Here is a 144,179-nt window from a genome sequence, read left to right on the forward strand (position 1 = left end):
TCCGGACACCACCTTCCTGAGAGCAACATAGCCAGCTTCACCAGCCCGGACATCCGGCCTCCACAGCTCGGACATCCGGCCCTCCGCGAACACCCGGACATCTGGCCCCGCGTGAAAGCCCGGACATCCGGCCTGACGCCCGGACGTCCGGCCTCCCTGTTTGCGCAAAGTGAAGGGCCGAGGCCCGTGTACCCCTTCTACCCCCTACACTATATATACTCCACCTCGTCCAACTTTCTAGGGTTAGCATTGGTTTAGCTCATGTTTAGAGATAGAGCCTTGCTCATCCACATTGGATCTACTCCACGAGAGAGACCACAGCCCCTCTTTGGAGAAGATCCCTTTGGATTCAAGACCTCCTTGCGGAGAAGATCCCCTCGTGGATTCAAGTCCTCCTCACGGAGAAGACCGATTACCTCGTCTATCGTCCATTGTTGACTTTAGATCTTGTGTCTCCCTTTGTGTTCATGGGTCTAGCACATGTGTGATCATACTTTTTGGTTTGAGTGTTCTCTTGTGTTCCCCTTGTTTGTTTCCCCTCGTTTCCCTCCTCGTGTTCTTCGTGTTCATCCCGGGATCCGCTCCTTTTATGAAAGATCGACCGATCAGGGTTCCTACCCTACATCATCTTGGTATCAAGAGCCACATTGATCATGATTTCGGAGCCTCCCATTGTGTTGCTAGCCTAGTTTTGTTGATTTTGTCCGTAACTCGAAAATTCCCCACAAAAATAGCCACAATTTTTTTTGTGATTTGTTCGTGTGAAGAAGTTTTGCTGGATTTGATCCGCGGATTTCGTGTGTTGCAGGTAGATCTAGCTTTCCATCCATTTCCCCCAATTTCCATACACAAATTCCCCCGAATTTTGCCCGGATTTGACCTCTCCTCGCGAATATCTTCACGTTCATCCTCGGATCCAGAGCTCGGACATCCAGCCCGACAAGCCCGGACATCCGGCCGTCAGACCCGGACATCCGGCCCCTAGCAGCGCCAGTTCCTCTCCACCGCCCGTTTTCCCTCCATATTTCGCCAAATTTTATTCCGGTGCCCACATATACTTCCGCATACCTCCACCACTTCCTTATACCACATACACAACCATCCCTTACCAATACCAACTCCGTCATTTTTGGTCCAATTTTTCTTTGAGAATTTGAGTTGCGGTACCGTGTCCTACTTGTGTTTCGGATTTTTAGGTACTGTTCGACATCAACATCACCTCTGCTCACCTTCGCCACAGACGCATCATCATTAACGAACACATTGACTACATCTTGGTTTTCGTGATTGGATCACCGTCATCCGTTCTTGCTTATAGACGAGGAACCGAAGAAACGCTAATCTCACCTTGGTATTGGACATATCACTCTTGCCATTACATTGATAGCCATCATAGCCTTACTCTTTTGCATTGCTTACCCATCGAGACTATCCTTTGAGTATTGCCGGCAACGAGACATGTGCACATTAGTGATCATACTTCCCATAGCATACATACATCATTGTTGCATATCTTGGTATCATCTCTTGTGTCACAAGGTTGTCATCGCATACACAATTCCTATCTTGGTTCGTCAAGCATTGCATAAGAAAAGAGCTCAAACATCAAAGAGCCAAACAAGCTTTTAAGCAAATGGAAAATATAAGCAAAGTTCTTTTAAGCAAAAACTATAGCATCAAACAACATTAAGATTGTCATATTAGATCATCTTGGATCATATCATCGAAACACCTTGCATATAACATACTTGGGATAGAAGTAGTTGCATTTTTGCTAAGTAGGTTGTGCACAAGTCTTGTATCCGCCTATTGTGCAATCGTGCTAGCGTCTCTCTAGTGTTGTGAAACAAGAACATTTCTGTGGATTCCCCATTTTGGCTCATCCTTGGTTGCCCAACCCCACTTATCTCTTTGCGTGTGTGTTTCCGTGTACATTACATTGCTTGGTCTACTTGTTGCATTGCAATCTTGCGAATCTTTTCCAACATTATTGAAGCTCACCTAGCATTAAATTTTGTGCCACCATCCTAACCAAGCTCCACCATAAGCTTTTACTTGTGTAGGTGTGAGAAACCGACAAGAATTGGTACCAATTGTGCTATTTCCTTGTCCACATTGGAGTGATCATTGATCCACTTTCAACATTGGTCAAGGTACATTTGGTATTCGTTCTTCTCTTTCTACCACTCACATTTGTTATCTTGCAATGATGGATAGGCCAAGTACTTCTACCAACCCACTCTTCATTGAGCACGACGACGACACGAACTCCTACGTCACCAAGAGCCACCTATTTGGTGCACAACGTGCTTTGCATCAAGAGCAACAAGCAATGAGTGAATGCATCGACAACCTCGCCGCCGACTTGTGACTCTCCGAGCAACGTACAAGGGACTACGTCGACCACAAGCTCAACGATCACAAGCAAGAGAACGACGCAAGAATGGACGACATTCGCGCTTTGTTGCTCAACTGCTCTTCTTCCACTTCATCTTCATCAAGAAGGACTCGCTCAAGTCGACATCCTGACTTCACCCTCTCCATCTCAAGTACACCGTCATCGAACACACTTCGATGTGCCGCGCGCAACGATCATCAAGCAAGCCTCAATCCTCTACGCGACACCAACTCTCAAGAGCAACGATAACGTCAAACCCAAGAGGCTTTTGCGCTAGCACGAGAATGGCAATGACAACACCAACATGAGGCGGAAGAGCGAGCGCGTCTACACCAAGAAGCACAAGATTCCAAGGCACAACGTCAAGAGAAACAATTGCGAGATGCTCAATCACTTGAGGCGCAACAACCCTCCAAGATGCAGGTCGCGCCACAGCCTACCGAGGCCGACAAGCTCATGAACATGAAGAAGCACTTCGTGAAGAAGCTCAAGAACGAAGATTTCAAGCTCGCGTGCATCGTCAAGTTTTTCAAGTTCCTCCTCGAGCTCGACAAGTTCTGCCACAAGCTTGCCAAGAACATCAAGTTCATCATGAGCATGAAGACAATGGGAATCCTCCACGACAAGCGCAAGATGAGGTCGACAACCCTTTTCTCAAAGAGCAACACGAGCTTGACAATCATCAACAACATGGACGTCACCATCCCCGACCCCAACAAAATGAAGAGCAACTCTATGGCAAGCTCAATTTCACCATGCCCAAGTTGACTGTAAGCAACAATCCCGAAGAGTACCTTTCATGGGCATTGAAGGTCGACAAAATCTTCCATTTGCACCACAATGAAGAAGAGAAAAAGATCGCGATGGCATCCCTTGAGTTCCAAGACTATGTCCTCATTTGGTGGGAACAATTTATCGAGCGCCGTGAGGCAAGAGGTGAACCACCCATCACTACTTGGGCGCAAATGAAGGATGTCATGAGAGCATTCTTCGTTCCTACCTACTACAACCGCGACCTCCTCAAGAAACTCCAACTACTCAAGCAAGGAACCAAGAGCATTGAAGAGTACGACAAGGAGATGGAGATTACCATGATAAGAGCCAACGTCATGGAAGATGATGAGGAAACAATTGCACGTTTCTTGAATGGACTCAACCATCCTATCAAGAAGATCGCCAACTTCCAACCATACACGAACCTCATCGAGCTAGTGCATCAAGATACAAAAGCAGAACGTCAAGTGCAAGAGGATTACAAGTATGCCAAGTTCTCATCCAAGTCATACGGCTTCTCCAACACCCAAGCTTCAACGACTCCAACACCTTCTACCAAGCCTTCTACAAGCAACGTCGACAAGTCGAGTCCCAAGAAAGCTTCGTCAATTCCAAGTCATCCTCCTACTACAAGCAACGTCAAGCCGAGAGCTTCATCATCGTCCACTCCAATCGATGAGACCGTCAAGACGAGTTCCTTCAAATGCTTCACATGCGGAGGCCGAGACCATAAGTCCTACGAGTGCACCAACAAGCAAACCATGATCCTCAATGACGACGGCACTTAGGACTCCATGAGTGAAGGAGAAATGGACGCCCTTGAGCAACTCGCCATGCACCGGCAAATGAACGATGAAGAGGAACAAGTCTTTTGTGATGAAGATTCAAGTCCTCCTCTTGTTGTCTCCAAGGTCTTGACTCTACAACATCACCAAGAAGAAGACGAAAGATGCCATATCTTTCATACAAAGGCCGACATCAATGGAAGAACCATCAAGGTCATCATCGATCAAAGGAGTTGTCATAACCTCGCAAGTGAAGAACTTTGCTCCAAGCTCCAATTGCCCAAGACGAAGCACCCACATCCATACAAAGTTCAATGTCTTAGCGACTCTGGCACTCTCCAAGTCAAGCATAGAGTACAAGTCTCCTTCAAAATTGGTGCCTATGAAGACACTTTGGAGTGTGACGTCGTTCCAATGACCATTTGCCACCTTCTTCTTGGACGCCCATGGCTATTTGATAGAGGTGTCATTCACAACGGCCGAACGAACCACTACATCTTCAAGATGAAAGGAAAGGAGTACATAATTTGTCCCATGTCTCCAAGCCAAGTGATCGCCGACAAGCAAGCCACCCATCATGGAGAGAATAGTGAGAGAGCGAGCCACCCAAAAGAGAGTGAGTGCCACAAGCCCAAATCGAGCGCCTCCACGATGAGCGACAAGAAGAACTTAGTTCTCTTTGCCACCAAAGGTGAGATAAGAGGAGTGTGTGAGAACCCATCTAGTGTCCTACACTACGTCCTTTTGTGCAAGGACAATGCAACACAAGCTAACATCTCTCACGCTCTACCTCTAGTTTTGTCTTCTCTTTTATAGGAATTTCAAGATGTTTTCCCCGACGAGCTACCTCCGGGACTACCTCCACTATGAGGCATCGAGCACCGCATCGACCTCATCCTCGAAGCACCTCTATCGAACAAAGCTCCCTACCGTGTCAACCTTGAAGAAACCAAAGAAATACAAAGGCAAGTAAAGCATCTCATAGACCATGGACATGTTCGTGAAAGTTTGAGCCCTTGTGTCGTCCCGCTCATTCTTCTGCCAAAACAAGATGGTAGCTTTCGCATGTGCTACGATTGTAGACCTATCAACGCTATCACCGTTCGCTATAGGTATCCCATTCCACGCCTTGATGATATGCTTGATGAACTTAATGGTGCCACTATCTTTTCAAAAATTGATCTTAAGAGTGGTTACTATCAACTCCGCATACAAGAGGGTGATGAATGGAAAACCGCTTTCAAAACTAAGTTTGGGTTGTATGAGTGGTTAGTCATGCCTATGGGTCTATCGGAAGCACCGGGTACTTTTATGCGTCTTATGAATCATGTCTTTCGCCCTTACATTGGTCTGTCTTTTGTGGTCTACTTCGAAGATATCCTTGTTTTTAGCAAATCTCTCGAAGAGCATGTCACCCATGTCTGAACCATTTACAAACTCTTCGAAAAGAGCATCTCTATGCTAATATGGACAAATGCCTTTTTGGCGTTGATAAGCTTGTTTTCTTGGGTTTTGTTGTATCTTCTAAGGGTGTTCACGTAGATGAGTCCAAGATCAATGCTATTAAGACTTGGCCACAACCAACGAACTTGCAACAAGTCCGTAGCTTTCTTGGCCTTGCGGGTTTCTATCGTCGCTTTGTGAAATATTTTAGCACCATTGCTTTGCCTTTGCTTGCTTTGAGCAAGAAGAATGGGCCTTTTGTTTGGGGATCATCCCAAGATACCGCTTTCAATGGGCTTAAGAATTTGCTTACTCATGCTCCCATGCTTGCCTTACCCAACTTTGACAAACCTTTTGAGATTCATTGCGATGCTAGTGGTAATGGCATAGGAGGTGTGTTAACGCAAGAGAAGCGCCCCATAGTTTACTTTAGTGACAAACTTTCTGGAGCGCAACTCAATTACCCCATCTATGACAAAGAGCTACATGCTTTAGTCCGCGTTTTCCATGAATAGGAACACTATCTTCGCCCTCATGAATTCATCATTCATACCGATCATGAAACTCTCAAGTACTTTAAGGGCCAAACCAAGTTGAACAACCGTCATGCTAAATGGAGTGAATTTATTGAGTCTTTTCCTTATGTCATCAAGTATATTAAAGGTAAGGAAAACATTGTGGCGGATGCCCTTTCCCGCATATGCATGCTTGTTACTCAACTTGAGTTGAATGTCATTGGCTTTGAGCACATAAAAGACTTGTATCAGCATGATCCTACTTTTGCTACTCCTTATGCCAAATGTTCGACGCATACATCTTGGGAACGCTATTACATCAAAGGTGGATATCTTATGAGAGCTAACAAGCTTTGCATCCCCAAGTCTTCTCTTTGTTTGTTGCTTTTGCAGGAATCACATGGAGGAGGCTTAATGGGACATTTTGGACGCGATAAGACTCCCGCCCCGCTCTCCAAGAACTACTATTGGCCCAAGATGTTTCGTGATGTCAACCGCTTCATCAACCGATGCTCGACATGTCGCAAAGCTAAGCATAAAGCTCAATCCCATGGCCTTTAGATGCCTCTCCCAATTCCATATCAACCATGGGAAGACATTAGCATGGATTTCATACTTGGATTGCCTAGGACTAGAAATGGAAAGGATTTAGTATTTGTCGTTGTGGACCGTTTCTCTAAAATGGCACATTTTATTCCTTGCAACAAGATAGACGATGCTTCACATGTTGCTAATCTCTCTTGTAGGGAATTATTGTGTCTACATGGAGTACCAAAGACGATCATCTCGGCCCATGACGTCAAGCTCCATAGCTACTTTTGGAAGACCCTATGCGCCAAGCTCAGAATCAAGCTACTCTTCTCCACTGTGTATCATCCACAAACCGACGGCCAAACGGAGGTGACCAAACATACACTCTCCGCTGTACTTCGAGTACTCATCAAGAAGAACATCAAGGAGTGGGAGGAGTGCCTACCTATCGCCAAGTTCGCCTACAACCAAGCAAGACACTCAACAACCGGCAAGTCCCCCTTCGAGGTTGTCTATGGATTCAACCCATTGTCACCATTGGGCATTATTCCCCTTCCACTCCAAGAGCGCATCAATTTGGACGCAAGTGCACGTGTGACTAATCTCAAGAAGGTGCATGAAGATACAAGACATACTATCGAGCGCCAAGAACAACGACTTGCGACCAAGCTCAACATCAACAAGCACCCCATGGTCTTCAACATTGGTGATCTCGTGTGGCTACACCCTCGCAAGGACCGCTTTCCACAAGAACGCAAGTCCAAACTTCGAACACGAGCGGACGGACCCTTCAAGGTGCATGCACGCTACAACGACAACGCTTACAAGATCGACCTCCCCCGCGACAAGTACAACGTGAGCGATTTCTTCAATGTCAAGGAACTCTCGCCCTTCCATGGTGATGAAGAATTTGATCCAAGGACGGATCTTCCCCAAGGGAGGGGAGATGATGCGGAGCATCCCAAGGTCATTCCCATGGACCTACCTACGTCCCCTACGACACCACTTGGACCAATGACAAGAGCCCAAGCGAAGGCTATCGAAGATAAGGTGAACTCTCTCCTCTCCGAACTTCCACTTTCTATGCATGAGACATGGCTACTACCTAGGTCTGACTTGTTGTGCATGATTAGGTACCAAGAGGACCCTCCCGAAGATGCACATGAAGATGTACAAGTCCCCAAGTTCATGGATGAAGAGGAACACCGAGAGAAGAAGAAGGCGGCTCCAGGACCCGGACATCCGGCCGCTGGAGACTTCGACCACAACAGCCTACCAGCCACCGCGCATCTACAGGCCCCGGACATCCGGCCCCAGCCCGGACATCCGGCTCGGCCCGGAAATCTGGCCTCCAGCCCGGATATCCGGACACCACCTTCCCGAGAGCAACATAGCCAGTTTCACCAGCCCGGACATCCGGCCTCCACAGCCCGGTCATCCGGCCTCGCCAGCCCGGACATTCGGCCTCGCCAGCCCGGACATTCGGCCCTGTGTGAAAGCCCAGACATCCGGCCCGATGCCCGGACGTCCGGCCTCCCTGTCTGCGCACAGTGAAGGGCCGAGGCCCGTGTACCCCTTCTACCCCCTAGACTATATATACTCCACCTTGTCCAACTTTCTAGGGTTAGCATTGGTTTAGCTCATATTTAGAGGTAGAGCATTGCTCATGCACATAGGATCTACTCCACGAGACAGACCATGGTTCCTCTTCGGAGAAGATCCCTTTGGATTCAAGACCTCCTTGCGGAGAAGATCCCCTCGTGGATTCAAGACCTCCTCATGGAGAAGACCATTTACCTCTTGTATCTCCCTTTTTGTTCATGGATCTAGCTCATGTGTGATCATACTTGTTGGTTTGAGTGTTCTCTTGTGTTCCCCTTGTCTATTTCCCCTCGTTTCCCTCCTCGTGTTCGTCGTGTTCACCCCGGGATCAGCTCCTTTTGTGAAAGATCGGCCGATCAAGGTTCCTACCCTACATCACTACATCACCTCCTATTCCTCCTAGCTAGAGTTAGCATTGGTTTAGCTCATTTTGGAGATGAGGATTGCTCATCCACATCGGATCTACTCCACGAGAGAGACCGCGGCCCCTCTTCGGAGAAGATCCCCTTGGATTCAAGACCTCTCTAAGGGAAGATCACCTCATGGATTCAAGACCTCCTCACTAAGAAGACCGGCTACCATTTGTATCGTCCCTAGTTGACCGTGTATCGTGTGATCTCATATGTACTCGAGGATCTAGCACATGTGTGACTATTTCTTGTTGGTTTAGTGTTTCTCTTGTGTTTCCCCCCGTGTTTTCCCTCGTTTCCCTCCCTGTATTCTCCGTGTTCTTCGCGGGATCCGCTCCTTTCATGAAAGGTCGCCCGATTAGGGTTCTACCCTACATCATGATGCGTGCCTTGCTATAAGTTTAGCAGGGACGTACCAAAGTAATCCATGAGTGGATCACTGGACAGCGGTCAAGAACATCCTGAAATACCTGAAAAGAACTTAGGATATGTTTCTCGTTTATGGATGTGACAAAGAGCTTGTCGTAAATGGTTACATCGATGCAAGCTTTGAAACTAATATGGATGACTCTAAGTTGGTCCAGTTCCAAGCAGAGCGGCATGGCGGGATCTACGTGTGAAGCAGAGTACATAGCTGCTTCGGAAGCAGCAAATGAAGGAGTCTAGATGAAGGAGTTCATATCCAATCTAGGTGTAGTACCTAGTGCATCGGGTCCAATGAAAATCTTTTGTGACAATACTGGAGCAATTGCCTTGGCGAAGGAATCCAGATTTCACCAGAGAACCAAACACATCAAGAGACGTTTCAATTCCATCTGCGATAAGTCAAAGAGCGTGACATAGAGATTTGAAACATACATATGGATCTGAATGTTGCGGACCCGTTGATTAAGCCTCTTTCGGGAGCAAAACATGATCAACACCAAGACTCCATGGGTGTTAGAATCATTACTATGTAATCTAGATTATTGACTCTAGTGCAAGTGGGAGACTGAAGGAAATATGCCCTGGAGGCAATAATAAAGTTGTTATTTATATTTCATTATATCATGATAAATGTTTAGAATTCATGTTAGAATTGTATTAACCCGAAACTTAGTACATGTGTGAATACATAGACAAACAGAGTGTCCCTAGTATGCCTCTACTTGACTAGCTCATTAATCGAAGATGGTTGAGTTTCCTGACCATAGACATGTGTTGTCATTTGATGAACAGGATCACATCATTAGAGAATGATGTGATGGACAAGACCCATCCGTCAGCTTAGCATAGTGATTGTTTAGTTTTATTGCTATTGCTTTATTCATGACATATACATATTCCTCTGACCATGAGATTATGCAATTCCCGAATACCAGAGGAACACCTTGTGTGCTATCAAATGTCACAACGTCACTACGTGATTATAAAGATGCTCTACAGGTGTCTCCCAAGGTATTTGTTGAGTTAGCATAGATCGAGATTAGGATTTGTCACTCCATGTATCGAAGAGGTATCTCTGGGCCCTCTCGGTAATGCACATCACTATAGCCTTGCAAGCAATGTGACTAATGAGTTAGTTGCGGGATGATGCATTACGGAACGAGTAAAGAGACTTGCCGGTAATGAGATTGAACTAGGTATGATGATACCAACGATCGAATCTTGGGCAAGTAACATACCGATGACAAAGGGAATGCCGTATGTTGTTATGCGGTTTGACTGGTAAAGATCTTCATAGAATATGTAGGAACCAATATGAGCATCTAGGTTCCACTATTGGTTATTGAATGGAGATGTGTCTCGGTCATGTCTACATAGTTCTTGAACCCGTACGGTCCGCATGCTTAACGTTCAATGACGATTTGTATTATGAGTTGTGTGTTTTGGTGACCGAAGTTTGTTTGGATTCCCGGATGAGGTCGTGGGCATGACGGGAGTCTCGAAATGGTTGAGAGGTAAAGATTTATATATTGGAAGGAAGTATTCAGTCATCGGAATGGTTCCGAGTGATTCGGGTTTTTTTTTGGAGTACCGAGGGGTTACCGGAACCCCAGAGGAAGTGTTGGGCCTACATGGGCCTAAAGGGAGAGAGAGGGAAGCCCGTGGGGGGTGGCACGCGCCGCCCTCCTAGGGAGTCTGAATAGGACAATGAGGAGGGGCCGCGGACCCCCCTTTCACTCTCCCTCTCCTTCCCATTCCGTCCGGTGAAAGAAAGAAAAAGGGGGGCTGAATCCTACTCCTTGTAGGACTGCCCCCCCCAAGGTGTGCGCCCCTTGGCCGGCCTCCTCCTCCTCCCCTCCTTTATATACGGGGCAGGGGGCACCCCAAAGACACACCAATAGTTCTCTTAGCCGTGTGCAGTGCCCCCATCCACAGTTTACTCCTCCGGTCATAGTGTCGTAGTGCTTAGGGAAGCCCTGCGCGGATCACATCACCATCACCATCACCATGCCGTCGTGCTAACAGAACTCTCCCTCAACCCTCTACCGGATCAAGAGTTCGAGGGACGTCATCGAGCTGAATGTGTGCTGAACACGGAGCTGCCGTATGTTCGATACTTGGATCGGTTGGATCATGAACACGTTCGACTACATCAACCGCGTTAACCTAACGCTTCCGCTTTCGGCCTACATGGGTACGTGGACGCACTCTCTCCCTCTCGTTGCTATGCATCTTCAAGATAGATCTTGCATGATCGTAGAATTTTTTTGAAATTCCATGCTATGTTCCCCAACACTTTACCTTGTATCTTTCCCTTTGTTGTTCATGTACATTGTGGATCTTGTGTGTCTGATTCTCTAGTGGATGTGTGATTGGACATGTTCTTGAGTGTTTCCCCATGTGATTTCCCGCCGTTCTTCCCCGTGTTCTTCATGTTCTTTGAGGGAATCCACTCCAATCATGAAAGATCGGCCTACACCGGGTTAGCCCCATATCAAAAATACTTTCGGCTTGCGCAGGAGGCCCGCAGGACCGTCAAATTGGGCTCCTATGCAAGACTTTTTTCCCCTAAAAGTCAAAGAACATCATTTGCTGCAGCTTTTTCAAACAAGTTTCTGAACCCATTGGTACTGCTTTGGAAGGAAATCTGAGAGGTTATGCTGAGTATAAACATTAGTCCGCCTGGTAAGGACAAACGTTGCATTCTCCACATGCTCTATGATCCAGTGAATCCCATTTGGTTGTAAATTCAAGAAAATAAGGCGACTATAAGCCTTATATTCCTTGTTTTTGCCCTGTGGCATGCCGTAACGTACGTGTGTGATAGCAAATAATAGGAGAGCATTCGTGGCATCTGTCAATATATATGTGGAAACAATATCTCCACTATGGAGGACACACAATTTTGGGGTGGCGCACCAGAACGCGTCACGAGAAAATGAAATTCTTTCGAGCACTGCTATATGAAGGACCAGTGTTCACTAAAACGGTCATAACTTTGTCATTCGGAGTCTGTTTCAGACCCACAATTACTCATAATCCTCGGGACGAGCGTGGGAATCTTCAAAATACTTCTGGCTTGCACAGGAGGCCCGTAGTACCCTCAAATTCGGCGCCTAAGCAGGACTTTTTGCCCCTGAAAGTTAAAGAACATCATTTGCCGATGCTTTTTCAAACAACTTTCTGAACCCATTGCCACTCCTTTTGAAGGAAATCCAAGAGATTATGGTGAGTATAAACATTAGTTCGCCTAGTAAGGACAAATGTCGCATTCTTCACATGCTCTATGATCCGGGGAATCCAATTTGGTTGTAAATTCAAGAAAATAAGGCGACTATATGCCTTATTCTCCTTGTTTTTGCCGTGTGCCATGCTGTAACGTACGTGTGTGACAGCCAATTATAGGAGGGCATTCCTAGCATCGGTCAATATATATGTGGAAACAATATCTCCACTATGGAGGACACACAATTTTGGGGTGGCCCGCTAGAACACGTCACGAGCAAATGAAGTTCTTTCAAGGAGTGCCATATGAAGGACCGATGCTCACTAAAACGGTCATAGCTTTGTCATTCAGAGTCTGTTTCAGACCCACAAGTACTCAAAATGCTCGCGATGAGTTTGGGAATCTAGAAAATACTTGTCTTGTGTAGGAGGCCCAGAGGCCCCACAAATTCGGCCCCTAAGCAGGAATTTTTGCCCGTGAATGTCAAAGAACATCATTTTCCACTTCTTTTCAGACAACTTTCTGAACCCATTGGCACTTCTTTGGAAGGAAATCCGAGAGATTAAGGTGAGTATAAACATTAGTCCGCCTGGTAAGGACAAACTTTGCATTCTGCACATGCTCTATGATCCGGGGAATCCATTTGGTGGAAAATTCAAGAAAATAAGGCGACTATATGCCTTATTGATGTAGGGTAGAACCCTAATCGCCCGATCTTTCACGAAAGGGGCGGATCCCACGATGAACATGAAGAACACGAGGGGAAACACGAGAGAAACACTAAACCAACAAGATTTTAGTCACACATATGCTAGATCCTCGAGTACATAAGAGGTCACACGATCCACGGTTAACGAGGGACGATACAAAGGTAGCCGGTCTTCTCCATGAGGAGGTCTTGAGGTTCTTCCCGTAAAGGGGTCTTGAATCCAAAGGGATCTTCTCCGAAGAGGCGCCGTGGTCTCTCTCGTGGAGTAGATCCGATGTGGATGAGCAATGCTCTATCTCTAATATGAGCTAAACCAATGCTAACCCTAGCTAGAAGGAATAGGAGGTCTATTTATACTCTTGGTGCAAAAGGGGACGAAGTGGGGGTACATGGGTTGCGGCCCACCACATAACAGCACACATGCGTCGGACGTCCGAGAGTCACTGGTCGTCCGGAGGTTCATGAGGGTCCGGACATCCGGTGCCTGTTGGACATCCGTAGATTCGGTTCGGGTGGTCTTCGGTTGGACGTCCGGTCGGGGTCGGACGTCTGGGGCATCGGTCGTCCGTAGAGCTTCGGAAGTCCGTAGTTTTGGCTCGGGTGTGGAAGTGTCGGTCATCCAGAGAGGGCCGGACATCTGGAGCCTGGAGGTCGTTGGACGTTCGGGGTTCGTCGGTCGTCCGGAGCCTGGGAACTTCCAGCTATTCTTCTTCTTGTCCAATGGACTTGGCGTCCTCACTGTCTTGTCCGTTGAGTGTAGTTGGTCTATGGCTTTCCTTCAAGCACCTGATCACACATAGGGTTTGCACTTGAGGTAGTAGCTAATTCTCATTCATGGAAGGTGGTAGTTCGGAGAGGAGTGAGTTCACCTTATCTTTGATAGCCTTCGCTCGGGCTCTTGCCATTGGTCCAAGTGGTGTCGTAGGAGACGTAGGTAGGTCCATGGGGATGACCTCTCCCTTGGGGAAGATCCGACCTTAGATCAAAATTTTCATCATCATGGTAGGGCGAGAGGTCCTTGACATTGAAGATGTCGCTCACGTTGTACTTCTCGTGCGGGAGGTCGATCTTGTAAGCGTTGTTGTGCCAAGTAGTGTTTGTGCCAAGTAGAACCGTTGGGAAGACTTGGGGAAAGTCTTGTTGAACTTGCTATAAAAAACAGAAACTTTAGCGCTCACGAGAACTGCTGCCATTTTTATTTGAAGAGTGCTATTTAGTTAATTCCTGTTGCAGATGATTAATAGATAAATTCCTCACTTCCATCAATTTATTTTAGAATTTTTGGGGTTCCATATCTTGCGCTAGAAGATCGACCTCCCGCCTCAAGTTCTAACACCCAAAGCCTAGGTCAGGTGCTTCGGATCTTCAATCATGTCCGGATCCAGCCTCCAGGGCCAGTGGATGCCCTCCTCCGTCACGGAAGAGGATATCACGAAGTTGAGGGAGGCAAGATACCTGACCGCCGAAGTCTCACATCGGCTGCCCGCCCGAGGGCAGGTCATCCCTACTCCTGAACCCAATGAAAACGTCGTGTTTATCTCCCACTTCCTCCGAGGACTAGGCCTCACTCTGGATCCCTTCGTAAGGGGTTTGATGTTCTATTATGGGCTTGATTTCCACGATCTAGCCCCGGATTCCTTTCTCTACATCCCGGCATTTATTGTCGTATGTGAGGTCTTCCTCCGCATTACCCCTCACTTTGGCCTGTGGCTCAAGACCTTCGACGTGAAGCCGAAGACGGTCGAGGGGCAGTATGCAGCGTGCGGAGGTGCATTAATAAGCAAGATTGCAGGAGCTTCGTGGCCAAAAGGGTCCTTTCCAAAGGTGTCTGGATTATGGCAACGGGAGTGGTTCTACATCACCGCTCCCAGAAGTGCCAAGTGGGTGGCTTCCCCCGCCTTTTGCTCGGGCCCTCCACCACAACTGATGCCATAGATCAGCAGGGGGCTGAGCTGGGGTCCAGCCAACGATGTGCCCATATTGCAGAGCCGCATCCAAGATCTCTTCGAGGGAGATTTTAATTTGGTTATGGTAGTGCAAGTCATGCTGGTTCGTTGAGTCCACCCATGCAAACACCGGCCCCTCCGCTTGTGGGAATTCAACCCAGAAGGACCGCGCGCTATTCAGAATTTCCTTGGCCTGACGCACGAGGAGATGTATAAATCATTCTTCGGACCTCAAATAGAGTGTTCGGATACTACCGAGGACATGGGCCTGAGCAGCAACTGCACCATCGACCAAGTAAGTAATCCTCTAGCCGAACACACCATCTTTCATTTATCATGACGTCATTCTGAGAAATCGCCCTTTGACCAGGATTGTCTAACAAAGGCGAAGATGATTCGGTGTTCAGCCCACCTTCCTGAGGGTTTGGACAATCCGGTACTGGAAAAGATGCTCGAGCTAGCACCTTGCCCGGAGCCCTCAAAGGAAGATAAAGGGGGGAAAATGAGGGAGAAAGCGGGCCCCCATCGCTACCACTTCCAACCGAGGGAATGAGCGCCTCCGTGAAGGAGGATAACCAAGGGGAAGATTCTGACCTTCTCTCGCTCCGGGGAAGGAAGAGGACTACCTCTGAGGATCCGAAAACCGAGTCTTCCAAACGGGAGAAGAAGTCTCCAACTGAGGGTCCTGCCTTGGGGGGTGCTCTTGCCGCACAATGTCCGGGCATGGATTGATACGTCTCCAACGTATCTATAATTTTTGATTGCTCCATGCTATATTACCTACTGTTTTGGACTATATTGGTCTTTATTTTCCGCTTTTATATTATTTTTGGGACTAACCTATTAACCGGAGGCCCATCCTAGAATTGTTGTTTTTTGCCTATTTCAGTGTTTCGAATAAATGGAATATCAAACGGAGTCCAAACGCAATAAAATCTTCGGGAACGTGATTTTCTCACTGAACGTGATCCAGGAGACTTGGACCTTGCTCCAAGGAACAAAAGAGGCGGTCACGAGGGTGGGGGGCGCCCCCCCTAGGGCGCGGCCCCTGCCTCGTGGGCCCCTCGTTGGTCCTTCGGCATACTTCTTCCTCCTATATATACATACGTACCCCCAAATGATCAGAAAGGGAGCCAAAAACCTAATTCCACCGCCGCAACTTTCTGTATCCACGAGATCCCATCTTGGGGCCTGTTCCGGAGCTCCGCCGGAAGAGGGCCGTCATCACGGAGGGCTTCTACATCATCCTAGCCCCTCCGATGAAGTGTGAGTAGTTTACCTCAGACCTTCGGGTCCATAGTTAGTAGCCAGATGGCTTCTTCTCTCTCTTTGAATCTCAATACAAAGTTCTCCCCCTCTCTCGTGGAGATCTATTCGATGTAATCTTCCTTTTGCGGTGTGTTTGTTGAGACCGATGAATTGTGGGTTTATGATCAAGTCTATCTATGAATAATATTTGAATCTTCTCTGAATTCTTTTATGTATGATTGGTTTATCTTTGCAAGTCTCTTCGAATTATCCGTTTGGTTTGGCCACCTAGATTGGTAGTTCTTGCCATGGGAGAAGTGCTTAGCTTTGGGTTCGATCTTGCGGTGTCCTTTCCCAGTGACAGAAGGGCAGCAAGGCATGTATTGCATCATTGCCATCGAGGATAACAAGATGGGGTTTATTTCATATTGCATGAATTTATCTCTCTACATCATGTCATCTTGCTTAAGGCGTTACTCTGTTTTTAACTTAATACTCTAGATGCATGCTGGATAGCGGTCGATGAGTGGAGTAATAGTAGTAGATGCAGAATCGTTTCGGTCTACTTGTCACGGACGTGATGCCTATATACATGATCATGCCTAGATATGCTCATAATTATGATCAATTCTATCAATTGCTCAACAGTAATTTGTTCACCCACCGTAGAATACTTATGCTCTTGAGAGAAGCCACTAGTGAAACCTATGGCCCCCGGGTCTATTCTCATCATATCAATCTCCATCACTTTTAATATTGTTTTGCTATTTACTTTGCCTTTACTTTTTACTTTGCATCTTTATATCAAAACTATAAAAAATATTCTATCTATCAGATCTCACTCTCGTAAGTGACCGTGAAGGGCTTGACAACCCCTAATCGCGTTGGTTGTGAGTAGCTATCGTTTTGTGCAGGTACGAGGGACTTGAGCGTGGCCTCCTACTGGATTGATACCTTGGTTCTCAAAAACTGAGGGAACTACTTACGCTACTCTGCTGCATCATCCCTTCCTCTTCGGGGAAAACCAACGCAAGCTCAAGACGTAGCAAGAAGGATTTCTGGCGCCGTTGCCGGGGAGTCTGCGCAAAAGTCAATATAGCAAGTACCCATCACAATCTCTATCTCTCGCATTACATTATTTGCCATTTGCCTCTCGTTTTCCTCTCCCCCCAATTCACCCTTGCCGTTTTATTCGCCCTCTCTCTCTCTATCCTCCCTCTCTGTTTGCCTCTTGTTTGCTCGAGTGCTAGTTCGTTTTGCCTGTCGTCATGACTAGTCTCATATCTTCTCCTATGTCCCCCGAGTTTGAAGTCCTTCACTTCAAACAAAGAGAAGGAGAAAACTTAAAGGATGCTTGGTTTAGAATGATGGAATCTTATCGTAAATGCACCCTAGAAGTAAATTTCAGAATTTTGCTTCGCAACTTTTATGTTGGGCTTAATATGTCTCATAAACAACTTTTGGATTGTGTTGCCAAAGGCAATTTTATTGAAATTAATCCCAGTATCGCACATGAAATTATAGAAGGTATAGTAGGAACTTTACCTCAACAAAAGGGGCCCCATCATACCCAAGAGAAAACGGAAGTTTTTGAGAAAATTTGTGAAGTAACTAAGATTTTACAGAAATCTCTTGAACCACTTAAGAGCGTTAGCGTAAATCTTCACCGCATGAATATGTTGATTACTCTTTGCAATAAGCGGTTGGATTCCTTAGATCTCAAGATCTCTGAATATGAAGGGAAACGTAAAGAACCTCCCGGATTCGAGCATAACATCGCTAAAAGAATTAAAAATCAAGATGGCAATACCTAGATCTATCTTTGCTTGTTATGCCTAGCTAGGGGCGTTAAACAATAGCACTTGTTGGGAGGCAACCCAATTTTATTTTTATTCCTTGCTTTTTGCTCCTGTTTAGTAATAAATAAATTATCTAGCCTCTGTTTTGGTTGTGTTTTTTGTGTTTAATTAGTGTTTGTGCCAAGTAGAACCGTTGGGAAGACTTGGGGAAAGTCTTGTTGAACTTGCTATAAAAAACAGAAACTTTAGCGCTCACGAGAACTGCTGCCATTTTTATTTGAAGAGTGATATTTAGTTAATTCCTGTTGCAGATGATTAATAGATAAATTCCTCACTTCCATCAATTTATTTTAGAATTTTTGGGGTTCCATATCTTGCGCTAGATACAGATTACTACCGACTGTTCTGTTTTTGACAGATTCTGTTTTTCGTGTGTTCTTTGCTTATTTTGATGAATCTAAATATAATCCATAGAGAAGTTGGAATACAGTAGGTCTAACACCAATATAAATAAAGAATGAGTTCATTACAGTAACTTGGAGTGGTCTTTTGTTTTCTTTCGCTAACGGAGCTCACGAGTTTTCTATTTTGAGTTTTGTGTTGTGAAGTTTTCAAGTTTTGTGTAAGAATTTGATGGATCATGGAACAAGGAGTGGCAAGAGCCTAAGCTTGTGGATTCCCATGGCACCCCCAAGATAATCCAAGGAAACCAAAAAGTAAAAGCTTGGGGATGCCCCGGAAGGCATCCCCTTGTCGGTGCGGAATGACACCTATGGGATCACGAGGATCCCTACTACGGTTGGCGGGGCGCGGGGTCGTGAGAAGAGCGGATCAAGCAGGTAGCACACGGTTCTTTTATCCAGGTTTGGGTCGCGAGGATGCGTAAAACCCTACTCCTGCTTTGGTGGATTGTATATCTGTGTTCTTGAGCTAGCTATGGGGCGTGAGGAGCTCCAAAAAGCCGAATCCTTCTCCTGGTCGCCTCGGGCTTCCTTTTATAGGAAAAGGGGTTGCCACAGTGGCACACAGGAGGTGGAAAGGGAACAGTGATGCAAGGTTATCCCTCGCATTACATGACAAGGCGCATTTAATGCGTCTTGCTTAGGTGTCCTTGCTTTATCGGGGACGGGGGAGAGATCTGCCTCGTCCGTCGTCACCGCTCCTTCTTGTGTCGACACGCGCCCTGGCTAGCGACGCCTGCGATGCCACGTAGGTAGGCAGGCAGCTGAGGTGGCGTAGTGGTGGGTCTTCATGAAGATTTGCATGCCGCCACGCAGGTGCCTGCCCAGCTGGTTGGATCGACAGCTACATGCATGCGGTGGTGGAGGTTTAGTCGGCGTGGGCCTAATGGTGGCCCTGCAGGTGTCCTCGGTAAGGGCCTTGCCGGGGCCCCGGGAAGGGTCTTGCCGAAGCGCCTGCTATCATCCCCGGCAAGGCGCTTGGCGGGGGCCTTGTGGTCTTCCTCGGTTGGGATCCCGCCAAGGGTTGTCGTCTCCTTAGTGCGTATCTGATCTTGAATGTCTTCACGAAGATCTGCATGCCGCCACGGGGGTGTCTCCCGAATCCTTGCCACTTGGGGGCAGTGGACTCAAGGGTGACTCTCTCCGTAGGCGTGGGACGAGTCGCCGCGGCAAGGGTCTTGCTGGGGCTGCTAGAACTGTCTCCCAGCAAGAATCTTGCCGGGGGAGTCTGCTTCATCCCCTTTGCTCTTCGTGGTCTTGGCCTTGGCGTCGTAGTTCTCTCGAGCTTTGGTCTTACCCTGGCTCACCTCCCTTGCCTTGCTTGGTGTGGTGGTGCCCGCGGCTCGGACTGCCCGTGCACAGTTATAGGGGTACAAAAAAGTGTACCCCTCTTTTTGTACACCGACAGGAGCCCCCGGGCCTGGGCCACACATAAGCGCAACACGTTGTTGGGCTAGGCCCAAAAACGATGCGCGGGCAGGCGGGGCGGTTTTTACTGTGGTAAGATTCTTCGCGCGCTGCGCTTCCCATGATTCCCGTGTGTGGCGTGGCATGGGGAGGCGCGCGTGACGTGGGCGGCATGCATGGGGTTGGTTCCCGCAGGCATGCGCCACGTCGTAGTAAAAGGGGGCGGTTCGCGCCTTCCCCATAAACGGAGGGAGGCGTGGAGGCGCGGCCCATTTACTGAATGGGGCCGAGGCGCGGTCCTCGAGGCGCCCACTCCTCACGATCACAGGGTGGGGAGAGGTATCCTCACCCGTCCCCTCGGTTCTGCACGTTCGCCACGTGTCTCCCATGCGCTTGGGGTGGCAAATGGTGGAGGCGGGAAGCCGGGCCGTCGCTGGTTGGGGCAGCGGGTCGGCCCTGGCTCCCTGCGCCTCCCGTGTCTTGATTGGCCGAGCGGGGCGGCCAAGCCCCAAACCCGATCCTTTATAAAGAGCGGGAGGGGGGGATGGAGTCCCACATTCTTTCATCTCCTTCTTGCTTCAGCTTCTGCTCCTCCCTTCCATCCGTCATGGAGAGAGGGAATCCCGATCCTTCGACAGTGGCGGCGAGGGTCGCCGCTCGACAACGCGTCCCTCCTTCTCCTACGCCTGTGGTGGCAGAGCCAGCCGCGAGGGGAAGGGGTAGGGGGCGAGGCCGTGGGCGAGGCCGGGGCACTCGAGGAAGAGGAGGAAAGGGTGGCGCGCCGGCCTCGCCCCCGTTAGCAGCTCCTCCTCCAATGGAGGGCCACGTTGGGGATGAACCTTGTGAGTTCTTCGTCAGGCTGCGCCGGCCGCCACGCCGTCGCCTTCGTCTCCGGACTCCATTCGCGCGGGAGATGGAGCTGGATCCGCCGGAATTGTTGTGGCTGCACATGAGGGGCTGGGGGATCTGTGGCACGCTGGCCCGCGTCGACTTCCCCGCCCCTCACGTGATGTATCTCTGTCGGGGATGGAAGACGTTTGCCCATATCCACCGCTTGACGGAGGGGCTCACTCTCCATTTTAAGCTAATGGAGGGTGGCCTTCTCTCCGTCAGGGTCTTCGGGTGCTTTAGGACCCGTGCAAGGTGCTGCATGGAGAGCTCTTCCAATAGTGAAGACTCCTCCTCGGGCGGGAGTGACGAGGAGGACAGCGGTAGCGACGATGAGGGTAGTAGGCGGCAGGATGACGGGTCCGATTAGGTGTCGGGCGCCGCTCCATGCGGCGCCGGCGACCCCATCATCCGCGTCGCCGGCTCCCTGAACTTCTCGGGGTCGTCTCCTTGGGCGGCTGGCGTTGGGAGGCTGCGGAAGAGGAAGAGGGCGGGCGGCAAGGCCGTCAAGTCGGAGTATGCAGGCACCGACGCCTTCGACTCATGTTGACGTCCTGCCGCCTCGTCTTCGTGCTCTGCTTCCGGCGCCGCCATCACCATCCAGCCTTTGGACGGCCACCGAGATGTTCTCTTGGTGTCTTCTGCCACCCGTAGCTCACCTAGGCGCTCCATTTGTCTCTTTTGCCTCCTTGACCTGCCTCCTGAGGAGAGGGACAAGAAAGGGATTACAGGCACCTTATCTCTTTTTAGTTTGTAAGCCTTCGGGCCTTTGTGGAATTTAAAACTTGTAATCCCATCATTCATGTTTTTCATTCCCTATGTACTGTACCTGAGTGGAATGTTTTTAATGAAAAAGGTATGCTTGCGGGGTCATTTGTTTGCGGGTGGAACCCACGACAAGGAGTAAATCCTTGATATCTTCAAGATAAACATTTCCTTGCCCGGCAACAGGCCTTGCCGTCTCCCCACTTCGCTCGACCTTCCTCACGCCTTTGGCGGAGGCAGGGATGAGGCGGGTTCAGGCTCCTTGTTTCATCCTTTCGCTGCCACGACTACGACCAAACTTGGCCCCAGGAACGAGCCCTAGGGCCTAGAGTTATGGGAGCACACTAGCTTAGGGGAAAATGAGGTTTCACATACCTCAGTCCATAATGGAATGCATGATAAGGGATGAAGGACTTATCTGAAGCTGTAGCCCCCGGCAACCCTGGTTCACCGTGGGTGAATCTTTACTCTTGCAGCCCCCGGCAATACTGGCTTGCCGGGGGCTAGATGCTGGTATGTTCATCTTCTATTCCTCCCCATGTGGTTCGGCACGAATATCCGTGTGTCCTGTGAATCAAAGAAGACGAAAGAAAGACAAGGAGGCGCACACTCGACCTCTAAGCTAGGGGTTAGTTGCCGCTAAGCACTATCAACCCTAACCAAGGACGAGACTCGACCTAGCATGCATGCTATAACTCAGGGCGCCAGCACTTCATTTACTTATGCTCAGGGTCTGCGCCTGGCTTTGTACAAAGGGTTACATGCGTCATCATCAATGCTCGTACAAAAGGTGGCTTGCCGGGGGGCCCGTCAAGCCGCGCCTTACGGGTAAAACTTGCGAAGATGCTCAATGTTCCAGGAGTTACCCACCGGAACGGCATGTTCGGTCTCCAGGCGGACTGCGCCGGGCCTGGTGACTCGTATTACCCGATAAGGGCCTTCCCACTTTGGCGTCAACTTGTTGGAATTTTCAGCCGATTGAATGTGTCGAAGAACAAGGTCGCCTTCCTCAAAGCTTCGGGCATGAACCTTGCGGCTATGGTAGCGGCACAAGGCTTGCTGGTAGCGCGCTACTCTCACAGCCGCCCGAAGACGATCTTCCTCAAGGAGCGTTGCGTCATCTTGGCGCAGTTGCTCTTGCTCAAGCTCATCATAAGCGAGTACTCGAGGTGACCCGTATATGAGTTCAGTGGGGAGAACTGCTTCTGCCCCGTATACCAGGGCAAAGGGTGTCTGGTCGGTGGATCGATTTGGTGTCGTTCTGATTGACCAAAGAACCATCGGCAATTCATCAATCCAGTGCCTTCCACTCTTGTGCATCCTGTCAAAGGTCTTTGTCCTTAAGCCTTGCAGCACATCAGCGTTTGCCCTCTCAGCTTGACCATTGCTTCATGGGTGAGCAACGGAAGTGAAACAGACTTTGCTGCCGAGGTCTTGGGTATATTGCATGAAGGTGCGGCCTGTGAACTGTGTACCATTGTCGGTGATGACCTTGTTGGGTACACCAAAATGGCACACTAGTTCCTTGAAGAATTTGACGGTTGACTGAGCTGTGACCTTCCTCACTGCTTCCACTTCTGGCCACTTTGTGAACTTGTCGATTGCGACGTACAAGTACTCAAAGCCCCCGACAGCGCGGGGGAAAGGGCCCAGTATGTCGAGCCCCCAGACCGAGAAGGACCAGGAGAGAGGAGTAGTTTGAAGGGCTTTGAGCTGGCTGATGAAGCTTCTTTGAATGGAACTGACACGCTTCACACCTGGTGACTAGTGTCATCGCATCCTGGAGGGCAGTGGGCCAGAAGAAGCCTTGCCGAAACACTTTGCCGGCAAGGGCCCTTGACCCTATGTGGGATCCACATATGCCTCCATGTATCTCCGCCAACAGCCCCAGTCCTTCCTCTCAAGGGATACACTTCAATTTCACGCCGTTCGGCCTCTTTCTGTACAGGACGTCATCGATGAACTGGTACACAGTATAGTGATGGGCTATTTTTTCCGCTTCTTCCTGCTCCTCAGGAAGTTCCCCTATTTGGAGGAACTGGACGGTATGTTGTGCCTACGCTGGAGCCTGGGGCTCGACGGCGAGGACTAAAGGCATTTCCTCCGCTACAGGAGCGGCTGTCTTGACGTCAAGAGCTTGATGCTCCGCCGGAGCTAGCCGTCCCATGGCGGGCTCAGTATCTCCGGCAACATCCTTGCCGGTGGCTCTGGGGAGCTCGGCAGGAAATTACTTTCTGGGCCCTGATTTCCTTCTCTTGTTTTGCTCTATTGATGGATCAACGGATGGTTGAGTTAGCTGAAGCATAAAGGTACCTAGTTCCACAGGTAGCTTGAGGGCAGCGTGCTTTGACAGGTAATCGGTGATGTCGTTCTCCGCTCGGGGAACGTGCTCCGCCTGTATACCATCAAAACGTTCTTCCAGCTTTCTCACTTCATCGATGTAGGCCTTCATCAACTGGCTCTGGTAATCTTTGTTGACTTCTTTGACGACAAGTTGCGAGTCGCCCCTGACGATGAGTTTCTTGATTCCGAGGTCTGCCGTGATCCTAAGACCAGCAAGCAGCCCCTCGTATTCAGAAGTATTGTTTGTTGACACCTCCCTGGGGAAGTGCATCTAGATCACGTACTTGAGGTGCTCTCCGGTGGGCGCGACAAGCAGTATGCCAGCCCCGGCGCCCTATAAGGAGAAAGCTCCATCAAAGTACATGATCCAGTCGCAACTTGCCTCCTTGCCGGGGAGAGTAGTCTCTTGAGTTTCTTCGTCAGGCGTCGCGGGTAGGGGTACCTGAACTATGCGTCTAATGCGGATGGTAACAGGTGGCAGGGGACACAATGTTTTACCCAGGTTCGGGCCCTCTTGATGGAGGTAAAACCCTACGTCCTGCTTGATTTATTCTTGATGATATGGGAGAGGCTAAACCTAAAAGCTAGCCTATGTTATAATTGTATGTTGTCCTACGGACTAAAACCCTCCGGTTTATATAGATATCGGAGGGGGCTAGGGTTACACAAGGTCGGTTACAAAGGAGGAGATATCCATATCCGTACTGCCTAGCTTGCCTTCCACGCCAAGTAGAGTCCCATCCGGACACGAGACGAAGTCTTCAATCTTGTATCTTCCTAGTCCAACAGTTCGGCCAAAGGATAGAGTCCGGCTGTCCGAAGACCACCTAATCCTGGACTCCCTCACTCCCCATCACTTATTCTCCTTCTTTTTGTCGTGTGGCATGCCGTAACATACGTGTGTGACAGCCAACAATAGGACGACATTCCTGGCATCAATCAATATATATGTGTAAACAATATCTCTACTATGGAGGACACACAATATTGGGGTGGCGCGCCAGAACGCATCACAAGAAAATGAAGTTCTTTCAAGCACTGCCGTATATATGAAGGTCTGTTGTTCACTAAAACGGTCATAACTTTGTCATTCGGAGTCCGTTTTGGACCCACAAGTACTCCAAATGCTCACGACGAGTGTGGGAATCTAGAAAATACTTCTGGCTTGCGCAGGAGGCCCGGAGGACCATTAAATTGGACCCTAAGTAGGACTTTTTACCCCTGAAAGCCAAACAACATCATTTGCCGCTGCTTTTTCAAACAAGTTTCTGAACCCATTGGCACTTCTTTGGAAGGAAATCCGAGAGATTATGGTGAGTATAAACATTAGTCTGCCTGGTTTGGATAAACGTTGCATTCTGCACATGCTCTATGATCCGAGGAATCCCATTTGGTTCTAAATTCAGGAAAATAAGGCAACTATAAACCTTATTCTCCTTGTTTTCGTCATGTGGCATGTCGTAAGGTACATGCATGACAGCCAAAAACAGGAAGGCATTCCTGGCATCGGTGAATATATTGTGGAAACAATATCTCCACTATGGAGGACACAAAATTTTGGGGCGGCGCACCAGAATGTGTCACGAGAAAATGAAATTCTTTCAAGGACTGTCATATAAAGGACCGGTGTTCACTAAAATGGACATAACTTTGTCATTTCGAGTCTGTTTTGGACGCACAAGTACTCAAAATGCTCGCGACGAGTTTCAGAATCTAGAAAATACTCCCGGCTTGCATAGGAGGCCCGGAGGACCCTCAAATTCGGCCCCTAAGGAGGACTTTTTGCCCCTGAAAGACAAAGATCATCATTTTCCGCTGCTTTTCAGACAAGTTTCTGAACCCATTGGTGCTCCTTTGGAAGGAAATCCAAGAGACTATGGTGAGTATAAACATTAGTCCGTCTGGTAAGGACAAACGTTGCATTCTAGACATGTTCTATGATCCGGGGAATCCCATTTGGTTGTAAATTCTATAAAATAAGGAGACTATAAGCCTTATTCTCCTTGTTTTTGCCTTGTGGCATGTCATAATGTACGTGTGTGACAACTAATTATAGGAGGGCATTCGTGGCATCGGTCAATAAGTATGTGGAAACAATATTTCCACTATGGACGACACACAATTTTGGGGCGGCGCGCCTGAACACATCATGAGAAAATGATGTTCTTTCAAGGACTGCCATATGAAGGACCTGTGTTCACTAAAACGGCCATAACTTTGTCATTCATAGTCTGTTTCGGACCCACAATTACTCATAATCCTCGTGACGAGCATGGAATCTAGAAAATACTTCTGGCTTGCGCGGGGGGCCTGAAGGACCATTAAATTCGGCCCCTAATCAGGACTTTTTGCCCATGAAAGTCAAAGAACATCATTTTTCACTTCTTTTCAGACAAGTTTCTGAGTCCATTGGCACACCTTTGGAAGGAAATCCGAGAGATTATGGTGAGTATAAAAATTAGCCCGCCTGGTAAGGACAAACGTTACATTTTGCACATGCTCTACGATCCGGGGAATCACATTTGGTTGTAAATTCAAGAAAATAAGTCGACTATAAGCCTTATTCTCCTTGTTTTCACCATGTGACATGTTGTAACGTACGTGTGTGATAGCCAATAATAGGAGGGCATTCCTAGCATCAGTCAACATATATGTGGAAATAATATCTCCACTATGGAGGACTCAAAATTTTGGGGCGGCGCCCAAGAACGCGTCACGAGAAAATGAAGTTCTTTCAAGGACTGCCATTTAAAGGACTGGAGTTCACTAAAACGGTCAAAACTTTGTCATTCGGAGTCCGTTTCGGACCCACAAGTACCCAAAATGCTCTAGAAAATATTTCCGGCTTGCATAGGAGGCCCGGAGAACCCTGAAATTTGGCCCCTAACACTACAGGAATCCAGTACTTTGCCGTCTGCCATGGCGGACGGCAAAGGCAGGGACGGCTGACGACAAAGCACTTTGCCGTCCGCGGTGGATGGCAAACAGTGACGGCAAAGATAGGGTCGGCAAACAGGTCCTTTGCCATCGGCTTTTTATGGCGGACGGCAAAGAGCCCTTTGCCTACAGCGGCTGACGGCAAAGAGGGGGGACGGCAAAATGTTGCACGTCCGCCAGCGTCACTCCGTTAGGCGGCTAACGGCGGCCTTTGCCGTCCGCCAGCGGACGGCAAATTTGAGCGCCTCTTTGCCGTCCGCCAGACGACGTCAGCTATACGTCAGTGCCCGCTCTTTTTTGCCGTCCGCCCGGCGGACGGCAAAGGCAAAGTCTTTGCCATCAGCTTGGCTTTGCCGTCCGCCACGGTAGGCAAATTGGCCAAATGGTCCATCCCCAGGAAGCACAGGTGGGCGCCACATGCCCCCTTTGCCGTCTGCCATCGACGACAAAGGGGTCTTTGCCATCTGCCGTGGATGGCAAAGAGCCTGCACTGCCTCTTTTTTGTTCTGTTTTTCTTATATCCAACAATTATCACAACAAATATTTCACAGCACATATATATCCATCACATAAATATCCAGCACATATATATCCAACATAATAAATATCCAACACATATATATATCCATCCATACATACCTAGTAGGTTGCACATAGTTCCATCGATCCATACATATTACAATATGCAAAGTTTCATCATAGCAAGCGAGCAGAATACAAGAAGTGCATCAAAGAAAAACACAGGAAAAAGCAAGCAATCCATCATAGGAAGCTGGCTTCTGTGAAGTGAATGAAACCTGCAAAATGACAAATAAGAAAGTTAGAAAAAGAAGACTAGAAGAAGAATTAGACTAGAAGAAAAAGAATAGAAGAAGAAGACTAGAAGAACAAGTATATGCCATATATTAGCTAACTTAGCTGAAATGTATCGTTTATGAGCTAACCTAGGTGAAATGGGTGGTTTATGAGCTATCCTAGGTGAAATGGATCATTTTGGAGCTAAGTTAGGTGAAATGGGTCGTTTATGAGCAAACCTAGGTGAAATGGGTCGTTTATGAGCAAACCTAGGTGAAATGAATCGTTTATGAGCAAACCTAGGTGAAATGGGTCGTTTATGAGCTAAGTTAGGTGAAATGAGTCATTTATGAGCAAACCTAGGTGAAATGGGTCGTTTATGAGCTAACCTAGGTGAAATAGGTTGTTTATGAGCTAACCTAGGTGAAATGGGTCATTTATGAGCTAACCTAGGTCAAATGGGTCGTTTATGAGGTAACCTAGGTGAAATGGTTCGTTTATGAGCTAACCTAGGTGAAATTGATCATTTTGGAGCTAACTTAGTTGAAATGGGTCTTTTATGAGCTAACTAAGGTGAAGTGCCACGTTTTTGAGCTAACTAAGGTAAAATGGATCGTTTTTGAGCTAACTTAGGTGAAATGGGTTATTTTGGAGCTAACCTAGGTGAAATGGGTCATTTTGGAGCTAACCTAGGTGAAATGGGTCATTTTAAAGCTAACGTAGGTAAAATGGATCATTTAGGAGCTAATCTACGTAAAATGGGTCATTTTAGAGCTAACTTGGATAAATTGGATCACTTGTAAGCTAACTAAGGTAAAATGAGTCATTTTAGAGCTAACTTAGGTAGAATGGATGGTTTATGAGGTCAGTAAGCTTATTAAGTCATTTTGGAGGAAAAGAAGCTAACTCTAGGTCATTATGGTAAGCATATTGGAGGAAATAAAGCTAAGTCTAGGTCTTTATGCATTTGTTAAGCAAAACACTAGAGAAACTTACCGTGATCATGGAGGTGTAGGAGCGGGCTGGCTCGCGCCGGTAGCTGGAGAAGGAGCGGGCTGGCTCGCGCCGGTAGCTGGAGAAGGATCGTGTGATGCATTTCTGGAGTTAAGCTGCACCAAAGATCTTCCAATGTCTCGTTAGCATTATGACACTCAAATGTTAAGACTAGCAAGTAATGTCCATTCAAATTAAACTCACCGTGCTCCCACGAGCAATCACTGGCATCGGCGGAGCGGTCTGACCGGACTTCTCGCACACAGACTGCACATTTGGTTTTCACAACAGAGTCATACTAGTTAGTAATGAGACTCAAATGTTAAGACTAGCAAGTAATCTGTAGAAGAAACTTACCACAAGGAGCTCATACATGGCCCTTGCCTACATGTCATTCCGTGCCCTCTCCTCCTCCAACATCTTTGTCGTCCTCTCCTCCAACTCCCGCTGCCTCTCCGCCGCCTCCGCCAGAAGTTTCTCCGTTCTATCTCTCTCACTCTGTATAGCAGCCTGCAACACCACTCACATGACCATTTGTAATCATTGATGGAAGCGCACACAATGTAATGGAGAAAGATAGCTGAGTACGTATAACTAACCTTGAAGGCGAGTTGGACTGGCCGTTCACAAGGCCTTATCTCAGGAGCGGAGCTCGACTGGCATGCCTTGATCTGCGGGAGAGTGCTAGGACAACGGATAAGTCCATCTCCCATGGCTATGGAGCCATGGGACCTCCCGCCACCAGATATCATCAGCAGCTCTGTATCAATGGGACCCTGGCTCGGGTTAAAGTCCTCCCCTTTCCTCGCCTTCCCCTGATCTCTATATTGCACGAGCTTGTCATGGGCGGAGATGTTGGTGAAGTTCTTTGGATCATTGAGGTCAGACGCAGAGAATGCCTTGACTTTCTTGTAAGGGCCAGTGTGGGCCATGGCATACAGGTCGTACACCTCTGGCACCTTATCCGCCTTATTGTAGCGTGCCTGAAAGAGAGAAACAAAGTAAATTAGTAATTAAAGGGCTAAAGCTAGCATGATGAATGAATTGCATGAATCATGAAGCAAACCACATACCCAGTTCCGCCCGTACTGAAATAAGTTGGAGTTGCCTTGGTGGTGTGGCACACCTTCCATTTGGCCACGTTTGTCCTTGGCCTCTTTGTGGGTGGCCAGCCATTCTTTTGAGCACCACGCATTGACCAACACCTCCCAACAATCCATCCGATCCGCACACCATCTCGGAGGGGCCTAAGTTAGCAAATAGAAACTTGAGCGCTACGGCTATGAATTACTAAATGAAGGAAGTAAGTACAAGGCCTTAAGAATTACCTTCATGTACTTCTCCTTACTCAAGAACTTATCGCGACACTCCTGCTTGGGCTTCTTGATACCACACCCAGCATAGTAGTCTCGAACAGCCTGCACCCGAACCTCATGCTGTAAGTTCTGAAGTAGGCGCTTGCACTCCTTGTGGATAACATGATCCGCCTCCTCCTCATATCCCTCCTCACACCTGTAGAATGTCTGCAATCAAATGAGACAATATTGATTAGTACAATTAATAACTAGCTAGTTGAAGATTTTTAATTGTGTAAAGGAGCAATTACCCACAACTTTCTGATCACGACGCCTGCCCTCGTCTTGCACAAGACACCGTCGATAATCTCACCCGGCGGGGGCCGGGGCAGCCAAGTAGTGCTCCCAAGTCAATCCAACCTCTGGAAGCCGACCCTCACCAGGCAACGTGACAAACCCCGGGAAGTTTTGCCGAATCAGAACTCCAAGGACGGAGTTGGGCCGGCGGACACTTTCATGGTGGTCCCAACCCCTGCAGCATGACAAGGCCAACACATCAGTTATTTGAAGAAACGTGAATGCAGAAGGTACAAAAAGATTAAATGCACTTACCTCTCCCCATCAGGGAAAATCAACCACCTCTGCTCGTGGGTCGCCGGCACGGACGGGAGCCGTGTAGAACCATGCTGGTAGACGTTGCCCCCCTCCTCCCCCTCCTCATCAGTCGGCTCCCCGCCATCATCAGCATGGCCACTCGGCTCCCCGCCATCATCAGCGTGGCCACTCGGCTCCTCAGGCTGACCCGACCAGGTACCCCATCCAGACGTCTGCTCCTCCGGGGTCTTGTGGGCCCAAGTCTCGTGGGTCGAAGGCCCGTTGACCCGAGGCTCGTGGGTCGAAGACCCGTGGACCGGAGGCTCGTGGACCGGAGTCCGTGCAGCCTCCTCCTCAGACGAGTCCACCCTAGCAGTCACGTGCTCGGGTGAAACAGCTGGGGGCGGCGGCGAGGAAGGCGCCGTAAGAGTCACCCTACCTCCTCTCCCGCGACCACGTGCTCCACCTCCTCTCTTCTTCTTACCTTGTCCCCTACTGGGCACCGCGGTCGACGAAGAAGGGCCCGGCGGTGTCGCCATACTGTCCAGCAATGCTCGGCGGAGAGGTGCGTGTGGAATGGAAGACCTCGCACCACGCGCCGACGAAGAAGGGGCCTCAGCGCGCTCCCGACCAGCGCCCACCATCTTTCAACACCTGCCATGACAAAGAATAAATGAAATTAGTACAACATAAAAAAAAGTACCGACATGAATAATAATATGTATATCACTTAAGTGTATCATCATCAAGTACAACATAAAAAAATTGAATACCTGACACTACTAATAATCTTGATCAGTATCATCAATAAATGCATAATCATCATCATCACTATAATCAATGATGGGCTCATAGGGTTCATTAGCATCAACATGTGCAAGGCCACCTTGACGTAATCGGTCAAGCATTGACAGGTCATCCGCAGCAGTAACCTCTTCTTGTTCCGGCTCTTCTTGTTCCTCCTCTGGGGTGATGTCAGATTCATTGTCGCTGTCTACTTCAATGTTTTGGGGTGGAGTATAGCGGTTGTTGAAACGCTTTTTGGAAAGACGTGTCTCTTGGAAGAATTCTCCTTCATATGTGTCTGGGTTAATGTGAGGTTCATAATCCTCTTCCTTTGGGGGAGAAAGTCTAGCACGTGGCGGCACTTCATAAATGACATCCCAACCTTTCAGATTTGGATTAGTTTGGAAGGCCCATGGTAGATAGAATACTTGGGTCGCCTGTTGAGCCGTAATATAGACATCAGGAACCCGTGTATGTGTAGATTGGGTTCATTTTCCCATGCTATGCTCCGGATCCAACGCAAAATTTCGGCAGCACCTCCCCGCTGTTCTCCTGATACACGTCTCTGCAATAAACAAAGAGGATGTGTACCCGGAGAACAACAGGGGAGGCACTGACGAAATTTATGCGTCAGATCCGGAGCAAAGCATATGGGAAAACAAACCCAATCTACACATATTCGGGATGTCCATGGATAGCGTTGGACAATTTGAAAGAATCAAGGTTATAAATATGCAAATGCATGCATATTTATAACTATGACGCTTTCGAATGGGAGACACATATTGGTTACGCATACTGATGATTCAAGACACATATATAGCTAGCTATCAAGTTTCATCGGAATAGATCAAATAATTAATGGGGGAGGAGGACTTGTCATTTGTGCTCACCCGCGAACGAAGGGGCAGAGCTCGTCAAACGCACAGCGAGGTCGTCGAAGACCAAACCTCGCAGCGATGAAACAACTGGACATTTAAAACTACACGATCAACACAATTATATATGATGTTTTTCAGAACAAAATCGAAAAATATATGACCTAACTAATAATTCACAAATATATGACCCCGTCGGCCTCTGGAAGGCCAAAGAACACCTTTTCGGGAGGTGTCGGGGGTCGGGGTGTCCTGTCAGTGTCGGGGTGCCGTGTCGGGGTCGGGGTGCTGTTTCAGGGTTGGGGGGTCGGGGTGTCCTGTCGATGTCGGGGTAGTGCCGTGTCGGTGTTGGGGTGTTGTTTCGGGGTCGGGGTGTGGTGTCGGGGTCAGGGTGTCGGGTCCGGCTCGGGGTCGGGGTGTCGGGTCAGGCTCGGGGTGTCGGGGTGTCGGGGTCGGGTCGCGGGGTCTCGGGGTCGGGGTGTCGGGGTGTAGGGGTCGGGGTCTTGGGGTCGGGGTGTCGTGTCAGGGTGCCGGGTCAGGGTCTGGGTACCGTGTCGGGTCGGGTTTTTTTTCCTTTTTTTCCTTTTCTTCTTCTTCCTCTTCTTCCTTTTCTTCCTTTTTTTCCTTCTTCTTCTTCTTCTTCTTCCTCCTTTCCTTTTTCCTCTTCTTCTTCTCCTCCTTTGCTCTTTTTTCTTCTTCTTCTTCCTCTTCTTCTTTTTTCTTCTCCTCCTCCTTTTCTTCTTCCTCTCCTCTCCTCTTTTTCTCTTCTTCTTCTTTCCTAAAACTAAACTAAACCTAAACCTAAAACTAAAAAAATAGAAAAAGGAAAAAACTAAATCTAAACCTAAAACTAAATTAAAACTAAACCTATAAACCTAAAACTAATCCTAAAACTAAAACTAAAACTAAATCTAAACTAAACATAAACCTAAAACTAAAAAAACAGAAAAAAGGAAAAAAGGAGGCAGAGAGCTCACCTGGGTGGAGGAGGGGGGCGGGGCGGCCTGGGGGCGGGGGGGGCGCCGGGGCGGCGGCGGGGTGGTGGGGCGACGGGGCGGGGGGGCGCTGGGGCGGCGGCGGGGTGGTGGGGCGACGGGGCGGCGGCGAGTACTGGGGAGAGAAAGAGGAGAGAGGGGCGGGGTGGGCGCGGCCGTTAACGTTAGTGGGGCCCTCCCTCTTTGCCGTCCGCCCCCCTTTGCCGTCCGCCTTTTTGCTCTTTGCCTTCCGCTAGCGGACGGCAAAGAGGGAGGGCCGTTAGGTTTTTTTAGGAGCTCGTCAGTGGGGCCCCTCCCTCTTTGCCGTCCGCTAGCCGACGGCAAAGAATCTTTGCCGTCTACTGGCCGACGGCAAAGAAATGGCTGATGGCAAATTAGGTCTTTGCCATCAGCCAGTTCTTTGCCATCTGCTTTTTGGAAGCTGATGGCAAAGAGCTTCTTTGTCGTCTGCTAGCTGACGGCAAAGAGCTGGCAGATGGCAAAGTAGCTGATTCCAGTAGTGTAAGCAGGACTATTTGCCCCTGAAAGTCAAAGAACATAATTTGCCGCTGCTTTTTAGACAAGTTTCTGAACCCATTGGCACTCCAAGGAGACAAGCTTATCAACGCCAAAAAGGCATTTGTCCATATTAGCATAGAGAGGCTCTTTTCGAAGAGTTTGTAAAACGGTGCGGACATGGGTGACATGCTCTTTGATAAACTTGCTAAAAACAAGGATATCATCGAAGTAGACCACAACAAACACACCAATGTAAGTGCGAAAGACATGATTCATAAGACGCATAAAAGTATCCAGTGCTTCCGATAGACCCATAGGCATGACTAACTACTCATACAACCCAAACTTGGTTTTGAAAGCGGTTTTCCATTCATCACCCTCTTGTATGCGGATTAAGTTCATCAAGCATATCGTCAAGGCATGGAATGTGATACCTATAACGAATAGTGATAGCATTGATAGGTCTACAATCGGAGCACATGCGAAAGCTACCGTCTCGTTTTGGCACAAGAATGACTGTGACGGCACAAGGGCTCAAACTTTCACGCACATGTCCATGGTCTATGAGATCCTTTACTTGCCTTTGTATTTCTTTGGTTTCTTCAGGGTTGACGCGGCAGGGAGCTTTGTTCGGAAGTGGTGCTCCGGGGATGAGGTCAATGCGGTGCTCAATGCCTCTTAGTGGAGGTAGTCCCGGAGGTAGCTCGTCGGGGAAAACATCTTGAAATTCCTGCAAAAGAGAAGACAACACTACAGGAAGAGCGTGAGAGTTGTTAGCTTGTGTTGCGTTGTCCTTGCATAAAAGGACATAGTATAGGACACTAGATGGGTTCTCACACACTCCTCTTATCTCACTTTAGGTGGGAAATAGAACTAAGTTCTTGTTGTCGCTCATCGTGGAGGCGCTCGATTTGGGCTTGTGGCGCTCACTCTCTTTTTGGTGGCTTGCTCTCTCACTATTCTCTCCATGATGGGTGGCTTGCTTGGCGATGATCACTTCGCTTGGAGACATGGGGCGAAGTACGTACTCCTTGCCCTTCATCTTGAAGATGTATTGCTTCGTTCGGCCGTTGTGGATGACTCCTCTATCAAATTGCCATGGGCATCCAAGGAGGAGGTGGCAAACGGTCATTGGAACGACGTTGCACTCCAAAGTGTCTTTGTAGGCACCAATTTTGAAGGAGACTTGTACTCGATGCTCGACTTGGAGAGTGCCGGAGTCGCTAAGCCATTGAACTTTGTATGGATGTGGGTGCTTCGTCCTGGGCAATTGGAGCTTGTAGCAAAGTTCTTCACTTGCGAGATTATGACAACTCCCTCCATCGGTGATGACCTTGACGGAGCATCTGTTGATGCCGGGCTTGGTATGAAAGATGTGGCATCATTGGTCTTCTACTTGTTGATGTTGGAGAGTCAAGACCTTGGAGACAACAAGAGTGGGCCTTGAATCTTCATCGCAAAAGACTTGTTCTTCTTCATTGTTCACTTGCCGGTGCATGGCGACTTGCTCAAGGGCGTCCATTTCTCCGTCACTCTTTGAGTCGTAAGTGCCGTCATCGTTGAGGATCATTGTCCTCTTGTTGGTGTACTCATTGGACTTGTGGCCTCGGCCTCCGCATGTGAAGCATTTGAAGGAACTTGTCTTGACGGTCTCATCAGTGGGGGTTGATGACGATGAAGCTCTCGGGTTGAAGTTGCTTGTTGCAGGAGGATGACTTGGAGTTGACGAAGCTTTCTTGGGACTCGACTTGTCGACGTTGCTTGTAGAAGGCTTGGTAGACAGTGTTGGAGTCGTTGAAGCTTGGGTGTCGAAGAAGCCGTAGGACTTGGATAAGAACTTGGCATAATTGAGATCGTCTTGCACTTGACGTTCCGCTTTTGTAGCTTGATGCACGAGCTCGATGAGGTTCGAGTATGGTTGGAAGTCGGCGATCTTCTTGATAGGACGGTTGAGTCCATTCAAGAAACGTGCCATAGTTTGCTCATCATCTTCCGTGACATTGGCTCTTATCATGGCAATCTCCATCTCCTTGTAGTATTCTTCAACGCTCTTGGTTCCTTGCTTTAGTAATGGGAGTTTCTTGAAGAGGTGGCGGTTGTAGTAGGTAGGCACAAAGAGTGCTCTCGTGACATCCTTCATTTCCGACCAAGTAGTGATGGGTGGTTTACCTCTTGCCTCTCGGCGCTCGATAACTTGTTCCCACCAAATGAGGACATAGTCTTGGAAATCAAGGGATGCCACGATCTTTTTCTCTTCGTCATAGTTGTGCAAACGGAAGATTTTGTCGACCTTCAATGCCCATGAAAGGTACTCTTCGAGATCGTTGCTTTCATTGAAGTTGGGCGTGGTGAACTCGAGCTTTCCGTAGCGTTGCTCTTCATTGCGTGGGGTCGGGGATGATGACGTCCATGTTGTTGAAGATTTTCAAGCTCGTGTTATTCTTGGAGAAAAGGGTTGTCGACCTCATGTTGCTCTTGTCGTGGAGGATTCCCATTGTCTTCATGCTCTTGATGAACTTGATGTTCTTGGCGAGCTTGTGCGGGAGCTTATCAAGCTCGAGGAGGAACTTGACGATGCACGCGAGCTTGAAATCTTCGTTCTGGATCTTCTTCACGAAGTGCTTCTTCATGTTCACGTGCTTGTCGGCCTCGGTTGTCTATGGCGCGACTTGCATCTTAGAGGGCTTGTTGCACGTAAAGTGTTCGAGCATCTCGCAATTTTTTCTCTTGATGTTGTGCCTCGGCATCTTGTGCTTCTTAATGTAGACGCGCTCGCTCTTCTGCTTCATGTTGGCATTGTCGTTGCCGTTCTTGTGCTAGCGCAAAAGCCTCTTGGGTTTGACTTTGTCGGTGCTCTTGAGAGTTGGTTTCACGTAGAGTACTGAGGCTTGCTTGACGATCGTTGCGCGCGGCACGTTGAAGTGTATTCAATGTTGGTGTACTTGAGCCCGAGAGGGTGAAGTCAGAGTGTCGACTTGAGCGAGTCCTTCTTGATGAAGACGAAGTGGAAGAAGAGCGGTTGAGCAACAAAGCACGAATATCATCCATTCTTCCGTCACTCTCTTGCTTGTGATCGTCAATCTTGTGGTGGAAGTAGTCCCTTGTACGTTGCTCGGAGAGTCGCAAGTCGGCGGCGAGGTTGTCGATGCGTTCACTCATTGCTTGTTGCTCTTGATGCAAAACACGTTGTGCACCAAAGAGGCGGCTCTTGGTGATGTAGGAGTTCATGTCGTCGTCATGCTCAATGAAGAGTGGGTTGGTAGAAGTACTTGGCCTATCCATCATTCCAAGATAAAAATGTGAGTGGTAGAAAGAGAAGAACGAATACCAAATGTACCTTGACCGAAGTTGAAAGTGGATCAATGATCACTACAATGTGGACAAGGAAATAACACAATTGGTACCAATTCTTGTCGGTTTCTCACACCTACACAAGTAAAAGCTTACGGTGGAGCTTGGTTAGGATGGTGGCACATAATTTAATGTGATTGTATGTGAGCTTCAATAATGTTGGAAAAGATTCACAAGATTGCAATGCAACAAGTAGACCAAGCAATGTAATGTACATGGAAACACACACGCAAAGAGATAAGTGGGTTTGGGCAACCAAGGATGAGCCAAAATGTGGAATCCACAAAAATTCTCTTGTTGCACAACACTAGAGAGACGCTAGCACAATTGCATAATAGGTGGATAGAAGACTTGTGCACAACCTACTATGCAAAAATGCAACGACTTCTATCCCAAGTATGTTCTATGCAAGGTGTTTCGATGATATGATCCAATATGATCTAATATGACAATATTAATGTCGTATGATGATGTGGTGCTTGCTTAAAAGCTCTTTGCTTATATTTTCCTTTTGCTTAAAAGCTTGTTTGGCTCTTTGTTGTTTGAGCTCTTTTCTCATGCAATGCTTGACGAACCAAGATAGCAATTGTGTATGCGATGACAACCTTGTGACACAAGAGATGATACAAAGATATGCAACAATGATGTATGTATGCTATGGGAAGTATGATCACTAATGTGCACAAGTGTTGTTGCCAGCAATACTCAAAGGCTAGTCTCGATGGGAAAGCGACGCAAAGGAGTAAGGCTATGATGACTATAAATGTAGTGGAGATAGTGATATGTCCAATACCAAGATGAGGTTATCGTTTCTTTGGTTCCTCGTCCGTAAGCAAGAACAGATGACGATGATCCAATCACGAATACCAAGATGTAGTCGAGGTGGTTGTTGTTGATGACGCGTCCGTGGCGAAGATGAGCGGTGGTGATGTTGACGTCGAACCATACCTAAATAGCCGAAACACAAGTAGGACACGGTACCGCAACTCAAATTCTCAAAGCAAAATAGGACCAAAATTATTAAAGTTGGTGTTGGTAAGCGATGGTGGTGGTATGCGGAAGTATATGTGGGCACCAGAACAAAATTTGGCGAAATATGGACGGAAAACGGGTGGTGGAGAGGAAGTGGTGCTGCCAGGGGTCGGATGTCCCGTCCTGATGGCCGGATGTCTGGGGTGCCGGTTATCCGGGCTTGTCGGCCTGGATGTCCGGGATCTGGATCCAATGATGAACGTGAAGATCTTCGGGAGGAGAGGTCAAATCCAGGAAAAATTCGGGGGAATTTGTGGATGGAAATTGGGAAAAATGGATGGAAAGCTAGATCTACTTGCAACAGACGAAATTCGCAGATCAAATCCAACAAAACTTCATCACACCAACAAATCACAAAAAAAAAATTGGCGCTATTTTTGTGGGGAATTTTTGAATTAGGGACAAAATCAACAAAACTAGGCTAGCAACACAACAGGGAGGCTCCGAAATCGTGATCAACGTGGCTCTGATGATGTAGGGTAGGAACCCTAACCGGCCGATCTTTGACGAAAGGAGCGGATCCCGCGATAAACACGAAGAACACGAGGAGGGAAACGAGGGGAAAATCACAAGGGGAACACAAGAGAACACTCAAACCAACAATTATGATCACACATGCGCTAGATTCATGAACACAAAGGGAGATACAAGATCCAAAGTCAACAACGGATGATACAAGAGGTAACTGGTCTTCTCTGTGAGGAGGTCTTGAATCCACGAGGGGATCTTCTCGCAAGGAGGTCTTGAATCCAAAGGGATCTTCTCCGAAGAGGGGCCGCGGTCTCTCTCGTGGAGTAGGTCCGATGTGGATGAGCAATGCTCTATCTCTAAATATGAGCTAAACCAATGCTAACCCCAGAAAGTTGGACGAGGTGGAGTATATATATTCTAGGGGGTAGAAGGGGTACACGGGCCTCGTCCCTTTACTGTGCGCAGACAGGAAGGTCGGACGTCCGGGTGTCGGGCCAGATGTCCAGGCTTTCATGTGGGGCTGGATGTCCGGGCTGGCGAGGCCGGATGTCTGGGCATTCGTGGAGGGTCGGATGTCCGGGCTGTGGAGGCCGGATGTCCGAGCTGGTGAAGCTGGCCATGTTACTCTCGGGAAGGTGGTGTCCGGATATCTGGGCTCGAGGCCGGATTTCCGGGCCGGGTCGGATGTCCGGACTGGGGCAGGATGTCTGGGGCCTGTAGATGCGCAGCGGCTGGTAGGCTGTTGTGGTCGAAGTCTCCGGAGGCTGGATATCCGGGCGTAGGGCCGGATGTCCGGGTCCTGGAGCTGCCTTCTTCTTCTCTCGGTGTTCCTCTTCATCCGTGAACTTGGGGACTTGTACATCTTCATGTGCATCTTCGGGAGGGTCCTCTTGGTACATAATCATGCACAACAACTCGGACTTAGGTAGTAGCCATGTCTCATGCATAGAAAGTGGAAGTTTGGAGAGGAGATAGTTCACCTTATCTTTGATAGCCTTCGCTCAGGCTCTTATCATTGGTCCAAGTGGTGTCGTAGGGGACGTAGGTAGGTCCATGGGGATGACCTTGGTTTGCTCCGCATCAAACGTTGCATTCTGCACATGCTCTATGATCCGGGGAATCCCGTTTTGATGCGGAGCATCCCAAGGTCATCCCCATGGACCTACCTACGTCCCGTACAACACCACTTGGACCAATGACAAGGGCCCGAGAAAAGACTATCTAAGATAAGGTGAACTCGCTCCTCTCTGAACTACCATTTTCTATACATGAGACATGGCTACTACCTCAAGTCGAAACACTATGTGTGATCAGGTACTTGGAGGAAGGCCACGGGGCACCTACATCCAACGGACAAGACGGCTAGGACACCAAGTGCGAAGGACAAGAAGAAGAGCTTCCACATTAGCTACAGCCACCGGACGACCGATCGGGACCGGATGTCCGACACCTGAAGCCCCAGCTTACGCAGGTCCCAGCTAACGCAAGCTACTGCGAGTGGACATCCGGCCAGGACCGGACGACTGGAAACACCTCCCAGCGAGCGAATGACCGGTGCCACCACACCCGAGCCAAAACAACACATGTCCGAAGCGACCAGACGATCGGCCATGTCCGAAAATCCGGTGCCACCTCAACCGAGCCAAAGTAAGCGGAAGTCTGGCGACTCCTGGACGTTCAGACGCCCATGAGCCACCGGACGTCCGGTACCTGTCTGTGCATAGTTTTGGGCCCGAGGCCCATGTACCCCTTCACTTCGCCCCCATTTGCACTAAGACTATAAATAGACCTCCACCTCCTCCTAGTTAGGGTAAGGAATGTGATAGCTCATATTAGAGATAGAGCTTTGCTCATCCACTTGGTTACTTCTCCTTTGGAGTCCACGACCTCTTCGAAGAAGATCCCCCAAGCAAATTCAAGACCCCTCACGGGAAGACCCCCCCTCAAGACCTCCTCACGGAGAGGAACTCATTAGCTATGTATCATCCTTTGTTGGATTTGTGATGTAGTGTGGAACCCTAGATGGCTGATATTTCACGAAAGGAGCGGATCCCAATGAATAACACGAAGAACACAAGGGGGGAACACGAGAGAATCACTCAAACCAACGAGATTAGGTCACACATATGCTAGATCCTCGAAACAAAAAGAGATACATGATCCAAATCCAACAAAGGACGATACAAATGGTAATCGGTCTTCTCCGTGAGGAGGTCTTGATGGGGCCACCCAAGAGGGGGTCTTGAATCCAAGGGGATCTTCTTTGTAGAGGGGCCACGGTCTCTCTCGTGGAGTAGATCTGAAATGCATGAGCAAAGCTCTATCTCACAATATGAGCTAAACCAATGCTAAACCTAACTAGGAGGAGGGGGTCTATATATAGTGTTAGCCCACGAAGGGGTAAGTGAGAGGGGGGATACATTGGACCTTGGCCCATTCACTATGCGGAGACAGGCGCCGGATGTCTGGGCTAGGGGCCGGATGACCAGGGCTTCGCAACGGGCCCGATGTCCGGGCTGGCCTGGGTCTTCCAGTTGCATTCGGTGATGGAGGGGACGGATTTCCGGGGCAGGGGCCATATGTCCGGGACTTCGGGAGGAGCCGGATGTCCGGGGTGGTGTCCGGATGTCCGGGCTGCGCTGGTTCTTTCAGGTGTTCTATGGATAGCCGATGCCGGATTTCCGGGCCAAGGGCCGGAAGTCCGGCCGCTGTAGCAGCTAGCTCTTCTTCCTTCTCCTTCCTTCGCTTCTGCACACGCTTGGCCTTGGTCCTTGGGCTCTCCATGGTCTCCTCGGGTGTACCTGAGTATTCCCAAGGTGCGCACTTGAAGTAGAATCCATGTCTTACATGCGGAAAGGGAAGATTCATAAAGGAGCGTGTTCACCTTAGGTCCAATGGCGTATGCTCGAGTGTACATGGGGATGATCGTAGGATGCTCCGCATCATCTCCCCTCCCTTGGGGAAGATCCAACCTCGGATCGTGATCCTCATCACCATGGAAACGGTTGTTGTGGACGGACTTGTAGTTGGACGGAGTTGAATACATTGCACAATCCAAGTACTCCAAGGTGTCGCCTGAGTGGTATACATGCAAGAAAAGAAAACACAAACGACACTCAAAAATACAATGGTTAGCGCACGAAAAGTGTCCATCAAGGAAGTATGAGTCCGTGCGGCAAGAATGTTCGTGACAAAACACATGAAGCTTAGCAAGATGATATGGAATGAGATGTAAAGCACTCATGGGAGCAAAAGCATTCATTGAGCACACAAAATGTATTGTGAATGTGATCAATGCAACCACGGTGCAAAAATGATGTCATGGAGAGACGATTTATCAATAGCATGAATATGGCAATGGATGCTCAATATGAGTATGTGATCATGCTATTGATGATGGGCAATATGATCATGATGTATAAATACGCCGTCAAGAAAGATCACAACAAATTTGCTAAGAAAGTGCACAAGCTCATATATCATGGATGACATGGGAATACAAGATGCAACAAGGCAATCATGATGTGAGTCAATCCATGCATAAGATGCAAATTTGTCATGTGGATGATATTTCCATCGAGCATGACATGTGTGAACATAATCAACAAATATGGAGGTGTTGGTGTACCAATGCTCGATGCCGTGGCATCAGTGGAGGTTCGAAGGTGCATCCAATAAGTCTGAGCGCTCCTCAATGTGAAGGTCCATAGAGCCAATCTTGAATGTCGTTCCTCCATCCGATATATGTATCATGTAGAAAAGAAGAAGGAAACAACAATGAAAGTATGGCCCATCCAATATGCATATGTGAAGATGGCTCAAAGGGAAGGAGTTCACCTTTATGAGGATGTCGAGAATGTTGGTGTTGCACTTCATATATGCCTTCACATAACCAATATGTCTCGTGATGGAAATGCCTTGAGAATCCTTCAAAATGAAAGAACATGACAAACACTCGGAAAAACTAATGAGGTTAGCGGAAATGCAAAAACTATCATTCATGTGGTAAGATATCGAACAAGTGTATGCATCATGCTCATCATAAGAAAGGACAAAGGAGCATTTCATAGTATGGAGGCATATGATGTGAGAACAACCAAATACAATAGGCTCAGTCAAACAAGTATGCATGACATGGAATATGTCCAAGTCTCCATGATCAATAAGCATAGCAAGTTGGCACTCAATACAAGGTGATATGAGGGATGCAAATAATGGAGACAAGAGACAATGATGAAGACAAATCATGTGAGAGGCAAGAGCTTATATGTCATCAACTCAAGAAAGCGAGTAATAGTGGAACATGGATGATACGACAAAGCAAGAAATCATAGTGATTAAGTCAAGCAAGCTAGTAGTGTGAAGATGCAACGTACTAGAAGGGATCATGGCAAGCATGATATGGGTGCAAATGGTGCTCATGAATAATGCACAAGACATATCACACGCATGAAGGCAAGATATGAGCAAAATATCATCAATGTATTGGCGAGAGGCCATACGTAAATAGCAATGGGACTTCATGACTCTCCCAACACAACAAGCATCAATAGCATGAGAGACATGATAAACATGGCAATAGCAACAAGGATCTCCGCCAAGCATGCAAATACACATAGAAGTAGTATAATGGTTAATCATGGGTGAATGCACGCAAGGGTCACAATTGCATGGAAAAATCATAGAAAGAGGCATAGCATGCAAAGTGAACGCGAGAAAATTGGCATAACGTGACAAATGGTAAATAGCCCATAGCCATGTGAGAGCCAAGTAAAAGGAATGCGCGAAGTCATTGCGTGAAGAGGACGGTGGTAAGAATAGTCCACGGGATCACAAAGCATCGTTGCTCTCAAGAGCTCGTTTCGTCAACTCTTGGGATTGAGAGGTTGAGCATATACATGAGTACCTACACAAGACAAAGACAAAGGGAAAATTGTGTCTGCATGGTATATGTACACATCATCCATCATTATGCGCACGTGTGTGTGTTCGTTAGCACAAAATATCCAATGCTCAAATAGATGAGATGCGTGATATAGAAACATGTCGTCCATCATGATAGGTTTGTTGTTATGTATAGCATAATGGAGACTCAAATTTTGTAATGCATCATGAGAAATATGTAGAGCATTGTTATTCATGGAATGCATATGGTGCAAGCAATTATGGGAGTCATGCAATGTACGGAATGCATCAAAATCTCCTAATATGTATGAGGAAACTACGGGGTCTCCTCATGAGCATTAGTGGAAACATCACATGGAGAATATTGACAACATTCAAAATAATGCATATTTGGAACAATGTGATCATGGCATGGCATAGTAGATGAATTGCGAAAATCATGTAAAGGAAGCATATCAATATCATCGCATGAAAAAACAAAAGCCAATGACCACCATCTCTTCATCTATGCCACAAGTGCAAATGGGATTTATTTTAATGGGGCATGCATAGTTACTACGTTGAGATTGAAATGATGCAATATGGGAGATCTCACTCATAGCATATGGTACGTTCAAAGGACTGTCGAACATGATGTGACCAATAGAATTTTCACATGATATCATATGGAGCATAGTATCACAACTAGGCAAATCAGCATGCTCTTCATCATATTCATCATAAATGGGTAAGTCATGACATGAGTAATTCGCACTAGCATGAAGCATGGGAATACCTGGATCAACATCACGCAAGCAAGCATTGGTGAGATAGTCCACTAGTGGGACAAGATAAACACCATCACCTATGTTACCTTTGGAGAATCGCTCATGTGGTGAAGGTGAGGTGTCGAAGACCAAGTCATTGTCATCTTCATCTTGATGGAACCATGTGGGGGTGCATCTTCTTCCACCATGGCCATCGTCATCTCCATTGGAGGTGTGGACTCGTCGAGGGTAAGCATGTCATCATGTAGGAGACCTAACACCAAAAGGGAGAACACACTCAGAGTAGGGGGTAAGTCATTAGAAATCATAGTGGCCTCACATGCCATGTCAACTACCTCACTCACTAAGAGTTGTGGCTCGCTCACTCCCTCTCGTATGCTCTCACTCATATGGTTGGTGGAGTCACTCAGATGGCTTTCAACCTCACATAGGATGTGTGGCATGCTCTCAAGTGTGGGGCTAGTGGTGGTCACACTCATCCTCTCATAGGAAATGCACTCAATGTCATATATGGTGGAGTCACTCATCTCACTCATGGGGTGGTGGCTCTCCTCACATGGAAATTGGGGCAACTCATGATATATGGGTGTCGGAGAGATGTAGGTGCAAATGTCTCCATGCTCAATCATGTCGTAGTCATAGCTGTGGATGAAGGCCAAAGATGGCACATCATCACTCTCCTCTAGGACCAAAGATAAGGTCTCATGTGCGGTCTCATAGCTTGACTCAGAGTATGAGTCCAATATGGGCACCGTCTTCATGTTGTTGAAGAGGTTCGCGCTCGTCGCCGTGGTCGAAGGGGATGGCCCGTGCTCGACCTTCTTGTCATCGTCTTATTGTTGGAGGCCCATATGATGTGGCACCTCATAGCTCGTCTCCATGACCAATGGGAATTTCCCATGCTCGGCCATCTTCCTTGAGGGGCTTCTGAAGATGGAAGTATCTCCCTCGCTTGTAGGTGGTCGCCTCGTTTGTGAAGATGTTGATGTAGGCGAACTCATGGGAAGTAGGCAAAGATGTCGTACGTCCGAAGGCGAAGATGCCTTGAGAACACTTGGCGAAGATGCCGAAGTGGTTGGTGCAGCCGTAGCTCCGTCTTGGTGGTGCTCGTCTCGCAGTCTTCTCTTATGCTCTTGAAGGTTGACCTTGCGTGAAGTAGGGCTTGTTGGGACTTGTGCATTTGTGCTTGGTGAGCATCTTCATGATGATGGTGTCGTTGTCGTGCTTCAAAGCTTGTTGTCGATGTAGTCCCTTTTCCTTGCTTCAGAGTGACGAATGTCGATGGAGAGGTTCTCAATGTGCTCTCGCAATCTTGATTGTGTGCCTTGCATTTTTCATTGTAGATCGAAGATTGACGCTTTGGTGATTTAGTTGTTCACGCTGTCGTTGTTGCGGAAGAAAGGAGATGAAATTCCTTGCCTATATCACAATACTCGGGCAAATATGAGTGGGAGAAAGAGAAGAACTATACTAATTGTACCTCGACCGATGTTGAAGATGGATCAATGATCACGCAATGATGTAACAAGGAAAAAGCACAATTGGTACCGATCTCGTCAATTTCTCACACCTACACAAATAAGGCTTATGGTGGAGCTCGGTGAGGATAGTGGCATAAAAATTTGATGCAAAATGTTAGCAAGAGTCAATAATGTTGAAAGAGATTCACAAATTCACAAGTGAAACAAGTAGACAAATAGCAATGAATGGCACACGGAAATGCACACATGGATAGATAAATGGGGTCGTGCAACCAAGCATGAGCACAAAATGTGGAATCCACAGAAATACCTCGTGTTGCACAACTCAACAGAGATGCTATCACGATTGCTCAATAGGCAGATACGACACTTGTGCTAGACCTATAAGATGCAAAATGTATCAACTTTCTATCCCAAGTATGCTATATATGTATGATGTTATGATGCTATGATCCAAGATGATCAGATATGGCAATGTGGTATGATGCTATGGCTATTGCTTACAAGCTCTTTGCTCTCCTTTTCTTTTTCTTAAAAGCTTTTTTTCTTTTCTTTTTTTGCATATGGCCACAATGTGAAATGCACAAACCAAAATAGCAATTGGGTATATACGGGAACAATCTTGTGACACAAGGGATGATATGATACCAATATGATATGGTGTGCATGCAATGGAAGGTGTAGATCGATGATCACTAATGTGCACAAGTAACGTTGCCAGCAATACTCAAATGGCTAGTCTCGATAGGCAAGTAACGCAAAATGGGCTAGGGGTTATCAATGTGATGCGGAGCATCCCACGTTCATTCCCATGTACACTCCGACTACTCTCCAAGCCCCAAGAGGACATACGATGAGACCTCAACCATACGCAATTGGACACAAGGTGAACTCACTCCTATTCAAACCATCACTTTCCACATATGAGACATGGCTACTACCTCATGCATGGACCTTGCTTATACCCAGGTACATCCGAGATGACCATGGAGAACCAAAGGACCAAGGCCAAGAATGGAAGAGGGGAAGGAAGAAGAAGAACGAACATGACAGAGCTTGCTCGGATGATTCGGACCCCCAGCCGGACAATCCGGAGCCCCATCCGGACGATCCGGGTAATCCCACAGCGACGGCACCCGAAACGTGCAAAAGCCCCTCGACGGAGCCGGATCATCCAGATGAGGACCCGGATAATCCGGACGACGCCCGGATCATCCGGACCATGCATGTGCGCGTGACTTGGGCTGAGGCCCGTGTACCCCTTTGCCCCTCACTTACCCCTTCGTGGCTTAGACTATATATACTCCTCTCCCTCCCCCATTTGAGGGTTAGTGTTGTGATAGCTCATTTGTGAGATAGAGCCTCGCTCATCCATACGGATCTACTGCATGAGAGAGACCGCGACCTCTATGGAGAAGATCCACCTTGGATTCAAGACCCCTCACAGGAAGATCCCCTCGTGGATTCACGACCCCCTCATAGAGAAGAACCGGTTACCTCTTGTATCATCCTTTGTTGACTTTGGATCGTGTATCTCTCTTTGTGTTTCGAGTTTCTAGCACATGTGTGATCGTTCTGGTTGATTTGAGTGATTCTCTCATGTTTCCCCCCGTGTTCTTCATTTTCTTAGCGGGATCCACTCCTTTCGTGAAAGATCGGCCACATAGGGTTCCACCCTACATCATCTTGGTAGGGTAGAACCCAAGTGGCCGATCTTTCACGAAAGGAGCCGATCCCATGAAGAACACGAAGAACATGAGGGGAAACACGAGGGGAAACACAAGAGAATCACTCATACCAACAAGAATGATCACACATATGCTAGATCCATGAACACAAAGAGAGATACATGATCCACGATCAACAAAGGACGATACAAAAGGTAACCGGTTCTTCTCCGTGAGGAGGTCTTGATGTCTTCTCCATGAGGAGGTCTTGAATCCAACGTGGATCTTCTCCGAAGAGGGGCTTCGGTCTCTCTCAAGGAGTAGATCTGTATGCATGAGCGAAGCTCTATCTCACATATGAGCTAACACAACGCTAACCCTCAAATGGATGAGGGGGAGGAGGATATATAGTTCTAAGCCACGAAGGGGTAAGTGAGGGGCGAAGGGGTACACGGGCCTTGGCCCAAGTCATGCGCGTAGGCAAAGGTGGGATGATCCAGATAGGGGTCCGGATGATCCGGGCATTGTCCAGATGATCCGGGCCCTCGTCCGGATGATTCGGCTCTGCTGGGTGGATTCTGCAAGCTTCAAGTGTATTGGGGCACATTACTCGGATCGTCCGGCTGGGGGTCCGGATCATCCGAGCAAGCTCTGTCTTGTCCGTTCTTCTTCTTCTTCCTTCTCCTCTTCCATGTTGTTGGCCTTGGTCCTTTTGATTCTCCATGGTTATCTCGTATGTGCCTGAGTATACACAAGGTCCATGCATGAGGTAGTAGCCATGTCTCGTATGTGGAAAATGACAGTTCAAAGATGAGTGAGTTCACCTCGTGTCCAATGGCGTATGGTCGAGGTCTCATCGTATGTCCTCTTGGGGCTTGGGGAGTAGTCGAAGTGTACATGGGGATGATCGTAGGATGCTCCGCATCATCTCCCCCCCCGGGAAAGATCCGACCTCGGATCATGATCCTCATCACCATGGGAATAGTTGTTGTGGACAGACATGTAGTTGGACAGAGTTGAAGGGATGGCACAATCCAAGTACTTCAAGGTTTCTCCGGTATGTGGTACATGCAAAATGAGAAAACAAAAAGTACACTTGGAAATACAATGGTTAGCGCACACAAAGTGTCCATCATAGAAAAATGAGTCCGTTCGGCAAGATTGTTCGTGACAAAGCACATGAAGCTTATTAATATGATATAGAATGATATGCAAAGCACTCATGGGAGAAAAAGAATTCATTGTGGACACAAATGTGTTGTGAATATGATCAATGCAACCACGCTGCAAAATGATGTCATAGTGAGACGGTTTATCAATAGCATGAATATGGCAATGGATGCTCAATATGAATAAGTTATCATGCAATTGATGGTAGGCAATATGATCATGATGTATGAATATGTCATCAAGAAAGATCACAACAAATTTGCTAAGAAAGTGCACAAGCTCATATATCATGGATGACATGGGAATACAAGATGCAACAAGGCAATCATAATGTGAGTAAATCCATGCATAAGATGCAAATTTGTCATGTGTATGATATGTCCATCGAGCATGACATGTGTGAGCACAATCATCAAATTTGGAGGTGTTGGTGTACCAATGCTCGATGTGGTGGCACGAGTGGAGGTTCGAGAGTGCATCCAATAAGTCCGTGATGCGGAGCATCCCATGATCATCCCCATGGACGCACCGACACCTCCAACGACACTACTTGGACCAATGACACAAGCCTGAGCCAAAGCAATCGAAGATAAGGTGAACTCACTCCTATCCGAACTTCCACTTTCTATGCATGAGACATGGCTACTACCTAAGTCCGAGCTGTTGTGCATGATTAGGCACCAAGAGGGCCCTCCCGAAGATGCGCATGAAGATGTACAAGTCCCCAAGTCCACGGATGAGGAGAACCAACGGAAGGAGCCAAGAGCATCTCCCAGGCCCCGGACATCCGGCCAAGGCCCCGGACATCCGGCCCCTGGAGCGTCTTCCTCTACAGCAGCCCAGCAGATGGCTACAGGCCTCGGACATCCGGCCCCGGCAGCCCGCACATCCGGTCCCTTCCAAGCCCTCGGACATCCGGCCACCGGCCCAGAAATTCGGCCCCTCCGAACCCGAGAGCAACAAATGCCACTGCTCCAGCCCAGACATCAGGCCCCCCAGCCCGGACATCCGGCGTCGCCTGAAAGCCCGGACATCCGGCCTCCCCTGTCTGCGCACAGTGAAGGGCCGAGGCCCGTGTATCCCTTCTCCCCCCTAGACTATATATACTCCATCCCGTACAACTTTCTAGGGATAGCAAAGGATTAGCTCATATTTTGTGTGAGAGCTTTGCTCATCCACTTGGTTACCTTCTCCTCGGAGAAGATCCCCCAAGCGGATTCAAGACCCCTCTTTAGGGAAGAACATCAAGACCTCCTCACGGAGAAGAACCGGTTACCCTTTTGTATCGTCCCTAGTTGATTGTGGATCGTATATCTTACTTTATGTACTTGAGGATCTAGCCCATGTGTGACTTGTTCTTGTTAGTTTGAGTGTTCCTCTCGTGTTTCCCCTTGTGATTTCCCTCGTTCCCCTCTTTGTGTTCCTCGTGTTCTTCGAGGGATCCGCTCCTTTCGTGAAATATCGGGCGATTAGGGTTCCACCCCACATCATCTTGGTATCAAGAGCCACGTTGATCACGATTTCGGAGCCTCCCCGTTGTGTTTCTAGACTTGTTTTGTTGTTTTTCGTCCTAATTAGAAAATTCCCCACCAAAAATAGCCCCTCGAATTAATTTTTTTTGTGATTTGTTGGTGTGTTGAGATTTTGTTGGTTTGGATCCATGGATTTGCTTTGTTTTGAGTGGATCTAGCTTCCCTTCCTTTTTCCCCAATTTTCATCCACAAATTCCTCCGAATTTCGCCCGGATTTAACCTCTCCACGCGGTGTTTATCTCGTTCGTCCCCGGATCCAGAGCTCGGAAATCCGGCCCGTCAAGCCCGAACATCCAGCCTTCCACCCGGACATCCGACCCCTGGCAGCAACATCTCCATCCACCGCCTCGTTTTCTGGCCAATTTCCATCAAATTTTGTTCCGGTGCCCACCATATACCATATACCATATACTCCCGCATACCTCCACCACTTCCGCATATCCCAACCATTTTTGGACCGTTTCGCTCCCCGACACATTTGCTACTTCGAGGTTTGAGAATTTGAGTTGCGGTACCGCATCTAGTTGTGTTTCGGCTATCTAGGTACGGTTCGACATTGACATCACCGCCGCTCATCTTCACCACAGACGTGTCCTTCATCGTCATCAACAACGACCATCTCGACTACACCTTGCTATTCGTGCCATCATTTTGACACCATAACAGAAGCAAGACCGGTAACCTCATCTTGGTATTGGACATATCACTCTTGCCATTACATTGGTAGCCATCATAGCCTTACTCCTTTGCGCTGCTTACCCATCGAGACTAGCCATTGAGTATTGCCGGCAACGAGACTTGTGCACATTAGTGATCATACTTCCCATAGTATACATACATCATTGTTGCATATATTGGTATCATCTCTTGTGTCACAAAGTTGTCATCGCACACTCATTTTCTATCTTGGTTCATCAAGCATTGCATGAGAAAAGAGCTCAAACATCAAAGAGCCAAACAAGCTTTTGAGCAAAGAGAAGAGATAAGCAAAGAGCTTTTATGCAAGAACCATAGCATCTTACAACATTAAGATTGTCATACTCGATCATCTTGGATCATATCATAGCAACACCTTGCATAAAGAAATATTTGGGATAGAAGTCGTTGCATTTTTGCTAAGTAGGTTGTGCACAAGTTCTTGTATCCGCCTATTGTGCAATCGTGCTAGCGTCTCTCTAGTGTTGTGCAACAAGAGCATTTTTGTGGATTCCAAATTTTGGCTCACCCTTGGTTGCACAACCCCACTTATCTTTTTGCGTGTGTGTTTCCGTGTACCTTATATGCTTGGTCTACTTGTTACATTGCATCTTCCGAATCTTTTCGAACATTATTGAAGCTCACTTACAATTGCATCAAATTTTTCGCCACCATCCTAACCAAGCTCCACCAAAAGCTTTTACTTGTGTAGGTGTGATAAACCGACAAGAACTAGTACCAATTGTGCTATTTCCTTGTCCTACATTGGAGTGATCCTCGATCCACTTTCAACTTCGGTCAAGGTACATTTGGTACTCGTTCTTCTCTTTCTACCACTCACATTTGTCTTGGAATGATGGATAGGCCAAGTACTTCTACCAACCCACTCTTCATGGAGCAAGACGACGACATGAACTCCTTCGTCACCAAGAGTCACCTCTTTGGTGCACAACGTGCTTTGCATCAAGAGCAACAAGCTATGAGTGAATGCATCGACAACCTTGCCGCCGACTTGCGACTTTACGAGCAACGTACAAGGGACTACTTCGACCACAAGCTCGACGATCACAAGCAAGATAATGACGCAAGGATGGACGAAATTCGTGCTTTGTTGCTCAACTGCTCGTCTTCCACTTCGAGAAGGATCCGTTCAAGCCGCCACTCCGACTTCACCCTCTCCCGCTCAAGTACACCGACATCGAAGACTCTTTGCCGAGCCGCGCGCACCGACCATCAAGGAAGCCTCAATCCCCTACGAGACACCGACTCTCAAGAGCACCGACAACGTCAAACTCAAGAGGCCTTTGCGCTAGCACGAGAACGGCAACGACAACGCCAACATGAAGAGGAAGAGCGAGCGCGTCTACACCAAAATGCTCAAGATGCCGAGGCACAACGTCAAGAACAACAACTCCGTGACGCTCAAGCACTTGCGGCGCAACAAGCTCTACGCGATTCGAGTCGGGCCGTAGCCGACTGAAGCTGACAAGCCCGTGAACAAGAGGAAGCATTTCACGAAGAAATTCAAGAACGAAGATTTCAAGCTCGCGTGCATCGTCAAGTTCCTCCGCGAGCTCGACGAGCTCCTCCACAAGCTCGCCAAGAACAACAAGTCAATCCAGAGCATGAAGACAATGGAGATCCTCCATGGCAAGAACAACACGACGATAACAACCTTCCGCGCCAAGAGCACCACGAGTTGATCAATCATCAACAACATGGGCGTCATCACCCCAACCCAACACAATGAAGAGAAACGTTATGGCAAACTCAAGTTCATCATGGCCAAGTTCAACGGAAGCAACGATCCCGAAGAGTACCTTTCATGGGCATTGAATGTTGACAAGATCTTCCGTTTGCACAATTATGAAGAAGAGAAGAAGATCGCGATGGCATCCCTTGAGTTCCAAGACTATGTCCTCATTTGGTGGGAAAAAATCAAAGAGCACCGAGAGGCAAGAGATGAACCACCCATCACTACTTGGGCGCAAATGAAGGATGTCATGAGAGCACGCTTCGTACCTACCTACTACAACCGCGACCTCTTCAAGAAACTCCAACAACTCAAGAAAGGAACAAAGAGCGTTGAAGAATATTACAAGGAGATGGAGATTGCAATGATAAGAGCCAATGTCATGGAAGATGATGAGCAAACAATGGAACATTTCTTGAATGGACTCAATCATCCCATCAAGAAGATTGCCGACTTCCAACCATACTCCAATCTCATCGAGCTAGTGCACCAAGCTACCAAAGCGGAACGCCAAGTGCAAGATGATTTCAAGTATGCCAAGTTCTCATCCAAGTCCTACGGCTTCTCCAACAACCAAGCTTCAACGACTCCAACACCGACTACAAGACCTTCTACTTCCAACATCGACAAGTCGACTTCCAAGAAAACTCCGTCAACTACAAGCCATCCTCCTACGAGCAACTTCAAGCCGAGAGCTTCATCATCATCAACCCCAACCGATGATACTGTCAAGACGAGTTCCTTCAAGTGTTTCACTTGCAGAGGCCGAGGCCACAAGTCCTACGAGTGCACCAACAAGCGAACCATGGTCTTCAACGATGATGGCACTTATGTCTCCATGAGTGAAGGCGAAATGGAAGCCCTTGAGCAAGTCGCCATGCACCGCCAAGTGAACAATGAAGAAGAACAAGTATTTTGCGATGAAGACTGAAGCCCCGCACTTGTTGTCGCCAAAGTCTTGACTCTCCGACATCACCAAGAAGAAGACCAACGATGCCACATATTCCACACCAAGGCCGGCATCAATGGACGATCCGTCAAGGTCATCATCGATGGAGGAAGTTGTCATAATCTCACAAGCGAATAGCTTTGCTCCATGCTCCAATTGCCCAAGATGAAGCATCCACATCCATACAAAGTGCAATGGTTTAGTGACTCTGGCACCATCCAAGTCGAGCACCGAGTACAAGTCTCTTTCAAAATCGGCGCCTACGAAGACAACTTGGAGTGCGACGTCGTTCCAATGACCGTTTGCATCTTCTCCTTGGACGGCCATGGCAATTCGATAGAGGAGTCGTCCACAACGGCCGAAAGAACCACTACATCTTCAAGATGAAGGGCAAGGAGTACGTCCTTTGTCCAATGTCGCCAAGTCAAGTGATCGCTGACAAGCAAGCCACCCATCGTGGAGATCATAGTGAGAGAGCGAGCCACCAAAAAGAGAGTGAGCACCACAAGCCAAAATTGAGTGCCTTCACAATGAGCGAAAACAATAACCTAGTTCTATTTGCCACCAAACATGAGATGACAGAAGTGTGTGAGAACCCATCTAGTGTCCTACACTACGTCCTCGTGTGCAAGGACAATGCACCACAAACTAACACTTCTCACACTCTTCCTCTAGTGTTTTCTTCTCTTTTGCAGGAATTTCAAGATGTTTTCCCCGATGAGCTACCTCCGGGTCTACCTCCTCTACGAGGCATTGAGCACCGAATCGACCTCATCCCCGGAGCACCTCTTTCGAACAAAGCTCCATACCGTGTCAACCCCGACGAAACAAAAGAAATACAAAGGCAAGTAAAGCATCTCATAGACCATGGACATGTGCGTGAAAGTTTGAGCCCTTGTGCCGTTCCGGTCATTCTTGTGCCAAAACGTGACGGTAGTTTCCACATGTGCTCCGATTGTAGACCTATCAATGCTATCACCGTTCGCTATAGGTATCCCATTCCACTCCTAGATGATATGCTTGATGAGCTTAGTGGTGCCACTATATTTTCCAAAATTGATCTTAAGAGTGGTTACTATGAAATCCGCATACAAGAGGGTGATGAATGGAAAACCGCCTTCAAAACCAAGTTTGGTTTGTATGAGTGGTTAGTCATACCTATGGGTCTTTCGGAAGCACTGGACACTTTTATGCGCCTCATGAATCATGTCTTTCGCCCTTACATTGGTATATTTGTTGCTGTCTACTTTGATGACATTCTTGTGTTTTGCAAATCTATCAAAGAGCATGTCACCCATGTCCGCACAGTTTTGCAAACTCTTAGAAAAGAGCGCCTCTATGCTAATATGGAGAAATGCCTTTTTGATGTTGATAAGATCATTTTCCTTGGTTTTGTTCTTTCTTCTAAGGGTGTTCATGTTGATGAGTCCAAGATCAATGCTATTAAGACTTGGCCGCAACCAACCAACTTGCATCAAGTGCATAGTTTTCTTGGCCTTGCGGGTTTCTATCGTCACTTTGTGAAGGATTTTAGCACCATTGCTTCGCCTTTGCATGCTTTGAGCAACAAGAATGCGCCTTTCGTTTGGGGACCATCCCAAGATATCACATTGAATGAGCTTAAGAATTTTCTTACTCATGCTCCCGTGCTTGCTTTACCCAACTTCGATAAACCTTTTGAAATTCATTGAGATGCTAGTGGTAATGGCATAGGAGGTGTGTTAACGCAAGAGAAGCGCCCCATAGCTTACTTTAGTGAGAAACTTTCCGGAGCGCAACTCAATTACCCCATCTATGACAAAGAGCTATATGCTTTAGTCCGCGATTTGCATGAATGGGAACATTACCTTCGTCCCCATGAGTTTATCATTCATACCGATCATGATACTCTCAAGTATCTTAAGGGACAAACAAAGTTGAACAGGCGTCATGCTAAATGGAGTGTTGAGTCTTTTCCCTATGTAATCAAGTACATCAAGGGTAAAGAAAACATCGTAGCGGATGCTCTTTCCTGCATATGCATGCTTGTCATGCAAATTGAGTTAGATGTCATTGGCTTCGAGCATATCAAAGACTTGTATGAGCATGATGCAACTTTTGCTACTCCTTATGCCAAGTGTTTGTCGAATACATCTTGGGAACGCTATTACATCAAAGACGGCTATCTTATGAGAGCTAACAAACTTTGCATCCCCAAGTCCTCTCTTTGTTTGTTGCTTTTGCAGGAGTCTCATCGAGGAGGCTTAATGGGACACTTCCGACGTGACAAGACATTCGCCACGCTCTCCAAGAGCTACTTTCGGCCAAAGATGTTTCGGTACGTCAATCGTTTCACCAACCGATGTTCTACATGTCGCAAAGCTAAGTGCAAAGCTCAACCTCATGGCCTCTATATGCCTTTACCAATTCCATACCAACCATGGGAAGACATTAGCATGGACTTTGTACTTGGTTTACCTAGGACTCGAAATGGGAAAGATTCCATATTTTTATTTGTGGACCGTTTCTCAAAAATGGCACATTTTATTCCTTGCAACAAGATAGATGATGCTTCACATGTTGCTAATCTCTTTTGTAGGGAAATATTGCGTCTCCATGGTGTGCCAAAGACTATCGTCTCGGACCGCGACGTCAAGTTCCTTAGATACTTTTGGAACACCCTATGCGCCAAGCTCGGAATCAAGCTACTCTTCTCCACGGCATACCATCCTCAAACCGACGGCCAAACGGAGGTGACAAACCGCACACTCTCCGCTCTCCTCCGAGTACTCATCAAGAAAAACATCAAGGAGTGGGAGGAGTGTCTACCCATCGCCGAGTTCGCCTACAACTGAGCTAGACACTCAACAACCGGCAAGTGCCCTTTCGAGGTCGTCTATGGATTCAACCCTTTGTCACCATTGGATATTCTCCCTCTACCACTCCAAGAGCGCATCAATTTGGATGCAAGTGCACGAGCGACCCATCTAAAGAAGGTGCATGAAGATACAAGAAACACCATCGAGCGCCAAGTACAACGCCTTGCGACCAAGCTCAACGCCAACAAGCACCCTATGATATTCAACATTGGAGACCTCGTCTGGCTACACCTTCACAAGGACCGATTTCCCCAAGAACGCAAGTCCAAACTTTGACCACACGCGGATGGACCATTCCAGGTGCTTGCACACTACAACAACAACGCATACAAGATCGACATCCCTCGTGACAAGTACACCGTGAGCGACATCTTCAACATCAAAGATCTCTCGCCCTACCATGGTGACGAGGATTTCGATCCAAGGACGGATCTTCCCCAAGGGAGGGGAGATGATGCAGAGCATCCCATGATCATCCCCATGGACGCACCGACACCTCCGACGACACCACTTGGACCAATGACACGAGCCCGAGCCAAAGCTATCGAAGATAAGGTGAACTCACTCCTCTCCGAGCTTCCACTTTCTATGCATGAGACATGGCTACTACCTAAGTCTGAGGTGTTGTGCATGATTAGGCACCAAGAGGGCCCTCCCGAAGATGCGCATGAAGATGTACAAGTCCCCAAGTCCACGGATGAGGAGAACCAATGGAAGGAGACAAGAGCATCTCCCAGGCCCCGGACATTCGGCCAAGGCCCCGGACATCCGGCCCCTGGAGCGTCTTCCTCTACATCAGCCCAGCCGCAGAAGGCTACAGGCCCCGGACATCCGGCCTCGGCAGCCCGGACAGCCGGCCCCTTCCGATTCCCCGGACGTCCGGCCACCGGCCCGGAACTCCGGCCCCTCCGAACCCGAGAGTAACAAATGCCACCTCTCTAGCCAGACATCCGCCCCCCGAGCCTGAACATCCGGCATCGCCTGAAAGCCCGGACATCTGGCCCGAGCAGCCCGGATATCCAGCCTCCCCTGTCTACGCACAGTGAAGGGCCGAGGCCCGTGTATCCCTTCTCCCCCCTAGACTATATATACTCCATCCGTACAACTTTTTATGGTTAGCAAAGGATTAGCTCATATTTTGTGTGAGAGCTTTGCTCATCCACTTGGTTACCTTCTCCTCGGAGATTCGAGCCTCCACCGGAGAAGATCCCCCAAGCGGATTCAAGACCCCTCTTTAGGGAAGAACATCAAGACCTCCTCACGGAGAAGAACCAGTTACCCTTTTGTATCATCCCTAGTTGATCATGGATCGTGTATGTTAGTATATGTACTCGAGGATCTAGTCCATGTGTGACTTGTTCTTGTTAGTTTGAGTTTTCCTCTCGTGTTTCCCCTTGTGATTTCCCTCGTTCCCCTCTTTGTGTTCCTCGTGTTCTTCGTGGGATCCGCTCCTTTCGTGAAAGATCGGGCGATTAGGGTTCCACCCTACATCAATCCGAGCGCTCCTTAATGCGAAGGTCCATAGAGCCAATCTTCAATGTCGCTCCTCCGTTCGCGAGATGTATCATGTAGACAACAAGAAGGAAACAACAATGAAAGAGTGACCCATCCAATAAGCATATTTGAGGATGGTTCAAAGGGAAGGAGTTCTCCTTTATGAGAATGTCGAAAATGTTGGTGTCGTGCATTGTTTACGCCTTCACATGACCAAGTTGTCTCGTGATGGTACCACCTTGTGGATCTTTCAAAACGAAAGAACTTGACAAACACTCGGAAAAACAAATGAGGTTAGCGGAAGTGCAAAACCAATCATTTGTGTGGTAAGATACCCAACAAGGTATGCATCATGCTCATCATAAGAAAGATCAAGGGAGCATTTCATAGTATGGAGGCATATGATGCGAGAACAGCCAAATAGAATAGGCTCAATCAAACAAGCATGCATCACAAGTAATATGTCCAAGTCTCCACGATCAATAAGCATAGCGAGTTGGCACTCAATACAAATGGATATGAGGGATGCCACTAATGGAGACAAGAGACAATGATCAAGATAAATCATCTGAGAGGCAAGAGAATATATGTCATCAACCCAAGAAAGCGAGTAATAGTGGAACATGGGTGACGCGACAAAGCAAGAAATCATAGTGATCAAGTCAAGCAAGCTAGTAGTGCGAAGATGCAACTTACTAGAAGGAATCATGTCAAGCATGTCATATGTGCAAATGGTGGTCATGAATAATGCACAAGACATATCACAAGCATGACGGCAAGTTATGAGCAAAATAGGTTCATGGTACACATGGCAATAGCAACAAGGATCTCCACCAAGCATGCAAATACACATAGGAGTAGCATAATGGTGAATCATGGGTAGATGCAAGCAAGGGTTTGACTTGCATGGAAAAATCATGTAAAGACGCATAACATGCAAAGTGAACAGGATACAATGGGCATAAGGTGCAAATGGTAAATAGCCCAAAGCCGTGTGAGAGCCAAGTAAAAGAGATGCGTGTAGTTCTTGCGCGAATGGAACGTTGGTAATGGTAGTCTACGGGATCCCAAATCGTCGTTGCTCTCAAACACTCGTTTCATCAACTCTTGGTATCTAGAGCCAAGTTGATCATGCTTTCGGAGCCTCCCCTCTTTGTTTTCTAGCTTGATTTTGTTGATTTGGTCCTAAATCTGAAAATACCCACAAAAATAGCCCCCAATTTTTTTGTGATTTGTGAGTTTTGATGATGTTTTGTTAATTTTGATCCATTGGTTTGCTTGGTTTCAAGTGGATCTAGCATCTCCCCAAGTTTCCCCAACTTCCATCCACGAAATCTCCTCTATTTTGCCCCAAAAATTCGTCCTCGAGAGGAAATCCCCAGCAGTTTGACCTGCCCGGATCATCCGGACCTTCTCCCGGATCATCCGGACACCTCACGGATCAGCTGGACCCTCTCCCGGACGTGCGTATAACCCACGCACACGAAAAACAGGACCGGAGCTGACCAACCTGGATCATCCGGATGTACACCCGGATCATCCGTACCTCATCCCGGATGTCCGGCTAACCCTGACACTGACTCGGCCGAATTCTTGTTTCGGCCATAACTAATTCATCCGAACTCCGTTCTTGATGTTCTTTAGCTCGTTTTGAAGCTCTTGACATTCCCCTTCCCACAAAAATACTACCACCAATATTTCACTCCATCAAAGTTTTGGAACTTTGACATCTTTGCCTAGGGCTTCCACCACAACCTCTGCATAACCACCACCGACTTCCGCAACCTAACCAATTGTGATCCATATAGCATTAGCGGTTGTTTGAGTTGTGACTTAAGTGTCCTAAGGTGTTTCGGCTACTTAGGAACGGTTGCTTCTTCATCAACCACCACCACCACTTCCTCATAGGCTTGACCACCATACACTTCCGCCACCCCAACCTAACCAAATTTTGTTTGTGTTGTGAGTTGTGTCTCCTAAGGTGTTTCGGCTACTTAGGGACCGTGCTTCCAACTCCGACACCGTGTATAGTCCACCACCTTATCCTCCATTTCCGCATTGCCTACTCGTAAAACCCATCATTGCATTTCCGCAATTCCATTGAGCTTCCGCAACAGCACCACCACATCACACTACCACCATTTGACATTTGAGATTTTGAGTTCACGGTTTTTCCGTTTCCTAAGGTGTTTCAGTTACTTAGGGACGAGTCTCCATCATCTTGGTATCTCCATCAAGATCACCGCCACTCATCATCGCCAAGGACGGTAACCTCCATATCATCTTGGTATCGTGGTATCCCTCCATTGTATATTCCCTTGCCATTGCATTGATAACCCCTAGCCCATTTTGCGTCACGTGCCTATTGAGACTAGCCATTTGAGTATTGCCGACAACGTTACTTGTGCACATTAGTGATGTACACCATCCATTGCATACATACCATATCTTATTGGTATCATCATATCATCTTGTTTGCCACGAGTTTGTTCCAGCATATATACAATTGCTATCTTGGTTTGTGCATTTCGCATTGTGGCCATAAAAAAAGAATAAGCTTTTAAGAAAAAGAGAGAAAAACAAAAGAGCTTGTAAGAAAGTGCCATAGCATCATACCACATTGCATATAAGATTGTAATATCTGATCATCTTGGATCATACCACTGGACCATACATACATAGCATACTTGGGATAGAAGTTTATCCATTTTGCATCTTATAGGTTATGCACAAGTATCGTATCCGCCTATTGAGAAATCGTGCTAGTGTCTCTCTTAAGTTGTGCAACACGAGCATTTTCCATGGATTCCACATTTTGTGCTCATCCTTGGTTGCACGACCCCATTTATCTATCCGTGTGTGCGTTTCTGTGTGCCATTCATTGCTATTGGTCTACTTGTTTCACATGCGAATTTGTGAATCTCTTTCAACATTATTGAATCTTGCTAAAATTTTACATCAAATGTTTTGTGTCACTATCCTCACCGAGCTCCATAAGCCTTATTTGTGTAGGTGTGAGAAATTGACAAGAATGGTACCAATTGTGCTATTTCCTTGTTACATCATTGAGTGATCATTGATCCATCTTCAACTTCGGTCAAGGTACATTTGGTATAAGTTCTTCTCTTTCTCCCACTCATATTTGCTTGAGTCTTGTGATGGATAGGCAAGGAATTTCATCTTCGGTCTTCGACAACAACGACGGCGTGAAAAACTACATCACCAAAGCGTCCATCTTTGATCTACAACGACAAATGCAGGGCGCACAATCAAGATTGCGAGAGCGCATCGAGAACCTCTGCATCGACATTAGTCACTCCAAAGCAAGGAAAAGGGACTACATCGATAACAAGCTTTACGCACAAGAGGAGGAGCAAGATGCAAGGATGGAGGAGATTCGGACCTTGTTGACCAACCGTTCATCCCCTTCATCATCCTCAAGGCGGCGACGTTCAAGTCACAAGTCTTTGGAGCGCAAAAATGATGCAAGCGCAAGTCGTCCACGTCCACATCTCCATGACGACCACCATCATGTTCGTGATCAACCTCGTCATGACGGGCAAGTCACCTCCAAGCAACATGTGCACGACAACGACGAACAACATCTACTATGAGCTCAAGTATGAAAACACCGACATCATCATGACGATGCTCACCAAGCACAAATGCACAAGTCCCATCAAGCCCTACACACGCCAAGGAAAACATTCATGAGCATAAGAGAATACCGCGAGACGAGCACCACCAAGACAGAGCTACGGCTACAACAACCACTTCGGCATCTTCGCCAAGTGCTATCAAGGCATCTTCGTCTTTGGACGTACGACATCTTCGCCTACTTCTCGTGAGTTCGCCTACATCGACATCTTCAACAATGTGGCGACCACCTAAGAGCGAGGGCGACACTTCCATCTTCGGAAGCCCCTCAAAGAAGATAGCCGAGCATGGGAATTTCCCTTCGGTCATGGAGACGAGCTACGAGGTGCCACATCATATGGGCCTCCTACAACAAGACGACGACAAGAAGGTCGACCAAGGGCCATCCCCTTCGACAACGGCGACGAGCACGAACCTCTTCAACAACATGAAGACAGCGCCCATATTGTACTCATTCTTCGAGTCAAGCTCACCAAGTACTTGTCATCTTGAAGCTCGAAATGGGCACTCTCCAATGTCGCACCGTCTAGTGATTCCTTCAAAAGGAGCAAGAACAACAAACACTTGTAAAAACAAATGTGTAGCGTTAGTGCAAAACCAGGCATTCAAGAGGTGAGTCACCCAATAAGTGTCGTCATCAAGCATAGCATATGGTGTGACAAAGGATTGTGACATGGCATGTAAGTACATAAATTGAGCATAATGAAGGTCATCATGGAAACAAGCATGTAAATGTGAGGTAGTGATGCAAATGTGTGTGTGAAGAGAATAAGCATGTACCTCATGGTCATAGCAATCATGCATAAAGCACTCGACAAATGGTCTGTGGTAGGCATAGGAAACATTCACAACACCAAATAAAATGAAGTGTCTAAACACATGGGACAAGTGCAAGACAATCCAAGCATAATGTGCATAGGGTGTAGTGAAGATAGTATGGCACTCAACACAATAGGCAGATCAATTGTTCATCATGTGTGAGGCAATCAAGTCAATCATGTGACAAGCAATGGGACATGGCATATGTGAAGAAGTGACATTGTTGCAACCAAACATATGATAGGAGCAAGTAATCCAAGAATTGGATGCAACACACAAGGCATATATATCATGATGCATGGAACGGTGAAAATGACAAGTTGAAGCAAGATATCTAACATGTGTGCAATCAAGTGGTCCAAAATGAACAATAAGTCTCATGGTGCAAGAAACACAAATAGTATGATCCATAATATCCATGGTCATGAAAGATGTCACCTTGAAGGCATGTCCTTGTGCGTCCTTCACAATGCCGAAGTACAAGCAAGTGCGATGTAGAATCGTCGTGGTAGAAGGTGGTTCGCTCTCAAGAGCTCGGATTGTCAACTCACATGACGTGGAAGTTGACTCGAAGTCCAAGTTTCCTACACATGCACAAAACAAAGTAAAGAACGTATGCGCATGGTAGATAAACACATCATCCATCATGATGGTTCTCTTCTTTTGCACACAAACATTAGTAGCCCAAGTGCATGAATAATATGATGCAATAATGGCTATATTCATGGCACTAGGTATATGGTGCAAAGATGTAAGACAAGCATGCTTCACAAGAATTATGTCAAAATCTCCAAATATATGTGAGAATGCTATGGGGGCAAACTCATTGTCAAGACTAAAGGCATAATTGTACTCAATACATGGCAAATCATCTAGCACGAGAGAGGCAACATATGGAGATATATGACAAGCAGCAATATTAATCATGTGCAAAGCATGTAGATGGTTGTCATCAACCGCATAAAATGAGAAAGCATGAATCATTGATGATGCAACATAAGCAAGAAGAGTAATCATGGCGTGTAAACTAGTGTAGCGAAGATACAACACAGAAGAGGAAATCATGGCAATCATGTCATGTGAGGAAATAATAGGCAAAGGCAATGCACATGACATATCGCAACCACGAGGACAAAGCAAGATCATAATATCATCATAGGCATGGGACACAAAGCAAACATGGCAATAACAATCAATATCTCCACCAAGCTTGCAAATACACATACAAGTATGAGAATCAATCATCATGTGTAATGCAAAGCATGGGTCACAAATGCATGTCAAAGGCATAGGAATGAGCATATCATGCAAAGTGAACATGGCAAGATGGGCATATAATATGTAATGGACAATAACCCATAGCCAAGTGAGGGCCATGTAGAAGAAATGCGCGAAGTCTTTGCGCGAAGAGAGCGGTGGGAAAGACAATCCATGGGATCCCAATTCATCATTGCTCTCTAGAGCTCGTTTTGTCAACTCGTGGGATTGCGAGGTTGACAAGAATTCAAGGGTACCTACACAAAGAGACACAAATGAAAGAGATTGTGTGTGTGGTAAATGTACACATCATCCATCATGATGTGTATGCGCACGTGAGAGTTAGTACAAAATAAGCATTGCTCAAAGAAATTTGATGGGAAGCATATTGTGCACATACAAGTATATGGCTCAAAGAAAATTGAGCATACAAGTATATGGCACATTAATAGCATGTTTATTCATGGGAAGCATATTGTGCACATAAGTGGATGGGAGTGATCAAAATCTCCAAACATGTATGGAAACATCATATGGATAAAATGGACAACATCCAAAACAATGGATATCTGAAGCTAGCTGGTCATGGCATGGCATATAAGATAAATGATGCAAAGGGAGCATATCAATGTCATCACAAGAAAAACAAATGTCAATAACCATGCACTTGTCATCTATGCCATATGTGCAAATTGGGTTTATTTTAATGGCATATGCATAGTCACTACGAAGAGATTGCAAATATGACATATGATTGATCTCATGCATAGCATATAACAAGTCAAGCAGATTTTCAAACATGATGTGACCGAGAGAATTATCACAAGAAATCCTATGTAACATGGCATCACAACTAATAGACTCCACATGGCAATCATCATACTCATCATAAATGGGTAAATCATCGCATGGTAAAATCGCACTAGCATGAAGCATGGTAATAGGTTGATCAACATCATGCAAGCAATCAATGTCCAGAACGTTCACTAGTGGGACTAGAGAATCACCTTCACCTATGTTACCGCTGTCATCACTCAAGTGGTGTAGGTGAGGTGGCCAAGACCAAATGGTGGTAATTTTCCTCTTAATGGAACCATGTGGGGGTGCATCATATTCCACCATGGCCATTGTCTTGTCCAAATGGAGGACGAAGTCGTCGCGAATCGGCATGTCATCATACATGGGACCTAGCACCAAATGAGAAGACACAATAGAAGTAGAGATTAAGTCGTTAGAAATCATAGTGGCCTCACATGCCCTATCAGCTACCTCACTCTCTCTATGTGGTGGTTCACTCACTCCCTCAAGGTAGGTGCACTCAATGTCACATATGGTGGAGTCACTCATCTCACTCAAGTGGTGGGGGTTGTGGCTCTCCTTACATGGGAATTGTGGCAACACATCAAATATGGGGCTAGTGGTGAAGTCACTCTCACTCTCAATATGGTGGCACAAGTCACTCAAGTCATCATACGTCGCCGTGGTCGAAGGGAAAATCCCATGCTCAACCATCTCGTCATCATCGCCGTGGATGAAGGCCGAAGATGGCACATCATCACTCTCATCTCCTAAGATGGAAACATCATCCTTGCTCATCACCATGTCGCTCACCTCCAAAGCATGTTCCTTGATTGGCTTCGTAGTCGTAGTCGTTGCCACACCGTCTTCAAAAAGAGTCGAAGTAGACTTGGCACCATCAATGCCACAAAGAGGGATGGCGGTGAAGTCAAACTTGGGAGCATCGTCTTGGAGCTCGCCGGGCTTGGACATCATGGTGGTAATAGCCTCATGCTTGTTCTCATGGAGCTTGGTCGTCACGAAGTGAAGCTTGGGGTGGAGAAGCTTTGGCCTTCATGAGTCTTGTTCCACCTTGAGAGCACCAATGTAGTTGTCGTCGAGGGACTTGTAGTTCTCGAGGAAGATCATCTTGGAGATGTCGTTGTGCAATCCCATCATGAAGTGGAACTTCATCGAAATGGGGTCGTCCACGCCAGCTCATCGCAAGGCTTTCTTCATCTCCTTGAAGTACTCATCGATGGACTTGGATCCTTGGATGGTGTTCTCCAATTGGCGTTGATGTTGTTCCGTGTAGGTTGGAGGCACGAACTCTCACCGCAAAGCTCTCTTCGTCTTGGGCCAACTCATGTTGTAGCTTTTCGAAGGTGTGTGAAAGCCACCATGTGTACGTGTAGCCGTGGAAGTTTCTTGTGGTGCACTTCACTTGATCTTCGAGAGGAACTTGATGTAGCTTGAGGTAGTCATCCATCAAATGTTCCCACTCGAGATACTCCTCTGGTTCTAGAGTTCCATAGAAAGGAATCTCATGGTCGATGTCGAGGTCGTAGTAGCTCGTGGAAGTCGTGGACTTGAGCTTGGGGAGCTTGTCTTGAGCATAGTATTGAGGTGCTTGTTGGCGAAGATGTCGTATATCCAAAGGCGAAGATGCCTTGAAGTCGCTTGGCGAAGATGCCAATTGAGATGGTGAAGTCGTTGAGCGGTTTGTTGGTGTTGAGCTCTTGACCTTCACGTTCGTGGTGGTGATGGTGTCGATGCCGATGTGACTTTGGCAGAGATGGTAGCTTGGAAGCATGTGTACTTGAGCGTCTTCTTGAAGATGAGGAAGGTCGCTTGTAGGACTTGATGAGGGCTTTGATCTCCTCCATTTGAGCTTGCATCTTGGCGTCGGTAGAGTTATTCGTGGCATCGAACTCGTCGTTGTTGTTGTAGACCGAAGGTGAAATACCTTGCCTATCCATCACAAGATTCTACTAGAGGTGAGTAGGAAATGAGATAAACTATACCAATTTACCTTTTCCCAAAGTTGAGTATGTATCCCCTTTCACTCAATTTGAGATGAAAGAATAGTGGAATTGGTACCGGACTTGTTCACTCACACCTACAAACTAAAGCTCATGGAGTAGCTCGGTGAGGATAGTGGAACAAAAATTTAATGCAAAATGTTAGCAAGAGTCAATAATGTTGAAAGAGATTCACAAATTCGCAAGTGAAACAAGTAGACCAATAGCAATATGTGGCACACGGAAATGCACACATGAATCGATAAAATGGGGTCGTGCAACCAAGGAATGAGCACAAAATGTGGAATCCACGGAAAACGCTCGTGTTGCACAACTCAAAAGAGACGCTAGCACGATTGCTCAATAGGCGGATATGACACTTGTGCACAACCTATAAGATGCAAAATATATAAACTTTCTATCCCAAGTATGCTATGTATATGATGTTCTGGTGTTATGATCCAAGATGATCGGATATGACAATCTTATGCAATGTGGTATGATGCTATGGCACTTGCTTACAATCTCTTCGTTCACTCTTTATCTTTGCTTAAAAGCTTATTCTTTTTTTGTATGTGTATGGCCACTATTGCACAATGCACGAACCAAGATAGCAATTGTGTATATGCGAGAAAAAACTTGTGAAACAAGGGATGATATAATACCAATATGATATGGTATGTATGCAATGGATGGTGTAGATCACTAATGTGCACAAGTAACGTTGCCGACAATACTCAAATGGCTAGTCTCGATAGGCAAGTGACGCAAAATGGCTAGGGGTTATCAATGCAATGGCAAGGGAATATACAATGGAGGGATACCACGATACCAAGATGACATGGAGGTTACTGTCCTTGGCGATGATGAGTGGCGGTGATCTTGATAGAGATACCAAGATGATGGAGACTCATCCCTAAGTAGCCGAGACACCTTAGGAAACAAAAAAACCGCGAACTCAAAATCTCAAATGTCAAATGTCAAATGGTGGTAGAGGGATGTGGTGGTGGTGTTGCGGAAGCTCAATGGAATTGCGGAATGGCAATGATGGGTTGTGGAGTACGCAATGCATAAATGGAGGGCAAGGTGGTGTACTATACATGGTGTCGGAGTTGGAAGCACGGTCCCTAAGTAGCTGAATCACCTTAGGAGACACAACTCACAACACAAACAAAATTGGGTTAAATTGGTGTGGCGGAAGTGCATGGTGGGCAAGCCTATGCGGAAGTTATGGTGGTGGTGGTGGTTGACGAAGAAGCAACCATCCCTATGTAGCCTAAACACCTTAGGAGACTCAAATCACAACTCAAACAACCACTAATGCTATATGGATCACAATTGGTTAGGTTGTGGAAGTCGGTGGTGGTTATGTGGAGGTTGTGGTGGAAGCCCTAGGAAAACATGCCAAAGTTCCAAAAATTTGATGGATTCAAATGGTGATGGTAGTATTTCTGTGGGAAGGGGATGTCAAGAGCTTCAAAACGAGCTAAAGAACGTCAGAAACGGAGTTCGGATGAATTAGTTTTGGCCGAAACAAGAATTCAGCCCTGTCAGTTTTAGGGTTACCCGGACATCCGGGAGGAGGACCGGATGATCCAGGTGTACTTCCGGATGATCCGGGTTCGTCAGCTCCGGTTCTGTTTTTCGGGTGCGTGGTTTATCCGGACGTCCGGGAGAGGGTACAGCTGATCCGGGAGGTGTCCGGATGATCCGGGAGAAGGTCCAGATGATCCGGCCAGGTCAAACGGCTTGGAATTTCCTCTTGGGGACGAATTTTTCATCGGAAATGGATGATTTTCAGGGAAAAATTGAGGAGATTTCGTGGATGGAAGTTGGGGAAACTTGGGGAGATGCTAGATCCACTTGAAACCAAGCAAATCCATGGAGCAAAATTTTGGAACTTTGGCATCTTTGCCTAGGGCCTCCACCATATCATTCGCATAACCACCACCGACTTCCGCAACCTAACCCTTTTTGTTCCTTATAGCATTTGAGGTTGTTTGAGTTGTGATTTGAGTCTCCTCAGGTGTTTAGGCTACTTAGGGACGATTGCTTCTTCATAAACCACCACCATAACTTCCGCATAGGCTTGCCCACCATACACTTCCACCACCCCGACTTAACCCAATTTTGTTTATGTTGAGAGTTGTGTCTCCTAAGGTGTTTAGGCTGCTTAGGGACCGTGCTTCCAACTCCGACACCGTGTATAGTCCACCACCTTACCCTCCACTTCCGCATTGTGTCTCAAAACCCATCATTGCATTTCCGCAATCCCATTGAGCTTCCGCAACCACCACCGCATCCTGTTACCACCATTTGACATTTGAGATTTTGAGTTCGCGGTTTTTCTGTTTCCTAAGGTGTTTCGGTTACTTAGGGACAAGTCTACATCATCTTGGTATCTAGAGCCACGTTGATCACAATTTCGGAGCCTCCCCGTCGTGTTTCTAGCTTGATTTTGTTGTTTTTCGTCCTAATTCAAAAATCCCCACAAAAATAGCCCCAATAATTTTTCTTGCGATTTGTGAGTTTTGATGATGTTTTGTTGGTTTTGATCCATGAATTTGTTGTGTTTTAAGTGGTTATTATCTTCCCCCACCATCTCCACCTCGCAATCCATCCAAAAATCCACGAAATCATCGAATTTGACCCCATTTTGAAGTTCATCCCGAGCCATTCCCGAGCGCAGTTGACCTACCCGGATAATCCGGACCCTGACCCGGCTCATTCGGATCCGCCCGGATCATCCGACTCCTAGCCCGGATCATCCGGCTACACCTGACGGAATTGCATTTGCTGTAGTTTGATTACACCGTCACCTATGCCTCTGCATACCCCCTTCGACCACCACCACCTAACTTCCGCCAACACTTTCGTTTCATCCATCACTTGACCGCTACCAACTCCGACACATTTTGCCGCTTTTGGTTTTGAGAATTTGAGTTGTGTTTGATCATTTCCTAGGGTGTTTCGGCTAACTCGGAACGGTTCGACATCAACATCACCGCCGCTCATCTTCGCCACAGACGCATCATCTACAACGACCTTCCCGGTAACGTCATCTTGGGTTCACGGCACCCTCAACCATAAGCAATGATGGTAACTTCGACGATATCTTTGTCCACCCCTTGCCTTTACATTGATAACCACCATAGCCTTATCTTTTTGCATATCTTACCCATCGAGACTAGCCATTGAGTATTCCTGGCAACGTAACTTGTGCACATTAGCGATCATACTTCCCATAGAATACATACATCATTGGTGCATATCTTGGTATCATCTCTTGTGTCACAAAATTGTCATCACATACACAATTGCTATCTTGGTTCGTGAAGCATTGCATGAGAAAAGAGCTCAACACACAAAGAGCCAAGCGAGATTTTAAGCAAAAGGGAAAGATAAACAAAGAGTTATAAGCAAGAACCATAGCATCATACAACATTAAGATTGTCATACTAGATCATCTTGTATCATTTCATCGAAACACCACACATAGAGCATACTTGGGATAGAAGTCATTGCATTTTTTCTTAGTAGATTGTGCACAAGTTCGTATCCGCCTATTATGCAATCGTGCTAGCGTCTCTCTAGTGTTGTGAAACACGAGCATTTTCGTGGATTCCACATTTTGGCTCATCCTTCGTTGCACAACCCCACTTATCTTTTTGCGTGTGTGTTTTCGTGTACCTTACATTGCTTGGTCTACTTGTTGCAGTTGAAAATTTGCGAATCTTTTCCAACATTATTGAATCTTGCTTAATTTCACATCAAATTTTGTGCCACCATCCTAACCAAGCTTCACCATAAGCTTTTACGTGTGTAGGTGTGAGAAACCGACAAGAATTGGTACAAATTGTGCTATTTCTTTGTCCACAATGGAGTGATCATTGATCCACCTTCAACTTTGGTCAAGGTACATTTGGTATACATTCTTGTTTTTCTACCACTCACATTTTTCTCTTAGATTGATGGATAGGCCAAGTACTTCTACCAACCCACTCTTCATTGAGCACGACGACGACATGAACTCCTACGTCACCAAGAGACACCTCTTTGGTGCACAACGTGCTTTGCATCAAGAGCAACAACCAATGAGTGAAAGCATCGACAACCTCGCCACCGACTTGCGACTCTCCGAGAAACGTACAAGGGACTACTTCGACCACAAGCTCGACGATGACAAGCAAGAGAACGACGCAAGAATGGACGAGATTCACGCTTTGTTGCTCAACCGCTCTTCTTCCACTTCGTACTCATCAAGAAGGAGCCACTCAAGTCGTCACTCTGACATCACCCTCTCCGGCTCAAGTACACCGACATCAAACAATCATCTACGCGACACCAACTCTCAAGAGCACCGACAATGCCAAACCCAAGAGGCTTTTGCGCTAGCACGAGAACGGTAATGCCAACATGAAGAGGAAGAGCAAGCGCGTCTACACCAAGAAGCACAAGATGCCGAGGCACAACGTCAAGCGCAACAATTGCAAGATGCTCAAGCACTTGAGGCACAACAAGCCCTCCAAGATTCAAGTCAATCCTTAGCCAACCGAGGCCGACAAGCTCATGAACATGAAGAAGCACTTCACGAAGAAGCTCATGAACGAAGATATCAAGCTCGTGTGCATCGTCAAGCTCCTCCTCGAGCTCGACAAGCCCCTCCACAAGCTCCTCAAGGACATCAAGCTCACCAAGAGCATGAAGACAATGGAAATACTCCACGACAAGAGCAACATGAGGTTGACAACCCTCCTCACCAAGAGCAACACGAGCTTGACAATCATCCACAACATGGGTGTCATCATCCCCGGCCCCAACACAATGAAGAGAAACGCTACGGCAAGCTAAAGTTCACCATGCCCAAGTTCAATTGAAGCAACGATCCCGAAGAGTACCTTTCATGGGCATTGAAGGTCGACAAAATTTTCCACTTGCACAAATACGAAGAAGAGAAGAAGATCGTGATGGCATCCCTTGAGTTCCAAGACTATGTCCTCATTTCGTGGGAACAAGTCATCGAGCGTCGAGACGCAAGAGGTGAACCACCCATCACTACGTGGGCACAAATGAAGGATGTCATGAGAGCATGCTTTGTGCCTACCTACTACAACCACGACCTCTTCAAGAAACTCCAACTACTAAAGCAAGGAACCAAGAGCGTTGAAGAGTACTACAAGGGGATGGAGATTGCCATGATACGAGCCAATGTCACGGAAGACGGTGAGAAAACTATGGCGCGTTTCTTGAATGGACTCAATCACCCTATCAAGAGGATCGCCGACTTCCAACCATACTCGAACCTCATCGAGCTAGTGCATCAAGCTACCAAAACGGAACGCCAAGTGCAAGATGATTTCAAGTATGCCAAGTTCTCATCCAAGTCATATGGTTTCTCCAACACCCAAGCTTCAACGACTCCAACACCTTCTACATCAACAAAGCCTTCTGTAAGCAACGTCGACAAGTAGAGTTACAAGAAAGCTTCGTCAACCCCAAGTCAACCTACAACAACGAGCAACTTCAAGCCGAGAGCTTCATCATCATCAACCCCAACCGATGAGACCGTCAAGACAAGTTCTTTCAAATGCTTCACATGTGGAGGCCGAGGCCACAAGTCCTACGAGTGCACCAACAAGTGGACCATGATCCTCAACGACGACAACACTTATGACTCAATGAGTGAAGGAGAAATGGAAGCCCTTGAGCAAGTGTCCATACACTCGCAAGTGAACGATGAAGAGGAACAAGTCTTTTGCGATGAAGATTCAAGTCCCGCTCTTGTTGTCTCCAAGGTCTTGACTCTCCAACATCACCAAGAAGAAGACCAACGATGCCACATCTTTCATACCAAGGCCGGCATCAACGGACGATCCGTCAAGGTCATCATCGATGGAGGGAGTTGTCATAACCTCGCAAGTGAATAACTTTGCTCCAAGCTCCAATTGCCGAAGACAAAGCACCCACATCCCTACAAAGTTCAATGGCTTAGCGACTCCGGCACTATCCAAGTCGAGCATCGAGTACAAGTCTCCTTTAAAATTGGTGCCTACAAAGACACTTTGGAGTGTGACTTCGTTCCACTGACCGTTTGCCACCTTTTTCTTGGACGCCCATGGCAATTTGATAGAGGTGTCATCCACAACGGCCAAATGAACCACTAAATCTTCAAGATGAAAGGAAAGGAGTACGTACTTCGCGCCATGTCTCCAAGCCAAGTAATGGCCGACAAGCAAGCCACCCATCATGGAGATAATAGTGAGAGAGTGAACCAGCAAAAAGAGAGTGAGCGCCACAAGCCCAAATCAAGTATCTCCATGATGAGCGTCAAGAAGAACTTAGTCCTATTTGCTACCAAAAGTGAGATAAGAGGTGTGTGAGAGAACCCATCTAGTGTCCTACACTATGTCCTTTTGTGCAAGGACAATGCAACACAAGCTAACACCTCTCACGCTCTACCTTTATTGTTGTCTTCTCTTTTGCGGGAATTTCAAGATGTTTTCCCCGACGAGCTACCTCCGGGATTACCTCCTCTACGTGGCATCGAGCACCGCATCGACCTCATCCCCGGAGCACCTCTCCCGAACAAAGCTCCCTACCGCATCAACCCCGAAGAAACCAAAGAAATACAAAGGCAAGTAAAGCATCTCATAGACCATGGACATGTGTGTGAAAGTTTGAGCCCTTTTGCTGTCCTGGTCATTCTTGTGCCAAAAAGATACGGTAGTTTTTGCATGTGCTCCGATTGTAGACCTATCAATGCTATCACCATTCGCTATAGGTATCCCATTCCACGCCTTGACGATATGCTTGATGAACATAGTGGTGCCACTATATTTTCAAAAATTGATCTTAAAAGTGGTTACTATCAAATCCGCATACAAGATGGTGATGAATGGAAAACCGCATTCAAAACCAAGTTTGGGTTGTATGAGTGGTTAGTCATGCCTGTGGGTCTATCGGAAGCAACTGGTACTTTTATGCACGTTATGAAGCATGTATTTTGCCCTTACATTGGTGTGTTTGTTGTGGTCTACTTCGATGATATCCTTGTTTATAGAAAATCTCTTCAAGATCATGTCACCCATGTTCGAACCATTTTGCAAACTCTTCGAAACGAGCATCTCTTTGCTAACACGGAAAAGTGCTTTTTTGGCATTGATAATCTCGTTTTCTTGGGTTTTGTTGTATTTTCTAAGGGTGTTCATGTAGATGAGTTCAAGATCAATGCTATTAAGACTTGGCCCCAACCAACCAACTTGCACCAATTGTGAAGTTTTATTGGCCTTGCGGGTTTCTATCGTTGCTTTGTGAATGATTTTAGCACCATTGCTTCGCCCTTGCATGCTTTGAGCAAGAAGAATGCGCCTTTTGTTTGGGGACCATCCCAAGATACCGCTTTCAATGAGCTTAAGAATTTGCTTGCTCATGCTCCCGTGTTTGCATTACCCAACTTTGAAAAACCCTTTGAGATTCATTGCGATTCTAGTGGTAATGGCATAGGAGGTGTGTTAACGCAAGAGAAGCGCCCCATAGCTTACTTTAGTGAGAAACTTTCCGGAGCGCAACTCAATTACCCCATCTATGACAAGGAGCTATATGCTTTAGTGCGAGTTTTGCACGAATGGGAACACTATCTCCGCCCTCATGAATTCATCATTCATACCGATCATGAAACGCTCAAGTACCTTAAGGGCCAAACAAAGTTGAACAAGCATCATGCTAAATGGAGTGAATTTATTGAGTCTTTTCCTTATGTCATCAAGTACATTAAAGGTAAGGAAAATATTGTGGCGGATGACCTTTCTCGCATATGCATGCTTGTTACGCAAATTGAATTGGATGTCATTGGCTTTGAGCACATAAAAGACTTGTATGGGCATGATCCTACTTTAGCTATCCCTTATGCCATGTGTTTGACGCATACCTCTTGGGAACGCTATTAGATCAAAGATAAATATCTTGTGAGAGCTAACAAACTTTGTATCCCTGAGTCTTCTCTTCGTTTGTTGCTTTTGCAGGAATCTCATGGAGGTGGACTAATGGGACATTTTGGACGCAACAAGACTTTTGCTATGCTCTCCAAGAACTATTATTGGTCCAAGATGTTTCAGGACGTCAACCGGTTCACCAACCGATGCTCTACATGTCACAAAGCTATGTCCAAAGCTCAATCCCATGGCCTTTACATGCATCTCCCAATTCCATATCAACCATGGGAAGATATTAGCATGGATTTTGTACTTGGATTGCCTAGGACTTGAAATGGAAAGGATTCGGTATTTGTCGTTGTGGACCGATTATCTAAGATGGCACAGTTCATACCATGCAACCAGATGGACGACGCTTCACATGTTGCCAATCTCTTTTGTAGGGAAATATTGCATCTACATGGAGTGCCAAAGACGCTCGTCTCGGACCACGACGTCAAGTTCCTAAGCTACTTGTGGAAGACCCTATGTGCCAAGCTTGGAATTAAGCTACTCTTCTCCATGGCGTATCATCCGCAAACCGATGGCCAAACGGAGGTGACCAACAGCACACAGTGTCTACCTATCGCCGAGTTTGCCTACAGCCGAGCAAAACACTCAACAACCGTCTAGTCCCCTTTCGAGGCCGTCTACGGATTCAAGGCATTGTCACCATTGGATATTCTTCCTCTATGATGCGGAGCATCCTACGATCATCCCCATGTACACTCGAGATTACGCCATTGGACCTAAGGTGAACTCGCTCCTTTCTGAATCTCCCCTTTCCGCATATACGACATGGATGCTACTTCAAGCGCGAACCTTGTGCATACTCAGGTACACCCGAGGAGACCATGAAGACCCCAAGGACCAAGGCCAAGCGTGCGTAGAAGCAAAGGGAGGAGAAGGAAGAAGAGCCAGCAGCTACAGGCCCCGGACATCCGGACCAGCCCAGACCTCCGGACCAGCCCAGACCTCCGGACCATCCCAAACATCTGGCCCTTGCCCCGGCAATCCGGCATCGGCTATCCAGAGAACACCGAAAAGGACCAGCGCAGCCCGAACATCCGGCTCATCCCGAAGCCCCGGACATCTGGCCCCTTCGCCCGGAAATCCGACCCCTCCATCACCGAATGCATCTAGAAGATCCAAGCCAGCCCAGACTTCCGGCCCCTTGCCCCGGACATCCGTCCCGTCCCGAAGCATCGTACATCTGGCCCCCAGCCCGGGCATCTAGCCCCTGCTTGTGCACAGAGAACGGACCAAGGGCCCATGTATCCTGCTGAGGACATCAATACCATTGTTACACCCACAGCCCCTGCTGCTATACATACTGGACCAATTACTAGAGCTCGCACACGCCAATTGAATTATCGGGTACTTTCGTTTCTTGGTAACGATTCTAATGTTCATGAGAATATGATGCTGCCTAAATTGGATACATTTGTTTTGCTTACAAATGAAGGGCCTAGCTTGGACAAGAAAGATGAACCTTGGAGCAAGTTCAAGCATGGAGATGATGGCATGCGCAAGGGGATCAAGAACAGAGTTACAAGTGATGATTTCAGGACTTTGAAGCCACCATAAGGAGTGCATGAAGCCTTGGACGAAATATACAAGATGCCACTTCATAAATTTCGTCCAGAGGCTATTCTAGGTGCTGCGTCACCTTATTACTGGGTCAGACCCATGTATTTTCGAAATACTTAAGTATAGGCTGTTTTTAGAGCCTGTATGTGTGGGGAAACAAGAGTTAGGGTTGGTTTTGGACCCCTCCTCCAAGGGCCACGAAATTCCCCCCCTCTTCCTCCACGTATACAACCCTTAGAGCGTCGTTTAGACTTTGAGTTTTCTTTAGATTAAAATTTTCCATAGCTGCAACTTCGTGTACTTCGTTTGTGTTCAACAACCAGACAAAGGCGTCACAGAATCCCACCTTCATTAATAAAGCTTTCCTCTTTTATTCGCAATATCCAGATTGCAATCTCAGTTTCTTGCTTGTTCGTCGTTTGCTCGCAGGAAATAGACTCTCGTGGTCAGGTTGATCGTGCTCGGGCATGGTCAATAACCCTTGGAAGTTGGTTTAGCGATTGCTAAAGCGCGACGTCTTCACACGTTCGTAGTCGGATAATCAAAGCCGACTACCACAGAAAACGATATCTATCTCATTGAAACATCGGGAGACCTTCGTCTCTATCAAGTGGTATCAGATTTCCAGGTTGCTCGGTGAGATTTTACAGTTTTTCGTAGTTTAGATCGAGTCTATTCTTCATACCTATAGTCCACGAAAAAGCAAAAAAAATTGTGGTTAGTTCATCCTATCCGAACCAATCTAAGCCTTTGCATAATCTTTTCTGTATTTGCTTTTTTGAATTTGCGGTTGCATCGTCGTGTCAAGTTGTAATACCCCGGATGTAACTTTCCCTATTTGTACTCCAACTTTTGCTGTTTCCGGCGTTAAGTTATATTTATTTCCTCGGGTTCGGGTTTTGTCTCCGTGTGTTGTTGTCGTTGTCATGCATCTCATATCATGTCATCATGTGCATTGCATTTTGCATACGTGTTCATCTCATGCATTCGAGCATTTTCCCCGTTGTCCGTTTTGCATTCCGGCACTTCGTTCTCCTCCGGTGGTCATTTCTAGCTTTCTTTCGTGTGTGGGGATTAAACATTTCCAGATTGGACCGAGACTTGCCAAGCGGCCTTGGTTTACTACCGGTAGACCGCCTGTCAAGTTTCGTATCATTTGGACCGAGGGACCGAAAAGGCCTCGTGTGTGTTGCAGCCCAATACCCCTCCAATTTGGCCCAAAACCCACCAAACTCTGCTCCATCTCCTAGAGCGTTCGATCACGATCGCGTGGCCGAAAACCGCACCTCATTTGGACTCTCCTAGCTCCCTCTATGCCTATAAATAGACCCCCCCCCATTCCAAATCACGGGTCTCCTCCCCCGAAACCCGAAAATCTTAGATCCGCCGCCGCCGGACACGTCCGGCCAGCCCCGCCGCAGCCATGTGGCGCCGCGCCACTCGCCGCCCCAGCCGGCCCGTAGAGGCCCGAGGCCGGCCCTCCCGCGCCGCCTCCCGGGCCGCGCCCCGAGCCGCCGCCCTCCCCCACGCGCCGCCGCCGCCCGGCTGCCGCCGCCGCCCGCCGCCGCCTCCGCCCGCAGCTGCCGGCCGCCGCCGCCCGCTCCGCCGCGGCCGGGACACCGCGCCGCGCCGCCCCCTCGCCCCGGCCGGCCCCAGCTCCGGCCCGGCCACCGGCGACCTCGCCGGACACGTCCCCAACCCCGGCCGCCGCCGCCCTCGACATTCCGGCGGTGAACAGTAACTCTGGCGGCCTCGTAATCCGCGCAGATCTCAGATCTGAAATCCTAACCCTAGGTCATTTTTCGTCTAAGTCCTCAGGATTTTAGCTCATATGCACATGTTCGCGGCTCCGTAACTTTGCATCCGTAGCTCCGATTTGGGCATATAGCATATCAAAATGTTCGCCCCGATGAGTAAATCATTTCATTCCGTTGCATCATTTTCATTTGAGTTCATCTTGATGCCCGAAACGCTGTTAGAAGAGGCCTTCGTGAGTTAATTGTCAGATCTGCTAGTTCATCTTAGACTTTTGTCATTTTTGCCATGATTATTGTGTGCATGATATGCCTATGAGTCCTTCATATATTTTGTTAAGGATTTTGTCTTCTTTCCAGAGGTGCAACCCATGCATTTCTGTGATGTGTGTGGTGACTTCTGCAAACTTGCAAAGTGAGGCACCCGGTAAATCTGTTTTCAGGGACTTAGTAGTTTTCACTAAGTCTGGGATTATTTAGTTCATGATGCCATATGTTCATGCTGTTTCCTAGTGATCCGTGCTTCTTTTGAGGATCATCAGTAAAGGAGTTTTGTTAATCTTGTAGTGCTCTATCAATCCGTGTCGTTGTTTGCAATTATGGAGCACGCTAGCTTGAGTCAATCGAGCTCTACGTTTGCTTCGTTGTGAATCTGGGCAGATCGTCAACTTGTTTGCGATTTTGCCGATGTTATTGTAGTTGGCCCGTGCATTCTATGCCATTGTTCTTGCCATGTCTAGCTTGTATTTTGTGCCTACTTTATGGGTGTATGCTTGTCCTGCCATGACTTGCTCTGTAGTGAGTGCATCGAGCTCGTAAACATGCCTTCGTGAGTTATATTTCAGCATGTCCCAGTTTTCACTGTCTGAAAACTGATTATGTTTTTGCTATGTTCGTGTGCTTGTTAGTATATTTTGTAATCCCTTTTGGCTCAAGGTCACTAAGGGACTTTTATTAAGCTTGTTGAGTAGCTCCATGCCATGTCTTTCTTTGTCATGTTCAGGTCCTGTAGCATGTTGTTTTGCTGCTCCGAAGAGGGCTTCATGATCTGAAATTTCAGACAAGTGTTAATTTCACAAAGTCTGAAATCTGTTTTGCATTTGCGTTTTTGCCATGCTTGTTTGAACCTCATAATGGATGAATTGGCCGTGGCTCAGTGCTAGTCTTTTGTTAAGAATCTTGTGTGCAACCCTGCCATGTATTTTGGTGTCATGTTTGGGTGCTGTAGCATGTTCATCTCGTTGCATTTAGATGCCTACTTGCTGTAAATCGCAGACCGGTGTCATTGTTAAATCGCTTGCCATTTCCAAACCGTAACTCCGATTCCGATGATCTTTATATCGTTTTCAAGCGATTTCATCCCATCTTTCCAGTGGCACACTTGGTTTTCCAAGTTGAGTCCAGGTTCATACATTTCCTGTCATATCTTGCATTTTGCATCCCGCATCGCATCCCGCATAGCATGTCATCATTGCATCTTTTTGTTTGAGTTTGCACGTGGTTGATTGTATCCTTGTTGCTTGTTTGTCTTGTTTGGGTAGAGCCGGGAGACGAGTTCGCTAATGAGGAGCCCGTTGAGTTTGCTTGTGAGGATCCAGTCAACTCTGACAACTATGCAGGCAAGATGATCATACCCTCGAAATCACTACTATCTTTGCTATGCTAGTTTGCTCGCTCTTTGCTATGCCATTGCTACGATGCCTACCACTTGCTTGCAAGCCTCCCAAATTGCCATGTCAAACCTCTAACCCACCATTGTCCTAGCAAACCGTTGATTGGCTATGTTACCGCTTTGCTTAGCCCCTCTTATAGCGTTGCTAGTTGCAGGTGAAGTTTGGAGGCCGTTCCTTGTTGGAACATTTATTTACTTGTTGGGATATCATTATTTTGCTATGTTATCTTAATGCATCTATATACATGGTAAAGGGTGGAAGGCTCGGCCTCTCGCCTAGTGATTTGTTCCACTCTTGAAGCCCTAGTTTCCGTCATATCGGTGTTATGTTCCCGGATTGTTGCGTTCCTTACGCGGTTGGGTTATAATGGGAACCCATTGATATTTCGCCTTGATTAAAGCTTTTCCAGCAATGCCCAACATTGGTCTTACCATTCGCCACCTAGCCTTTTCTTTCCCTTGGGTTCTGCAGACTCAAGGGTCATCTTATTTTAACCCCCCCCCCCCCCCCCCCGGGCCAGTGCTCCTCTGAGTGTTGGTCCAACCGAGCGATGTCCGGGGCTACCAGGGGCAACTCTGGGCTGGCCTACCCGACGTCTTGCTCATCTGAGTGTGCCCTGAGAAAGAGATATGTGCAGCTCCTACCGGGATTTGTCGGCGCATTCGGGCGGTGTTGCTGGTCTTGTTTTAACCTGTTGAAGTGTCTTGAGTTACCGAGATACCGAGTCTGATCGGAACATCTTGGGAGGAGGTCTATTCCTTCGTTGACCGTGAGAGCTTGTCATGGGCTAAGTTGGGACTCCCCTGCAGGGATTGAACTTTCGAAAGCCGTGCCCGCGGTTATGGGCAGATGGGAATTTGTTAATGTCCGGTTGTAGATAACTTGAACCTTAACTCAATTAAAATGAATCAACCGAGTGTGTTACCGTGATGGCCTCTTCTCGGCGGAGTCCGGGAAGTGGACACGGTGTTGGAGTAATGTTTGCGCAGGTTGTTCTCTAGTTTCTCTCTCGTGCTTTGCCTCCTCTTCTCGCTCTCTTTTGCGAATAAGTTAGCCACCATACTTGCTAGTCGCTTGCTGCAGCTCCACTCATATTTTACCTTGCCTTACCTATAAGCTCAAATAGTCTTGATCGCGAGGGTGCGAGATTGCTGAGTCCCTGTGGCTCACAGATTACTATTACACCAGATGCAGGGCCTAATGATTCCGCCCCAGGTGACGTGTACGAGCTCAAGTGGGAGTTCAACGAAGACTCTCAACGATACTACGTTTCCTTTCCCGATGATCAGTAGTGGTGCCCAGTTGGGGGTGATTGGGACCGTGTCGCATGTTGGGTTCTCTTTTATTTTGGCGCCGTAGTCGGGCCATGAGTGTTTGGATGATGTAATGTTATTTATGTACTTGATTGACGTGGCGAGTGTAAGCCAACTATGTTATCTCCCCTTTTATTATTATTACATGGGATGTTGTGAAGATTGCCTAACTTGCAACATATGCCTTCAATGCGATTATGTCTCTAAGTCGTGCCTCGACACGTGGGAGCTATAGTCACATCGAGGGTGTTACAAGTTGGTATCAGAGCCTTCCCCGACCTTAGGAGCCCCATTGCTTGATCGTTTTTAGCGGCCGAGTTGTGTCTAGAAAAAATGTTTTGAGTCTTTAGGAATTATATATCGGAGAGATTAGGAATTCTTTTTACTCCCCAGTCTCCTCATCACTCTGGTAAGGCTTCCTGACGTAGAGTTTTGACTCTTCTCTTCTCAAATTTCACTAAAAAAAATTTTAGGATCACGCGAGTATCTTGGAATCGTTCCGATGGCTTATGATGAGAACATTGTCTTGGTGCCTCCTGTCAGGGGTTTAGTGGAAGTGTCCCGGGGAGTTGAGCTCTGAGGTGTTGTCATCATAATTTTATCGTTGCAATTCTGGAATACTTGAGATATTTTCGTCGACATCGAAAATCTCTTTTATGCAGTTCGTTGGTGAGATAACCTCGACGCCACCCAGTACTGGGGCGGGAGTTCGGGGGTATCGCCATAACTTGTATAACGGATACTTTTCGAAGGTTGAGGTAGATGGTTTCCGAAGGTTTCTTGGTTATGTATTGAAGGATGGATACAGCTGGATGTAAGATTTGCTAGTTTGGGTGAGAAATTATGCTTCCCCTGTATCCCCAACACCTGATTTCATAACCAGAAAGGTTCGGGAGTTTCATAGGTGGGAATTCTAGTAGCTCTAGTTCTTCTTCCACGAATATTGGTTTGAGATTGGGATTTCTTACCGATTATTCGTTCTTGATCCGTACCTTGTTGATTTATTTCTCTACCTTAATTCTACGTGGCTTCTCAATTTATGGATATCTGACCATTTCAAGAGGAATGCATTCGTGCATTTTGTTCGGATGTGAAGACTATATGTTGCAATTTTCATTCCGTTGGATTCAGCTTCAATATTTATCTGTCAATGTGCTAATGGTGGTCAACCTCTTCAGGATGGCTCCTCCAACGCGCACGACTCCGAATCCTGATCCGCCACCACCTCCACCTCCTCCAGAGGCATGGAAAGCTGTGATGGCCGCAACCAATGCAAACACTCAGCTGATCATGCAAATTCTTCAAGAGCGCAATCAAGGCAGCAATCAGAGTCACTTTGCTACACTCAACCAGTTCCTTGCTAACGGGCCAAAGACTTTCAGCAATTGTGTTGAGGCAACCGATGCTGACGATTGGCTTGTGGATCTGTGTAAGCATTTCGAGTGCAGTAACGTCAGGCCTGAGGACTTTGTCAAGTTCGCTTCCTTCCAACTCAAAGATCAAGCTGCAGAATGGTTCCAGCAGTACATGGACTCCAGAGGTGGACGTGTTATCACTTGGGATGATTTCCGTCGAGATTTCCGAGCTCATCATATTCCCCAGAGCGTGGTTGAAAGCAAGTGTGAGGAATTCTGCAATCTGAAGCAAGGCTCTTTGTCTGTCTATGACTACAACAAGTTGTTCCAGAAGCTCGCCCGCTTTGCCAAGCAGGACGCCCCTGATGAGAAGAGCATGATATATCAGTTCAGGGGTGGTCTCAGAGAAGATATTCTGCTCGCTCTTGTTCTCTTTGAGCCCTTGAGGTACGATGAGTTCTACAACATGGCACTGAAGCAAGAGGCTGCTCAGTTGAGGTGTGATGCTTCCAAGAAGCGAGTCAGAGATGTTACTCCTTCTTCCTCTACTCAAGTGGCCAAGCAGCAGAAGTTTTGGCTTCCTCCTCCTCCGTTCCGTCAGCCGTATCAACAGAAGAGTAAAGGTGGCAGTGGTTCTTCCCACCCACCCAACCCTGGCTTTCAGTACAAGACTTCGTCTCAAGCTCCAAGATCGAGTGCTCCGTATCACCGTCCGCTTTCAGAGGTCACGTGCAACAAGTGCCAACAGAAGGGTCACTATGCCAACAAGTGTTTCAACCAGAGGCGTCTTCCTCCTCCTCCTCCTGTCAGATCAGCAAGTACAGCTGTCGTCAAGCATAACCCCAAGTCCGCCAAGGTCAACTTGCTGAATGCAGCTCAGGCAGAAGAATCACCAGATGTGATCATGGGTAACCTTCCTGTTAATGACATTCCCGCAAGAGTTCTTTTTGACACTGGTGCATCTTTATCATTTTTGTCGAAGCCTTTTGCATCCATGCATGATGTGCATACTATTGATTTGCCTAAGCCGATAGCGGTTTGTTCTCCGGGTTTGTTCATGAACACCAAAAGATGGCTCCGGATGTTACTATCACATTGGGCGACTACAAGTTCCATTCTTCTCCTATGGTGCTTGGTAACTCAGATATTGATCTTATTCTCGGAATGGATTGGCTTTCTAAGCACAAGGCTCAGCTTGATTGTGCAGCCAGGCAGATTCAATTGACTCATTCGTCTGAGGATGTAATTGTCTTTGCCGCTCATGGGGATACCATCCGTCTGTTTTCTCTCAATGAGAAGGGTGAATTGGATGCAATCTCTCAAATTCCAGTAGTTTGCGAATATCAAGACGTCTTTCCAGAAGAGCTCCCAGGAATGCCTCCGCACCGGCCAGTTGAATTCGTTATTGATATTGAGCCTGGTACGGAACCTGTGTGCAAACGTCCTTACAAGCTCGGACCTGAAGAGTTGAAGGAGCTGAAGAAGCAACTCGATGAGCAAGAGATAATGGGTCTCATCCGGCCTAGTTCTTCTCCGTGGGGTTGTGGTGTTCTTTTTGTGAAGAAGAAGGATGGAACGGACCGACTTTGTGTTGATTACCATCCAGTGAACAAGAAGACCATCAAGAACAAATACCCACTTCCCAACATCAATGAGCTGTTCGAACAACTCAAAGGTGCTCAAGTATTCTCCAAGCTTGATCTCCGTATGGGTTATCACCAGATTCACATTCGTGAAGAAGATATTCCCAAGACAGCATTCAGAACAAGCTTTGGTTCATATGAATACACCGTCATGTCTTTTGGCCTTGCCAACGCTCCTCCGACGTTCTCTTGCATGATGAACTTCATCTTCAACGCCTACACCAATGACTTCGTTTTGGTCTATCTCGACGACATTCTGGTTTTCTCCAAGAACAAGGAAGATCATGCCAAGCACTTGCGTTTGGTTCTTGATAAGCTCAGAGAACATCAGTTCTACGCCAAGTTCTCCAAGTGTGAATTTTGGCTCGATGAGGTTCTTTATCTTGGTCATATCATCTCTGCTAAGGGCATTGCCGTGAATCCTGAGAAGGTGTCTGCAATTGTGAATTGGGAACCTCCTCAGAACGTGAAGCAACTCCGCAGTTTTCTCGGTCTCGCAAGCTATTGCCGAAGATTCGTTGAAAACTTTTCTAAGATCACGAAGCCTCTCCCAAATCTTCTTCAGAAGCACGTCAAGTACGTTTGGTCTCGGGAGTGTGATATTGCTTTCAACACTTTGAAAGAGAAGTTGATCACTGCTCCAGTTCTGACTCCGCCTGATGAATCCAAGCCGTACGAGGTCTTTTGTGATGCCTCTCTCCAAGGTCTTGGCGCAGTATTGATGCAAGAGAAGAAAGTTGTTGCTTATAAATCTCGCCAGTTGAAGCCTAATGAGAAGAACTACCCCACTCATGATCTCGAGTTGGCGGCAGTTGTGCATGCTCTTTTGACTTGGAGACATCTTCTATTGGGAAGAAAAGTGGACATTTTCACTGATCACAAGAGTCTCAAGTACATCTTCACTCAGCCTAATCTCAACCTCAGGCAAACTCGATGGGTCGAAATGATTCAAGAGTATAATCTGAGTATTGAGTATACTCCAGGAAAGGCCAATGTGATTGCTGACGCTTTGAGCAGAAAGGCTTACTGCAACAGTCTGATTCTTAAGCCTTATCAACCCGAGCTTTGTGATGCTTTCCGCAAACTTAATCTGCAAGTTGTTCCTCAAGGATTCCTCGCCAACCTTCAAGTCTCTCCTACCTTGGAAGACCAGATTCGCCAAGCCCAGCTCCTTGATGCTATGGTGAAAAAGGTGAAGATTGGGATTGCCAAGACTCAATCCAAGTACAAGTGTTACCGCCTTGATGACAAGGACACTCTCTTCTTCGAGGATCGTACTGTTGTGCCCAAAGGTGAACTTCGTAAAGTGATCATGAACGAGGCTCACAATTCTCTCCTCTCCATCCACCCTGGGAGCACGAAGATGTATCAGGACCTTAAGCAAGCTTATTGGTGGACTCGAATGAAGCGCGAGATCGCTCAATTCGTGAATGAATGTGATGTCTGCAGAAGAGTGAAGGCAGAACACCAAAGGCCAACAAGTCTCCTCCAACCTCTTGCCATTCCAGAATGGAAGTTTGACCACATTGAGATTGACTTCGTGACTGGGTTTCCAAAGTCCAAGCGTGGCAATGATGCTATATTTGTTGTCATCGACAAACTCACCAAGGTGGCTCACTTTCTGCCTATCAAAGAGTCGATCAATGCAGCCCAATTGGCGGAACTCTATACCTCTCGTATTGTCTCTCTGCACGGTATTCCTCAAGTGATCTCTTCAGACCGTGGCAGCATCTTTACCTTAAAGTTTTGGGATTCTTTCCAGAAGGCCATGGGCACGAACATCCACTTCAGCACAGCTTTCCATCCTCAAACAAGCGGTCAAGTCGAGCGTGTCAACCAGATTCCAGATTCTTGAAGATATGCTCAGGGCTTGTGTGATCTCCTTCAGCATGAAGTGGGAGGATTGTCTTCCTTATGCTGAATTCTCCTACAACAACAGTTTTCAAGCAAGTTCGGGCAAGGCCCCATTTGAAATTCTGTATGGCAGGAAGTGCCGTACCCCTCTCAACTGGTCTGAAACCGGTGAACGTCAGCTTTTGGGTAATGACTTAATCATAGAAGCAGAGGAAATGTGCAAAGTCATTCGAGATAACCTCAAAGCAGCCCAATCCCGCCAGAAGAGCTACTATGATAGTAAGCACCGTGATTTGGCTTTCGAGATCAGAGATCATGTTTACCTCCGTGTCTCTCCTATGAAAGGTACTCGTCGCTTCGGTATCAAAGGGAAGCTTGCCCCTAGATACGTGGGACCTTTCAAGATTGTGAGCAAGAGAGGCGACCTCGCCTATGAACTCGAGCTTCCTTCAAACTTTGCAAATGTTCATGATGTGTTCCATGTCTCTCAGCTTCGAAAGTGCTTCAAGACTCCTGACCGCACCGTCAACTTCGAGGACATTGAGCTCCAAGAAGATCTCTCTTATCGTGAGCACCCAGTTGCTATTCTTGAAGAGACTGAACGCAAGACTCGCAACAAGTCAATCAAATTTCTCAAAGTCAAGTGGTCACACCATTCCGACCGTGAAGCTACCTGGGAACGCGAGGATCACCTCCGTTCTGAGTACCCGGCGTTCTTTCAGTCCTAGATCTCGGGACGAGATCTTTTCATAGTGGTGGAGTGTTGTAACACCCCAGATGTAACTTTCCCTATTTGTACTCCAACTCTTGCCGTTTCTGGCGTTAAGTTATATTTATTTCCTCGGGTTCGGGTTTTGTCTCTGTGTGTTGTTGTCGTTGTCATGCATCTCATATCATGTCATCATGTGCATTGCATTTTGCATACGTGTTCATCTCATGCATTCGAGCATTTTCCCCGTTGTCCGTTTTGCATTCCGGCGCTTCGTTCTCCTCCGGTGGTCATTTCTAGCCTCCTTTCGTGTGTGGGGATTAAACATTTCCAGATTGGACCGAGACTTGCCAAGCGGCCTTGGTTTACTACCGGTAGACCGCCTGTCAAGTTTCGTATCATTTGGACTTCGTTTGATTCTCCAACGGATAACCGAGGGACCGAAAAGGCCTCGTGTGTGTTGCAGCCCAACACCCCTCCAATTTGGCCCAAAACCCACCAAACTCTGCTCCATCTCCTAGAGCGTTCGATCACGATCGCGTGGCCGAAAACCGCACCTCATTTGGACTCACCTAGCTCCCTCTATGCCTATAAATAGACACCCCCATTCCAAATCCCGGGTCTCCTCCCCCGAAACCCTAAAATCTCAGATCCGCCACCGCCGGACACGTCCGGACGGCCTCGCCGCTGCCACGTGGCGCCGCGCCACTCGCTGCCCCAGCCGGCCCACAGAGGCCCGAGGCCGGCCCTCCCGCGCCGCCTCCCGGGCCGCTCCCCGAGCCACCGCCCTCCTCCACGCGCCGCCGCCGCCCGCAGCCGCCGCCGCCTCCGCCCGCAGCTGCCGGCCGCCGCCGCCCGCTCCGCCGCGGCCGGGACACCGCGCCGCGCCGCCCCCTCGCCCCGGCCGGCCCCAGCTCCGGCCCGGCCACCGGCGACCTCGCCGGACACGTCCCCAACCCCGGCCGCCGCCGCCCTCGACATTCCGGCGGTGAAAAGTAACTCCGGCGGCCTCCTAATCCGCGCAGATCTCAGATCTGAAATCCTAACCCTAGGTCATTTTTCGTCTAAGTCCTCAGGATTTTAGCTCATATGCACATGTTTGCGGCTCCGTAACTTTGCATCCGTAGCTCCGATTTGGGCATATAGCATATCAAAATGTTCGCCTCGATGAGTAGATCATTACATTACATTGCATCATTTTCATTTGAGTTCATCTTGATTCCGAAACGCTGTTGGAAGAGGCCTTCGTGAGTTAATTGTCAGATCTGCTAGTTCATCTTAGACTTTTGTCATTTTTTCCATGATTATTGTGTGCATGATATGCCTATGAGTCCTTCATATGTTTTGTTAAGGATTTCGTCTTCTTTCCAGAGGTGCAAACCATGCATTTCTGTGATGTGTGTGGTGACTTCTGCAAACTTGCAAAGTGAGGCACCCGGTAAATCTGTTTTCAGGGACTTGGTAGTTTTCACTAAGTCTGGGATTATTTAGTTCATGATGCCATATGTTCATGCTGTTTCCTAGTGATCCGTGCCTCTTTTGAGGATGATCAGTAAAGGAGTTTTGTTAATCTTGTAGTGCTCTATCCATCCGTGTCGTTGTTTGCAATTATGGAGCAAGCTAGCTTGAGTCAATCGAGCTCTACGTTTGCTTCGTTGTGAATCTGGGGAGATCGTCAACTTGTTTGCGATTTTGCCGATGTTATTGTAGTTGGCCCGTGCATGCTATGCCATCATTCTTGCCATGTCTATCTTGTATTTTGTGCCTACTTTATGGGTGTATGCTTGTCCTACCATGACTTGCTCTGTAGTGAGTGCATCGAGCTCGTAAACATGCCTTTGTGAGTTATATTTCAGCATGTCCCAGTTTTCACTGTCTGAAAACTGATTATGTTTTTGCTATGTTCGTGTGCTTGTTAGTATATTTTGTGATCCCTTTTGGCTCAAGGTCACTAAGGGACTTTTATTAAGCTTGTTGAGTAGCTCCATGCCATGTCTTTCTTTGTCATGTTCAGGTCCTGTAGCATGTTGTTTTGCTGCTCCGAAGAGGGCTTCATGATCTGAAATTTCAGACAAGTGTTAATTTCACAAAGTCTGACATCTGTTTTGCATTTGCGTTTTTGCCATGCTTGTTTGAACCTCATAATTGATGAATTGGCCGTGGCTCAGTGCTAGTCTTTTGTTAAGCATCTTGTGTGCATCCCTGTCATGTATTTTGATGTCATGTTTGGGTGATGTAGCATGTTCATCTCGTTGCATTTAGATGCCTACTTGCTGTAAATCGCAGACCGGTGTCATTGTTAAATCGCTTGCCATTTCCAAACCGTAACTCCGATTCCGATGATCTTTATATCGTTTTCAAGCGATTTCATCCCATCTTTCCAGTGGAATACTTGGTTTTCCAAGTTGAGGCCAGGTTCATACATTTCCTGTCATATCTTGCATTTTGCATCCCGCATCGCATCCCGCATAGCATGTCATCATTGCATCTTTTTGTTTGAGTTTGCACGTGGTTGATTGTATCCTTGTTGCTTGTTTGTCTTGTTTGGGTAGAGCCGGGAGACGAGTTCGCTGACGAGGAGCCCGTTGAGTTTGCTTGTGAGGATCCAGTCAACTCTGACAACTGTGCAGGCAAGATGATCATACCCTCGAAATCACTACTATCTTTGCTATGCTAGTTTGCTCGCTCTTTGCTATGCCATTGCTACGATGCCTACCACTTGCTTGCAAGCCTCCCAAATTGCCATGTCAAACCTCTAACCCACCATTGTCCTAGCAAACCGTTGATCGGCTATGTTACCGCTTTGCTCAGCCCCTCTTATAGTGTTGCTAGTTGCAGGTGAAGTTTGGAGGCCGTTCCTTGTTGCAACATTTATTTACTTGTTGGGATATCATTATTTTGCTATGTTATCTTAATGCATCTATATACTTGGTAAAGGGTGGAAGGCTCGGCCTCTCGCCTAGTGTTTTGTTCCACTCTTGCCGCCCTAGTTTCCGTCATATCGGTGTTATGTTCCCCAATTGTTGCGTTCCTTACGCGGTTGGGTTATAATGGGAACCCCTTGATATTTCGCCTTGATTAAAGCTTTTTCAGCAATGCCCAACATTGGTCTTACCATTCGCCACCTAGCCTTTTCTTTCCCTTGGGTTCTGCAGACTCAAGGGTCATCTTATTTTAACCCCCCCCCCACCCCCCCCGGGCCAGTGCTCCTCTGAGTGTTGGTCCAACCGAGCGATGTCCGGGGCTACCAGGGGCAACTCTGGGCTGGCCTACCCGACGTCTTGCTCATCTGAGTGTGCCCTGAGAAATATGTGCAGCTCCTATCGGGATTTGTCGGCGCATCCGGGCGGTGTTGCTGGTCTTGTTTTAACCTGTTGAAGTGTCTTGAGTTACCGAGATACCGAGTCTGATCGGAACGTCTCGGGAGGAGGTCTTTTCCTTCATTGACTGTGAGAGCTTGTCATGGGCTAAGTTGGGACTCCCCTGCAGGGATTGAACTTTCGAAAGCCGTGCCCGCGGTTATGGGCAGATGGGAATTTGTTAATGTCCGGTTGTAGATAACTTGAACCTTAACTTAATTAAAATGAATCAACCGAGTGTGTTACCGTGATGGCCTCTTCTCGGCGGAGTTCGGGAAGTGGACACGGTGTTGGAGTAATGTTTGCGCAGGTTGTTCTCTAGTTTCTCGCTCGTGCTTTGCCTCCTCTTCTCGCTCTCTTTTGCGAATAAGTTAGCCACCATACTTGCTAGTCGCTTGCTGTAGCTCCACTCATATTTTACCTTGCCTTACCTATAAGCTCAAATAGTCTTGATCGCGAGGGTGCGAGATTGCTGAGTCCCTGTGGCTCACAGATTACTATTACACCAGATGCAGGCCCTGATGATTCCGCCCCAGGTGACGCGTATGAGCTCAAGTGGGAGTTCGACGAAGACTCTCAACGATACTACGTTTCCTTTCCCGATGATCAGTAGTGGTGCCCAGTTGGGGGTGATTGGGACCGTGTCACATGTTGGGTTCTCTTTTATTTTGGCGCCGTAGTCGGGCCATGAGTGTTTGGATGATGTAATGTTATTTATGTACTTGATTGACGTGGCGAGTGTAAGCCAACTATGTTATCTCCCCTTTTATTATTATTACATGGGATGTTGTGAAGATTGCCTAACTTGCGACATATGCCTTCAATGCGATTATGTCTCTAAGTCGTGCCTCGACACGTGGGAGCTATAGTCGCATCGAGGGTGTTACACAAGTTGCTGGTCTTAGAGTCTAGTCTTTTAGAGTTTCGAGTTCTGGTCATAAGTTGTCACACCGCCGCAGCACCATCATCACCGCCCCTGCCGTCTACCACCACCGCTTATCCGCCACCAATTCGTCTCCATATACCATCACCAATCCGTATCCATATACCACCACCAATCCATATCCATATACCACCTCCAATCCGTATCCATATACAACCACCGCTACTATATCGTACCACCATATATCCACCACCAATCCGAGTTCCTTTCATATTAGGTTAGTTTTCGAGATCCATCTAATTTCCGTTTCGTGTTTCCTTGCCTGAGTAGGTTTCAAAAAAAGAGTCTGGAGACCCCCGGGCAGTTTTTAGGCCTAAATTTTCACAGGCAAAAATATTTTTTCCCTATCATATTTTAGGCTTTTTTGAGTCTTTTGAGCCATGTGCCATCATAGTGATTTTTTGTCGCACTTTTTTGTCGTCGCTGCCCTGATTTGTGAAAAAAAGTCAAAAAAAAATTTCGTGCCCATCCTCTCAGTTTAACGAGGGAAGAGATTTGAGACACTCGCCATTATAGTGATTTTTCGCAAAAAAAAGAAGATCGCAAAAAAAAGAGGAGCGTAAAAAAAACAGAGCGAAAAAAAGTTCCAGAGTGTGCTTTCCCCTTGTTTACGTGCAGCGCCGTGATTTTGTTAGTGTTCTAGGCTCGCGTCTCTAGCACGGTCTAGCCTAGCACCAGCACAGTACCATTGTTGAGCGTTTATTCAACTTTGCATATCTGAATTGATTATTGCTGACCCTTTTTGCTACCATATTATAAGCCTTCCCAGCTCCACATACATCTACGTCATGCGTTTGAGTCTCCCTAGTAATCGCTCTATCCAAGCTTTGAGAGTTCTGACTACAACGGTTGCTGATCACCACCTGCTGCTTGGTAAGAGCTGGTAAGAATATGAGATTCGCTTGACGGATTTGTGACTGTCCACCACACCATCACCACCACTTCCTAGTAGTCTGTAGGATCATATTCTTGTGTGTTTCTATTGCTGCTAACCATGGCAGGATCACAAGCCGACGAGACTGACTGGGAGAATATGACAAACAAAGAGTTACATGATAAGCTTCAGCAAATGATGAGTGGACAGGTGGAAGATGTGCTAAATAGATTTGAAGAGGCCATGGAGAAGATAGATGGTATTGAGAAGGTGTTCGAAACAAAGCTCGATAACAAGTTTAATGAATTGCTCGCGCGTTTTCCACCGCCCGTTGCACCTGTCGCACCTCTACAACAACAACAACAACAACATCGTCTTCCAAATCAAGTGGGACGAGCACAGCGCGTTCCCATTGAGCTTGGTCAAACCTCTGTTGCTATTGTACCTACTTTGGTGCTTCTATAGCTCCTGCTGCTACTACAGAGCTGGAGGACCATTATGAGGATGAGGTTGATCAAAATTAGAACTACGTGCAGCCACCAGCACCACCACCAGGTTGTCCTCATGCATATCATCGCAATGGTAGGGCTGCACCACCACCTGAGGTACGAGATCATGACCATCTTCCTAAACTTAATATAATATTCCACCATTTGAGGGTAGATATATTCCTGATATATATCTTACTTGGGAGTTAGAAATTGAACAACGTTTTACATGTTTACAATATCCCGAAGAGAGACGTGTTCCTGCTGCTGTTTGTGCTTTCACTTGTTTTGCATGTGTTTGGTGGTCTGAAACATTGTAGATTATATCCCGTTCCAGCTACTTGGGCTACTTTGAATGCTGCTATGCGTACTCGTTGGGTTCCACCTTATTATCAATGTGAATTACTTCAAAAATTGCAGTGTTTAAGACAAGGAAAAAAATTCTGTAGAAGAATATTATCAGGAATTACAAACTGGCATGATTAGATGTGGTATTGTTGAGGAGAATGAAGCTATGCTTGCACGTTTTATGGGTGGATTAAATAGAGAGATTCAGACCATTCTAGAGTATAAGGAGTACACTAATATCACTCGTTTATTCCATCTTGCTTATAAAGCTGAACGTGAAGTGCAGGATCAACAGGCATTGACACGAACTAACTTTTCTGCAGGTCGATCTTCATCATGGACACCACGTGCATCCTCTACTTCGACTGGACCAGCACCTCCATCAGGTGCCACCTCCAGCCGTGATACAAGAAAGCAGGCACAACCACCACTATCTGCCAAGAGCACACCTGCTGGGCCTGCACAGAGCTCTTCTTCTTCCATGGCATCAACAGGGCACACAAGTGATACTATTTGTCATCGTTGTAAGGCAAGAGGAAATTTTGCGAGAGAATGCAAATCTCAGCATGTGATGATTGTTACTGAGGATGGTGGGTATGAGTCCGCTAGTGACTATGATGAGGAGACTTTGGCTCTTATTACACATGAAGAACACGGTGGAGATGATTCTGATCATCAGACGCAATACATGGCTCCTGAAGATGCTGACAGGTATGAATGTTTAGTTGCTCAACGTGTTTTGAGTGTGCGGGTTACACAAGCTGAGCAAAATCAGAGGCATAATTTGTTCCATACAAAGGGAGTTGTGAAGGAACGTTCTGCTCGCGTCATGATAGATGGAGGGAGCTGCAATAACTTGGCTAGCACGGAGATGGTGGAGAAGCTATCTCTCACCACAAAACCACATCCACATCCTTACCACATCCAATGGTTCAACAACAGCGGCAAGGTTAAGGTAACACGTACTGTTCGTGTGCATTTTAGTATCTCTACATATGTTGATTATGTTGATTGTGATGTGGTACCTATGCAAGCATGTTCCTTATTACTTGGTAGACCATGGCAATTTGATAAAAATTATGTACACCATGGTAGAAACAATCAGTATACTCTAGTTCATAAGGATAAAAATATTACTTTGCTTCCTATGACTCCCGATTCCATTTTGAAAGATGATATTAATAGAGCTTATAAAGCAAAATAGGAGAAAAATAAGAGTGAAAATCAGATTGTGGCAAAAGAATTTGAGCAACAAATGAAGACTAATAATAAACCATCTAGTGTTGCTTCTGAAATTAAATTGAAAAGTGCATGTTTACATGCCACCAAATCTGATATTGATGATCTAGATTTTAGGAAATCTGTTTGCTATGCTTTTGTGTGCAAAGAGGCATTATTTTCATTCGAGGACGTCCCTTCCTCTTTGCCTCCTACTGTCACTAACATTTTGCAGGAGTTCGCTGACGTATTTCCACAAGACGTGCCACCGGGATTACCACCTATTCAAAGGATTGATCATCAAATTGACTTAATTAACGGTGCATCATTACCCAACCATGCACCATAACGTACCAATCCAGAGGAGACGAAGGAGATTATTCGTCAAGTACAAGAACTGCATGACAAAGGTTATATACGCGAATCCCTTAGTCCTTGTGATGTTCCTATCATTTTAGTGCCGAAAAAGGATGGTACGTCGCGTATGTGCATTGATTGTAGAGGCATTAATAATATTACTATTCGTTATCGTCATCCTATTCCTAGGCTAGATGATATGCTTGATGAATTGAGTGGCTCTACAATATTCTCCAAAGTTGATTTGCATAGTGGATAACATCAAATTTGTATGAAATTGGGACATGAATGGAAAACAACATTTAAAACTATGTTTGGATTATATGAATGGTTATTCATGCCTTTTGGGCTAACTAATGCACCTAGTACTTTCATGAGATTAATGAACCAAGTTTTACGTGCTTTCATTGGACGGTTTGTGGTAGTTTACTTTGATGACATGTTGATTTATAGCAAATCTTTGGAGGAACATTTGGAACATTTACGTGTTGTTTTTATTGCTCTACGTGATGCATGTTTTTTTGGTAACCTTGGAAAGTGCACCTTTTGCACCGACCGAGTATCTTTCCTTGGCTATGTGGTTACTCCATAGGGAATTGAAGTTGATAAAGCCAAGATTGAAGCTATTGAGAGTTGGCCGCAGCCCAAAACGGTCACACAAGTGAGGAGTTTCCTTGGCCTCGCTGGTTTCTATAGGTGTTTTGTGAGTGATTTCAGCACCATTGCTGCACCTCTCAACGAGCTTACAATGAAGGACGTGCGTTTTGTTTGGGGTACCACATAGGAAGAAGCCTTCACGGTATTGAAAGATAAGTTGACACATGCTCTTTTACTCCAACTTCCTGATTTTAATAAGAGTTTTGAGCTTGCATGTGATGCTAGTGGAGTTTTATTAGGAGGTGTGTTATTACAAGATGGCAAACCTGTTGCATACTTTTCTGAAAAATTGAGTGGGCCTAGTCTGAACTATTCTACTTATGATAAAGAATTATATGCTCTTGTTCGGACCTTAGAAACATGGAAACATTATTTATGGCCCAAGGAATTTGTTATACATTCCGATCATGAATCTTTGAAACACATTAAAAGTCAAGCAAAACTGAACCGTAGACATACTAAATGGGTTGAATTCATTGAGACTTTTGTAACACCCCGGATGTAATTTACCTAATATGTAATCCAACTCTTGCTGTTTCCGGCGCTACGTTATTTTTTTTCTCAGGTTCGGGTTTTTGTCTCCGTGTGTTGTTGTCGTTGTCATGCATCTCATATCATGTCATCATGTGCATTGCATTTGCATACGTGTTCATCTCATGCATTCGAGCATTTCTCCCGTTGTCCGTTTTGCATTCCGGCGCTCCTATCTCCTCCAGTGGTCATTTCTACCTTCTTTTCGTGTGTGGGGGTTAAACATTTCCGGATTGGACCGAGACTTGCCAAGCGGCCTTGGTTTACTACCGGTAGACCGCCTATCAAGTTTCGTACCATTTGGACTTCGTTTGATGCTCCAATGGTTAACCGAGGGACCGAGAAGGCCTCGTGTGTGTTGCAGCCCAACACCCCTCCAATTTGGCCCAAAACCCACCAAAACCCTCTCTATCTTCTAGAGCGTTCGATCACGATCGCGTGGCCGAAAACCGCACCTCATTTGGACACTCCTAGCTTCCTCTATGCCTATAAATAGCCCCTCCTCCAAAATCCCGGATTCCCCACGTCTCAAACCCTAAAAAAATCTACCGCGCCGCGTCGGACACGTCCATGCCGGCCGGACAAGTCGCCGTCACCGCCCGCGACGAACCAAGGCACGCCACGTGGTGGCTCCTGCCCCCGCCGCCGCCGAGGCCCGCCGGGCCGAAGCCGGCCCTCTCCCCGCGCCAACCGGGCAGCGCCCCGCGCCCGCTAGCGCCGCCGCCTCCTTTGGCGCTGGCCGCCCGACGCCGCCGCATCCTTTGCCGCTCCGCCGCGGCTCCTCAACGCCGGCGCACCGCCCCGCGCCTCGCCTCCTCGTCGTCCGGCGGCCCCGCCGTCCTCCGCCGCCAACCGCAGCCTCCTCCACGCCCCAAACCGCCCCGGCCGGCCCCTTCCCACTCCGGCCATCTCCTTCCTCCAGCGAGCACCAAGTCCGGCGAGTTATCTTCGGCCGCTACAGGGATACCGGCGAACCTCAGGTCGCGTGCACCCCGGATCTGGATCTGAGATTTAAATCTCGGGGTTGACTTTTTCGTCCCTAACCCTAAATATTTTGCCATCTTCATCATATCGTATGTTTGCATCCGTAGATCCGTTTTGGGCGTGTAGCATATCAAAATGTTCGTCTCAGAGAGTACATCATTTCATCTCACTGCATCATTTTCATATGAGCTCATCTTGATGACCGAAATGCTGTTGGAAGAGTGCTATTTAAGCTAGTTGTCAGATCTGCTGGTCCAAATAGCTATTTGTCATTTTTGCCATGATTATTGTGTGCATGATATGCCCCTGAGCTCTACATGTGTTTTGTTATATGCTTTGCCATCTTTCCATGGGTGCTATCCATGTATTTTTTGTGACGTGTGTGGTGACTAGCACAAGCTTGCAAAGTGGTACATTCGTTAATGCTGATTTCAGGGACTTAGCAATTCCACTAAGTCCTTGATCTGTTTTTATCATAATGCCATATGTTCATGTTGTTTCCTAGTGATCCGTGCCTCTTTTGAGGATGATCAGTAAGGATTATTTGTTAATCTTGTAGTGCTCTATCCATCGATGTCTTTGTTTGCAATTATGGAGCACCCTAGCTTGAGTCAATAGAGCTCTACTTTTGCTATTTTGTGAATCTGGGCAGATTGTCTACTTGTTAGCGATTTTGCCGAGGATGTTGTAGTTGATCCGTGCATGTTATGTTGTTGTTCTTGCCATGTCTAGCTTATATAATGTGTATTATTAATGGGTGTATGCTTATTTTTTCATGTCTTGCTCTGTAGTGAGTGCATCGAGCTCGTAAACATGCCTACTTGATATCTGATTTGCATGCTCTAGTTTTTCACAAAGTCTGAGATCTGATTATGTTTTTGCCATGTTCACATGCTTGCAATTGTATTTTCTGATCCCTTTTGGCTCAAGGTCACTAAGGGACTTTTGTTAAGCTCTTTGAGTACCTCCATGCCATGCTTTGCTTTGCCATGTTAAGTTCCTATAACATATAGTTTTCTTGCTCCAAAGTGTGCTACCTGATCTGAAATTCCAGACAAGTGTTAATCTCACTAAGTCTGAAACCTGTTTACCAATTGCACTTTTGTCATTCTTGTTTGAACCTGTTAATGGATGAATTGGACGTAGCTCAGTGTTCATATTTTGTTAAGCATCATGAATGGATCCCTGCCATGTATTTTGTTGCCATGTTTGAGTGTTGTAGCATGTTTTTGTTGTTGCATTTAGATGGCTACTTGCTGTTTATCGCAGACCGGTACCATATTTGAATTGCTTGCCTTTTCCAAACCGTGCATCCGATTCCGGTGTTCTTTATATCGATTTCTACCGAAATCACCCCACCTTTCCAGTGACACTCTTGGATTTCCAAGTTGAGGACAGATTCCTTCATTCCTTGTCAAATCTTGCATATGCATCACATATCGCATCCCGCATAGCATACCGTGTTTGCATCATGTTGTTTGAGCTTTGCACGTGGTTGATTGTGTCCTTTTGCTTGTTTGTCTTGTTTGGGTAGAGCCGGGATACGAGTTCGCTAACGAGGAGCCCGTTGAGTTTGCTTTCGAGGATCCAGTTAACTCTGACAACTTTGCAGGCAAGATGATCATACCCTCGAAATCACTTCTATCTTTGCTTTGCTAGATGCTCGCTCTTTTGCTATGCCTATGCTACGATGCCTACCAATTTCTTATCATGCCTCCCAAATTGCCATGTCAAACCTCTAACCAACCATGTCCTAGCAATCCGTTGATTGGCTATGTTACCGCTTTGCTCAGCCCCTCTTATAGCGTTGCTAGTTGCAGGTGAATATTGGAGACCGTTCCTTGTTGGAACATTATTTTCTTGTTGGGATATCATTATATTATCTTCTTATTTTAATGCATCTATATACTTGGTAAAGGGTGGAAGGCTCGGCCTTTTGCCTAGTGTTTTGTTCCACTCTTGCCGCCCTAGTTTCCGTCATATCGGTGTTATGTTCTCGGATTTTGCGTTCCTTACGCGGTTGGGTGATAATGGGAACCCCTTGACAAATCGCCTTGAATAAAACTCCTCCAGCAATGCCCAACCTTGGTTTTACCATTTGCCACCTAGCCTCTTTTTCCCCTAGGTTTCTGGAGCCCGAGGGTCATCTTATTTAAACCCCCCGGGGCCAGTGCTCCTCTGAGTGTTGGTCCAACCTATAGCCCCTTGCAGCACCACCTCGGGGAAACTCGAGGGCTAGTTTTAGTTGTACGGATTGCTTATCCGAGTGTGCCCTGAGAACGAGATATGTGCAGCTCCTATCGGGATTTGTCGGCACATTCGGGTGGTGTTGCTGGATTTGTTTTAACTTGTCGAAGTGTCCTGTAGAACCGGGATACCGAGTCTGATCGGAATGTCTCGGGAGAAGGTATATCCTTCGTTGACTGTGAGAGCTTGTCATGGGCTAAGTTGGGACTCCCCTACTGGGATTTTAACTTTCGAAAGCCGTGCCCGTGGTTATGGGCAGATGGGAATTTGTTAATGTCCGGTTGTAAATAACTTGAACCCTAACTTAATTAAAATGAATCAACCGTGTGTTACCGTGATGGTCTCTTCTCGGCGGAGTCCGGGAAGTGAACACGGTGTTGGAGTAATGTTTGCCGTAGGTTGTTCTCTAGTCCTTCGTTCGAGCTTTGCCTTCTCTTCTCGCTCCCAGTTTCGAACAGGTTAGCCACCATATATGCTAGTCGCTTGCTGCAGCTCCACATATTACCTTACCTTACCTTTAAGCTTAAATAGTCTTGATCGCGAGGGTGCGAGATTGCTGAGTCCCTGTGGCTCACAGATTACTTCCAAACCAGATGCAGGGCCTGATGACTCCATTCCAGATGATGTGCTTGAGCTCAAGTGGGAGTTCGACGAGGACTCACGCCGTTACTATGTGTCTTTCCCTGATGATCAGTAGTGGTGCCCAGTTGGGGCGATCGGGACCGTGTCGCATGTTGGGTTGGTCTTTTATTTTGCCACCGTAGTTGGGCCATGAGTGATTGGTTGATGTAATTCTATCTATGTACTTTGTTTGACGTGGCGAGTGTAAGCCAACTATGTACCTTCCCCTTTTATTATCTATTTACATGGGATGTTGTGAAGATTGCCTTACTTGCGACATTGCTTTCAATGCGGTTATGCCTCTAAGTCGTGCTTCAACACGTAGGAGATATAGCCGCATCGAGGGCGTTACAAGTTGGTATCAGAGCCTTCCACGACATTAGGAGCCCCCACTCCTTCATCATTTTTAGCAGACGTTGTTGAGTCTAGAAAAATGTTTTGAGTCATTTAGGAATTATATATCGGAGAGTTTAGGAACTCTTTTTACTCCCCAGTCCCCTCATCGCTCTGGTAAGGCATCCTGACGTAGAGTTTTGACTCTTCTCTTCTCAAATTTCACTAAAAAAAATTAAGGATCACGCGGGTATCTTGGAATCGTTCCGATCGATTTGTGATGAGAACATTGTTCTTGGTGCCTCCTGTCATTTAGGGGTTGTGGCGGTGTCCCGGGGAGTTGAGCTCCGAGGTGTTGTCGTCACAATTTTATCCATGCAGTTCTGGAATACCTGAGTTTAGTTCGCCGACATCGAAATTCTCTTTTATGCAGTTGTTGGTGAGATAACCTCGACGCCACCCAGTACTGGGGTGGGAGTTCGGGAGTATTTCCATAACTCGTATAACGGATGCTTTTCGAAGGTTGAGGTAGATGGTTTCCGAAGTTTTCTCGGTTATGTGTTGAACGACGGATACAGCTGGATGTAGGATTTGATAGATTTGGGTGAGATATTATGCTTCCCCTGTATCCCCAACACCTGATTGCATAACCGGAAAGGTTCGGGAGTTTCATAGGTGGGAATTCTTGTAGCTCTAGTTCTTCTTCCACGGATATTTGGTTTGAGATTGGGATTTCTTACCGAGTATTCGTTCTTGCTCCATTCCTTGTTGATTTATTCCTCTACCTAAATTCTAAGTGGCTTCTCAATTTATGGATATGTGACCATTTCAAGTGGAATGCATTCGTTCTTATGTTCGGATGTGAAGACTATATGTTGCAATTTCAACCCGCTTGATTCAGCTTCAATTTTATCTGTCAATGTGCTAACGGATGTCACCCTCTTCAGGATGGCTCCCGCTAAGGGCAACAATCAGAATCAGAATCAGGATCCGCCACTACCTCCTCCTCCTCCGGAGGCATAGCAAGCTGTGATGGCCGCTACCAATGCAAACACGCAGTTGATCATGCAAATTCTTCAAGAGCGCAACCAAGCGAACCAAGGCAACCAGGGCAACAATCAGAATCACTTTGCTATACTCAACCAGTTCCTTGCCAACCAGCCAAAGACCTTCAGCAATTGTGTTGAGGCAACTGATGCTGACGATTGGCTTGTGGACCTGTGCAAGCATTTCGAGTGCAGTAATGTCAGGCCTGAGGACTTCGTCAAGTTCGCTTCCTTCCAACTCAAAGACCAAGCTGCAGAATTGTTCCAGCAGTACAAAGATTCCAGAGGAGGCCGTGTGATTACCTGGGATGAATTCCGTCAAGACTTCAAAGCTCATCATATTCCTCAGAGCATGGTTGAAAGCAAGTGTGAGGAATTCCGCAACCTGAAGCAAGGCTCTTTATCTGTCTATGACTACAACAAGTTGTTTCAGAAGCTCGCCCGCTTTGCTAAGCAGGACGTCCCTGACGAGAAGAGCATGATATACCAGTTCAGGGGTGGTCTCAGAGAAGAAATCCAGCTAGCTCTTGTTCTCTTTGAGCCCTTGAGGTACGATGAGTTCTACAACATGGCATTGAAGCAAGAGGCTGCTCAACTAAAGTGTGATGCTTCCAAGAAGCGAGTCAGAGATGCTACTCCTTCTTCCTCTACTCAAGTGGCTAAGCAGCAGAAGTATTGGCTTCCTCCTCCTCCGTTCCGCCAGCCGTATCAACAAAAGAGCAAAGGTGGCAGTGGATCTTCCCACCCACCCAACCCTGGCTTTCAGAACAAGATTTCGTCTCAAGCTCCAAGATCGAGTGCTCCATATCACCGTCCGCTTTCAGAGGTCACGTGCAACAAGTGCCAACAGAAGGGTCACTATGCCAACAAATGCTTCAATCAGAGGCGTCTCCCTCCTCCTCCTCCTGTGAGATCGGCAAGTACAGCTGTGGTCAAGCATAACCCTAAGTACGCCAAGGTCAACATGGTGAATGCAGCTCAGGCAGAGGACTCATCAGATGTCATCATGCGTAACCTTCCTGTTAACGATATTCCTGCAAGAGTTCTTTTTGATACTGGTGCATCGCATTGTTTCATCTTGAGACCTTTTGCATCTAAGCATGATTTTGTTACTCAAGTGTTGCCAAAACCGTTGGCTATTGTCTCTCCGGCCCGTCAAATGACATCTCGAGTATGCGTTCCGAATGTTACAATCACTTTGGGTGACTATAAGTTCTTGTCCTCTCCAAATGTTCTTGGGGACTCGGATATTGATCTTATTCTTGGAATGGATTGGCTTTCTAAGCACAAGGCTCAGCTTGATTGTGCAGCCAGGTAGATTCAATTGACTCATTCGTCTGAGGATGTAATTGTCTTTGCCGCTCGTGATGATACAATATGTCTGTTTTCTCTCAATGAGAAGGGTGAACTGGATGCCATCTCGCAAATTCCAGTCGTTTGCGAATATCAAGACGTCTTTCTAGAAGAACTTCCAGGAATGCCTCTGCACCAGCCAGTTGAATTCGTCATCGATCTTGAGCCTGGCACGGAACCAGTGTGCAAACGTCCTTACAAGCTCAGACCTGAAGAGTTGAAGGAGCTGAAGAAGCAACTCGATATTCAAGAGCGAATGGGTCTCATCCGACCTAGTTCCTCTCCGTGGGGTTGTGGTGTACTCTTTGTGAAGAAGAAGGATGGAACGGACCGACTTTGTGTTGACTACCGTCCATTGAACAAGAATACTATCAAGAACAAGTACCCACTTCCCAACATCAACGAGCTGTTCGAACAACTCAAAGGTGCCCAAGTATTCTCCAAGCGTGATCTCCGTATGGGATATCACCAGATTCGAATCCGTGAGCAAGATATTCCCAAGGCGGCTTTCAGGACAAGCTATGGTTCATATGAATACACTGTCATGTCTTTTGGCCTTGTCAACGCTCCTCCGACTTTCTCTCGCATGATGAACTTCATCTTCAATGCCTACACAAATTACTTTGTTTTGGTCTATCTCGACGACATTCTGGTCTTTTCAAAGGACAAGGAAGATCATGCCAAGCACTTGCGTTTGGTGCTCGATAAGCTTAGGGAACATCAATTCTACGCCAAGTTATCAAAGTGCGAGTTTTGGCTCGATGAGGTTCTTTATCTTGGGCATATCATCTCTGCCAAGGGCATTGCGGTGAATCCTGAGAAGGTGTCTACAATTGTGAATTGGGAATCACCTCAGAACGTGAAGCAACTCCGTAGCTTCCTCGGTCTCGCAAGCTACTGTCGAAGGTTCATGGAGAACTTTTCAAAGATTGTGAAGCCTCTTTCAAACCTTCTCCAGAAGCACGTCAAGTATGTTTGGTCTCCGGAATGTGACATCACTTTCAACACTTTGAAAGAGAAATTGGTCACTGCTCCAGTTCTGACTCCTCCTGATGAATCTAAACCATTCGAGGTCTTCTGCGATGCCTCTCTCCAAGGTCTTGGTGCAGTGTTGATGCAAGAGAAGAAAGTTGTGGCTTATACCTCTCGCCAGTTGAAGCCCAACGAGAAGAACTACCCCACTCATGACCTCGAGTTGGCGGCAGTTGTGCATGCTCTTTTGACTTGGAGACATCTCTTATTGGGAAGAAAAGTGGACATTTTCACTAACCACAAGAGTCTCAAGTACATATTCACTCAGCCTAATCTCAACCTCAGGCAGACTCGATGGGTCGAAATGATTCAAGAGTATAACTCGAGTATCGAGTATACTCCAGGAAAGGCCAATGTGATTGCTGACGCATTGAGCAGGAAGGCTTATTGCAATAGTCTGATTCTCAAGTCGTATCAACCCGAGCTTTGTGAAGCTTTCCGCAAACTTAATCTGCAAGTTGTTCCTCAAGGTTTCCTCGCCAACCTTCAAGTCTCTCCTACCTTGGAAGAGCAGATTCGTCAGGCTCAACTTCTTGATGCTATGGTGAAGAAGGTGAAGATTGGGATTGCCAAGAGTCAACCCAAGTACAAGTGCTACCGCCTTGATGACAAGGATACTCTCTTCTTCGAGGATCTTATTGTTGTGCCCAAAGGTGACCTTCGTAAAGTGATCATGAATGAGGCTCACAATTCACTCCTCTCCATCCACCCTGGGAGTACGAAGATGTATCAGGACCTCAAGCAGGCTTATTGGTTGACTCGAATGAAGCGCGAGATTCCTCAGTTCGTGAATGAGTGTGATGTCTGCAGAAGAGTGAAGGCACAACACCAAAGGCCAGCTGGTCTCCTCCAACCTCTTGCCATTCCAGAATGGAAGTTTGACCACATTGAGATGGACTTCGTGACTGGGTTTCCAAAGTCCAACCGTGGCAATGATGCTATATTCGTTGTCATCGACAAACTCACTAAAGTGGCTCACTTTCTGCCTATCAACGAGTCTATCACTGCAGCTCAATTAGCGGAGCTCTATACCTCTTGGATTGTCTCTCTGCACGGTATTCCACAGGTGATCTCTTCAGACCGTGGCAACATCTTTACTTCCAAGTTTTGGGATGCTTTTCAGAAGGCCATGGGCACCAACATCCACTTTAGCACAGCTTTCCATCCTCAAACTAGCGGTCAAGTCGAGCGTGTAAATCAGATTCTTGAAGATATGCTCAGGGCTTGTGTGATCTCCTTTGGCATGAAGTGGGAAGATTGTCTTCCATATGCTGAATTCTCCTACAACAACAGTTTTCAAGCAAGTTTGGGCAAGGCCCCATTCGAAATTCTATATGGCAGGAAGTGCCGTACCCCTCTCAACTGGTCTGAAACCGGTGAACGTCAACTTCCGGGAAATGACTTAATCACAGAGGCAAAGGAAATGTGTAAAGTCATTCGAGATAACCTAAAAGCAGCGCATTCACGCCGGAAGAGCTACTATGATAGTAAGCACCATGATTTGGCCTTCGAGATCGGAGATCATGTTTACCTCCGCGTCTCTCCAATGAAAGGTACTCGTCGCTTCGGTATCAAAGGGAAGCTTGCCCCTAGATACGTGGGTCCTTTCAAGATCGTCAGCAAGAGAGGCGATCTCGCCTATCGACTTGAGCTTCCTTCAAACTTTGCAAATGTGCACGACGTGTTCCATGTCTCTCAGCTCCGCAAGTGCTTCAAGACTCCTGAACGCACCATCAACTTCGAAGACATTGATCTCCAAGAAGATCTCTCTTATCGTGAGCACCCCGTTGCTATTCTTGAAGAGACTGAACGCAAGACTCGCAATAAGTCAATCAAATTCCTCAAAGTCAAGTGGTCACACCATTCCGACCGTGAAGCCACCTGGGAACGCGAGGATCACCTCCGTTCTGAATACCCGGCGTTCTTCCAGTCCTAGATCTCGGGACGAGATCCTTTCGTAGTGGTGGAGTGTTGTAACACCCCGGACGTAATTTACCTAATATATAATCCAACTCTTGCCGTTTTCGGCGCTAAGTTATTTTTTTTCTCGGGTTCGTGTTTTTATCTCCGTGTGTTGTTGTCGTTGTCATGCATCTCATATCATGTCATCATGTGCATTGCATTTGCATACGTGTTCATCTCATGCATCCGAGCATTTCTCCCGTTGTCCGTTTTGCATTCCGGTGCTCCTATCTCCTCTGGTGGTCATTTCTACCTTCTTTTCGTGTGTGGGGGTTAAACATTTCCGGATTGGACCGAGACTTGCCAAGCGGCCTTGGTTTACTACCAGTAGACCGCCTGTCAAGTTTCGTACCATTTGGATTCGTTTGATACTCCAACGATTAACCGAGGGACCGAGAAGGCCTCATGTGTGTTGCAGCCCAACACCCCTCCAATTTGGCCCAAAACCCACCAAAATCCTCTCCATCTTCTAGAGCGTTCGATCACGATCGCGTGGGCGAAAACCGCACCTCATTTGGACACTCCTAGCTTCCTCTATGCCTATAAATAGCCCCTCCTCCGAAATCCCGGATTCCCCTCGTCTCAAACCCTAAAAAATCTACCGCGCCGCACCGGACATGTCCGTGCCGGCCGGACAAGTCGCCGCCGCCGCCCACGACGAACCAGGGCACGCCATGTGGCGGCTCCTGCCGCCGCCGCCGAGGGCCGCCGGCCCGAAGCCGGCCCTCTCCCCACGCCAACCGGGTCGCGCCCCGCGCCCGCTAGCACCGCCGCCTCCTTCGGCGCCGGCCGCCCGACGCCGCCGCGTCCTTCGCCGCTCCACCGTGGCTCGCCTCCTCATCGTCCGGCGGCCCCGCCGTCCTCCGCCGCCAACCGCCGCCTCCTCCGTGCCCCAAGCCGCCCCGACCGGCCCCTTCCCACTCGGCCCATCTCCTTCCTCCGGCGAGCGCCAAGTCCGGCGAGCTATCTTCGGCCGCTACAGGGATTCCGGCGAACCTCGGGTCGCATGCACCCCGGATCCGGATCTGAGATTTAAATCTCGGGGTTGACTTTTTCGTCCCTAACCCTAAATATTTTGCCATCTTCATCATGTCGTATCTTTGCATCCATAGATCTGTTTTTGGCGTGTAGCATATCAAAATGTTTGTCTCAGAGAGTACATCATTTAATCTCACTGCATCATTTTCATTTGAGCTCATCTTGATGCCCGAAATTCTATTGGAAGAGTGCTATTTGAGTTTGTTGTCAGATCTGCTGCTCCAAATAGCTATTTGTCATTTTTGCCATGATTATTGTGTGCATGATATGCCCCTGAGCTCTACATGTGTTTTGTTATATGCTTTGCCATCTTTCCAGAGGTGCTATCCATGTATTTTTGTGATGTGTGTGGTGACTAGCACAAGCTTGCAAAGTGGTGCATTCGTTAATGCTGATTTCAGGGACTTAGCAATTCCACTAAGTCCTTGATCTGTTTTTATTATGATGCCATATGTTCACGTTGTTTCCTAGTGATCCGTGCCTCTTTTGAGGATGATCAGTAAGTATGATTTGTTAATCTTGTAGTTATCTATCCATCCATGTCTTTGTTTGCAATTATGGAGCACCCTAGCTTGAGTCAATCGAGCTCTACTTTTGCTATTTCGTGAATCTGGAAAGATTGTCTACTTGTTAGCGATTTTGCCGAGGATGTTGTAGTTGATCCGTGCATGCTATGTTGTTGTTCTTGCCATGTCTAGCTTATATAATGTGTATTCTTAATGGGTGTATGCTTATTTTGTCATGTCTTGCTCTGTAGTGAGTGCATCGAGCTCGTAAACATGCCTACTTGATATCTGATTTGCATGCTCCAATTTTTCAAAGTCTGAGATCCGATTATGTTTTTCCCATGTTCACATGCTTGCAATTGTATTTTATGATCCCTTTTGACTCAAGGTCACTAAGGGACTTTTGTTAAGCTCTTTGAGTATCTCCATGCCATGCTTTGCTTTGCCATGTTAAGTTCCTGTAACATATAGTTTTCTTGCTCCAAAGTGTTAATCTCACTAAGCCTGAAACCTGTTTACCAATTGCACTTTTGCCATTCTTGTTTGAACCTGTTAATGGATGAATTGGATGTAGCTCAGTGTTCATCTTTTGTTAAGCATCATGAATGGATCCCTTCCATGTATTTTGTTGCCATGTTTGAGTGCTGTAGCATGTTTGTCTTGTTGCATTTAGATGGCTACTTGTTGTTTATCGCAGACCGGTGCCATATTTGAATTGCTTACCTTTTCCAAACCGTGCATCCGATTCCGGTGTTCTTTATATTGATTTCTACCGAACTCACCCCACCTTTCCAGTGGCACTCTTGAATTTCCAAGTTGAGGCTAGGTTCCTTCATTCCTTGTCAAATCTTGCATATGCATCACATATCGCATCACGCATAGCATAGCATGTTTGCATCATGTTGTTTGAGCTTTGCACATGGTTGATTCTGTCCTTTTCCTTGTTTGTCTTGTTTGGGTAGAGCCGGGAGACGAGTTCGCTAACGAGGAGCCCTTTGAGTTTGCTTTCGAGGATCCAGTCAACTCTGACAACTTTGCAGGCAAGTTGATCATACCCTCGAAATCACTTCTATCTTTGCTTTGCTAGATGCTCGCTCTTTTGCTATGCCTATGCTACGATGCCTACCACTTGCTTATCATCCCTCCCAAATAGTCTATCATTCCGGCAAATGGAGATAGTCCGGCTGTCCGGAGACCCCCTAATCCGGGACTCCCTCATGTGCCCTTTTGAAATTGTGTATGGTTTCCTACCTCGTGCACCTGTTGATTTGTTGCCTCTTCCATCTTCGGAGAAGGTTAATTTTGATTCTAAAGAACGTGTTGAATTGATTTTAAAAATGCATGAGTTAACTAAGGAAAACATTGAGCGTATGAATGCTAAATATAAACTTGCTGGAGATAAGGGTAGAAAACATGTTGTGTTTGCACCTGGAGATCTTGTTTGGTTACATTTGCGTAAGGATAGATTTCCTAATTTGCGCAAATCAAAGCTAATGCCATGTGCTGATGGTCCTTTTAAGGTGTTAGAGAAAATAAATGTTAATGCATATAAACATGAGCTGCCTGCAGATTTTGGGGTTAGTCCCACTTTTAATATTGCAGATTTGAAGCCTTATTTGGGTCAGGAACATGAGCTTTCGTCGAGAACGACTTCATTTCAATAAGGGGAGGATGATGAGGACATCAATACCAATATTACACCCACATCCCCAGCTGCTATACATACTGGACCAATTACTAGAGCTCGCGCGCGCCAATTGAATTATCAGGTACTTTCGTTTCTTGGTAATGATTCTAATGTTCATGAGAATATGATGCTGCCTAAATTGGATACATTTGTTTTGCTTACAAATGAAGGGCCTAGCTTGGACAAGAAAGATGAACCTTGGAGCAAGTTCAAGCATGGAGAGGATGGCATGCGCAAGGGGATCAAGAACGGAGTTACAAGTGGTGATTTCAGGACTTTGAAGCCACCATGAGGAGTGCATGAAGCCTTGGACGAAATATACAAGATGCCACTTCATAAATTTAGTCCAGAGCTATTCTAGGTGTTGAGTCACCTTATTATTGGGCCAGGCCCATGTATTTTCAAAATACTTAAGTATAGGTTGTTTTTAGAGTCCTTATAAGTGGGGAAACAAGAGTTAGGGTTGGTTTGGGACCCCTCCTCCAAGGGCCACGACATTCTTATGTCTACTACAAAACCTTCTTCTTGTAGACGTTGTTGGGCCTCCAAGTGCAGAGGTTTGTAGGACAGTAACAAATTTCCCTCAAGTGGATGACCTAAGGTTTATCAACCCGTAGGAGGCGTAGGATGAATATGGTCTCTCTCAAGCAACCCTGCAACCAAATAACAAAGAGTCTCTTGTGTCCCCAACACACCCAATACAATGGTAAATTGTGTAGGTGCACTGGTTCGGCGAAGATATGGTGATACAAGTGGTATATGGTGGTAGATAAAGGTTTTTGTAATCTGAAAATATAAAAACAGCAAGGTAACTAATGATAAAAGTGAGCACAAACGGTATTGCAATGCTAGGAAACAAGGCCTAGGGTTCATACTTTCACTGGTGCAAGTTCAATCAACAATAATAACATAATTGGATCACATAACTATCCCTCAACATGCAACAAAGAGTCACTCCAAAGTCACTAATAGCGGAGAACAAACGAAGAGATTATGGTAGGGTACGAAACCACCTCAAAGTTATTCTTTCCAATCAATCCTTTGGGCTATTCCTATAAGTGTCACAAATAGCCCTAAAGTTCGTACTTGAATAACACCTTAAGACACAAATCAACAAAAACCCAAATGTCACCTAGATACTCCAATGTCACCTCAAGTATCCGTGGGTATGATTATACGATATGCATCACACAATATCAGATTCATCTATTCAACCAACACATAGAACCTCAAAGAGTGCCCCAAAGTTTCTACCGGAGAATCATGACGAAAACGCGTGCCAACCCCTATGCATAGGTTCATAGGCGGAACCCGCAAGTTGATCACCAAAACATACATCAAGTGAATCACGTGATATCCCATTGTCACCACAGATACGCACGGCAAGACATACATCAAGTGTTCTCAAATCTTTAAAGACTCAATCCGATAAGATAACTTCAAAGGGGAAACTCAATCCATTACAAGAGAGTAGAGGGGGAGAAACATCATAAGATCCAACTATAATAGCAAAGCTTGCGCTACATCAAGATCGTACCACCTCAAGAACATGAGAGAGAGATCAAACACATAGCTACTGGTACATACCCTCAGGCCCGAGGGAGAACTACTCCCTCGTCGTCATGGAGAGCACCGGGATGATGAAGTTGGCCACCGGAGAGGGATTTCCCCCTCCGGCAGGGTGCCGGAACGGGTCTAGATTGGTTTTCGGTGGTTACGGAGGCTTCTGGCGGCGGAACTCCCGATCTATTGTGCTCCCCGATCGTTTTAGGGTATATGGATATACATAGGCGGAAGAAATACATCAGGGGAGCCACGAGGGGCCCACGAGGGTGGAGGGCACGCCCAGCAGGGTGGGCGCGCCCTCCTACCTCGTGGCTTCCTCGTTGATCCCCTGACGTGCACTCGATGTCTCTTTTATTGCTTTCTTTCCAAAAATAACATTTCCGAAGGTGTCATTCCGTTTGGACTCCGTTTGATATTCCTTTTCTGTGAAACACTAAAACAAGGGAAAAATAGAAACTGGGACTTGGCTCTGGGTTAATAGGTTAGTCCCAAAAATCATATAAAATAGCATATAAAACATCCAATGTTGATAATATAATAGCATGGAACAATCAAAAATTGTAGATACGTTCGAGACGTATTAGCATCCCCAAGCTTAATTCCTACTCGTCCTCGAGTAGGTAAATGATAAAAACAGAATTTTTGATGTGGAATGCTACTTAACATATTTATTCATGTAGTTCTCTTTATTGTGGCAAGAATATTCATATTCAATAAGGTTCAAGACAAAAGTTTAATATTGACATAAAAATAATAGTACTTCAAGCATACTAACCAAGCAATTATGTCTTCTCAAAATAACATGGCCAAAGAAAGCTATCCCTACAAAATCATATAGTCTGGCTATGCTCCATCTTCACCACACAAAATATTTAAATCATGCAAAACCCCGATGACTAGCCAAGCAATTGTTTCATACTTTTGATGTTCTAAAACTTTTTCAATCTTCACGCAATACATGAGCATGAGCCATGGACATATCACTATAGGTGGAATAGAATGGTGGTTGTGGAGAAGACAAAAAGGAGAAGATAGTCTCACATCAACTAGGCGTATCAACGGGCTATGGAGATGCCCATCAATAGATATCAATGTGAGTGAGTAGGGATTGCCATGCAACAGATGCACTAGAGCTATAAATGTATGAAAGCTCAACAAAAGAAACTAGTGGGTGTGCATCCAACTCGCTTGCTCACGAAGACCTAGGGCATTTTGAGGAAGCCCATCATTGGAATATACAAGCCAAGTTCTATAATGAAATATTCCCACTAGTATATGAAAGTGACAACATAGGAAGCTATCTATCATGAAGATCATGGTGCTACTTTGAAGCACAAGTGTGGTAAAAGGATAGTAGCATTGCCCCTTCTCTCTTTTTCTCTCATTTTTTTATTTGGGCCTTTTCTCTTTTTTTATGGCCTCTTTTTTATTATTTATTTGGGCCTTTTCTCTTTTTTTATGGACTCTTTCTTTTATTTAGTCCTGTCTCATCCCGACTTGTGGGGGAATCATAGTCTCCATCATCCTTTCCTCACTGGGACAATGCTCTAATAATGATGATCATCACACTTTTATTTACTTACAACTCGATACTTAGAACAAGATATGACTCTATATGAATGCCTCCGTTGGTGCACCGGGATGTGCAATGATGCATGAGTGATATGTATGATAGAATTATGAATGGTGGCTTTGCCACAAATGCAATGTCAACTGCATGATCATGCAAGGCAATATGACAATGATGGAGCGTGTCATAGTAAACGGAATGGGGGAAAGTTGCATGGCAATATATCTCAGAATGGCTATGGAAATGCCATAATAGGTAGGTATGGTGGCTGTTTTGAGGAAGGTATATGGTGGGTTTATGGTACCGGCGAAAGTTGCGCGGTACTAGAGAGGCTAGCAATGGTGGAAGGGTGAGAGTGCGTATAATCCATGGACTCAACATTAGTCATAAAGAACTCACATACTTAATGCAAAAATCTATTAGTTATCGAAACAAAGTACTACACGCATGCTCCTAGGGGGATAGATTGGTAGGAAAAGACCATCACTCGTCCCCGACCGCCACTCATAAGGAAGACAATCAATAAATAAATCATGCTCCAACTTCATCACATAACGGTTCACCATACGTGCATGCTACGGGAATCACAAAATTCAACACAAGTATTCCTCAAATTCACAACTACTCAACTAGCATGACTCTAATATCACCATCTTCATATCTCAAAACAATTATCAAGCATCAAACTTCTCATAGTATTCAATGCACTTTATATGAAAGTTTTTATTATATCCCTCTTTGATGCCCATCATATTAGGACTAGTTTCATAACCAAAGCAAACTACCATGCTGTTCTAAAGACTCCCAAAATAATATAAGTGAAGAACGAGAGTTCATCTATTTCTTCAAAATAAAACCACTACCGTGCTCTAAAAAGATATAAGTGAAGCACTAGAGCAAATGATAAACCACTCCGAAAGATATAAGTGAATATCAATGAGTGGTCGAATGATTATGCAACTATATGAAGACTCTCTAACATTTAATAATTTCAGATCTTGGTATTTTATTCAAGAAGCAAGAAAAACTAAATAAAATAAAATGACGCTCCAAGCAAAACACATATCATGTGGTAAATAAAAATATAGCTCCAAGTAAAGTTACCGATGAATGAAGACGAAAGAGGGGATGCCTTTCGGGGCATCCCCAAGCTTAGGCTCTTGGTTGTCCTTGAATATTACCTTGGGGTGCCTTGGGAATCCCCAATCTTAGGCTCTTGCCACTCCTTATTCCATAGTCCATCGAATCTTTACCCAAAACGTGAAAACTTCACAACACAAAACTTAACAGAAAACTCGTAAGCTCCGTTAGCGAAAGAAAACAAAACACCACCTCAAGGTACTGTAATGAACTCATTCTTTATTTATATTGGTGTTAAACCTACTGTATTCCAACTTATCTATGGTTTATAAACTCTTTTACTAGCCATAGATTCATCAAAATAAGTAAACAACACATGAAAAACAGAATCTGTCAAAAACAGAATAGTCTGTAGTAATCTGTATCAAACGTATACTTATGGAACTCATAAAATTCTCAAAAAAATTGGTGGACCTGAGTAATTTTTCTATTAATCATCTGCAAAAATAATTAACTAAATAGCACTCTCCAGTAAACAATGGCAGCAATTCTCGTGAGTGCTAAAGTTTTTGTTTTTTACAGCAAGATCAAAAAGACTGTACCCAAGTCCTCCCAACGGTTCTACTTGGCACAAACACTAATTAAAACATAAAAACTCAATCATAACAGAGTATAGATAATTTATTTATCACTAAACAGGAACAAAAATTAAATAACAAAAGTAAAGTTGGGTTGCCTCCCAACAAGCGCTATCGTTTAACGCCCCTAGCTAGGCATGATGATTTCAATGATGCTCACATAAAGGATAAGAATTGAAACATAAAGAGAGCATCATGAATAATATGACTAGCATATTTAAGTCTAACCCACTTCCTATGCGTAAGGATTTTGTGAGCTGGCAACTTGTGGGAACAATAATCAACTAGCATAGGAAGGTAAAACAAGCATAACTTCAAAACTTTAAGCACATAGAGAGGAAACTTGATATTATTGCAATTCCTACAAGCATATATTCCTCCCTCATAATAATTTTCAGTAGAATCATGAATGAATTCAACAATATAACGATCACATAAAGCATTCTTTTCATGATCTACAAGCATAGAAGATTTTCTACTCTCCACATAAGCAAAATTCTTCTCAATCGGGATAGTGGGAGTATCATAAGAGACTCGAATACTATAAATTGTTTCCACATTAAAAGAGTAATGTTCACAAAAAGGGTAATCATAATCATGACAAGTTTTATAAATATAATCATCACTACTTTTTATAGCATATGTATCATCACAATAATTATCATAAGTAGCAACTTTATTCTCATCATAATTGATTGAAACCTCTTCCAAGATAGTGGAACCATTACTAAATAAAGTCATGACCTCTCCAAATCCACTTTCATAATTATCATAAGTAGGAGGCATGCTATCATCATAATAAATTTGCATATCAAAACTTGGGAGACTACAAATATCATCTTCATTAATCATAGCGTCCCCAAGCTTGGGACTAACATTAATTGCAGCAAATATATTCTCAAAAACATCATCTTCATCAAACATAGCATCCCCAAGCTTGGGCCTTTCCATATCATAAGCATAATCACTTTCATCATCAATAGTATGGATAGCACCAATAGTATAGCAATTATCATATTCTTCCAAGCAAGTGCCAAAAAGATTTTCAAGATCATAAGAAGTATCATTATCTTCCCAATCATAATCATCACAACAAGCAACAGGCATAACAAGATCATCATCAAGTGCATCATCTTGCACAATTATATTTTTATGAGGCACAACAGTAATAGGAGAAACATTATTTGGGAGAGATATCTTTTTACCTCCCTTCCTTTTTCTTTTCTTCTTCTTTACCACATCATGTGTGGGTTCAATCCTCTTTTTGGAGCTCCTTATTAATGAGATTGGTTGAATAGAAGGCTCCTCCTCGTTACCTGATTCATCATAAGAAATAATAGGAGGATATTGGGAAGTCTCTTCCCTTTGATTAGTATTATCTTCATCCTCTATTTGTTTTCTTTTCTTTATGTAATTGGCAATATAAGGATTTTCAATGCAATTCACAGCACAATACATATACATTTCTTATAGATCAAAATTAAGAACTCTATAATGGGCAAATTCTGGAATAACCTTAGTTATACGTTTCATTTCTTCATAATCCAAGAGCAAACTAAGTTCATTATGATGTGCAAGAGAAATCAAGTCACTGCAATTTTTGGACACGAAATGATCATGAAACAACTTGCATTGTGTACTGAAATGATCACGTTCATTGAAAAGTTCACAAGTACGGCTAAGAAAATTTAAATTTTCAGCACAAACATCTAGCCTTTCTTGCAACCATTTAGTTTCTAAGTACTTATGCCTCTTGCAATATCTATCTTCCCTATTTGGTGTATACTTTCAAACCCAATGCACTCCACAAAAATTGACATGTTTATAGGAGACATTTTCATCATAACTAGTGCAATCATCATTAGTACTATGGATATTCAAGGATTTCATACTAACAACATTGCAATCATGCTCATCATTCAAAGATTTAGTGTCAAACATTTTAATGCATTCTTCTTCTAACACTTTGGCACAATTTTCCTTTCCATCATACTCACGAAAGATATTAAAAAGATGAAGCGTATGAGGCATACTTAATTCCATTTTTTTATAATTTTCTTTTATAAACTAAACTAGTGATAAAACAAGAAACTAAAAGACTCGATTGCAAGATCTAAAGATATACCTTCAAGCGCTAACCTCCCTGGCAACGGAGCCAGAAAAGAGCTTGATGTCTACTACAAAACCTTCTTCTTGTAGACGTTGTTGGGCCTCCAAGTGCAGAGGTTTGTAGGACAGTAGCAAATTTCCCTCAAGTGGATGACCTAAGGTTTATCAATCCGTAGGAGGCATAGGATGAAGATGGTCTCTCTCAAGCAACCTTGCAACCAAATAACAAAGAGTCTCTTGTGTTCCCAACACACCCAATCCAATGGTAAATTGTATAGGTGCACTGGTTCGGCGAAGAGATGGTGATACAAGTGGTATATGGATGGTAGATAAAGGTTTTTGTAATATGAAAATATAAAAATAACAAGGTAACTAATGATAAAAGTGAGCACAAACGGTATTGCAATGCTAGGAAACAAGGCCTAGGGTTCATACTTTCACTAGTGCAAGTTCTCTCAGCAATAATAACATAATTGGATCACATAACTATCCCTCAACATGCAACAAAGAGTCACTCCAAAGTCACTAATAGCGGAGAACAAATGAAGAGATTATGGTAGGTTACGAAACCACCTTAAAATTATTCTTTCCAATCAATCCGTTGGGGAATTCCTATAAGTGTCACAAACAGCCCTAGAGTTCGTACTAGAATAACACCTTAAGACACAAATGAACCAAAATCCTAATGTCACATAGATACTCCAATGTCACCTCAAGTATCTATGGGTATGATTATATGATATGCATCACACTATCTCAGATTCATCTATTCAACCAACACATAGAACTTCAAAGAGTGCCCCAAAGATTCTACCGGAGAATCACGACGAAAATGTGTGCCAACCCCTATGCATAGGTTCATGGGCGGAACCCGCAAGTTGATCACCAAAACATACATCAAGTGAATCAGGTGATATCCTATTGTGAGCACAGATACGCACGGCAAGACATACATCAAGTGTTCTCAAATCTTTAAAGACTCAATCTGATAAGATAACTTCAAAGGGGAAACTCAATCCATTACAAGAGAGTAGAGGGGGAGAAACATCATAAGATCCAACTATAATAGCAAAGCTCGCGATACATCAAGATCGTACCACCTCAAGAACACGAGAGAGAGAGAGAGATCAAACACATAGCTACTTGTACATACCCTAAGCCCCGAGAGAGAACTACTCCCTCCTCATCATGGAGAGCACCGGGATGATGACGATGGCCACCGGAGAGGGATTGCCCCCTCCGGCAGGGTGCCGGAACGGGTCTAGATTGGTTTTTGGTGGTTACGGAGGCTTCTGGCGGCAGAACTCCCGATCTATTGTGCTCCCCGATCATTTTAGGGTATATGGATATATATGGGTGGAAGAAATACATCAGGGGAGGTATGAGGGGCCCATGAGGGTGGAGGTTGCGCCCAGGTGGGTGGGCGCGCCCCCCTGCCTCGTGGCTTCCTCGTTGATCCCCTAATGTGCACTCCAAGTCTCTTGTATTGCTTTCTTTCCAAAAATAACTTTTCCGAAGGTTTCATTCCGTTTGGACTCCGTTTAATATTACTTTTCTGCGAAACACTAAAACAAGGGAAAAACAGAAACTGGCACTGGGCTCTGGGTTAATAGGTTAGTCCAAAGACCATATAAAATAGCATATAAATGCATATAAAACATCCAAGGTTGATAATATAATAGCATGGAACAATCAAAAATTATAGATACGCTGGAGACGTATCACATTCCCCCCCTCTTCCTCCATATATACATCCCTTAGGGGGTCGTTTAGACTTTGGGTTTTGTTTAGATTAAAGTTCGCCATAGCTGCAACTTCGTGTACTTCGTTTGTGTTCAACAACCAGACAAAGGCGTCACAGAACCCCACCTTCATTAATAAAGCTTTCCTCTTTTACTTGCAATATCCAGATTGCAATCTCAGTTTCTTGCTAGTTCTTCGTTTGCTCGCAGGAAATAGACCCCCATGGTCAGGTTGATCGTGCTCCGGCGTGGTCGATAACCCTCGGAAGTTGGATTAGCGATTGCTAAGGCGCGACGTCTTCGCATGTTCATAGTCAGATCATCAAAGTCGACTCCCAAAGAAAACGATATCTATCTCATCAAAACATCAGGACACCTTCGTCTCTATCATATCCTCTCCCACTTACCCCTTCGTGGCTAAGGCCTATATATACTGCTCCACCTCCTTCTAGTTAGGGTTAGCATTGTGTTAGCTCATTTGTGAGATAGCGCTTCGCTCATCCATCCGGATCTACTCCATGAGAGAGACCGCGGCCCCTCTTCAGAGAAGATCCACTTGGATTCAAGACCTCCTCGCGTAGAAGATCCCCTCGTGGATTCAAGACCTTCTCACGGAGAAGAACCACTTTCCTTTTGTATCATCCCTTATTGATCGTGGATCTTGTATCTCTCTTTGTGTTTCGAGGATCTAGCATCTGTGTGACTATTTCTTGTTGGTTTTAGTGATTCTCTCGGGTTTCCCCTCGTGATTTCCCTCGTTTTCCCCCTCGTGTTCTTCATGTTCTTCACGGGATCCACTCCTTTCGTGAAAGATAGGCCGTATAGGGTTCCATCCTACATCACTCTACCAAGAGCACATCAATATGGACGCAAGAGCACGTGTGAACCATCTAAAGAGGGTGCATGAAGATACAAGGCACACCATCGAGCACCAAGTACAACGCCTTGCGACCAAGCTCAACATTAACAAGCACCCCATGTTATTCAACATTTGTGATCTTGTGTGGCTACACCGTTGCAAAGACTGCTTCCCGACCGAACGCAAGTCCAAGCTTCTACCTCGAGCGGATGGACCCTTCAAGGTGCTTGCACGCTATAAGAACAACACCTACAAGATCGACCTCCCACAAGACAAGTACAACGTGAGTGACATCTTAAATGTCAAGGACCTCTCACCCTACCATGGAGATGAAGAATTTGATCTGAGGTCAGATCTTTCCCAAGGGAGGGGAGATGATGCGAAGCATCCCAAGATATCCCCATGGACCTATCATCGCCTCACCAAGTGTCTAGTGGACCCATGACACGAGCACGTGCAAGAGTTCTCGAAACCGAGGTGACATCACTCCTCTCACAATTCCACTTCAATGCACATGAGACATGGCTACTACCTCAAACGGAGACATTGTGCATACTCAGGTACCAAGGAGCTAGCCACGGAGAAGCTAAGTAGCAAGAAGGATTGGGAGAGGAAGACATGCGTGAAGACGGAGAAGAAATCAGCCAAGTCCTAGGCTGGCCGGATGATCCGAACGAGGTCCCGGACGATCCAGACCCCCGCCCGGATGATCTGGACAATTGGAGACCCGAGAGCAACCGAGGCTGCCCTGAAGCCGGATCATCTGGACCCCGTCCCGGATCATCCGGCCATACCCAGATATCCGGACCTCCCGCAGCCCCTCAACACAGCGGGATGATCCGGACGCCGACCCGGATCATCCGGACCCCCGAAGCCCGGATCATCTAGACCCACATCCGGACAGTGCCTGCGTGCATGATGTTGGGCCTAGGCCCATGTACCCCTTTGCCCCTTTTCCTATATAAACGACTCCTCCACCACTTTTCTAGGGTTAGCATTGGTTTAGCTCATATTTAGAGATACAACATTGCTCATCCACATCGGATCTACTCAACGAGAGAGACCGCGGCCCCTCTTCAGAGAAGATCCCTTTGGATTCAAGACCCCTCTAAGGGAAGATCCCCTTGTGGATTTCAAGACCTCCTTGCGGAGAAGACCGACTACCTTTGTATCACCCTTAGTTGTCCGTGGATCGTGTGATCTCTTATGTACTCGAGAATCTAGCACATGTGTGACTATTTCGTGTTGGTTTAGTGATTCTCTCGTGTTTTCCCTTGTGTTTCCCCTCGTTTCCCCCCTCGTGTTCTTCGCGGGATCCGCTCCTTTCATGAAAGATCGGCCGATTAGGGTTCTACCCTACATCATCTTAGTATCAATATGATGGAGACTCATCCCTAAGTAGCTGAAACACCTTAGGAAACGGAAAAACTGCGAACTCAAAATCTCAAATGTCAAATGTCAAATGGTGGTAGAGGGATGTGGTGGTGGTGTTGCGGAAGCTCAATGGAATTGCAGAATGTCAATGATGGATTGTGGAGTACGCAATGCGGAAATGGAGGGCAAGGTGGTGTACTATACACGGCGTGGGAGTTGGAAGCACGGTCCCGAAGTAGCCGAAACACCTTAGGAGACACAACTCACAACACAAACAAAATTGGGTTAAATTGGTGTGGTGGAAGTGTATGGTGGGCAAGCCTATGCGGAAGTTATGGTGGTGGTGGTGGTTGATGAAGAAGCAACTGTCCCTAAGTAGCCTAAACACCTTAGGAGACTCAAATCACAACTCAAACAACCACTAATACTATATGGATCACAATTGGTTAGGTTGTGGAAGTCGGTGGTGGTTATGCAGAGGTTGTGGTGGAAGCCCTAGGAAAAGATGCCAAAGTTACTTAATTTGATGGAGTCATATGGTGATGGTAGTATTTTTGTGGGAAGGGGGATGTCAAGAGCTTTGAAACGAGCTAAAGAACATCAAAAACGGAGTTCAGATGAATTAGTTATGGACGAAACAAGAATTCAGCCATGTCAGTTTCAGGGTTACCCGGACATCTGGGAGGAGGTTCGGATGATCCGGGCTAGGTCCGGGTGATCCGACTGTACTTCCGGATGATCCGGGTTCGTCATCTCCGGTTCTGTTTTTCGGGTGCGTGGGTTATCCGGACATCTGGGAGAGGGTCCAGCTGATCTGGGAGGTGTCCGGATGATCCGGGAGAAGGTAAGGATGATCCGGGCAGGTCAAACTGCTCGGGATTTCCTCTCGGAGATGAATATTTGGGAGGAAAATGGACAATTTTCTAGGCAAAATTGAGGAGATTTCGTGTATGGAAGGTGGGGAAACTTGGGGAGATGCTAGATCCACTTGCAACAAAGCGAATCCACGGATCAAAATCAACAAAACTCGCAAATCACAAAAAAAATGGGGGCTATTTTTCTGGGTATTTTCAGATTAGGATGAAAAACAACAAAATCAAGCTAGAAAACGAAGAGGGGGGGCTCCAAAATCGTGATCAACGTGGCTCATGATACGATACAAGGTAAGGTTCATCTCCATGAGGAGGTCTGATAGAGGCGAAGGTGTCCCGATGTTTCTGTCGGATTTTGGGTTCCGGCAGACCCTTGAGGTTCGAACACTGGGGTGCGCGCGGAGCTTTCGTCTCCAACCTACCTGCACCCCTCCGCCTTGCTAGGATCTAAACTAAGGAATGAACAACACAAGAGACACAGGGTTTATACTGGTTCGGGCCACTGTTGTGGTGTAATACCCTACTCCAGTGTGTGGTGTGGTGGATTGCCTCTTGGGCTGATGATGATGAACAATACAAGGAAGAACAGCCTTGCGAGGGTCTGTTCTTAGCTGGGGCGATGAACTGCTGGGAGGAGCTCAGTCACCCTTCTCTCTCTCTCTATCTGATCTAAACCCCTCTCTCAAGAGCCTCCTTCTCCGAACCCCTCAGCCCTCTGTCCGTGTGTCTTTTGCAGGTGGCTGATCCTATTTATAGAGGCCCTGGTCCTCTTCCCAAATATCGAGCGGGAAGGAGCCAACAATGGCGGGATAATTTAAAGGGGGACAGCTAGTATCAGCTATCCTGACAAAAGTAGTCTTCGCCTGCGCAAAGCTCTGGTGATGACGCCGTCTTGGGCTCCATGGTGACCTCCGTCTCGTAGTCCTCCTGGTCTTGGTCTTGTTGCACCGAAATGGCAACCTTTGCCTGATGCCTCGGTACTCCGCGGCTGTGCTTGCCCCCTTTGCACCAAAGAGGAAAGGAGGACACTGCGCGGGCTGGCACCCGCCTGGCGCCCTCAGTCGTCATGGCTTGCATCACGGGCACCTCGTGAGGTACCCCGCCTTGGTTGGCCATCGCCAGCTATAGATATGGACCGGCGCGCCCTTCCAGTTCATCCCCCCTTGCTTCTCCTTTTTCTTCATGGCCCCGTCGAGGACGTTCTCAGCCGCAAAGAAGGGGAAGGATCGCCAGGTTGAGCCCGCCTCTCCCCCGCCCAAGCGCGGCCGAGGGCGCCCTTGCAAACATCCTGTGGCCACCACGGTGGCTCCCCCTGCTGTGGAGGCGATCTTCAGCACAGCGACGAGCGGATTCCTGTGGCCGGGGGGCGCGCTCCGGCAGCGCGTCCCCCTAGGCCGTGCTTTCGCGCTCCTGAAGTGCTGCCGGAGTTCGTCATGTGGTCGGCGGAGCCGACTAGCACCCGGCTTCCACTTCCTCGCTTCCTCCTTGGCGAGCTCCCGGCCGGCGCCCCGGCGGCCTCTGGCTCCAGGCCGACAGCTGCTGCAGTTGGGCCTCATGGGTCTCACTGGAGGTCTCCGCGGCCGGGAGCCTGTCTCTGGCCTGCGGTTGGCAGACGTTTGCCCGCGCGCGTGGCCTGAGCCGTCGATGCACCATACACTTCAAGTTCGACGGCGATGCCACCCTCTATGTGAGGGTGTTTGGGGAAGACGGCCGCCGCACAGGGTGTTTCCCCGAGGGTGACGACCGCGGCTGGGAACCCAGCTCCGGCGATGATGGAGAGTGTAGCGCTCACGCGGCTGGCGGCGCTCAGGGTTCCTCAAGCTTCTCCGGTTCTTCTTCAGGCGGCGACTCTTCTAGCGGTGGCCGCGGTCAGCCCCCACGCCGTCGTATCTGCTTGGGAGGTGGTAACGTGTCCGCCCGCCGTCGCGCCCTGGTGAAGCGCGAGAGGGAGTCCGCCTGAGCTCCGGAGGCAGCTCGGGCCTTCCCTGCGGGCCGGTGTGAGGCGAGCTGCACCAGATTTGTCCTTTCTTTTCCTTTTTCCTGCATAACAAAGATGGTAGCATGGAGCCCCGCGGGGGCGTGTTTGGGTTATTGCTGTTAATCATCATTTTGCTTTCGTTATTGTACCTTCCGGCTACGTGCCCGCGCGTGGATAATTCCCGGCCCCGGCCGTGGGGGGCGACCGACCCAGGCCCTTTGTTTGTGTCGCGGTGCCCGTGGGGCACGGACTGGAGGGGTGCTCCTGTGATGGGCCCAGGTGGCGAACCCTTTGAATGACTTGGAGAGGAACACTCGCGAGGGTGCTCGACTGCCCCCCTCGCGAGGCCTTGCATAAGAGAAATCGAGGTAGGAGAGCGAAAAGTCGAAGAACCACAAGCCAAAGATGGCAACAACTTCAATAAAACTTCGAATGAGAAGGAACAAGCCAACTGTGGAAAGCAAATGAAAAGCCGCGTCCGGCACCTAATCTAGTCTTCGACGTCTTCTCACCAGCGCGGAGCTAAGTGCTGCCACCGGGCGTGGGAGGGAGCCCCAGGACCTAATGCCGGCGCTCCTGAGACTCCGGGGCGTGTACAGCCCCAACTCATTATTACATGAGAGTGTCACGGGCGGCGAGCTTCATAGGCGTTGGCCTTCTTCACAGGCTCCGGGCCTTTTCCAAAACGCGATAGCTTCACAGGCATTCGCCTTCTTCACAGGCTCCGGGCCTTTTCCAAAACGCGATAGCTTCACAGGCATTCGCCTTCTTCACAGGCTCCGGGCCTTTTCCAAAACACGATAGCTTCACAGGCATTCGCCTTCTTCATAGGCTCTGGGCCTTTTTAGGGGTAGAACCTCCGGAGGTGCTGGATGTTCCATGCGTTCTGGACTGGCACCCCCTCCTGAGTCTCCAAGCGCGCGGAGCCGAGCCTGGAAACATGAACAACTTTGAACGGGCCCTCCCACATGGGAGAGAGCTTGTGCAGCCCTTCCCTGGAGAGAACCCGACTGAGCACGAGGTCTCCTACCTGGAGAGTTCTGGGACGGATGTTGCGGCAGTGATATCGCCGCAGTGCTTGTTGGTACCTCTCTGCTCGTAGCACGGCTTCTCGGCGACGTTCCTCCCCCAGCACGAGGTCCATCCCCCGCATGGCATCCTACTGCGCCTCGTCGAATGCCAGGACCCGCGCGGAGCGACATCTGACCTTGTGAGGGAGGACCACTTCAGCTCCGTAGACCAGGAAGAACGGGGTCTCTCTAGTCGGCTTGGTCGCGGTTGTGAGGATGGACCACAACACAGACTGAAGCTCGTCGTACCAATCTCTGCCGCAGGCCTCCAGCTTCTTCTTCAACGTCCTGGTCTTGAGGCCCCTCAGGACCTCCGCGTTGGCTCGCTCGGCCTGGCCGTTGCTTCGGGGGTGCGCCACCGAAGCGTAGCATTTCTGCGTTCCAAGGTTAGCACAATATGTTTTGAAGAGGTTACTGGTGAACTGCGAACCGTTGTCCGTGATGATGGGATTCGGCACCCCGAACCGGCTCATGATGCCCATGATGAACTTGACCGCGGAACCCGCGGGAATGGTGCAGACAGCCTCTACTTCAGCCCACTTGGTGAACTTGTCCACGGCGACGTAGAGGTAGCGGCAGCCCCCGGGCGCCCGAGGAAATGGACCCAAGATGTCCAGCCCCCAGACTGCGAATGGCCATGAAAGGGGTATAGTCTGCAAGCCTCCTACTGGCTGATGGATCTGCTTGGCATGGAACTGGCAGGCCTCACAAGCTTTCACTAGTTCGACGGCATCACTGAGCGCGGTGGGCCAATAAAACCCAATGTGGAACGCCTTGCCGACGAGGGTCCGTGATGATGTCCATAGTCTCCGCCGTGTATATCTTCCAGCAGTTCCTTCCCTTGCTCCCTGGAGATGCAGCGCAGGGATACATCGTTTGGCTGCTTCCAGTAGAGCTCTCCATCCTTGATGCAGTATGCCGTGGCCTGGTGTGCCACTCGCTCAGCTTCCTCCTCCTTCTCCGGCAGGGCCCCTTGCGTTAGGTAACTCCGGAGCTCCGTGATCCAACATCCCTCCTGAGGTTCCATCGTCAGGAGCAGGCGTGCTCCTGAGGCCGGGCCACAGGCCGGAGCCCCTGAGGCAGGTGGCTGGGGGAGCTCCTCCCGGGGCTGAGCTGTGTTCGATAATGACGGCAGGGCTGAGGGCTTGAAGAGCCGCTCCTCGAAAATGCCAGGCTCCTGAGGTAACCGCCTGGACGCCCATTTGGCGATGTCGTCGACCTCCTGGTTGGTGCCACGGGGCACATGGTGCAACTCCAATCCCTAGAACTGCTTCTCCATCCTGCGGACCTCCGCTAGGTAGGCTTCCATGTGCTCATCCTTCGGCTCATACACCTTGTTGGAGAAATTGACAAGGAGCTGCGAGTCGCCCTTGATGGTGAGGCGTTTCACCCCCAGGGCAGCCGCGGCCTTCAAGCCCGCTATTAAACCTTCATACTCCGCTATGTTGTTGGAGACCTTTTCAACTTGCTGGAAGCAGAGCTGCACGACGTAGTAGAGCTTGTCCAGAGTGGGCGATATAAGCACCGCCCCAGCGCCATGCCTGGAGAACGCCCCATCAAAGTACATGACCCAGCCTTCTGGTGCCTCACTTCCCGGCGACAGGGACCGATCCTCGTCGGCCTTGAGGCCTGGCGCCTCCGTCCATTCTGCCACAAAATCCGCCAACGCTGCTCCCTTGATGACTCTGGTCGTGCTGAATTCGAGCTAAAATGCTTGCAGTTCTATGTTCCACTCAGCGACCCTTCCAGCTGAATTAGGGCTCCTGAGCACTCTCTCCACGTGGTATGACGAGACGACCTTGATGGGGTGACCCTGAAAATAGTGCCGCAGCTTGCGCGAGGCCACCAGTAGCGTGAGGAGGAGTTTCTGAGGCATGGGGTACCGTGCCCTTGCATCCCGCAACACCGTGCTGACGAAGTACACTGGGTGCTCAACGAGGTGGATCGCGTCAGTTCTGGTGGCTCCCTTCGGAGACCATGGCGCCTCTTGAGGCAACGAGGCCCCCTGAGACTGGCCATCTGGGAGAGGGGCCCCTTCCGCCTCCGGTGCGCCCCTCTACGGCGGCTGATCCTCCTCAGCCGCAGTGGCAGTTTCTGTGGGCCTTCCTTGTCCCTGTTTTGCCTTGTCCCGGGCTGCTGCGGCGGTTTTGATTCGGCGCTCCTCTCTGACTGCCACCAAGGCTCCGCTGGCGGAGTAGGGAGTGGCGGCGAGGTAAAGCACCAGGGGCTCTTGAGGGCGCGGAGCCACCATGACCGGTGGGCTAGTCAGGTATCTCTTGAGATCCTGGAACGCCTTGTCGGCCTCTTCAGTCCACTCGAAGGGCCCCTTTTTCTTCATTAGCTGGAAGAAAGGCAGTGCTTGTTCCCCCAACTTGGAGATGAAGCACCCTAGCGCGGTCACGCGCCCCGTGAGCTTCTGCATTTCTCTGAGGGTCTTTGGTGGGCTCATGTCTTCCACCATGTTGACCTTCTCCGGGTTAGCCTCGATGCCTCAGTGGTTCACGAGGAAACCCAAGAGCTTGCCCGAGGGGGCTCCGAACACACACTTCTGTGGGTTGAGCCGTAGGTTCACTGCGTTGAGGTTAGTGAAGGTTTCCTCCAAGTCTTGTATCAAGGTCCTGGCCTCCCGAGACTTTACCACAATGTCATCGACATAAGCCTCAACATTCTTCCCGAGCTGCGGGCCCAAGGTGATGTGCATCAGCCGCTGGAAGGTCGCCCCTGCGTTACGCGGCCCAAATGGCATGCATGTGTAGCAGTACACTCCACACGGGGTTAGGAAGGCTGTCTTCTCGACGTCTTCTACCGCCATCTTGATCTGGTGATACCCAGAGAATGCATCCAAGAAGCATAACAGGTCGCATTCCGAAGTGGAATCGACGATCTGGTCGATGCGGGGGAGCGGGAACGGATCTTGCGGGCATGCGTTGTTGAGGTTGGTGAAGTCGACACACATGCGCTCCTTCCCTCCATTCTTTGGCACAATGACAGGGTTGGCCAACCAATTCGGGTATCGAACCTCGCGAATGACCCCAGTGGCTTCTAATTTGCGGGTCTCTTGGACGATGAAGGCCTGCTTTTCTGTGGACTGCCGCCTGGCCTTCTGCTTCACAGGGCGCACGTTGGGTCACACGTTGAGGTGATGCTCGATTACACCCCTAGGGATCCTTGCCAACTGGTCAGGCTCCCAAGCGAATACCTTCTTGTTTGCGCGCAGGAACCCGACCAGGGCCTTCTCTTGCTCGGGTTCGAGGTGGGCGCCTATGGTGAAAGTGGCGTTGGTGGACCCGTCCTCATCGACGGGTATCTGCTTGGTTTCTGCCTTGTCTTGCGTGAACAACTGTTTGTTCTTGGCGGGTGCAGCCCCCTTGGGCCCGGGGGTCTCCAAGTCGGCGGGTTGTGCCGACGCCGCCGTCTTGAAGGCGAGCTTGAGCACCCGCAGCGCGTCCCCGGTGTCCCCGTGCACAGTGAGGACACCGCTGCTCCCGGGCATTTTCATGAGGTTGTACGCCGAGTGCGTCGCGGCCATGAACTGGGCCAGCGCTGGGTAGCCGAGGATGGCGTTGTAGGGGAGGCCGATGGGGGCGATGTCGAAGTCGACCAGCTCCGTGCGGAAGTTGTCGTAGGTGCCGAAGGTTACCGGGAGCCGGATCTATCCCAAGGAGCTGGACGACTCGCCCCCAACGCCTGAGAAGGGCCGGCTGGGTTGCAGCCGTTCCAGGGGTATGCAGAGGAGGTTGAAGGCCTCGACCGAGAGCACGCTGAGGCCCATGCCGCCATCAATGAGGGTCCTGGTGACAGCCACTTGGCAGATGGTGGGGGTGCACAACATGGGGAGCACACCCGAGCAGGCCGAGTTGGAGGGGTGGTCCTCTTAGCTGAAGGTCAGGCCGGTCTCGGGGGCCGCCCGATCCAGGGGAGCCCCCTGCCGCGTGGAAGCGGCGCTGACCCGGCGGATGAACGGCTTGACGCGGTGACTTGTAGGCGGCGCCTGCGAGCCGCCCAAGAGGGCCGCGACGACGTTGCGGGGCTCCATGGGCGCGCGGAGCGCGCGGGACGAAGAACCAGCTGGGGTGAGCGTGGGAGTTGCGGTGCGGCCGTCTTGCCGCACGGACAGATGCCGGGACGATGCTTGCTGGTCGTCCCCCGCCGGGCCGGTGGCGGCGTTGACGGCAGGTGACGGGGAACAGCGAGGACGCCCGCCGACAGGGGCCGTCTGGGTGGCGCAGGAAGCGAGTGCGGCCTGGCGCTCGGCGCGGGCCCGACGAGCGTCAGACATGGGCGTGATGGTCAGAGGAGAACGGGGTGGCGGAACACGAATCCCGGCGCACCCCTACCTGGCGTGCCAAATGTCGGATTTCTGGTTCCGGCAGACCCTTGAGGTTCGAACACTGGGGTGCACGCGGAGCTTTCGTCTCCAACCTACCTGTACCCCTCCGCCTTGCTAGGATCTAAACTAAGGAAAGAACAACACAAGAGACACAGGGTTTATACTGGTTCGGGCCACCGTTGTGGTGTAATACCCTACTCCAGTGTGTGGTGTGGTGGATTGCCTCTTGGGCTGATGATGATGAACAATACAAGGAAGAACAGCCTCGCGAGGGTCTGTTCTTGGCTGGGGCGATGAACTGCTGGGAGGAGCTCAGTCACCCTTCTCTCTCTCTCTATCTGATCTAAACCCCTCTCTCAAGAGCCTCCTTCTCCGAACCCCTCAGCCCTCTGTCCGTGTGTCTTTTGCGGGTGGCTAATCCTATTTATAGAGGCCCTGGTCCTCTTCCCAAATATCGAGCGGGAAGGGAGCCAACAATGGCGGGCTAATTTAAAGGGGGACAGCTAGTATCAGCTATCCTGACAAAAGTAGTCTTTGCCTGCGCAAAGCTCTGGTGATGACGCCGTCTTGGGCTCCACGGTGACCTCCGTCTCGTAGTCCTCCTGGTCTTGGTCCCATTGCACCGAAATGGCAACCTTTGCCTGATGCCTCGGTACTCCGCGGCTGCGCTTGCCCCCTTTGCACCAAAGAGGAAAGGAGGACACTGCGCGGGCTGGCACCCGCCTGGCGCCCTCGGTCGTCATGGCTTGCATCACGGGCACCTCGTGAGGTACCCCACCTTGATCTCTCCGCCTCCTCGTGAGCCAGCCTGACGAGGCCGTGCCTGAGGAAGCTCCGTGTCATCCGCCCCGCGAGGCTTGGCCCCTCGTGAGGGTCTTGGGTTTGTGTTGGTGAACATGGGCCGCGCTGGGCCCCCCTTTGAGCCACGCCACAGGCCGCAGGCAGGCAAGTCTGGGGACCCCCGTTCCCAAAACGCCGACAGTTTCGATGCGATAGATATCATTTTTTGTCGGAGTTGACTTTGACGATCGGACTACGAATGTGCAAAGACGTCGCGCCTTAGCTATCGCTAAACCAACTTCCGAGGGTTATTGACCACGCCGGAGCATGATCAACCTGACCACGAGGGTCTATTTCCTGCAAGCAAACGAAGAACAAGCAAGAAACTGAGATTGCAATCTGTATATTGCGAATTAAAGAGGAAAGCTTTATTAATGAAGTTGGGGTTCTGTGATGCCTTGGTCTGGTCGTTGGACACAAACGAAGTACGCGAAGTTGCAGCTATGGTGAACTTTTAATCTAAACGACGCCCTAAGGGTTGTATATAGAGAGGAAGAGGGGGGGATTTCGTGGCCCTTGGAGGAGGGGTCCGAAACGAACCCTAACTCTTGTTTCCCCACACATACGGACTCTAAAAACAGCCTATAATCAAGTATTTCGAAATTACATGGGCCTGGCCCAAAAATAAGGTGACGCAGCACCTAGGATAGCCTTTGGACGAAATTTATGAAGTGGCATCTTATATATTTTGTCCAAGGCTTCATGCAGTCATTATGGTGGCTTCAAAGTCCTGGAATCGTCACTTGTAACTCTTGCGCACGCCATCATCTCCATGCTTGAACTTGCACCAAGGTTCATCTTTCTTGTCCAAGCTAGGCCCTTCATTTGTAAGCAAAAAAATGTATCCAATTTAGGCAGCATCATATTCTCATGAATATTAGAATCGTTACCAAGAAACGGAAGTACCTGGTAATTTAACTAGCGTGCGCGAGCTCTAGTAATTGGTCTAGTATGTATAGCACCAGGGGCTGTGGGTGTAACAATGGTATTGATTTTCTCATCATCCTCCCCTTCTTGAAATGAAGTCGCCCCAGCGGAAGCTCATCTTCCTCACCCAAATAAGGCTTCAAATCTGCAATGTTAAAAGTGGGACTAACACCAAAATCTGCAGGCAGCTCAAGTTTATATGCATTATCATTTATTTTCACTAACACCTTAAAAGGACCATCAGCACGTGGCATTAGCTTTGATTTGCGCAAATTAGGAAATCTATCCTTACGCAAATGTAACCAAACAAGATCTCCACATGCAAACACAACATGTTTTCTACCCTTATCTCCATCAAGTTTATATTTAGCATTCATACGCTCAATGTTTTCCTTAGTTAACTCATGCATTTTTAAAATCAAGTCAGCACGTTCTTTAGAATCAAAATTAACCTTCTCCGAAGATGAAAGAGGCAACAAATAAATAGGTGCACGAGGTTGGAAACCATACACAATTTCAAAAGGGCACATCTCAGTAGTAGAATGCAATGAATGATTATAAGCAAATTCAATATGAGGCAAGCATTCTTACCACATTTTATTATTATTCTTCAAAACAGCCCTAAGCATCGTAGACAATGTTATATTGACTACTTCAGTTTGTCCATCAGTTTGGGGTGACAAGTAGTACTAAAAAGCAGTTTAGTCCCCAACTTAGCCCATAAACATCTCCAAAACTGGCTAAGAAATTTAGTATGACGATCTGAAACAATAGTATTTGACACACCATGCAAGCGAATAATTTCACGAAAGAACAAATCAGCAACATTAACAACATCATTGCTTTTATGAGATGGTATAAAGTGTGCCATTTCGGAGAACCTATCCATGACAACAAATATGCTATCCCTCCCCTTCTTTGTTCGAGGTAAACCTAAAACAAAGTCCATAGTATATCCTCCCAAGGAACACTAGGTATAGGCAAAGGCATATATAAACCATGGGATTGAGTCGTGACTTAGCTTTTTGACATGTAGTGCAGCGAGCAACAAAACGCTCAACATCCCTTCTCATCTTTGGCCAAAAGAAATGTGTAGAAATTACGTCCTCCGTCTTGTTCACGCGAAAGTGGCCCATTAGTCCTTCTAGCTGGAATGCATAGCTTGTTAGCACGGAACACAAATCCATCATTAACGACGAACTTGTTCCATGTTCTTCCTTCTTTACAATTCTGCATTACATCTTGAAAATCATCATCATGCACATATTGATGTTTGATGGTCTCATAAGTACAATAGTTCAGACTAGGCCCACTCAACACGAAATCAGCATATAATTCTTTATCATAAGTAGAATAGTTTAGACTAGGCCCACTCAATTTTTCAGAAAAGTATGCAACATGTTTGCTATCTTGTAGTCACACACCTCCTAATCCAATTCCACCAGCATCACATTCAAGCTCAAAAGTCTTATTAAAATCAGGAAGTTGGAGTAGTGCGATTAACAAGAGGTGGTGGTGGGTTTACCATCTTGTTTGCTACCATATTATTTGTCATGTTCTGCCAGTCAGTCTCGTCGACTTGTGATCCTGCCATAGTTAGTAGTATTAGAAACACACAAGAATATGATCCTACAGACTACTAACAAGAGGTGGTGGTGGGTGTCACAAATCCGTCAAGCAAATCTCAAATTCTTACCAGTTCTTACCAGCAGCAGGCGGTGATCGGCAACCGTCGTAGTCAAAACTCTCAAATCTTGGATAGAGCGATTAACAGGGAGAGTCAAACGCACGACGTAGATGTATGTGGAGCTGGGAAGGCTTATAATATGGTAGCAAAAAGGGTCAGCAATAATCAATTCATAGATGCAAAGGTGAATAAACGCTCAACGACGGTACTGTGCTGGTCCTAGGCTAGACCGTGCTAGAGACGCGAGCCTAGAATACTAACATAATCACGGCGCTGCACGTAAACAAGGGAGGAGCGCACTCTGAATTTCTTTTCTTTTTTTGCACTTTTTTCCTCTTTTTTTTTGCTCCGCAACAAATTTTTTTCGAAAAAGTCTACAAATGGTCTAGAAACTGCCTAGCCAGAATTTTCCAGAATTAGTTTTTTTTAAACTGGATTTTTTTTTCTACTGCGGGTAGCACGAAAGTTTGGGAGTCCTACTCTGTCACGACTCGGAGTATGGCGTGATCTGGAAATCCAAAACAGAGTAACAAAATACTGGACTCGGACTAGGACTGGTGGCGGAGAGGAATCTGGTGGAACTCGGACTGGTGGCGGAGATGAATCTGGTGGAACTCGGACTAGTGGCGGATATATGTTGTAGGTCGACTCAAATTGGCTTGATGGCGGCGGATATGTGGTGGCATATATGGACTAGGATTGGTGGTGAATATGTGGTGGTGGTATATGGCAGCGACGATGGAGTTTCGAGTGGTGCTGGTATATGGCAGCAGCGATGATGATTATGCGGTGGTGATATATGGCAGCGGCGCCATGACTACCTGTGAACAGAACTTGAAACTCTAAAGAACTAGACGCTAAGACTAGCAACTTGACACGATGATGCAACCGCAAATTCCACAAAGCAAATAAAGAAAAGATTATGCAAAGGCTCAGATTGGTTCGGATAGAATGAACTAACCCTAAATTTTTTTGGCTTTTTCGTGGACTATAGGTATGAAAAACAGACTCGATCTAAACTATGAAAAAACTGTAAAATCTCACCGAGCAACCTGGAAATCTGATACCACTTGATAGAGGCGAAGGTGTCTCGATGTTTCGATGAGATAGATATCATTTTCTGTGGGAGTCTACTTTGACGATCCGACTATGAACGTGCGAAGACGTCACGCCTTAGCAATCGCTAAACCAACTTCCGAGGGTTATTGACCATGCCGGAGCATGATCAACCTGACCACGAGGGTCTATTTCCTACAAGAAAACGAAAAACAAGCAAGAAACTGAGATTGCAATCTGGATATTGCGAATTAAAGAGGAAAGCTTTATTAATGAAGGTGGGGTTCTGTGACGTCTTGGTCTGGTCGTTGGACACAAACAAAGTACGCGAAGTTGCAGCTATGGCGAACTTTTAATCTAAACAAAACCCAAGGTCTAAACGATGCCCTAAGGGCTGTATATATGGAGGAGAGAGGGGGGAATTTCGTGGCCCATGGAGGAGGGGTCCGAAACCAACCCGAACTCTTGTTTCCCCACACATACAGGCTCTTAAAAAACAGCCTATAATCAAGTATTTCGAAATTACATGGGCCTGGCCAAAAATTAGGTGACGCAGCACCTAGGATATCCTCTGGACGAAATTTATGAAGTGGCATGTTGTACTTTTCGTCCAAGGCTTCATGCACTCATTATGGTGGCTTCAAAGTCCTGGAATCATCACTTGTAACTCCGTTCTTGTTCCCCTTGCGCACACCATCATCTCCATGCTTGAACTTGCTCCAAGGTTCATATTTCTTGTCCAAGCTAGGACCTTCATTTGTCAGCAAAACAAATGTATCCAATTTAGGCAACATCATATTCTCATGAACATTAGAATCGTTACCAAGATATGAAAGTACCTGGTAATTTAATTGGTGTGTGCGAGCTCTAGTAATTGGTCCAGTATGTACAGCAGCAGGGGCTATGGGTGTAACAATGGTATTGATGTCCTCATCATTGTCTTGAATCCACGAGGGGATCTTCCCATGAGGGGTCTTGACTCCAAGGTGGATCTTCTCCGAAGAGGGGCCGCGGTCTCTCTCGTGGAGTAGATCCACAATGGATGAGCAAAGCTCTATCTCTAATGATCTACTACTTTGCTGACCCTAGAAAGGAGGTGGAGGAGGCCTATTTATAGTCTAGTGGGGGAAGGGGTAAGTGAGGGGGCGAAACAGGTACATGGGACTCGGCCCGGAGGCATGCACGCAGGCAAGGCCAGATGATCAGGATGGGGGTCCGGATGATCCGGGACCTCGTCCAGATGATCCGGCTTTGCCGTGGAGATTCTGGAAGCTTCAGGTGTCTTCGGACGCAATTACCCAGATGATCCGGCTGAGCCCGAATGATCCAGTCGGCGGTCCGGATGTCCGTCCTGGCTCCTACAGCCGCTCCATCCTCTTCTTCTCCTTTCTTCCATATTCTCTTCCATGCCTCCCTCGCGGACGGTGTAGTTGTTCCTTGGCACTTGCACTCCTCCTCGACATCCGTGAAGCTCCGACAATACATATGCATGCACACGGGAGGAGTGTCAAGTAGTATACCATCCTTGAGAGGGTCAAGTGAACACGTGTAAAGGAGATGATTCACCTTTGTGTATGTGAAGTAGATGTCGCATGTGTCACTTGCAAAATGTACTCTTGACATGGTGATGTCCGTAGGATGCTCCGCATCATCGATGATGTGGAGCATCCGAAGATCATCCCCATGGACCTATCATCGTCTCAACCAAGTGTCTAGTGGACCCATGACACGAGCACGTGCAAGAGCTCTTGAAACCGAGGTGACATCACTCCTCTCACAATTCCACTTCAATGCACATGACACATGGCTGCTACCTCAAACAGAGACATTGTGCATACTCAGGTACCAAGGAGCTAGCTATGGAGAAGCTAACGAACAAGAAGGATTGGGAGCGGAATACATGCGTGAAGATGGAGAAGACATCAGCCAAGTCCCAGGCTGGCCGGATGATCCGGACGAGGTCCCGGACGATCCGGACACAACCCGGATGATCCGGACCCCCGCCCGGATGATCCGGACAATTGGAGACCCGAGAGCAAACAAGGCTGCCCTGAAGCCGGATCATCCGGACCCCGTCCCGGATCATCCGGGCATACCCGGACATCCGGACCAAGACCCGGACATCCGGACCTCCCGCAGCCCTCTCAACACAGCTGGACGATCCGGACGCCAACCCGGATCATCCGGACCCCCGAAGCGCGGATCATCCGGACCAACATCCGGATCATCCAGACAGTGCCTGCGTGCATGATGTTGGGCCGAGGCCCATGTACCACTTCGCCCCTTTGCCTATATAAAGGACTCCTCCACTACTTTTCTAGGGTTAGCATTGGTTTAGCTCATATTTAGAGATAGAGCATTGCTCATCCACATCGGATCTACTCCACGAGAGAGACCGCGGCCCCTCTTCGGAGAAGATCCCTTTGGATTCAAGACCCCTCTAAGGGAAGATCCCCTTGTTGATTCAAGACCTCCTCATGGAGAGGACCAGCTACCTTTGTATCGTCCTTAGTTGTCCGTGGATCGTGTGATCTCTTATGTACTCGAGGATCTAGAAACTTCTGTGACTATTTCGTGTTGGTTTAGTGATTCTCTCGTGTTTCCCTTGTGTTTCCCCTTGTTTTCCCCTCATGTTCTTCGTGTTCTTCACGGGATCCACTTCTTTTGTGAAAGATCGGCCAACTAGGGTTCTACCGTACATCATCTTGGTATCTAGAACCACGTTGATCACGATTTCGGAGCCTCCCCGTTGTGTTGATAGCCTAGTTTTTGTTGATTTTATCCCTAATTCAAAAATCCCCACAAAAATAGCCCCCAAAATATTTCTTGTGATTTGTGAGTTTTGATGATGTTTTGTTGGTTTTGATCCGTGAATTTGTTGTGTTACAAGTGGATCTTACCTTCACGCACCGTCTCCACCTCGCAATCCACCCAAAAATCCACTAAATCTTTGAATTTGCCCCCTTTTCCACCTTCATCCCGAGCCTTTCCCCAAGCGATTTGACCCGCCCGGATCATCCGGATCTGCCCGGATCATCCGGCTTCCCCTGACGAAACTGCATTTCCTGCAATTTTATTACACCACTGCCTACGCCTCCGCATACCCCCCTCGAACACCACCACCTAAATTCCGCCAACCCTCTCGATACATCCACCACTTGACCACTACCAACACTGACACATTTTGCTGCTTTTGGTTTTGAGAATTTGAGTTGTGGTTCATCGTTTTCTAGGGTGTTTCGGCTAACTAGGAACGGTTCGACATCAACATCACCTCCGCTCATCTTTGCCCCGGACGCGTCATCAACAATGACCTTCACGGTAACTTCATGTTGGGTTCGTGTCACCCTCAACCGTAAGCAAGGATGGTAACTTCGATGACATCTTTGTCCACCCCTTGCCATTACATTGATGACCACCATAGCCTTATCTTTTTGCGTAGCTTACCCATCGACACTAGCCATTGAGTATTGTCGGCAACGTAACTTGCGCACTGATACATCTCCATCGTATCTACTTTTCCAAACACTTTTGCCCTTGTTTTGGACCCTAACTTGCATGATTTGAATGGAACTAACCCTGACTGACGCTGTTTTCAGCAGAATTGCCATGGTGTTATTTATGTGCAGAAACAATAGTTCTCGGAATGACCTAAAACTTCATGGAACGTCTATTTGGAAATAATAAAAAATCCTTGCAAAAGATGAAGACCAGGGGACCCACACCCTAGCCACGATGGTGGGGGCCGCGCCTGCCCCCCCCCCCCCAGGGCGCGCCCCCTACCTCGTGGGCCCCCTGGAGCTCCTCCGACCTCATCTCCAATTCTATATATTTTCTTTCGGGGAGAAAAAATAAAGGACAAGGATTCATCGCGTTTTACGATACGGAGCTGCCGCCAAGAACTAAAACCTCTCGGGAGGACTGATCTGGAGTCTGTTCGGGGCTCCGGAGAGGGGAATCTGTCGCCATCGTCATCATCAACCTTCCTCCATCACCAATTACATGATGCTCACCGCCCTGCGTGAGTAATTCTATCATAGGCTTGCTGGACGGTGATGGGTTGGATGATATTTATCATGTAATCGAGTTAGTTTTGTTAGGGTTTGATCCCTAGTATCCACTATGTTCTGAGAGTGATGTTGCTATGACTTTGCTATGCTTAATGCTTGTCACTAGGGCCCAAGTGCCATGATTTTAGATCTGAACCTATTATGTTTCCATCAATATATGAGAGTTCTTGATCCTATCTTGCAAGTCTATTGTTACCTATTATGTGTTATGATCCGTTAACCCTGAAGTGACAATAATCGAGATACTTACCAGTGATGACCATAGTTTGAGGAGTTCATGTATTCACTATGTGTTAATGCTTTGGTCTGGTACTCTATTAAAAGGTGGCCTTAATATCCCTTAGTTTCCATTAGGACCCCGCTGCCACGGGAGGGTAGGACAAAAGATGTCATGCAAGTTCTTTTCCATAATCATGTATGACTATATTCAGAATACATGCCTACATTACATTGATGAATTGGAGCTAGTTCTGTGTCACCCTAGGTTATGACTATTACATGATGAACCGCATCCGGCATAATTCTCTATCACCGATCCATTGCCTACAAGCTTTCCATATATTGTTATTCGCTTATTTACTTTTTCCATTGCTACTGTTACAATCACTACAAAATACCAAAAACATTACTTTTGCTATCATTACCTTTTGCTACCGCTACCACTACTATCATATTACTTTGCTACTAAACACTTTGCTGGAGATATTAAGTTTCCAGGTTTGGTTGAATTGACAACTCAGCTGCTAATACTTGAGAATATTCTTTGGCTCCCCTTGTGTCAAATCGATAAATTTGTGTTGAATACTCTACCCTCGAAAACTGTTGCGACCCCCCATACTTGTGGGTTATCAAGACTATTTACTAGCGCCTTTACCGGGGAGCATAGCTCTATTCTTTGAGTCACTTGGGATTTATATCTACTTATCATTATGAAGAACTTGAGAGATCCAAAAACCAAGATTTATCCCTCAACCACAAGGGGAGGTAAGGAACTGCCATCTAGCTCTGCACTTGATTCACCTTCTATTTTGAGTAAGGTTGCGACACCTAAATCTGCTTCTACTATTCGTTCTGATATGTTGCATGTTATTGATGATGCCACTTCTGCTATGCATGATACTTATGATGAAACTACTTCTATGCTTGATACTACTATGCCACTTGGTGAATTTCTTGATGAACAACTTGCTAGGGTTAGAGAGAGTGAAAATATTGAATCTGATAATATTGATGAAAGTGATGATGAAGACTCTTCCCCTAATAAATATGAATCGCCTGTTATTCCTGAGGGTTATGTTTTTGAAAAAGAAGTTGCTTTAGCTATTTTATCTTGCAAAGATAGATACGAGCTCAAGAGGTTATTATCTAAATGGAAGCAGCAATCTCCTAATGCTAGAATGAAACCTGACCCTGCTTTTGCTACTTCACCTATCTGTGTTACCGATAAGGATCATGAATTGTCTGTTGATCCTGATATAATTACTTTGGTTGAATCTGATCCTTTTCATGGCTATGAATCTGAAACTGTTGTGGCACATCTTACTAAATTAAATGATATAGCCACCCTATTCACTAGTGATGAGAGAACTCGTTAATTTTATATCCTTAAAATATTTCCGTTCTCATTAAAGGGTGATGCTAAGATATGGCTTAATTCTCTTGATCCTGGTTGTGTGCGTAGTCCCCAGGATATGATTTATTACTTCTCTGCAAAATATTTCCTTGCTCATAAGAAACAAGCTTCTCTAAGGGATATATACAACTTTGTGCAAATTGAAGAAGAGAGTCTCCTACAAGCTTGGGGGAGGCTTCTCAAGTTACTTAATGCTTTGCCTGATCATCCTCTTAAGAAAAATGAAATACTTGATATCTTTTATAATAGACTAACTGATGCTTCCAGAGATTACCTGGATAGTTGTGCTGGTTCTGTTTTCAGGGAAAGAACACCGGATGAAGCTCAAATTCTATTGAATAATATGTTGACAAATGAAAATAATTGGACACTTCCTGAGCCAACTCCTGAGCCTATTCCTAAACCAACTCCAAAGAAAAGAGGTGTTCTATTTCTCAGTCCTAAAGATATGCAAGAGGCAAAGAAATCTAAGAAAGAAAAAGGTATTAAAGCTGAAGATGTTAAGAATTTACCTCCTATTGAAGAAATACACAGTCTTAATTTACCGCCTGTTGAAGAAACATATGATCTTAATCCATCACCTATTGAAGAAATACATGGTCTTGGTAACCCGACAGAGCTAGTAAAGGTAAATTCTCTCTATAGGTATGATAAAGCAGAATCCCATTTACTAAGTTTGCTAGCCCATGCTTAGATGAGCTTGATAAATATATGGTTAAGCAAGAAGACTTTAATGCTTATTTTAGTAGACAATTGAAATACAATTCAAATATGCTTGAACACTTGGGTGATTATATGGCTAATGTCAAAGGTGAACTTAAACTTATTAGTAAACATGCTTCTATGGTTACCACTCAAGTAGAAAAAGTACTTAAAGCTCAAAATGATTTTCTCAATGAACTGAATAATAAGAATAATGATTTTGCTGTTAGAGTGGCTACTAGAACTGGTAGAATGACTCAGGAACCTCTGTATCTTGAAGGCCACCCTTAGAAAATTGAGCAAGATTCTCAAAGAAATAATATAGATGCACCTAGTCCTTCTAAAAGGAAGAAAAAGAAAAATGATAGGACTTTGCATGCTTCTAGTGAACCTATTGCTGAAACACCTGAGAATCCAAATGATATTTCTATTTCTGATGCTGAAACACAATCTAGTAATGAACCTGAAACTAGTGATAATGTTAATGATAATGTTCATGATGATGCTCAACCTAGTAATGATAATGATATAGAAATTGAACCTGTTGTTGATCTTGATAACCCATAATCAAAGAATCAATGTTATGATAAGAAAGACTTTGTTGCTAGGAAACATGGTAAAGAAAGAAAACCATGGGTTCAGAAACCCATGCCTTTTCCTCCCAAACCATCCAAGAAAAAGGACGATTAGGATTTTGAGCGCTTTGCTGAAATGATTAGACCTATCTTTTTGCGTATGCGATTAACTAATATGCTCAAAATGAATCCTTATGCTAAGTACATGAAAGAAATTGTTAGTAATAAAAGGAAGATACCGGAAGCTGAAATTTCCACCATGCTTGCTAATTATACTTTTAAGGGTGGAATACCAAAGAAACTTGGAGATCCAGGAGTACCCAATATACCATGCTCCATTAAAAGAAACTATGTTAAAACTGCTTTATGTGATCTTGGAGCCGGTGTTAGTGTTATGCCGACTTGATTTGAATAAGTTGACACCTACTGAAATATCTTTGCAAATGGCTGATAAATCAACTGCTATACCTGTCGGTATTTGTGTGGATGTGCCTGTTGTAGTTGCAAACGTTACTATTTTAATGGACTTTGTTATTCTTGATATTCCCGAGGACCATAGTATGTCTATTATTCTTGGAAGACCCTTTTTGAATACTGCAGGGGCTGTTATTGATTGCAACAAAGGTGATGTCACTTTTAATGTTAATGGTAATGAGCATACAGTACACTTTCTGAGGAAACAACCTCAAGTTCATAGTAGAAACTCTATTGGAAAAATTCCATCGATTATATTTGGAGGTTTTGAATTTCCTCTTCCTACCGTCAAGAAGAAATATGATATTCTTATTATTGGGGATGTGCATATCCCCGTTGAGGTAACATAGTGTTATTTGAAATTTCTCCGGTTCCATGTTATTCAGAATGAGTTTGTTAACAAGACATGATCAACCTTGTTAGTGGATTCCTTTTGATAAGCATGAGATGGATGAAACTAGAAGGCACAACCTTCTGTACCCTCTTTCTACTTTCTGATATTTATATTAAATAAAATAAAAATAAGTATTTTCCATCTGTTATCTGAATTACCCGTGCAATATAAAAATACCCTGAAAATAAAAGTTCTCCAAATGCCCTGAAATTTAAATATGATTTTTTCTGGAATATTTGAGAATATATGGCACTGAGAACACAGCAGGAGGGGCATCCACCTCGCCACGAGCGTGGAGGGCGCGCCCTACCCCCCTGGGCGCGCCCCCCTGCCTCGTGGGCCCACGGTGGCCCTCCTCCACTTATTCCTGCACCCACACACTCCTTCTTCCTCCCACAAACACGAATATCCAGCTCAAGCACGAGTTCTAACTCATTTTGCTGCAATTTTCGATCTCCTTGCTCAAAGCTCCTCTCACAAAACTGCTTAGGGACATTGTTCCTTAGTATGTGACTCCTCCATTGGTCTAATTAGTTTTTGTTCTAGTGCTTTATTCATTGCATATTTTTGCTGCTTAGGTGACCCTGTTCTTGAGATTGCATGTCAAATTTATATGGTCAAAAGTAGTTTTGATGCATGATATAGGCTCTAGGCACTTCTAGGAGTAGTTGCTATCAATATTGTTGAGTTTGGTTCACTTTTATTTGAAGTTACTAAAAAGTTCAGAAATTTTTCAGAGGAAGAAATATGTTTAGGAAAATGTACCAAGGTGGCTCTTCCAAGAAACAATAGCCCAGGCTTGCAATGTGTGATGCTGATGATCAGCCACCAAGGGACGCTCCAGTGCGGCCCTATGAATGGCCTTCAAAGGACTTCATGGAGTGGGGATTAAGGAAGAATTTAACGCATATTTGCGTAACGCTGATCTTGTGAGCTTCGAGGAAGAAAAATGCCGTCAGTACCACTATCTCACTAGTTCCTTTGTGAGGAGGTTTGAATTTTCATCTTCACGTAATTCTCAAACTGTCCTGTTCGATCTTTATGAAAATTCTTACACTATGGACTTAGAGGATTTTACCATTACCTGCAAACTTCCACAATGGGGTAGTGTCAGGGAACCTCGCATATCTGAATTTAGAGATTTTCTTGCTAGTATAACTGTGGGGGAATCTAGAGATATAACACAAGCTACCATAGGGAGCATTCACTTTCCTGCTATACATTATTTTGCTCTCTTCATAGGTAGATGCATTAATGGTAAAGATAAGGCATGTCACATGTGTGTCCCTGACCTTAGTATTCTTAGGAGTTATGTGTTAGGAGATAAATCTTATAATTTGGGAGCCATTGTTGCATGAAGGTTGCATCTTAATAGATTTAATGGAGATTTCTTTGGTGGAATTTATGCAACCTTCTTAGCTGATTTCCTTGGTGTAATTAACCATACGTAATGATGATATTGAATTGCCTCCTGCTTACTTAGACTTTAATGCTATGGTTCACCACAGTTTGTCGAGAGAAATGAATCACCTCTCCAGTATCGCTTAATCTTGGACAGACATCATGTTGTCCGTATTACTCTCCCTGCTCCTGCCTTCTTTGATTAGCAGGCAAAAGGAAGACATGTTCTTACAAGAGAGGAGGCAGATGAGTATGAGAGGAGGGTGGAGGCAGCTCCCCGCCACGCTGCAGCTCAGGAGGCAATAGCCGCCGCATTGCAGTACGACCCCAACTATTACTATGGATATTCGCCAGGCCAACCGTGGCCATAGACCAACTTAGGCCAAAAGCCTAAGCTTGGGGGAGTACGTATTTCCCACCGACATTACATTCATGTTCACACACTCATTGCTAGATGTCGGTGCTCATACTTTTTCATTGTATCATTCATGCTAGTTTATTTCCTTTTTATGATTTCTTCTTGTGTGTTTAATAAACCTTAAGAAAAACAAAACAAAAAATTAGTTGTAGCTTTTAATTAGTTTACTTTCCATGCTTGTAGTAGTAATTAAAAAGAAAACCCGAAAAGATTTCATGTTCTTCTTTTTGCTTGTTGGGAGCTTTCTAGTGTAAATAGTTTTATTTCATTCTTTTTCTTTGGGGGTCGATAGGAGAAGACCATGATTAAATTGTTGAAGTGGCTCTTATATGCATTATTGTTGATCTGACAAAGAACCCATATTGTCTTGTCTTCTCCTTGAATGCTTGCAGATTCCAGCTTAGTCCAATGCACGTGCACTATTATTATTATCCACATCATTCGGTCATGCAATTGAAAGGCAATTATGACGATATATGATGGACTGACTGAGATGAGAAAAGCTGGTATGAACTCGACCTCTCTTGTTTTTGTTAATATGATTAGTTCATCGTTCCTGATTCGGCCTATTATGAATAAACATGTTTGCAATGACAACTAGAGATCATAGTTTCTTGTGCCATGCTTGATTAGCTAGGAGCTTATAATGGTTTACCTTGCATGCCAACATGCTATTAAAATGGTTGTGATGTGGTATGATAGGGTGGTATCCTCCTCTGAATGATTTAAGTGACTTGACTTGGCACATGTTCACGCATGTAGTTGAAACAAAATCAACTTAGCCTTCACGATATTTATGTTCATGGTGGATTATATCCTTCTCATGCTTGCATTCGGTGTTGATTAATTTTAATGCATGTTCTTGACTGTTGTCTCTCTCTAGCTGGTCACTTCCCAGTCTTTTTCTAGCCTTCACCTGTACTAAGCGGGAATACTGCTTGTGCATCCAACTCCATAAACCCCAAAGTTATTCCATATGAGTCCACCATACCTACCTATATACGGTATCTACCTGCCGTTCCAAGTAAATTTGTATGTGCCAAACTCTAAACCTTCAAATAATTATCCTGTTTTGTATGCTCGAATAGCTCATGTATCAACTAGGGCTGTCTGTATCTTCCATGTTAGGCGGGTTATTCTCAAGAGGACTGGACTCCGCTCCTCACTCACGAGAAAGTGGCTGGTCACCGGGATGCCCAGTCCCATGCTTTGTGCAAACTAAATCAAAATAGTTGCAAACAGAACTCCCCCTGGGACTCTTGTTAGTTGGAGGCACTCGTTGTTTCGAGCAAGCCATGGATTTATGCTTGTTGGTGGAGGGGGAGTATAAACTTTACCATTCTGTTTGAGAACCGCCTATAATGTGTGTAGCGTGGAAGACATCGCCATCTCTTGGTTGTTATGTTGACAATGAAAGTATACCGCTCAAAATATTATTCACCTCTATTTCAAAACCGAGCTCTGGCACCTCTACAAATCCCTGCTTCCCTATGCGAAGGGCCTATCTATTTACTTTCATGTTGAGTCATCATCCTCTTATTAAAAAGCACCAGTTGGAGAGCACTGTTGTCATTTGCATTCATTACGGTTAGTTTACATTGAGTATGACTTGACTGGATCTCTTTTACCATGAATTACAATGTCTAGTTAGTCCTTAATCTTTAAAGGTGCTCTGCATTTATGTTTTACGGTCTCAGAAAGGGCTAGCGAGATACCATCTTGTTATATCATATTATTATTGTTTTGAGAAAGTGTTGTCATCCAAGATTTATTATTATTGCTCGCTAGTTGATTATGCCATTGATATGAGTAAACATGAGACCTATGCGTTATTGTGAATATGCTTAGTTCATAATCTTTGCTGAAAACTCGAATGCTGGCTTTACATATTTACAACAACAAGAGCAAACAGAGTTTGTAAAAGTTTTTCTTTATCACTTTCAGTTTGTCAACTAAATTTCTTGAGGACAAGCAAAGGTTTAAGCTTGCATGCCTGCAGGTCGACTCTAGAGGATCCCCGGGTACCGAGCTCGAATTCGCCCTATAGTGAGTCGTATTACAATTCACTGGCCGTCGTTTTACAACGTCGATGTTTTCAGCAGAATTGCCATGGTGTTATTTATGTGCATAAACAAAAGTTCTCGGAATTTCCTGAAACTTCATGGAACGTCTATTTGGAAATAATAAAAAATCCTTGCAAAAGATGAACACCAGGGGCGCACACCCTAGCCACAAGGGTGGGGGGCGCGCCTGCCCCCAGGGCGCCCCCCTACCTCGTGGGCCCCCTGGAGCTCCTCCGACCTCAACTCCAACTCTATATATTTGCTTTCGGGGAGAAAAAAATAAAGGAGAATGATTCATTGTTTTCTTTGATACAGAGCTGCCGCCAAGCCCTAAAACCTCTCGGGAGGGCTAATCTAGAGTCTGTCCGGGGCTCTGGAGAGGGGAATCCGTCGCCATCGTCATCATCAACCTTCCTCCATCACCAATTTCATGATGCTCACCGCCGTGCATGAGTAATTCCATCATAGGCTTGCTGCACGGTGATGGGTTGGATGAGATTTATCATGTAATCGAGTTAGTTTTGTTAGGGTTTGATCCCTAGTATCCACTATGTTCTGAGATTCATGTTGCTATGACTTTGCTATGCTTAATGCTTGTCACTAGGGGCCGAGTGCCATGATTTCAGATCTGAACCTATTATGTTTTCATCAATATATGAGAGTTCTTGATCCTATCTTGCAAGTATATAGTCACCTATTATGTGTTATGATCCGTTAACCCCGAAGTGACAATAATCGGGATACTTACCGGTGATGACCGTAGTTTGAGGAGTTCAAGTATTCACTATGTGTTGATGCTTTGGTCCGGTACTCTATTAAAAGGAGGCCTTAATATCCCTTAGTTTCCATTAGGACCCCCCTGCCACGGGAGGGTAGGACAAAAGATGTCATGCAAGTTCTTTTCCATAAGCACGTATGACTATATTTGGAATACATGCCTACATTACATTTATGAATTGGAGCTAGTTCTGTGTCACCCTAGGTTATGACCGTTACATGATGAACCACATCCGGGATAATTCTCTATCACCGATCCATTGCCTATGAGCTTTCCATATATTGTTCTTCGCTTATTTACTTTTTCCATTGCTACTGTTACAATCACTATAAAATACCAAAAACATTACTTTTTCTATCATTACCTTTTGCTACCGCTACCACTACTATCATATTACTTTGCTACTAAAAACTTTGCTGCAGAT

This window comes from Triticum urartu, chromosome 5, assembly GCF_003073215.2.
Source record: "Triticum urartu cultivar G1812 chromosome 5, Tu2.1, whole genome shotgun sequence".
NCBI classification, from domain to species: Eukaryota; Viridiplantae; Streptophyta; class Magnoliopsida; order Poales; family Poaceae; genus Triticum; species Triticum urartu.